The sequence below is a fragment of the Chrysoperla carnea genome, chromosome 1, assembly GCF_905475395.1.
Source record: "Chrysoperla carnea chromosome 1, inChrCarn1.1, whole genome shotgun sequence".
In the NCBI taxonomy this organism is placed as follows: domain Eukaryota; kingdom Metazoa; phylum Arthropoda; class Insecta; order Neuroptera; family Chrysopidae; genus Chrysoperla; species Chrysoperla carnea.
Genome location: NC_058337.1, coordinates 39842810 through 39952849, shown reverse-complemented (window position 1 = coordinate 39952849; position 110040 = coordinate 39842810). Strand labels below are relative to the sequence as shown.

Sequence of the window (110040 nt, the reverse complement as noted above, 5' to 3'; positions counted from 1 at the left end):
GATTATTCATGGTTCATCGGAACAAAAAATTTATTTTATTTTTAAAATCATTGACAAATTTTGTTATACTTTTTACAATGAATTAAAATTTGTAATTATTGTGATAATACAACAAAACACGATTGCAAAGTTATCGTTTTAAAATATTGGACCTAATACTGTATTTTAATTAGTTACATACTCTACAGATGTCATTACCTAAAGTATAAAATATAAAATGGAGTTTGAAAGACATAATATTTTAACTACTTTTGTTAATGGTTTTAACATTAACATTATTTGACAATTGGCATTTCATCAATTATCTTTACAATGATAAGACTTTGATTAGTTATTACAACCAGCTTTGTATTTTATTAGTTTTCGATAGTAGTTTTATTAAAAAATGATTATTTTATAAAAATATAAATTAAGAATTTATTCAAAACATTCATAATGAATGTAGTAAGAGATGATTTTTATGTTTAAAATAACTATAAATTTTAATTTAAATATAATTTAAATACAAACAACCCGCCTTTTTTACGTTTTAAGTTTACATGTTTATGGCACCAACATAAAGTAAATACAATTATGGCCTAATATCAGTTGGTAGAATGATAAAATATAAGTTGTGAGTTGTCACGCTGTAAGTTGACTTGCCAGGGTGTGCACCTCTATATTATCCTAGTTTTGTTTGTACTACTTAATGTAGCTTATAAATTAGTGAATTGTTAATTATAAGTATATTTATTATTTAGTGAGTATTAATTAACCATTATTTTACTTTAATTAGTATTTATTATTATAATTTTTATGAAAATATCAGACATTTTGACCTTCATACCACACACCGGTGCAAATAAAGTTCTTTTCGTTTTCAAGAAATAAAAAAAATATGCAGACAAGTAGTCACTTGTTTTTCATATATGAAACATTTTTATATTTCATTTGTTTTAAAAATTTGAAAACTTTTGTGAAGTACTTGTTAATTATAATTTGTAGGTTGATTGATGATATTGTAATTAGTAAAATATTTTCTTTCTCGTTACAGGTGGTTTTTATTTTCTATTTGAAGTAAAAACAAAAGTCACCAAGATGCCTAAATCGGTACGTTTATCATTTGTTTTTACACAAAAAAATTAATATTTAGTAAACGATTCATTTGTTTTATATAGCATAATATTTCTTAAATGATTTTTTTTTCATATAAATATTCACATGCTGTAAACATTTTTGTAATTAATCAAAAGATTAGATTAATTAATCGTTTGCTTTTATTTTATGGTTTAAAATATACTTTTAAAAATTTATTCATTAGTTCAGTTTTTGAATGCACATTAAAATTAATTTTATAATTTATAGTGTAAAGAGCATATAGGGTGGACTCTTAATATTTATGATTAGACACGTTTCTTTTTGACATGTTGCTCGCAGTTTTAAAATTGCCAATTTCCAATATTGAAAATATGCATCTAGTGTTATATTTATATTGTTCTATAAATTTATTTAATATTTTTTATTTAGTTTTTGATTGTGTACTCCATAAGAAGCACGTTCTATGAACTTTCAGTTATAGGTATAAAGCTAGCATACATTTTTTGGAATTATTTGCAACAAGTTAAAAATTTATGTAGACGAAGTCTTTAGATACTCCAACAATAATGAGCAAAGATGCTATTGAGAAAGCCGCGCTTTTTAATTAGATAGCCGTAAAATGTTTAAACATGCCACTAGTTTAAAATTGATGAATATCCTTTTTTGAAATTCTAATAAGAAGAAAAATAAAAAACAAATACAAAAATATTTTGTCCGTTACTCGAGAAAAGTTCGACATCCAAAAATTATATTTGTGTACACGGAATTCTTAGGCCGTTCAACAACACTGAGAACGGACTTTATTCAGTAAGATGCACTTTTTCGCTCGGTAAATTTTTAATTTCGCCATCATCTAACAAGAAGAGGAATTAAAACATAAAGAAATGCTTATCTGAACTCGACAAAAGCACGTCACATCAAAAATTGAAAATTTCAGGGTGTTGGAAAATGGATATCCGTTTTGTTTGGTCCCGGATAGTCTTCGTATTTGTTATTGATTTGCCTTCTTACCAGAATATAATAAAAAAAATTTCTATTTCATCAATTTTAAGGTGGTGTTGCAATTAAAAATTTGCCGAATACCGTACTTAAAAAGCGTTGTTTTTTTAATAGCGCCCTTTCTCAAGGTTGGATTACTTCTGCACAAATTTTTGACTTGTTGCAAACACTTCCAAAAAATTTACACTTGCCTTAGCCTACTAAGTACAGAAAATATGTACTATGTACTATTTTTTTATTAGGTGCGCGTAAAATGCTTTGCCAATTTTTAATATCCATTTTAAAATAGAATCAGTGTACTTATTAGGAATTGCCGAAGGAAATTCATGCGTTACGAATTTTTCATTATTGGAATTGACTCAGATAATTTTGGCGGTAAATTTAATGTATGTAATAACAGTAGAGTCTCGATAAGCGGGACTAAGTAAAAACCAAGGGTGTTCCGATTACCGGGATTGTATAGAAAATTTTGTATAAATAAAATACAGCTTTTTAAAAACAGCAATGGAATGTATGTATTCAAGCAAGACTGTTATTAAACACATATTATTGCGATGCTATTGCGATTTTAGAGTCATAACAATGAATCGTATTAGAGTTATATACAAACAAACAATATCTTTTTCGAGTGATTGCTTATCTAAACAACTTATTTTGTCAATTTAGATCTTCAGGGAAAATAGTACTTGTCTAGTATGTAAGTGTTCGTAGGTTCGGTTCCTTCGCAAATGTGGATATTGCTTTATATCAAGCATGATGTAAGGAATATTTCAATTGTTAACACATTGAAAGGCAGCCTTACTATGAAATATTTTTTCGCCAAAATTATTCGAGTTTCTTGCTTTATATTGAATATTACACTTTTCTTATAAATAAATAATGGTGTTTTGGTTTAACTTTTTGAAAGTGTGAATTGCAGTAGATATTACTTGAAAAGTAAATTACTGCGTGCAAAAATTGCTAAAAACTCGTCTTTTCAAATATAAGGGATTGATTATTTTGAAACTAATATAATGACGTTGCTGAAGCTGGTAAAACAATAAACAAATTGGAAAAGATTAAAAATTAATGTAGTAGGTACCAAAGCTTTAAAATTTTATGGAAAAATCTTATGAGAGACATATACTCCACTTAAATGTTTCAAGTTTATGGTTTTAGTCAGGTATAATTTCGATATGCCATAAATTTTACTAATCTGCAACACAATTTTAAATGAATTCTCTTTTTTCCTCATTCCGAGGAGATACGGCTCTGATATAATATATTCACCATTATTTTAGTGTAAAATGACCTATCAAGCAATGACTTTTTTATAACTTCCCAGTATAGGAACTTATTGTATACTGGGTTCCGATTTTTGAAATCGAAATTTTCAACATATCTTTATGTTTCATGGTTAGGACAAGGCATTAACACCAATTTGGAGAAGATGTATGTGTGTGTGTGTGTGTGTGTACGTAATCACATATGTATATATATCGCACGCGCGAAGAGAAAAATGTATCGGCGCCGTTGAGATGTCGATCGAAGCGTATTAACGACAATATGACTCGAAAAGAATTTCGTAATATTCGGTCAAGTCGTTTCGAGTAGATCGAGTTTTTATTATTATTTTTTATAATTCTTTATTATACTGGGAATTTATTCGTGTGGACCTCAAGGATCGTATCAGACCCACCCCCACGGCTTGTTAAATTTCTTTAGATTTGAGTCCCTCGATCAGCAGAATTCGTAACGATCCAACATACTCTTGTCTTTTTTCTATCATATAGTGTCTAGGTAGGGCGCCCCCTTTGCCCAGCGTATGTTTACCTAGCTATCATACGTATTACATTCTTACTATACGCGTGTGTATTCCATTTTAATTATATAACGATAATATTGATCACAAATTTTAAATGGGACCGAAATTACAAGCAAATTACAATTCTTGGAAGATCTAGCAAGGCTGAAAGAGTGTATATGCATCTACATAAATAAAAATGAATGTGTGCTAAGCGCTAAAATTTGAATACATCTTGTTATTTATAAAATACAAATTGAACTTTAAATGTTAGCTGAGAAGGTTTACGATCAACTCGACTTTATCTTTAGTATCAATTCTGCGTAAAAAAAAAATGTTGAAGTCACCATAATAAATTCTCGTGTGTAAATCAAAAATGGTATCAAGTATTTAAAAAAAAATAGTTGTTTAGTGCACTTTTGATTTCTAGAGTGAAAGTTGTTTCAATAAATATTTTTTTGTTTTGTTTTGTAAATACATTTTTCCCGTTTATCTTATTTGATGTAGATCATAATATTAATTATTATTTTCTTTCTATTCATAACGCGCCGATTAATTGAATTCTGGAATTCGTATTAAATTAAAATTACCATTATTGAAGGGGGTAGAATGTAGTATCATGGTTTCAAAATGTAGCTTTATGTGTTTTTTATATTTCAAAAATATTACAATGAAAATTATCTCTGTATATAGCACTGTTATTCCTCACACTATGTATTTTTAAAAAATAATACTAAGCAAATATCGATAAAAACGTTTGAGCCATGGAAGGGTCACTTTGAATTGTATCACTTTGGTTGTATCTGAAGGTTCTCTCTTCAACATGTAGTCTTTGTAGTTTACTTTAGAATACTACAAATAGCTTCGACAATATTTTTATTGACTCGGGGAATTAGATTTTTTTCTCTTCTTTTACTACTCTAATCTATACACGGTGTCCTAAAACAAAGGAAAAAAATAAAAGTAAATGTATAATTTATTGCGTACCTAATTCAATGTACCCTTGGTAGAGAACGTTCCTTGAACCGGGGTACATGATGGTGCATCTTGTAAACTTGCTCAAAATATTACCCACCTATAATGATTTATGTGGAATTGGATTTAATCTACATAAAAAGATAGCCAACTTGTAAACAAATGAATAGTAAAAGCATTTTGTACTTTGAAACAGTAAAAGAATCTTGTTTTACTTTACTTGAAGACAAATGCTCGTTGATAATCATTATCTACGTTGCTTGCCTTATAGATAGTAAATTTTGTCTGCATATAGTTGCTATCTCATAAACAGCAATATCTATCGAGAAACTAGAGAAAGAATCAAGGGGCATTGTATTCTTGGTACTGCATCCCACCATATATATTCTCCATAATAACAATATATTTAAACTCTTAACTAACCTTGACATTAAATAATTGATTAAAAACATAAGGATCGACTGACTACTCAACTCCTTATCCCCTTAAACTTTCAGAATTTGAATGAAATGCGAACGTCATGTTTCCTTGGAACCTGTTTTCTCTAATGAATAAGTACGTAGGCACTGACCATTAAAAACAAACAGACTATTTCAATTTTATTTACCGGCCTAACACGGCACGAAACAACAGGTATCAGCTTTTTCAATTTATCCAGGGGTATTCTTGCTTATTCCGCTTGTCCAATGAGTCGATTTTTTTGAGTTTAATCAGCTTCCTTCCTTGAAATCTACAAAGAATCATTTTTGATTATGATGTTTAGATTTCTATGACAAATGCTAGTAATAGTTTTCTAGATATTAAAAACTTGGGGCAAATTTTTCATGGGGCCATTGCCAGTTTGCCTACGTAAAATTAAAAACACATTGACAAGGAGTATTGTGTAGATTTCAAATTTGTTTCTCATCTATACGATAGTTTTGAAAATACATAGCCCACCAAATTTCAGTTTTAGAAAGCTGGTTTACCAATTTTACACTTTAAACCAATTTAAAAAAATAAATAATATTTACTTGCAATCGATATATCGAAACGTTTTACTAGTTAGACAAAATGCAAATTTTCATTTAATTCAATGAAGTGAAGAGACGAGACATGGTGAATTGGTGACAGGTTAAAAGGAAATTTCATCTTCAATATTTTAAATAAAAATAAAAATCTAATTTTATAAAAAAATTATTTTGTGTAATCAAAGTAAACAATAATCTTTATAAAAATAAATTTTTTCACTTATTCATATTTATTATCTAAGATAAAAGCAGATGCAATGACGTAATCATTATACAAAAGACGTTGTTCTAATATGTGTATTAGATTTTATATACATAATGGTGTTCATAAATTGTCTACTCTCTACTCCTATTTTATTAGAAGCTTTTAAATGTACTTTGAATTTTGTATCCTATAAATATTGTAATTAAAATTTAGACTAGTTTGCATTGAGTTAGAGATTTGGAATTTTGCATATAATTCTTTAAGTATCATCAACTGTAGACTGTAGGCGAGTCGTGTGTCCTTTTTCCTGTCACAAAATTACTATTTTTATAGCAAAAAAATTCGTCGAATAGTTACGATGCTGGCAAAAAAAATTAAACCATGGCTTGATTGTTAAAAATGATGTTTTTAGTGTCAATTTTCATTTTTTTGATGTATTTAGATTTTTTAAGAAAAACGGCGTGCCGGACAAAAAAATCTAGAGATAAAAAATGAAGATTTTAACAAAGTACGTCGTTCAACCTAGTCTTAAAATTTTCCTTATTTTTGTATCCTTTGTTTGCTGGGAGTTCCATCTTGATACAGATACACCTGGATGTGATTAGCCAATCAAATGTTAGCTGGATACAATGCTGCAAAGTCAACCTCGCTCATAGTTAAAAGTTGGATAGCGAATGGGTAGTAAAGTAGTAGAACATATTTACCCACCCGAACTGTAACTAGAAGGATGACATGCTACTTCATTCTTCTGATAAAATTATCTCGTAGAAGTAAATACCTAGCCATCGGTACGACATAAATAAGAGAGCTTCAAGCAAAACAAAATGGTGTTTTACCCTGTTATTTGTTAAAAGGACGAGTCGGCACGATAGTGACCTCAGCAGCTAAAGCTAGCTGCTAGGGAAACCGATCTTAACATAGTAGATAATGAAAGCGATTTCAAGTGTAAGTGCGTTGAGGATTAGTAAAAAGGGCTTGAAAAGGTAAATGAGCTATACAGTTTGGCAACCATCCCGTTAGGGATTTATAATATATGAAGTAAGAAGAGTTCTTATGTTGTATATGTCTGTAGTTGTATATGTGTATACATGAACACAGCTGATCAGTCTCATCATTTGAAGTTGTACACGTACGATACAGCGGGCATCACACATAGTATATTCCCTCTTTGTTTTATACATAAGAATGTCTATAAAAACTTCTTACTTCGTATATAAATGCCTAACGAAATGATTTTCAAACTGTGTAGTGCAAAAAAAAAAAAAAAAAAAAAATAGAGAAAATTAACACAATATACAAGAAAAAAATTTTAATGAATCTAAAAAGTAAGAAAAAAATTTTTCCACTTTGGTATACGTTATTGTAATAACCATTCTGTATCGTATCATTAATCACAATTTGCAAATGTTGAATATTTTATAAATGAGTATTTATCTTAGATACTTCAAACATTTTGGGTTTTAAATCTTTACTCATATACAATGTGTCTCACTTGGAGTGTGACTGCTCTCGAATTTTGGAATAGAGAGAAAGAATTAAGTATATTTTGTTGCAATATTTACTACTTGAAGAGGTGTTTTAAATGGTGTAAGATTTGAGCTGCAGCTATAATTTCGTGGCTTCCTGTCATTCAAATTACATCGCAAAAATTATGAAAGATTTAAATTTCTCTCTATTTCATAATACGAGGGCGGTACACTCAAAGTCAGACACACTGTATGTAACAAAAGTCACAAAGCCAAACATGTAAATTGACTCAAACATAAAATGATATTTCTTCGCTGTCAGGTATAAAGGAACTAAATCAACAAAATAAAATAAAAATGTTTCGAGGTTTTTTTAATTTAATTTTATTTAAAACAGTTTATTATAATGTAATTTATTTTAGCGTCACAAACACTTGCTTTTAAGTGTCAGTTGGTAAAATCTGTTGTTCATATTTTGCATATTACATATTATATTTTCCTAACGAACGTCTTCAAATAAAATCATCATATTTCTATCAATGATATAAAGAAGTTTTCTTGATCCTTGACGATCCCTTAACTTAACTCGAGGTAATCGAAAAATTAGTAGTTATACTGTATATTACAAGTGATAAAAAGAGTTAATGTTACATCACTTAACTCATTGTTGCCAAAAAATGTGTATTTTTCCTTTTTATGACCAAATTTAAAAGATCATGACTGCTTTGGATCAAGTAAAATAACTACGAATGTAGTAATCACTTACTACTTATCCCGTTTTTAAAAAATTTTAAAGTTTTTTAACAAAGTCCTGAAGAATACAGATTATTTCAAAGTTTCTTTTAGGATTTTGGTTCAAAAATTGTAAGTTTTAGCATTACTTTTCAGCTTTGAAATTTGAAATTTTTCCTATGAACTATTTGAAATTATTGTAAATATCTCAGAAACGTTGAGCTTTACGAAAAAAACACGAGACCATGTTGACTGATATGGTTAAAAAATAAACCTTTTATCGTTGTCAAAAAAAAAATGATTTAATGGAAATTGGACCAACTTTTCGTCTACCAAACTCTTGATCTTGATTAAGCGACGCCTTTTGAACGAAAATATGCATAGTAATCGAATGCGAATTTTTTTCCGACGGATATGCCCATATGTGTTACTTAACATACTTACCTCAAATGTTCTTTTTCTGACTTATTCACTGTGTACTTGTAGGTGAAGATTTTATGTTAAGCAACTAAAATTATTTAATATTAATTTAAAAATTTGTTTATATTATTATTAATATTATTAATAAATATTTTAAAATAACTATGATTTTATAAAAATAAAAAAAAATTGCAGAATAATATCAGTGTACCCCTACACATGAATATGGATGATGAATGAATGTTAAATAAAATAAAAATATAAAATACTATAAGGAGGACGCAAACAATTGGATATGATTTTATATACCCGTTGAATTTTCTAAAAATCATTTGCTAAGATAGATTTGATCCTCCTAAACATACCCTGTTATGTTTTAGATGCTCCTGAGCTCTCTGATGCAGGAGAGTCATTTCCGCTACATGTTATCATTTTAAAAAATTTTTCGACTATAGAATGATAAATTTTCAGCAGATATCATGGGCTACATTTTATTTTCTACAAAATTAGGGTTCCGTTCGCAAATTGATCCCTAGGACCTAGAACAACTATATCCTCCTTGCCCTATTTGAGAACAATCGGCCACCCAAAGGCGAGACGTCTCCGGGTAAGAGGTGCTGTTTTAAACAGATGAAGTTAGGAATTTGTTGAGGCCAGACGAAACGCAGAAAGCCGACAGCTTTGCAGGTTTCTACTGGTGCAAATAACACGCATTGAGATTTTATCGTCAGAGTTCTCTATGTTACGAAGGTGGTAGTTCAAAGTCCCAGTAATTAAGATTAACTTGTCGTACCTATTCATTGATTCGGTAAATTAAGGAACATTTTGCTATGGGAATGACAGGGTCAGGTGAAAAAGGCGTTTGAGACGGCTTCTCTCGTGTCAAGTTCGCTGCGTCATTTCCTTTAACGGCAGAGTGACTCGATGAAAGTTCAATCGATAGTGTCCTTTCAAATTTCCCATCACCCTTCTCAACTATGCTGTAGCAACTGCGCAAAGTTCCAAGATGGGTTTGCCGTAGCCATTGTTTGATTCGGTAAATTACGGAAAATCTTGCTATGAGAATGACTCAGATGAAAGAAGCGTCTGAGATGATGTCTGTCAAGCCCGCTGCTCCATTCCCTTTAACACCAGAATAGACCCGCACCCACATCAGCCTGACTGTGTTATTTAGTGCCAGACGATTCAGTTTCTCGAAGCATTCATAGACTATCCTCGATTGGAATTTTGAATCATAGGGTAAATTTTATTTTTTGTCTAGTTTCTTTTATGAATTTTACGTATTCTGACTGGATCAAAATTATAATTGGCACATATTATAAAAAATTAAAATAGGGGTACAGAGGAAGGGCCAGTTTTTCAATATTCATTCATTAAATAATAACAACTCAAAATTCTTATTAATTAAAAAACAAATTGGCACCAAAGTCTCTTGGATAGTAATCTTGTATCCTGATTACTGCACCATACCAGGCAAATGAATCGTAAAAGCTTGATGTCATGGCTTCATTAAAAACAAATATATTTAATTTCTTGATGTATTTATATTATTATGCCTATAGGTTCGAATAATGTGTACAATATTTATTTTAAATTTAAATATGATTGAATATTTTACTTTTTGTGAATTGTTAGTTCAGTGGCTAAAAATAAAAATGTTGTTCAAATATAATTAATTATTTATGATGATTATAATGACAAGTAATAGATTTAAGTGTGTAGGTATCAAAGTTACCTTTTATCGTGCTAGATTATCTACATTTAAAAAAATGTACATTCCATTGTTGTTTCATTAAAATATGTATACACAGTGTCACAAAAGTAACGGAAGAGTCCAACGATTTTACAGAGAAGTATTATTTTGGTATTACCTGGTAGATTTTGTTAATTTTTTTTTGCGAATGGCTGAAAATACTTTTCTAAGGGGTTATTTTGTGCACAAATCACGAATTTGTTGGGTCAGTTTGCTCTCCGAGGTGAGGAAAAAGAGATATGGCAATTTTTAGGTCCGAAAATTAAATTCAACATGGCAATTTCAGTTTCCTTGAGTCTAGCTTTGAAATTAGGAATCAGGTCATAAAAGTTTTCAGACAAAAGTTGTAGCTAGAGTACATCACAATCACAATTTTCTGCCAACTAAAGGTCATTTTAAGGTCATGAGTTCCAGATATGGCTCCTTACGCAAATTTTTACCGATTTTTGAATGATTTTTTTCCAGTAGGAGGTAAACTAAAAATAAAATGTGTGACGGGAAAGATCGTGGTTTTTATGCTGTTTCTTTCACCTCGCTTTTGATTTTCTCGTGACTTCCGGCGCCAAAATCAATTTAAAATTTCCAATTGAAATTGCAATTTTTTGTTGCCAATTCGTTTAAAAGGTATTAAAAACCGAATAATTACGGCATAAATCAAAAGTTAAATTATATCTATAAAGTAACAGATAGGCGGATACTCTGTTATGAGCCATTTAAAAAAAAAAAAAAAAACGTTATCTAATTCTCTCGGCTTACAAAATGAACATTTCGAATAAAATCTTTACACGAATTGACAACAATGGGGTTCCCATTTGAAATTTCGAAATTAACTATCACAGGGCTTTGCATGTTCATCTTTTATGATCCTTGAAACTTGTTTGAATCATTTTTCAAAATAATGCTTCTTTGGAAAGTACATGGGTCGTTTCGTTACTTTTGTGACATCTTATATAAACGAAATAAAACCGGTTGAATAAGCAACGTTACAATATTCTTTGACAAAATACTTACACTTAAAAAGTCTTTTTTTTTATACTCAGATTAGTACTTTTTATTAATATTTAAAAAAGAAAGTCCGAATTCTAATTTTATTAAGGTGTTGTGTGACAGATTTTCTCAAATACGGTCAAATTATATTAAATTGACTATATACTGCTCAGAAATCGTGAAGAGGCCTACAAAATATGCGGAGTTCTGTTTTCGAATTAAAATTTCACGTTATATCTTTTTACTTCGATACTTACTAGGTTATTGGTAAACTCTCACCAACATCGGGATCATAAAGAAAGAAGTATTTCAATTGAAAATTTCCCGTTCTTGGTCAATTAAAGAATTTCCTAATTCTATATCTTAACTAATTGCTTTGCAATTTTGAGATATGTCTAATCATTTTGATATATTTTTTTAACCAGAGAACATCCGGTATCACATATTCAACGAAGTTATACATAATATTATAATAGTTAATAATAAATATAAACTATTTCAAGTGTCGAAAATGTACCAGTTCTTTTCCGGTTTGATTTGACACCAAAAATGTATTTTCACATTATAATATAGAAGTTATTTTTTCAATTTCATCAATTCAAAACTATTTGAATTCAGTAAAAGAAGGTTTCATTTTCGAAATTCGAATGGACAGATTGTATCGGTTCGAAATTTTAGGTCTTGTTTTATTTTCCCTATCTATTTCAAGGTTAAGAATCTCTTAATTTAGGTGCATGCATTCTTTATAGAGATAAAAGTAGATTTTTGAGCAAAAAATTGTGAAGGCCCTCTCTTTTAATATTGGCTTTGATTCTAGATATAGGACGTTATTTTTATCCTGATCAAACACGTTATTTTCAAATCAAATTTTTAAGTGTATTTTTCAACTTTTGGTTCCAAATGACCCAAATAAATGATGATTAAAATTTTCATCTTTAACACCGAATCCAAAAAAAATCGTTTACACAGACAATTTGTTCACTAGAAAAACGAAAATTCACTCAAAAGTGATACCAGGTTTGTAATTATTAAGATAAATCATCTACACCCTCGCTAGCAGGCAAATACGGATTCGATTAATATGCATATAGCCAATTATTTTTGTAATTCAAATCAAATTTTTGAGTGGATTTTTGTAATTTTTGAGTCAAAATGAATTTACAAATTGAATATTATCAGAATCGGAGAAAAATAATTATTATTTAGTTTTCTCGAATTTGTGGGAATGAAGATATTTCGAAAAAAAATTATAAACACATCCTTGTCTAGATAAATAATTATTTCTTGAGCTAATCACTCCTTTAATAAAAAATTATTTCAATTTATGTTAAAGTACGTAAAACTCTTTTGACCTTGGCACCTACTCCTAAATGAATGGATTGAGATGGTTCTTGCCTTTATATACGATATTATAGACTATAGAATGTTAAATGCCTGAAGTGACATGTATTTTGCCACAATAGCCTATTTATTTGGAAATACAAAATTCTTTTTTTTGGATATTTTAGGGCTGTGATTGCGAAATGAATAGTTTTAGAGGGTTTGTCTTATTTGGATTGTTGATCAGGATGACAATATTGCCCTGTTAAATATGCGAGGTACTTTCAAAGAAAGAAAGTATCCTATGCCAAATAGATAGAAAAATGAACGGAATCCTAAAAAGACAAGGTTTCATTTAATACCCAAGAAAAGTATGAGCCATGATTGTGCATTGTTACCAAAACAATTCTTTACCTACACGTTATTCGATAATCTAAACATTCACATAAGAAAAACATGATACGAGCTAACTTATTAATTTCAACGACCTTTGAACCATAATTATTAGTTAACTGTGTTAATAGTAAGCGTAATTTAAACGTTTTTATTGAAGCGTTTGTAACGGATTATTAAACTTTTGGTTAACTTAAAAAAATATATACATATTTACAAAAACTCAAACCATTCACATATAGTTTATTTTTTATTAATAATAAATAAATTAGTGGTTATCTATTGAAACATTTACAGGTGCATGTAAGAGATAGATACACAAATATACGCTCTTCACAGGGCATCGCTTGTCTGTTGTGTTTATGCCTCGTTACACATGATAGGTATACATAGATATACAGACGGGCGGATAGTTCAACTTTGTAAATAATTTTTTTAACAAAAGTTTCTGTTCATACATTTAATCCATGCGAAGTGATTTAAACATTACGTAATGTGTGTTTTAAATATTGCAGCTCAAAAAACTTCAAAATCTTTTATCTAAACAATTAGTTGTACTCTATTTAAATAATCCCAGGCTAAAGTTTGCGATATTTTACTTGGTGAAAGGTTAAATAAAACTTAAGAGCCACAAAGGTCAAAAGGCTTTATTTTTCGGGATTGTTTTCCTAGAGATTGATAGTAAAATATTTACACTCGAAAACGCATGTTGTCCCATAATGATTATAGATTGGATCATTATAAGACCCATAATTTACTTGCTTTTATACAGAAAATGGTCTATTGTTATATACTACAAGCCTATGGCGTCAGTTTTGCGCGATACAGGTGGGCACAGGTGAGAATATGAATGTCACACCCCTTGATGTCTCACCCCTGCACGAGCAAATATGTACGGTGTTGCTGGATAATAACTCTGTATAAGTATTCAAAGCAAATTACATAAATGCCGTACAGTTACCGGATTTATTTCTGTAGGTTTTTATGTAATTCGCTTCGAATACTTATGCGAAGAGTACAGAGCTATTATTAAGCAACGCCGTACATATTTGCTGGTGCAGGGGTGAGACATCAAAGGGTGTGAAATTCATATTCTCACACGTACTCACATGTACCGCGCAAAATTGACGCCATGGTGTTTAAAGTCACTTTTACATATAGGATAATGTTTTTCTACATGATCTGTGGTGGGTCATTTCAACCGAAAAATTTTAGCATGAGCTAGTAGTCTATTATCTAAATGAACTCGTAGGGGTTGGTTTGTTGTCCGATTTTGATTTTTTTTGTTTCCTTCGATAGGTAATTTAATGGAGAGCATTTAGGAGCCATGTTAATCAATCGTAGTTTCCAAGTTGGTTAAGGCATAGTCAATTCCGTTCGCGGTATGCTTAGGGTGGCGGGTTCGATTTCCGCCGACACAATAAAAATAAATATAATTAATGTTTTTGATGACTTCGTGTAGTGTATGGTATATGCATGAAGGAGGTGCATTCAGCCTCTGAAAATAATTAAGGAGTTGATAAATGAAATTGTCAGCGGGAAAGGTGGTAAAACACATATAATCACAATGGCCTTTATAGCCTAAGTGTGTCCTTTGTGGACATCCAATATAACCTAACTTAGCTTACCCAAAAAAAAACTAAAAAATTATCGATGATCATCAAAATCGGTTCAGTTTGAAAAAGGTTTTAAGGAAAAAGGTATAAATTAATGGAAAGTGTTCTTAGATATGTTTCAAATGCGATTTTAAGTTTCCGTACCGGATTTTTTTTAAATTTTGTAAATTTCACTTGTGTCAGAATACAAAAATAGTAGTTTTTGCTTTAAAACACGGGAATTAATCTTGAAGTAGCTTTCCAGGCGACTCCTTCCAAGATATTTTCAAAATAAATGACCCAAATGTTTTTATCTGAAACATTAAGGCCATTTTGGTGTTGGTTATATTCACGTGACTCTGACTCACGTGACTTTTTCAACTAATTTGTTACCTATCGTTTGGTTTGCGTTTTATGGTAGGTTTCGTAGATTCCACAATGCCAGATCCTTATATTATGAGATACAACAGACGGAATAGTCGCGGTGCAGTTATTTATACTCCAAATTTAACACCTATTGTTTTCTCTAATTCTTTATCTATCAATATTTAACCTATGCCCATTAAAATATAATTGATACTTCAATATTAAAGCAAAACGCCGTTCGCTGATGGGTTTTAAGATAAACAATAATAATTACCTTGAATTCTTAAGTGGATTACAGGACATCAATTGACATTTGCTATCGTAAGAGTTTTCTGATCATGGGCTTTGTTTTTTGCCAGTGCTTTTTTATATTCTCTTCTTTCCTCTTGATCGTCGTTGCACTTTTATGGGTTCTTTAAACGTTAACTACGTCTCGAGCGTCGTTAGATTCAGTTTAAAGCAATGTTATTTTCGCTGTGACAAAGTATAATTGAACTTTTTTCGATTTTTCTTGAGAAAGAATTGGTGGAATAAAGAAAATATGATGCAAAAGAAGGGTTCGAGAGAAACTTAATTGGTTCCAAAAAGGATCATACTTGCTTAATAAGATCCTCCAGACTGAAGCATCGCGAAGGCGTCCTTTGCTTTATTGATTCTGCACTAACTTCCGCAGTTGCTTCGTCAGTTTGAATGATGATGCTCTCAAGGTATAGAACTGTCCAATCACTTCTACGAATCTCATAACCTTGCGTGTCTTCTATAATTTTTGGTCCATAAGTAACGCTAACCCATTTATCAATTAAAATAAAATTGAATTACTCATGAATTACTGATACACAACACACATAATATTACAGCAATTCTTAGTCAGAAAAAAATTCAATGTTTTAAACATTATTTACTTGAATACAATATTGAAGATACACCGTGCGCTGATTGGTTTAAATATTACCATATAATATAATATTTATTTTATATACCTACCCATTGTATTTCTTGATATTATAATGTGTGCGCTTGCGGATTCAATATAACCTTGAGTTTTAATTTACTGGGACTGGTGTCGTCTGAGAGTAGTGTTGAGTGGTGCTTAAGCAATGGGTATATCTGACTCAGTATGTTGTGTTTAGTGGTTTGTAACTGACTTACTACTTTTCATAAAATATAGTGTGTAATAAAATTTGTCCGTTAAAAAAAGCGTTCAGCGATTTGATTTTCGAAGAAAGTGTTTCTAGACTTTGTGAGAGTTGCTAATTTTTTTTGGGTGTATTTATTTTTGTGTGTGATTTCTTATAATCAGCAGGATGGTGGCCAGTGGGAAAATGGTGAGTAATTAAAGAATACCGGTTAAGAACGCTATTTTCCCGATTTCTTGAAAGATTTGATTTTATAAATTAATTATAAGTGGAGTTTGATCAACAAGTTAATGGTTAATTATCTTTTAAACAATGACCCTGAAATTTATTTTAGAAATTACATAAGGTTTAACTGTACTATTGTACTTTGGATGGTCAGAGGTAGAATAATTGCCATTATAAATGAAGAAAATGATAAATTTTGTAGAATCTTTATGCTTAAAAAAATACATTTAACGTTTACTACTTGTTCAAAAAGAGAAACTTCATCACACAACAGGTGATATTCTTTCGTTTGGCTTCCGTCCAATAAGCAATAGATTACCCTACAACTAAGTGACTGCGTTAAAATAATTACTTTATAATGTGGGTGAGAAAGACAGAATATGAAATAAACTCTTCTGCATCGACAAATTTAACGTCCAGTATAACGATTTTATATTTAAAATAAAAACGTTTATTATAACAACTATAACTGACTGTGTTGTTTCGTGTCCTACTCACTGTTCCAGTGCATTCCGTGATGTGCATTTTTTTTTTTAAATGCAACTATGTATACTTTCCTATTGTTCTGCATCGTAAAGTAGTAGGCTAAGGGAAATGCACCTGACATACTTAAAACACTTCTCATTTTTCTACATTTTTTTTATTATTTTTATTTTTTAATTCATGCAAAGTTTTACATTTTTTTGATAATAATCTTTCAAATCCAGAATGCCACCTGTTCTCTTTTTACTGTTGTGCAAAGGATGGAACATACTTATTGAGCAAGGGCAAAAGAATCTATTTTTTGATTCAATTTTTATACGGGTTAATTTAATGGAAAAATTCGATTGTGACTAATGGAAAAAAATTATTGATTAATATTACAGGAAATTTTGTTTTAAAAATTCCAAATTTAAAATAAACCACAAAATAAAAATTCCTAAATTATAAGATAAAGGTTAAACCTAGCTCTATCTCAAATGTGGAAACTAATAATAAAAAGTAATTCTAGAATTTTCTACTTGGTGTTTTTAAAAAATTTAACTTAAATAAATTCCTGGCTGTATTTCTGAAAACTCAATTGAATCCATATTCTCAGAAAGAAAAGTTTAAAATATTACCTCTGTCTCAATCTTTCGAAAATTTATTTTGCGAGATCCGCGTATTTTCCAAATTTAGACAAAATCAGATATATTTTATTTAAACATTTTCAGCATTTTTCAAAATGCACGTCTGTATTGTTGCAATTTAGTCATTTTCCTTTGAAAAAAATTTTAAAAATTCTTCTATTTTAGTTACAGGTATTATTTTGAAGAATCTATAAATTTGTGAAGGTTAAATTTTTTGTTTGAAGAAGATATAATTTGTCAAGGTTTTGTGAGAACTTTTCTAGGTCAAATAGAGGTCAATAAGGTATTTTTAAACAAAAATCTCTATTTTTTTACGTCTTTAATCAAATCAAAAGTAAGAGTAAAAAGAGAGAAACTCAAGGGGAACAGGCTTTTATAATTAAAGTTATATTTCTCCCTTATTAAATGCTTCTAATTGTTACTTAGATGTTTTTAACTTCCCAGTATAGGAAGTTATTGTAATGAGTCCGATTTTCGAAATCGAAATTTTCAACATATTTTTACGTTTCATGATTAGGACAATGCAATAACATCAATTTGGAAAAGAAGTATGTGTGTGTGTGTGTATTTTATTTTCGAAAAAAGAGTCGAAAATTAAAATTGTTTTAAATAACTCTTTATTATACTATGGGAAGTTATTCGTGTGAACCTCAAAGGTCGCACCAGACCCATCCCACGGCTTGTTTATTGATGTGATATCCTTGTCTATTCATGTTCTTCAAGACACGGAATAGTTATACAAATTTCTGGGAAGGGGGATTAGGAGGCACCTAAAAGAACATCCTTAACATAAACTCAAAACGAAATTTAAGATTTTGAACCATCCAAGTTATTTAACAGCGTATTAAAATACTTATTAAAGCATGGCATTGCTTACGTCACAAAAATTCCTCATTAATAAATTTAACTATTTTCATTTAATGTAAAAAATGATTAGAAAAATATAATTAATTTTACACTAAAAATTTTAGAAACTATGAAAATAAGTAAAAATTATTTATTATTTCAATAAATAACTCTTTAATAATGCTTTCCAAAATTGTTTGTAAAATATAAAGACCAAATCGGATTTCCAAACTTGGACATGGCATCCTAGCTTAAAATGTTGTTATCAATCGTTGTTAATTCAAACTTTGCCAATTTTGGTTTCTGAGATGTCCCAATGTTAAACAATCTCCCCTAAGAAGTCAACGGTAGAGGACCCATTTATAAACAATTATGCTACAATATACCTCTTTATATTTATATTTGGAGAAGTAAAAGAATAGAAAAATGCATGTTGCCAGAAGAAAACCTCGTACCGTTAGCGATGGATTGTTGGAAATTTTTAGGTTTAGTGCATCAGTTGTACAAGTCGTTAACCACTCAACGTAGAGAGCTGCAATTGGTCGTAAATCATTTTCAATTTTTCTAAAAGTCTACCTCAAAGAGATATAATTTAACACAATTTTCCAATGTGGTGGAAACCTGCAATGTGATAACCTATAATGTCAACAATTCTCAAACAAACTTAAAAAATATAATATACCTTATTTAAATTTCGATTTAAATGCTCATTTTATTGCACTATAAAGACGTGCTTTTTAATTTCACATATTAACGCTATTTCAAAATTAAAAATACCAATTACAGAATAACGTTTATCAACACGATTTTTAATTTAGTGCATTAATTATTTCGATCACGTTTTGAGTTGATATTGAAAAAAATTCTTTTAGAATTTAGTTGTAAGATCTAACTCGCTAGAGAATTAGATAAAGGACTATAGTAAAAAACATGACAGAAGCAAGCTGTTTTGAAAAAATGATTAGAAATTCCTCAAAAAGAGAGGTAAGTAAAACTTTTGACATAAAAATTTATCAAATTTAAAAGAGATGTGAATTTTAAGGGTTTTTTTACAGTAGTTTCATTTATTTATTGTTAAAACTTTGGGATTTACAATTACATTTAAGTCTAGAATTACATTTAAAAACCTGAAATCAGTTGATGTTAAAATCTAACCTGAAATTAATTCTAAACTACTAAGATTTGAAAATCGCTCTTGTATTAACTAATTTTCTAGTTTTATTTTTTATAAATTTATACGGAGCGTCTGACGACAGAGTGATATTGTAGCTGCCGAGTCGAGTATATCAATTGTGACATAATCAAATGTAACAAGATTTAAATTTATTTTTTATATTTATTATATTATTATATTTATTAATAGCTGTGAACTACCTGCTTTGCTGGGCAACACCCTCACTTTCATTCCTCCTCCATATTCCCTTGAAAGAGTTACAGTTTTGTAATGTACACGTCATGCTCTTTTATTTGATATCCCACTTGGGTATATTTAAAAACATTCGATTATTCATCCCCATTTTCTCGCTCCATTTTTCCAGCCCCCCTGCCTCGGCCGAGGCTTAAAAATAGATAAAAACAATGCTTGAGACTGGTTCTATTTTTTCTGGATCTATTTAATTTTTTTGGTATTGGTTTTGGGTCTACTTTTTCCAGGGCTATTTTTTTCGATTACCAGTTATACCGGTCGCTATAATGCTATAACCGAATGTAGAAATAACTGATATGTTGTTATAGCCAATAAATTAATATGTGTATACATGAGAATATCGTAGAAATAGGGAATATACATAATTTAAAACTATTAATTAGACAGATATAAGACAGAGAGATTGGACTAAGTATTTGACGTCATATAGTGTTATCCGTAAGAACTCCATGCTTAACTCTGTTTTGCTAGAAAGAGATACACACAAATATGATGGCTTCTACCTTGGTTTCTTTTGATGGCTTTTACCTTGATTGTTTTTAGTGAACTTTCATTCTCCGTATCTCAAAAACTTGAATTTTCTGGACAGAATTTTGAGGACAATTTGATTGAAAGGATTTTACCATTATACGCATTTCTTTTTCGGTCTAAACTTGAATTAATATTTATGTTTCTTTATTATCCGTAAGCCTATAGCGAATGACGGTAGAATTCTTTGACGGTACATATGATTTATTGTGGTGACATAAGGGAAGAGTTAAAATAAGCTAAACATATGCATTGCAGATTTTAATTAATTAAGTATAGTTTGTTTAAAATTATAAATTTAATTAAATGAATTACTGATATATTTTTATATAATGAGGTTGCTCATTGAATAAACTAGTTAGTATGGAAAAGTCGTGTACCTTTGGGCATTAAGAAAAATTTAACATTTTCATTAAACGCTTAACTAAAAATCCTAGAGATTTAATGCTTAAAAAATATCTATACATGCAAAGGAACTGCATGCATACAGAGTGAACCATTTTAATATATTTTGAAGTTTTCTGAATAAAGTAATGTCAAATAGTTCTTAATGTTTTGTACATTTTTATTCTGATTATTTTAACTTTGTAAGCTTTGGCCTCGTAGTGTTAATAAATAGATCCGTAGAGTAAGAATTTCTTATTAAAAACTAACGTTCCCATTGAGAAATGAAATTTGGATACCCAGGGGTATTGATGGGACCAAAGTTGGTTGAAAACCAAGACTTGAGTTGGATCCGATCAAACCCTGCAACTTGTTTATGTGATTTTTTTGTTGGGTTAACTACAAAATGGGCTATTAGCCGTAATAGATGAAAATGGTTCACCCCGTATACATTTCGACAAAGTCTGTAATCGCTTTTTTAGAGATAAAAGTTGAAACTATTCATTTGTATAATCATATTATATAACTGTATATGAATTAAATTTTTAAAACCGTAAGTACAGCTTTATTTTCCCAAGTTAACTAGGTGTTGAAGTCATTCTATTTTGTAATAATAAATTAGTACCGCAAATATATTTAGCGGGTAAAATACCTTCAAATTAATATAAATCATATTTGTCGATTACCCACATATAAAATTTTGCTATGTAGCAATGAAAAATAAAAATATTTAACTATTTAAATTTTTCGATTTAAGCTATGGAGTGGTACTGCTTAAAGGTACACGACTTACCTCTATACATTAATAATAATTTTTAATGATATATCTATATATCTTATCTTTTTTTGATCCTTATTTTGATATTAAATAAAATTTATTTAAACGAATATTTTAAATATTTTTCTGGTATAATTAATTGTTTATGAAAAAAACCTGTCGCATTTGCAAAAGACATTCGATCGAGTTGTTCTGAAATTTAATACAATCAGGAACTAATATGAAGCTATTAAATATTAGCTCATTGAATGAAATATTAGATAATTAAATGAAGTTTAAAGTCCAAAAAAATATGGAAAGATTTTTGTGTGCATTTTTAAGTTCTATCGCCTTTGAACGTTAAATTTATTTGCACTCTACAATAGTACTTAAATTTTTCTATAATATGAAAAAAAATTATCTTTTCTGTTTAAAATGAAAAGTTTTCCATTACGTAATGACAAAAAATAATTCATGTAGATATTTATTTATGACAATAGTTCGTCATCATGTGATGATGAATGATAAAGTATCTATCATATTTCATTCATTTACATATATCTCAACACTGAGTAATAAATTGTTTTTTCGTTGAAATATCTGTGATTTCGGAATATTTTCTGAAAATTATTTGTTTACTTTACTACATAAGTGAGTTATGTACATTTTACAAGAGAAAAACAATTGTTATTTTAGTCGTAAAAACTGTTATTGGAACATTCTGGCAATGCTCTTTCTAAATAACCACAAATTATTTTTTAATTAAGGAGAATTGAAAAAAATAAACTCGAACCCGGACTTCTTGGATTCATGTCAAGCGCTTACCAATTAGGCCATTCGAGTTCTAGACACAGAGTGCTATTTTTTTCAACTCAATGAATTTTATTTTTACTTTGTTTATTCACTTATTTATTATTATTACCTTTTGTTTTTGTTTACTTTTAATCATGTATACGATATTTATTTACATCATGGTCTCTCGATTATAATTGATGATTTTTAATATGATACATACAGCGTAAACTAAATATTGACAAATATATTGTTTAGTAAACTTAATTAAAGAGAATTGAAAAAAATACACTCGAATTATTTTTTAAGGCTCTATTTACAAATATCCAACGACTAATGTCTAATGAAAAAATAAAATATAAATCTGTATTTTAAAACAATAACCCTTTCCAACTCACCCGTTTTAATGTTTTCTTTTACGTCACTGTCCGACAACCCAGCATAGGACGACTTCGCCTGTGGTTGGGAAGCATGGTTCTTGACAATGCTTGCAAACTGCTCGTCAGTACCTATGATCTAGTCATTTTTGATGTTACGGCCTTAATATGCATGTAAGATACACTCTCTGCCTGGATTTTAGCTTGTAAAGCGCTGCAGTCATTCTAAATATGCGTCTGCTCCCGTTCCCGATTGTGTCACAGATATCATCCATGAAAATGTATCATTGCTCTGTACTAGTTTTTTTCATTGGATTTTAACTTCTATTCCCATTTGCAAAAAATGATAACTAAAAGTTTCTCTAACAAGTGAAAACAAACAATTGACTGAATTAATTGTTGAAATACCATGTATAGGCAATGTTGATTACTCTATCGCATTACACATACATACATGTCACACATACATAACTAATATAACTGATATTCCTTTATAATACATACTATATTATTTACGCCTAATTTGCGCCCTCATGGTTAAGCCAGTGATATTTACGAAAAAATGTATCAAACAAAAGTTGTTTTGTTTTTTATAAGAAACATTTTTTACACTAAAACTTTTGTTCTATCTTTAACGGCTTACGAGATGGGTCCTACGGACCCAAGACCCAATTGACTTATGTTGCTCATTTACGAACTCGACCTTACTTTTTATGTCCTGAGTACGCTGTAAAAATTTTAACTTGATATTTTTTTTCGTTTTTGAGTTATCGTGTTTGCAGACGGGCGGGCGGATAACCGAAAATGGACTAATGAGGTGATTTTATGAACACCTATACCAAAATTTTGTGCGTAGCATCAATATTTTTAAACCTTACAAACTTGGGACTAAACTTAGTATACCTTGCATGTTACATATATGCATGGTATAATAAAGAAAATAAATTTTAACCCTTGCCTTCTCAAATTTTTATAACAGGAAAGTGTCAAGTCGTGTGTATTTTTTTTTCAAATGTACACTCACTGTCAGAAAAAGTGCCACAGTTAAAACATTCTAAGCGTACGCATCATATGTTATGTTATAATAGTAACACTTAGAATGTTTTAAAAAGAGCATTTTTTGTGACATTGAGTATACGTGCTTTGAAACGAAAAAATTTATACTTTTTTTTTTTTTTTTGTCGAAAACCCCGAAGTTTCAGTGTGAAAAATCGAATAAAAAATTTTCAATGAATTTTACGTATGTTAATGGGGGTAGAAGTTTGAAGTGCACTCATTTGCAGTGTTTTTTCATCATTCTTATAAAGAATATAAATAGAATATCATTATCAATTATTTAGTTAAATGTATAATACAGTTAGTTAGTTATAAAATATTTAATATGTGTACTTAAAATAATTTTACTCTTTATTTTTTTACATAACTAACAATTTTGTATATTAAATTAAATGAATTTTAATGGAAATGTATTTTTAGTATAATTGGACGGATTGGAGGGGGGCGTACTTAGATTGTTTTAAGTTATCTTTTTGTCTAATCTAATGTATTAAATAAAAAAAACTTTATAAAGTAATTGTTTGATTTTACATAATTAAATTCAATGTTATAGACAAACATAACAGACAGACATTATTAAGTAACTAAATTTGTATATCTATAACAATATCTAATTATAAATTTGCATGTAATTGAATTAATTCAGTTTATTTTTTAGTTTAAATTCTTTATCACGAGACTTTTTGCATATTTTAACGAGTTTTTCTGAACAAAAATCTAGCTATTTTAGATGTTTTTTGTGTCGGTTTTTTTTAATTAATGACCCTTTCTATTAAATGTTTATCCCTTTCCTAGCTGACGTTATTTTTTATTACCGTTTATTGAGGAATATATAATATATATCTTGTAATTCATTTCAAGGTCTCATTTTTTTTTTCTGACGACACTTCGAGAAGTTTAAGTCGATGGATGGATGCTATTAAGAAGATAGCGATAAATTTTAAAATTAAAAATGTCAAAATATACAACTATGCCATCTATGTTTGTATTATACAACTATTACTTAACCCACTAACGCCCTCTCGTTTTTTTTTTTAATATTAACAATTAGTTGTAAATAGAGACGATCGGAAATTAAAGACTTTTAATTATGAATAAATAATTAGCTACTAATTATTTAAGTGGTTGTATATTATGAAAAAGCATCTAAGGAGCAATTTTTTGATATATAATAAGTATTAACATTTGGAGCTAACTTGTTTATGGTAATTTTAAGACTTTCTTTTATTTATTCTTTTAATAATTTAAGCTAAAAATTCTACAATTCCTATTTTTCGAGAGATCGGTAGGAAAATGTTGGCATGATTCATGGTTAAAATTGTTCGATTTAAATAAGAGTATCTTATGATGAACTCTGGGATTATTTTGTTGATCATTTTGGTTGATCTGGATTGATCATTATTTGGGTTGGTTCCCTGATTATTTTAAAATTAAAATTAGAATTATTTCAGTTTTCGCGATGTCATTTTCATCCATGGGAATTTTATAATAAACTTTTCGTAAATCGATTTTACTGAAAAACTTTTTATCATGTAATTTATTATTGAAAACATATAAATGTGGAATTGGGTATCTGGCAGGTATAGTAATCGAATTGAGTCTACGGTAATCACCTGGTTTTTTTTATAAACAAATTTGGCGGATACCTAATGCTTAAATTTACCTGTTATCGATTCACCTAGTTATCTCTCCCCTTTTTGAGCCGAAGTTTCTGGTTTAGAGGTCTGTCCTCGTCTTCCGTATGCATAAAGTATAAACTCTAATGATTTATGAGAAAAATCCAAAAACACTTCATTCGTTAAAAGTGGACATGACTCAATAATATTGATTCATTAATATCGTGATTTGAACAGAAACAACAACCGCTGAAAAAAAAGAGCGAAAAGTATAGGGTAATAACACAATGCCTCCGAAAAATATATTAACGGAACTTTGATTCAAAAATCGTTCAAATTTTTTCGATCAATTTTGGTATCAATATACTCTTTAGACGATCAATATTATGTTCAATATCGATGATGGATGAATAATATTGACCATGTGAGAGGGGCTTTATATAGGAAGCGTCATGGTAAAGAATTATGAGGGTGGCCAGAAGTGCTTTAGAAAGAGCAGTTATTGAAAAATTATGACAGGCAGTCGATCACATTAAATAGCATTTAAAAGTAATTTTCCGTTAATTTTGATTTTTTTCTACAAACATAAATAAAAAGTGCATTTAATTTGATATTAATTGATGTAATTATCGTTGAGTTTAACTTAATGCAAGTGAATTATTGGTCATTTATTATTAATTTTCATGTCATTATGAAAACAAAAATGCTTCAAAATATTGAAGGTTAAAAATTCAGTAAAATTTGGGCACCTCTTGGGGTACCTGCAAATATAAAAACAAACAAAAATCTGACACATCTTATAGTTTGAAAAATTAGTCATTTAAATAAATTGTAATTTTTATAGGTTTTTCGATTGTAAATAATAGTAAATGAAAATTTATGGATGTTTTCATTTGAAAATATGAAATGCATTTAGTCATAAATTTTTTAAATATTTTTATGGTGGTCATTTTATTGGATTTTAAACTATTTGCGTAGTTTTAATTAACTTGAGCTTGAGTTTTATTTCGGAACTGCAGATTGCTAGTTTGATACACACAGATCTGAAAGAATTTTTAAATAGTATGTATGAATGAATCTCTTCAAACTTCTGTCTCAAGCAAGGATCAAATTTATTTTTAAAATTTTCCTTTTAGTTCAATAATATTGAACAACAAATTTTGAGTTTTAATTTTTAAATACTGTAAATCCTATCTTTCTTTGCAATAATATAAAGACTTCATACTGACCTCTGAACGTTTTATTATAAATATATATTAACTTTCCTGCGATTAATTTGGAAAGCTTCTACTTTACTATAATTTATTAATATAATGTGCCGAATTGTCACAAAATGAGAAAAATTGTGAATTATCAGAAAATATAATTGACTTGGGATTTATTGTGGTATTTAGGAAAATGTATGAAATATTTGAAACTGTTATGCAAAAAATTTTTTTTTTACAAATTACACCAAACTTAATATATATTAATTTCGATACCTTCTTTTTGGAATTTTATTAATCCCCGAACTAAAAAAAAACGGTGTTATAAGTTTGACCGCTATATGTGTTTTGTGTCTTTCTGTGACATCGTAGCGCCTAAATCGATGAACCGATTTTGATTTTTTTTGGTTTCGTTTGAAAGGTGATTTAATGAAGAGTGTTCTTAGATGCGTTTCAAGTGCGAGTTTAGTGTTCCGCACCCGAAAAATTTGTCGGGGTTTTTTTAAATTTTGTAAATATCACTTGTTTGTATGCTTAAAACTACCAAAAAATTCAGTTTTTTCTTGTTTGTTTGCAAGACTGAATAAATCTGTGGAAGATATTTTCATTTGGCCATCTGTGAGTGAATTAATCAATTTTCAAAATTTTTCAATTTTCTATTTATTGAAAATTAACATACTGTTTCCCCGTACTATATTATTGGTGGCACATGATCATTCTTAACAGAACACCCTTTACTTTTGTCATCTGTCTTAGATTATTCTCATAAATAATTTATATGAGTAATATTTCCCATGATGCAATTTCTCATCTAATACAATATTCTGTGTTGCATTGTTATAATAAAGATTACACTGATGTTACATTATTTTACAAATAAATACAAAATGATATTATATCAAACATACTATTAAATGAATGAAATTAGAAATTTTATTATTATTTCAAGCTGTTGGTTAATTTTAAATATAATTAAAATATTTACCACACCCTCGTATTTGTATGAATGTATCGGAGGAGAATGAAAAGAAGTATACTATAAATTATAATGAACTCTTAAATCAACAAATTCTATTTATTTGAATGCATCACATTTTTACAAATTGCTAGACCAGGACAGGATCTATAATCCTGTCAGTATTTGCAAATATTGATAATATTATTTATATATACTTTCTAATCGAAAAAAATTAGCGCAGACGAGTGCGAAAGTCCAAAAGCTGGAGCTTTTGTTATAAAACATTCATGATTTTGATCTTTCCTTTTAAATCATCCCGTTTTTGATTATTTCCTGAATAGGTTAAAATTGAATTTCAGGTCAAACATTACAGTTTAAGAAATTGGATAAAATTTTAAAAATGGAAACATATTCGTCATTCAAAGAAACCGGTGCACGCATTTTAGTTTATGTCAAATCAAACTTTACATGATGACTTTAAAACTTCCCCTTGGTGCTGTTAAAAAACAAAAAAATTATTAAAGAACATTGTAGAATTTAAGAACCAGTAAGAGAGAGAATAAGAACATTAGCCTACAGAGTATTTATATCGTGATTGCTAAAAATAAAGCTTTTTTTTTTGGATTAAAACCAGTGTCTATGTCGATATGAAAGTGTTATATATTTTCAAAAGTGGGGAAGGCTAACTTACCAATATGGGAACAATTCAATAAACCTAACCTAGAATAAATTAATTTAAACCTCCCTAATCCAAATGCATTAGTTTAAAGCTGTAAACTATAATCTTCCCTGGATATGTTAAATATCAGGGGTAATTAACCTACATGGTTATAATTATTTTGTTCTTGAACTTTGTACCTTAGGTTTGAATTTTAAGCGTTAATTGAATTCTAAGTCTGTGTGTTTAGTAAATTCTAAGTCTGTGCTCGGCTGATCTCTTGACTAACTTTCGGGTACATTACTGGCAAGTTTTGTTCAAAATAACATTATTTAAAAAAATTATGTATCAGAAAATACATTCGAATCGTAATATTAAATAAATATAATTTTTTGTATTATTAATAATATTAACATATTTTTACTTTTTGTTTGCAGATGAATGTTCGTGTAACGACCATGGACGCCGAGTTGGAGTTTGCAATCCAACCGAGCACCACTGGCAAACAATTATTCGATCAAGTTGTAAAAACAATTGGCCTGCGTGAAGTATGGTTTTTTGGTCTACAATACACAGATTCAAAGGGTGATCTCACATGGATTAAATTGTATAAAAAAGTAAGAATAGTTTTATTAAATTATATTAATTTTAAATTCCAAGGATGAAATTCAAAGTGATTTCATAATAGTAGGAAATTTAAAAAAAATTCGTGCAAATTAATTACAGCTCAGAAAAAAAAACAAGTTTTTTTTTGTTAATTTATTTTCATTACTAATGTAACAGTTATTTTTCTATTTTATGAATTAATTTCTTAGTATAATTGTTTTCCATAGTCTCAAATTTCACGGTATGCTTGTTAGCATTCCGCACTTGCCATAACTATGGTTGCCAACCATAGTATATAATGTAGTATTCTACTATATTTTTGGTAAATATACTATACCACTAGTTTGATTGACATCTAGGCATATAAATATCACGAGTATGCCAGAATACATGCGTTAAGCAATGCATCTAAGTGAGAGGTATTATATACATGTGTTGATCCCCACTCTCTGCAGGCATACAACAGAAGAACTTTTGTATAGCATAAAAGACATCGAAGCCACGATACAAGTCACTTTTGCAATTGCATATAACATCTATAATACATCTTACTTAGACGCATTGCTTAACCCATGTACTCTGTCACACTCGTGATAGTTATATGCCTAGATGTAAATCGAACTAGTGGTATACTTAATATGGCATGCGAAAATACTATTTTTTGATTCTTCACATTGTTTGATTTATGTATCGAGAGATTTAATTATACTTACTGAAAGATTTCTAAAATATAAAAGCACTAGTTTGAGCGGCTCGCAAGGGCCCCGACGGAAATTAAAATGGTTATTTCCGCTAATTTAGGCAACAGGTACTAGTGAAAGGAATACGGTGTACACAAGTGAGCGAGGCGCGGCAAATTCCTAAATCCTAATTTAAAAATACTATATTTTTTTAACAGTTCAAAAAAAGTAAGCAACCTTAGTCATAGCGGAAACAGAGTTTCACCCCAGAGCCGCCCATCTCCTTGATGGACATAAATCCTCATAAGGCAGTTACGCTTTAGAATGTTCACTGACTTGAGCTGCCATTCGAGTCGGGGCTAAGTTTGTCTGTCCAATGGTTTTAGGCAGTAAGGCGAATTTGCAATTTTATTCGATTTTGGTTAAATTTAATCAGTTTTCGGAAAAGTGTATTCAACACTTTTCGTTCGTTCTTTTATAAAGACCAATTGCGTAATTTAAAGTTTTGTCTATTATAAGGATCATTTATTTAAGAATACAATTTTTGCTTTAGGTATTAGCGTAATGTATTCGTTTTCCGAAAAATGTTTCAAATGATAGTTGTCGACTTTTTTTTATTAGGAACATGCTTTCAATTTAAAACTTTCCTCTTTGTCACTCTATGAACAAGTTTTACTTTTAAACTGACTCTGTAAGTCAAGGTCAATTTCAAAGTCATCACAAAGTTTAATTTTAAACTCTCCAATTTTTAGAAAGAACAGTTTTTTTCCGATAAACTTGAAAATCCCAAATATTTTGATGACTATCTTGATTAATCGATGCCTACTTATGTTTTTAAACTTAGATAGACTTAAACTTTTCGAAGAATATTACTCTTTAATTCTATGATAATAAAAATCTGCTCAGCCAATGCCTAGAACATCAAACAAAGCTAGAAAAAATCGAAAATTTTTAAACCTTTAGAATTTTTTCCCCGAAAAGTTTTAGAAAAATTTAACAAAATACTTCTTCTAAATAAGTCAAAGAATATGTGGGAACTTTTTTTAGTTCATCGAAGATTTTCTAACAATTTTTTACGTGAATTTTCGAGATTTCGCATATCGAAATTTGGATTCTGGAGCTAAATTACATAGGAAAACTTGATGAATCCGACGATATCAATCTGCCCGGAATCACTTTGAGTGCCATGGCTAATTTTCTAAAGGTTGTTGAAGACTGGAGGGAAGTCAAATAAATTTTATTATATGTGTAACTTAACGTGTGGAGTTCAAATAAAATGTACTGATATATTTTGAATTGTTTGCTGTTGAAAACATATTTGAACAATCGTTAAAAGTTAATCATCTTCTCATTCGCACACATGTTTCGTAGAAATAAGAGACATTGTCACGTTGTTTGTAACGTTTTTTGTCAAAGAAATATTTTTAATCTCATACTTTGTTTAATACGATATTTTTACATATGCAAATACTTTTTAAGCCCGAAGAGAAGAGACAGCATCTGCTGAAAAAAACAATTTTAATTTTCTTCAATATTTTTTCCATCAATATTATTGTTTTAATACATTTCTCATAGTAGGAGAGCTGATTAACAATTTGGGGTACGTTCTTGAGGTACTACGGAAAATTTTCTAATTGTCCTTGAAGGGTCCCTAAATCAGATTGTTAGAAAAAATTTCGAAAAAAGTAATTTTTGGGGATGTTCTTCCAATTTTTCGAGGAGTTGCAATAGAAGAGTTGAAATTTGTCTCTTTCCCGAAGGTTCCAAGCAGTTGTGTCGAATGCAAAAAACCGCACTTAGGGAATTTGCGGTCTGGTTAACATTTAGACCCAACTGATTGGTCTGGCTTTTTGTTTCTTTAATTCCTTAAATATATAACTTAAGAATATAAAAATTTCAAAAACATTTTTTAATAAATATCCCTTAAAAAGTGTTGCTAGAGTGTCGCTACCCTTCAGCCAGACCTCGACTATCTTATTTAGGGATCCGTCAAGGACAATTACAAAATTTTTCGTATCCTCAAGAACGTACTCAAAATTGTTCACCAGCTCCATTAGTCAATTTCCGGTTGTCTGTCGGTCTATCTGGAAGCACGATAACTCAAAAACGAAAATAAATATCTAGCTGAAATTTTTATAGGGTTCTCAGTACCTAAAAAGTGAGGTTGATTTCGTGAATGAGCAACATAGGTCGAGGTCTTAAGTCCGTAAGACCCAATTAATTGAATCTTGTAAATCGTTAGAGATAGAACAAAAGTTTAAATGTAAAAAATGATCCTTTTAAAAAAATAAACAACTTTTGTTTGAGGTAGGGAGTTGAAAATTTGTAGGTAGCTTCAACTGGTGGTCTTGTGAAACAATCTCGAAAAACGAAATAAATTCTAGAAAATAATTTCGAAATACCTATTCGAAAACTGCTTTTCGACTGCCATAATTGTGTTAGTTTTTTTAAACTCTTCTAATTTATAAACAAAAATACAAGCACTAACATTCAACTCTTTCTATACATGTTATTTCAACAATAAACTCCTAAAATTTCTTCCTAAAATTTAAAAAATATTTCAGTATATACAGGGCATTTAAACGAGTAGAGTAGAAATAATCACTTGGGTGTCACACACACAAATCGTGTAAAAAATTTAACTACATTTACTTAGAGAGAGGTGTTTATAAATATTTTTAAGACTCATAACAGGTTTTTATTCATTATTAATTATTATATTCTACAAAATACAGAGTGTTTATGTAGGTAATGCAAACAAAAATCGTCTACAATTGCTTTTTAGTATTACATAGGATTTCCTGTTATACGACATACAAAATTTGCTTTATAACAAGACGGGTCGTATAGACCCAAGACTCGATTGACCTATGTTGTTCATTTGCGAACTCAAACTCAATTTTTAGAACACGCTATAAAAATTTCATCTCGATACCTTAGTAAAAATGCATATAATACTTCTGTTCTTCAGCTAAAATGTCTTGCGCGACAATCTTCAAGTCTTTGCCAGTTGAGTTAAAGTCATGGGCTTATCAAGGGCATTGCAAAGGGCAGCCTGGAGCATTGCTTCATCCTCTGGACTAGGTTAATTTAGTTTGACTAAGTATACTGTTGTATTGATAAAGTTGTTAAGCCGAAAATTCGTCCCCTTCTAGACCAAAAATTCAAGTTTCACCCCTCCCTCTCCTTGGGGTGTATCAAAATCTGAATACGCTCATAATTGAGACTCTACCGTATTGGTACGAGAATATGATTTGCAAATAGATTTATCACTATTAAAGTTTTTGAAGTAGGTATATTAAAAAATGAACTTGAAATATTTGTATAAAACTACTAAAATAGTGAACTCGTTGAACTGATAAAGCACGAAAACCAATCAATAATATATAAATAAATTTTACTTTTGTTTAAACAATGGGCAATAAAATTCACATTTTTTAAAATCCATATTGATTTTATTCAAACGTGTAGTAAATGAATTTCTCTTAATGTTTGTATTTCCTAATAAAAAGTTGATATGAAACACTCAAACGTCCTCTACATAGAGATAAGGTTACAAATTAGCCTCTAGGAATTCTAAGTCAAGGAAATCATAAACAATATACAAATAGAAATAATTCATTTACAAAGTGCGTAGTTAAAATATTTTGAAAATTCGCAAAATCAGTAGAAATATAAACATGACACGATTTGTATGGTGTACCTAAACCAACCTTTGCGCTAATTGGTCTTAAACCAATATATCCGGCATCAGTGATCATAATATTTGCCAATTTATCATGAAAATTTACTTTCTGAGACTACAAGAACAAAAATAAAAGAAAGATTCTGCTGAAGTGATTCGTGATAAATTTGCAGCAGAATGAATACTTTTTACGTCTGCTCTGTAATAAAAAGCCAAAATTTTTGAATTTTTCTGCTTATTAAGAAAAGTCTTCCAATTCTTTTCACTTATTTCCCAAGTTTAAAATCGAAATCTAACGATCCAATTTTTACTAATCCTTGGAAAATTTTCAAGCTTAAACATGTACACTGTACAGTCATCATACTTACCATGATGATTTCATGTGTCTGTTTCTTTTACATATACGAACTTTCTTTTTGTATACCTCTGAGTGCAGAACACTGGTATTGCTAAGGCTCTCTCCATACGAATGTAACAATATTTTTAGTTGCGACAATCATGGGTAAGGGTGTCAGAGTTTTCAAATTTGAAATCGTACGAAAAGTATTTACTACTACAGTAAACAATTGTCGCGGTAGCTAATAGAAAAAAAATTGCGTGCGTTATATGTGTGATTAACAAGTGATTTAGTACGAAGCACTGTTGATGGAAGTACAACTTACACTTCTCCGATTTGTTTACTGTTTTAATTAGAATGAAAACCAACAATATTGTTTCAATACAAGTGAAATTTACATTAAAAAATGTAAAAACCCCCGACAAATGTTTTGGATGCGGAACTATGTACTCGTACTTGAAACATAGCTAAGAACACAAATAAATTAGCTTTCAAACAAAACAAAAAATCAAGACCGATTCACCCATTAAGGAGAAATAATGCCACAGACAGACCGACAGACACATTGCGGTCAAACACCCCTCTTTTTAGTGTGGTGGTTAAAAAACCATTTTATAAAAAAAAATTTTAATATTTTCAGTCCGTAAATTAAAAATCACCATCATTTCAAAAATAATATTTCTATATAATTGTTGCTTTTATACAGAGGTTAATAAATTGATAAAAATTAACAAAAAAATGCGAGCTCATTTAAATTATTGAAATTTATTATTATGTACGCACATGATTGATGAGTCATTGAAAAATTTCAGACTTGTTTATCCACCTTTCTCCTAAATTTATAAGTCCCACCAAACTTTAAATTCAAATGAAACACCTGTGTACTAATCGTTTTACTATAAATGATTTTAGAACTTCAGAAACATTATATTCATTATAATTGTGTAAAAATGTGCAATTATGTAAAAATATGCGATTGACTAATGACTTAAAAAATTTATGGTTTGTTTATTGTAAAAATTTGATACTCCTTCGTGACATTTAAAAAAAAAAAATTATTCTTAAAATTAAAAAAGGTTATTGTTTACTAACTTTGCGTAGATCTACTTTGAATTACCAAATGCACGCAAAAATCCTTAAACATGATAAGAAAGCTTCATTATAAAATTTGTTTCGCTGTTGTATATATTATTATATATATGCATAAAAAATGGCACTATTACCAAGCTGTATATTTTCGTATTGTTGTTTTCATTATACACATAAGAACTAGCTTCAATAGGGTATTATCGTTAGTCAAAAATAAATCATGAAATTTGAAGAAAGTTAAAATTTATGTAAAAATATACTTAAATATTCTGATTTCGAGTCATAAAAGCACATTTTTCTTTCAAAATATTAAAATTAAAAATCGTAATTTTTAAACTGCATATCACGTGATCTAAAACGCGGGTAAGCCCTGCTGTGATGTCATAGCGGTATGAGTCATAGACCATCAGTTAGTTCAGTGTAGACAGCTGGGCATAATATATACAAGTATTTATATTTATTATAATCAGATGTCTATGAATATATCTGTCAAATATATTAGTGTTATTTCGTATAGTGATACCCATAATACGTCATCAAATTGGATGCCCGCGTTTTTGACAGTTTAAAAAAGGCTTAAAATTTAATTTAAGTTTTTGGCAAGAAAGCGTGTGTATTTTTCCGAAATAAATTTTGGGTGGCTTTGTTTTTAAACAAATTGTCCGTATGTATTCAATGTTTAATTAAATTATTACTTTTTCTTCTTTGAAAACCAATTTTGTCTGAATGAACAAAAACTTTCAATTTTAATAAAATTCCTTTTAAAATACAATTTATATTGAGAGAATTCATTCTCAGGTCAATGCCTTATAACCAACCAAAAGGAAGAGTTAAAGTGAGCACTATCAAAAGTTAGAAAATAAAAAAACTAAAACAGTTGGATCTTTTGTGAAAACCGTTTTATTATTATGTTTTCATTATCTAAAATACACCTTGGGCAAGGTATTTCCTTTTCTTATTTTTAATTTCTAAAAATATTAATTCTTCTCATGCAAATATTTACCAATAGGCATATCTTGACATTTAATTACATAAAGGTAAATAACATGCGTTGAGTTTTTCAAATACACTGTTTCAAATTTTTGTCAATAGTCGGCGCAATTATTTTATAGTTTGATAATTAAATTTTATTTTAATATATATGAATGAATAAAGTAGCTAATAAAACATGTTTTATAATTAAAAAATATGAATTTTCGACAAAAAAAGAGGAATTCTAAAATTGGTCATAATTTTTGGTTCAGTAATTTTTTTTTTCCAAAAGTTTAAAGTCTTGTTTAATCACTTTCGTCAGTGAAAGTGCAATAATAATAAATAAATAATAATACAATGCCACCTATTTGCAAAATCGCCCGTACCTACTCGCACTAATCACCTAAAAAGTGTAAATGTATGAAATCATCCTTACGTTGTGTTGTATCGGATTTATGTGTAATCGAGATATTAAAATCAAAAAATGCATTTTTTTAAATGCCTATATATATCAAGAAACAAAAAGTGTTAAAAATACACAAAAAAGTAAAATCAATTGGTTTTCTAATCGAATATTTGATTAAAAATAAACACTCGATAATCATCACATTTCTTGTCAAAATTCTCATCAAAAATTTTCATCTTAAAAAGCGATTTCTTTTAATGCGCTGACAACTCGGAAATGGCGATATTATATGAAAAAAGTCACAAGACCAAAATTGTTTAGAAATGTCCAATAGGTAAAATCCAATTGGTTTTAAATCAAATATTTGAAATCACACAATAATCGTTAATTTTGTCGAAATGACGAAATTTGGGAAAAAATATCATGGTACGAAAAACTTTTAGAATAGTTCAAAATATAACATCAAATTTTTCATGATTTTTCAGCACGTTTAGAGAATGAATTGTTCACACAGTCAAACGAACAGTGTGCACACGGTCCCGTAAAAATCGATGGTGTTTTTTTTAATTCCGACCTCAAAAGTGTTATTTTCTCAACTAATGTGGAATAGTTTTTTTGAACAATCTAGTTAAGAAAATAATAAAATCATATTGATGTGATGTATGCGGTAAACATTAACATTAATTATTACTGGAATGTTGTTAAATATTTAATAAATATAATTTATTAATTATTAGAAATTTATATATTTATTTTATCTAGATCTAAAAGAAATATTTCTATATATGCTTCATTTCCTGATATTTTGCTCACGTATCTTTTGGGACGTTTAAACCAATTTATATTTTGTTAAATTACTTCTTGCTCTTATAAATATCTAATATCATGTGATTTTAAGTATCTTGGAAGGATTTTTTAATTTACGAGATTACTAAATCAAAAAGTAGACAACTATGCCAAAGAAAACACTCCATGAAAGTTCCTTTGAAACTCTTATTGAATATTTCCATAATAATGATAAAACAAGCTCTTTATGTGAATGTGATCCTTATGGTCCACATCATGAACTTCCCAGACAATAAATATTAATATTATTTTCTATCGCAAAAATGCGCAGCTTAGAAGCTAAACACGAACCTTGTATACAAGTGGTCTTAGGATCATCCCCCGGCTCTTGGGGGATATTCATAAATATTTCTGTAAATAGTAATTTTACACACAAAATGGCCAGGAGACAGATGATCGTTTAATAGATTTTCTACACCTTTACTAATTATCAAAATATTTACAGAAAAATTTTAGTGTTATTTTTAACTTCCCAGTATAGAAAGTTATTGTAAAGGGACCGTTTTTCGAAATTTTCAACATATCTTTGCGTTTCAAGCAGCAGACTCGTTGACACGAGAGGGCTCGTCTCAAACGCCCCTCACCTGAGCCTGGCATTCCCATAGAAAGATGCTCTATAATTTATCGAATCAACGAATGGCTACGGCAAGCCCATCTTGATTACTGGGACTTTGCGCCGGGTATGTGACAGGCCAAACTATGTTTAACCACAGGCCATTCGACTTTGCTCCCTTGAAATTTACTTGAGCACAGTTGAGAAGGGTGGCGGGACTCTTGACAGGATATTGTCGATTGAACTATCACCTTCCCAATAGGGCCTGTATGGAGACCCACTTGTAGAGCCTGTATGGAGGATAACGATACCTTCATGTTTTTTGCACTTGCAGAAATCTGCAGGGCGTTAGATTCAGCATGTTCGGGTCCGAAACCTGGGAGAGATCCCGACAGAGAAACTGTGGGCTTTCTGTGTGGCGTTTGGTCTCGGCAGAATCCTTTAGTTTCATCTGATTTTAATAGCCTCTCGTCTTCGGGTGGCAGGTCGTTCTCAAGGAGGGCACAGATGACTTTTGGTCTAGATGCTAGGAACCCACTTGCGGTTCCTCCTTTTGTTTTATTATTTATTATTTATTTCATGGTTAAGACAAGAAATTATCACCAATTTGGAGAAAAAGTTTGTGTATGTATCGATATCACGCGAACAAAAAATGATATCGACTTCGTTGGGATGTCAATCGAAGCATTAGAACGATTTATTTTTATAACTCTTTATTATACTGGGAAGTTATTTGTGTGGACTTGAAGGGTCCTGCCAGACCCATTCTGAGAGAGGCTAGAATGATTACTTTAAAATGGAGTGAAAGTTTCCATTTCAACCAACAGTACGTTAGGCTTGTTGGCTTTTAAATGATTATCAAGGGCAAAATCCAATTCAAGATCGTTATGATGTCCCCTCCTTTAAACCAAAAGTTTTCGCATTGAGTTTCTCAGTAAAGAGTGACTAAGAGCTTGAACATAATGTGTATATTCGAACACACATTATACTCGACTTACTTTAAGCTCGTAAGATCATGATTCTTATATTCACGAAGTGATTACACAGATTTTAAGGTCGTAAACGTAATTATTAATTTGTACTAATTATAATTAACCCTAGTGTTTGTTTTTTAACATGTAGTATATATGAAAGATGTTTTATTTATACTAAACATTAAACAGTGTGAATATATTTAATATACAACATACATAGTTATGACTCGACGAATATATAATTAATAATTTTTTTTTCAAGGAAAACCACATTTCTATAGTAAACTTTTTAAAGATGATTGGTTATCGATTAGAATATCTTGATTATTACATAATTTATGCATATTTTTATTACTGATGAGAAAGTATTCTGAATATTATTATTTTTGTAATTATAATCATGAAGTAAATTATAATCATACAGTACCTATGATCCTTATCCCTATATATTATAAATGTGAAAGTAAGGATGTTTGTTTGTTTGTTTGTTAAGCTTTCACGCAAAAACTAATGAATGGATTTGAATGAAACTTAACAATAATATTGCTCATACATCAGAATAACATATGAGCTATAATTTATAAGGATAAAATTAAAAAAATAATTAAATTTAATCTGACATTACCATACATTACAGATTTCTGTAAAAATTGGCAATTGTAAAACAATTCATGGCCATCTTTTCTGATATACTCAATCAATTATGACATATATTTTACCTGTGAAAACAATCCCTACCATTCTTTCGAGTGTTATGGGATAAGGGGATAAGTGAGAGCAATCGAAATGAAGGCTACAAAGCGGTGGTCTTTCCCAATCTATAATTCTAAACCCAGCGAAACGAGTAGGGATCAAGCTAGTCACAACTTTGTAGAAAAATCATATAATATATAAAAAGGTTGTTTCAATATTTGAAATATTTGTTCAAGAATTTCTCTGTACAAATCGATGATCGAAAAAGTGTGTAAGCTAAAGTCTATCTTTCTACCCTCTATTCGGTTAATTGTTTCAAAAAACGAGTTTTAAATTTGTTTTTTAATTATCTCTCTAAAAAAAAGGTTATCATCTAATTTTAAGCAGATTAAAAGGAAATGTAATCTCTTTTCTTGTGTCTGATCCTTTCCTTTACCTATAAAAAGGTACAGGTAAAAAAGCAAAAAATTACAAAAAATAGAAATTAGGTCATTTTTTTTTCCTATTTGTTTCAACTGATTTGGCATGAAATTTTTTTTTTAATTTTTGAAAAATAATCCTGTGTAATATTCGATTCTCTAAAAAAAAAAGGGATATAAAATTTCTTAAAATTTTGTTTAGTTTAAGAAATATTTGGAAAAAACCAAATGGAGTACTCTTTCACCAGTATATTCAATTTCCACCCTCTCATTTAATAGCACTCCGCGGTTTTTTCTTCTTTAATAACCTATTGAACGATTCATGCAGTAAAAACTCGTTAACGTCTTAGTTCCTTATTTCTCGTTTTAGTTATTTGTGAAAAATAAAATAATTTTGCGTAAAATTACGGACTCTTTTATCTTGAAGTCGGTTAGATATTTCTTTTTTATTGTAGGTGGTTAAGTTTGATTAGAATGAATAATGTACGTATTTATGTATGTTTTATTAAATTTTAATGTAAATACGTTGTACATACATTTAAATTACTTAATTATTGTCTTCTTGAACAATATTATTAAAGTTAAATTACATACAGTAAATAGCAGTTAAAGTGAAATCTTTTTATTATCAATTTTGTTTGTTTTTATTAAGGAAAGATATGCAAATTTTATATTGGAATGATAATCATAAATTTCTCTTTTGTGACATTGTGTATTTGAAGATCATTATGTTTACTGGGAAATTTTTATTTTACTTTAACAAGTAAAGATCCCGAAGCATTTGTGTTTCCGCATAAATGTACATTTTTTATCGTATCCAATATTAATGTCATATGAACTTACTAGCAAATAAAGTGTACAAAAAGAGTAGAAAAAAAGAAAACGGAATCCCATATTTACCAATACAATTTTGAGAGTTACTCCATTGATATAAAAGTCAAATTGAAACTTTTTAATAATAATAATAATTTATTTGCAAAAGACCAATACAGGTGTACAAAAATTAGATTTCAAGTATTTCATATTGAAATAAAGTAAAAATACTTTCAATCAATTACCTAACGATTGGAACAAGTACAGCTAAATATTTGTACTTACAATAGAATGGGATTGAATTTAAAATATGAATTCATTGATACAAAATCACTGAAGTTAAACAAACAAAATCATTACTTCTATGAAAGAGATTGATTTTAGTTCATGCAAGTCATGCATTTTATCGATGAATCTATCATGTCTAGTCCATATGTGATTGAGCGAACTTCATGAAGATTGTTGTTACTAGTTAACAGAGAGCTTGAAATAAACTTAATCATTTTTATAAGATTTACCATATTTTTTGGTATATATGTAACAAGCATCGATAGCGCATTTGGTTAAGCTGTAAACTTAAGACTCTAAAATCAATAGTAATCCATAAGCCGTTGGTTCGCGTTTACGGTTTTCCAAGGCACATTTTATTTGGGTAAACATTTTTCAAATGTTCTTAGTTTTCAATCGTAGTTTGACGATTAAGCGAGCTAAATTTATCACTTAGCTTAAGCAGTTAGAAGTGGACGCTAATCATAAATCATAATTCAAAATATTGTGTCGCGCACTTAGTTTGTTTATACAGACTAAGTGTTTCTGTAACTAATTCATTCAGAGGATGCAGTGATAAAATTCCTGACAATATAGAAAATTATTTTACAAATTTTGGATCTGATTACCATTAACGAACTAGAGCTTTGTTATTTATCGTGATTATAAGAATTTGAAAAGTTAATTTCGAGTATTCCAACTAAAGTTTTTTTTATTTCCATTACCAAAATTGTCTATTTTTCAGAATTTCGCATTTAATATAAGTTAGAACAAAGTTGCCTTTTTTTATTGTTATATATTTAAAATTATTTATAAAAATAATTGAATAAACTATATCTGTATTTTAAGACATGTAATTTTAGTTATCTCGTAAACTAAACGTCATAATTGAATTTGTTTTTGATATTTTATTAAAAATATCAAAGAAATAAAAAATAATTTTTAAATCATTTTCAGTCAAAAGTGACAATACAATAATATTATCAGCCTTTTCGATAAATCACAAATACTGATGATCAAAGCTAAATATAAGCTGTCAATCAATAAAAAAAATCAATAATAATGTTTTAATTCTGACTCTTGAAGAAATCGAAAATGGTTATCAAGACATGCGCAAAATAACAATGATTTTATAACCAACCACAACTATAAATACTGGGAAATTGAGTATTTGTTACTTGGGTAAAGAATTATGTTACTGTTTATAGACACATCTTATAGAAGAATGAAGGTAAAACCCCGTTATTATCATTAAAACTAGTTTAAAGGTAAAAAATTTTGAGTCGATAAAACAAAAATATTTGCTATACTCATTGTCCACACGCCCTTAAGGTTTTAACAAAGTTAATTATCATTTCCAATAATAACATCACATTCTCTAAATTACTTTTTTAATGATTTTTTTAAGATATGAGAGGGAATTATAAAATACAATCTAAAAAGTTAAATATTTAAAATATTTGGTATAATATGCGAATAATGACGCATAAATTTTGGATTTTCTGATAAGAAATTTAGAGAAAAAGTAAAAACTACAAATCTTGTGATATGAAAATATTTGTACATTTTTTTACTTATTTTACTGATAAATTTTGTTAGTTATTATATTGTAATAAATTTTGTTTTTATCAAGGAATATTAGTTGATAATACCGTTTTCGATAGACTCATTTAATTGACTTTGTTGCTTACCTGTCTCTCTGCTATAAGCTATATCAAATGTAAGTGACTATTACCTGTAAGTAAAAACTCGAGATTCGTTTAGAATGTTCACAAAATGGCAATTGAGAAGATGACTAAATTTTTTTACTTTACTCCTTTTGAAGAATTCTCACTGCACGGGCAGAAAAGTGAAGTTGGTTTCTCTATGTATAATATTCTATAGAAAAAGGTTGGCAACCATCTTTGAATATAACTTTGAATAGAAGTTATAAAATTTTATAACTTCTTCGTTTTTTCATCAATTTTTATATAACTTTCAAATTTTATTATGATATCAAGTCTATTTTTACATAATGTGGCAAATTCGATATGAGTCATAGACGCAATTATCATTTACATACGTTCAGTGTTTCCCTTCAGCAAGACACACAAAAACTGCCTATTTCAAATTCTCTGGCAATCGACGCCAATCTGAATTTTTTCTACGTAAGAAATTTTAAATTAGCAAGCAAAATATAATTTATAGCAACTTTTAGATCGATCGATAGATGTTGTTGAACCTCCATAAAAAGTAATTTATCTAATTCCGACCAATTGTTAATAGGGCAACATCAATCATTTGATTCTTGAAGATTTGATTCCCTGGCTTATGATGCCGTTTCTCAGACATTTGCACATGCACACTCAACTTCCTACAGAATCCGGTCAATTAAATCATTTTTGGATTTGCGAAGATATAAACAAACTACTTGGTATGGCTTGACAACGCATGTTGGTAGCCCATGCATATAAAAGTTTCATGTTAATAAATACTAAAAAAGTAATAAAATTATAATTCTCATAGTACTCAGTAATTTGCAATAAAATCCAATTTGAAAACATTGGCGAGGCCAATCAAATACAGTTAAGTAGCCATATAATTTTTAAATTATTTATTCACATGAAAATATTTGACTTTAAACACGGACAACGATATGTAGTACGCAGGTCATTAAATGTAATCATAAAATCAAAATCTGTCAAGATCAACTCGAAAAAGGCCATTTTAGCATTATTTTTCTATTCGTGTATATGTTACGATAAAAGTACATAATCGATTTGAATTAATAATATCCGGTGATTGCTTCTAATATTTGCAAATTAAATGATCAAAGTGAATTATTAACAAGAAATTTGACTAATTAGAATATTCCATAGCAAAGAAGTGTACAAAACAAAGATTGTTAAAATTGCTCCCCCTCAAATGAAATAAAAATTTCAATCTGTAAAATCTGAAAAACCATAATGTGTTCGTAGCTCATAAGTAGGGTATTTGACCTGTAAGACAGCGAGTTCGAATCCCGCCCAGGTGTGTATATTATGGTATTAATGTCAAAAGTATAACTTAATTTCAATTAAGGTGGTTGTCTTTGTAATATAATTGTTTCTGTTATACAAAAAATTTAAATAACTTTCAATGACTATATCTCAAGAATGAAACGGTCAATAGTTTTGGTTTTTTTTAAACTCACATGCACAAATTCATGAATGTTCAGTTATTTTTTTGAAAATATCTTAAATCTAGTTTTTTTCTAGAATTAAAAAACTTGTTAAAAACATAAGAAAACGCAACCTTTCCTATGCTATCCATGTTAATTATCCGAACTTTAATTGTATTTAACTCGAGTTAGAGACGGTCAATCGACTTCAAATTTTTTTGGTTAATGTATTATTATATTCCTAATAAGTATACACAAATTTAGAATTTTCTGTACAGCAACCTTAAAATTAATGAAATGTGTAAATAATTGTAAACATCACACCCACCTGATTAATCTAAATATAAAATTATTTCAGTAAATTATTTTATTTTATGATTGAGTTGGTTTTTTTTTTTAAATTCCTACATTTTTATGAATTATATTATTGGTTGATAGTGCATATCATCTACAGAACGGTCCAAAAAAATTAATAAGTATTCCTTTCGAAAAAATAGTTTGAATTTTTATTTTATTATACAACTAGTGTGGTTGTTAGCTGCACCAGCTTTTTTCAAATTTGGGCTTGATAGGTTGAGGAGATTAATCCTAAAATTCTCTAGATACAATTTTTAAACTTCTCCTTCAACATGTTCTCACTAAAAACATTAATCAATTCAGTTCAAGAGGTATTAAGGGTGGGTACTTTTGAAATGAATTACACAATGTATTTCACTATTTCATGTAACTACATATCTGTAATTTTTTTTTTTAAACTATGTTCCATCAATTCGATTCATTTGTGACTTTAAAATGTAATATTTAATTAACAAATGAAATATATTTTTTTCTTAGGTGTCACTTTAGTGGTTGGTATTTAAAACCACCCTCAAAAAATATACTTCTGGTTTTGTACAGTTTCTAATATTGCAAAACTAAAAAATATTATATTTTAATTAGTTTTTATCGATAATCTTCAATAGATGCTGCTAAAACAAATGTTTACGTTCTGGTTTGTTACCTCTATTATTCTCTTACTACAGGGGCTAGGGGTGTGAGATTAAGTGTATGTTTTCATATGCTTAATCGGAAAGACAATTTGAACAATTTTTAATGATAACCCATTTTATCAAAAATGTGTTAGCAATTTTATTTTTGTTATACATCTGTTAGCCTTCCAATAATTTCTATCGAAACTCGTTTTGAAAATGTTTTCGCAAACCTTGAAATGATTTGATGATCTTTCACCAAATTACTTTTCGTTTTCCCATTATGAAGCGTCGGATGCTTTCTCTTCCGTTTTAACTTTTTTTCCTGTGCGTATTGCTTTTATAAGAAGGAAAAATCAATCTTTGTCTTTTTATAAGCTTTGTTTAGCTCATTTAAATTTTGGAGTTCCGTGCGTTCCACAAAAAAGAAAAAAAGTTCTTGGCTTTAAAAGTAACATTCCAAGAAACTGAAAGCTTTGGGAACTTCATTTCAATTTCATTTGTAGATTTCAAGTTATTTGTGTATCTCTTGAAAATTATCTTAAGATTTGTATTTTTAGTTTAGAAGAGCACAACCCGCAAAAAATCACAAAATATGATTATAAATATGATTAATGAATTGTATTCTTAATTTTTTCATGGTATTATGGATCTGCTTGAACTTAAATTCACGATAAACTCTATTCCTCTACGATAAAACCGCACGTTTATGAATCACGTTAATATCCACAAATATTAACAGTTATGTAAATGTAATTGGATCGTATATTTGAAAATGTTGCCTTTTTCTACATCTAAGAGGCGTTTGTTTAAATAAAATCATTTTTAAATAGAAAAGCAATCATCAAAAGTCTTAATTTTTTTTTAAATTATCGTTTTTTTTTTGTATTTTTTAAAATGTATTATCTGATCATTCTTTAGTTTTAGTGAATCATCCTGTATAAAAAATGGTTGTAATTATATTAAACAAGTGCAATATTCTAAATATTTTCATGCATATTTTATAAACAACAATACACTTGACCTTATATTTTATTTAATGAATGTAAAAGTTTATTATGTTCATCAAGATAATATAAATTTATTTTTATTTTTATCCCTAATCAGCTGAGGGTAATTTATATTATGACTTGATTTGTTATAAGTGCTTGAGACTTTCTTGAGGTAAATTTTTTTAAAGGTTTTTATTTCTATATCATGAAGCGCGTGGTCACACGAGCAGCATTCAATATCCTCAATTATTCAATATCTTCGCGCTAAAACTAGTAATAATTGACCTGATCTGTCATAAGTGCTTGATACTTTCTTGAGGTAAATTTTTTTAAAGGTTTTTATTTCAATATCATGAAGCCCGTGGTCACACGAGCAGTATTCAATATCCTCAATTATCTAATATCTTCGCGCTAAAACTTATAATAATTGACCTGATTTGTCATAAGTGCTTGAGACTTTCTTCAGTTAAATTGTTCTAAAGGTTTTTATTTCTATATGCTGAAGCCCGTGGTTATACGAGCAGTTTTCAAAATCCTCAATTATACTATATCTTCTCGCTAAAACGTGAATTAAAAAATCGTTTTTATGGTTCTTATATACGGTTAACCTACCCACTTGGACTACCTTCCATTATTTAGGATATGCAAAATAGTTTCTTGTAACTCTTAAAAATTTTATTTTGTACACTGTGAATGCAGGAAAATATTTTAATAAGATTTATTATTAAACAAATGTGGAATCCTTATAAAAGTTTAAATATATGAAATGCATTTTTATATACATTTTAATTTTAATTATTTTTAGAAAATTCTGGACTACTTTTATTGTAAGTGAAATTTCATTTAAACTTTAAAGTAAAATTTAAATTTAAAGCGTAAAATTTTATAGAATCTTATAACAAAAAAGAAGTTGTTGTTAAGTTGAGAAAAATAAAAGTATCGATATTCTTGAATTTAGACATTCGGGTGTCGAAATAAATCAGACAAATGTATCTTTATTAATTCTCCAAGAGGAAGGTAAAGCGAATTAAATCACAAAAGTTTTTACCTCAAAGCGATTTTTACCCCCTTAACAATCTCGCTGAGTATCCATGCAAAGTTAGCCGAAGTGAAGCACTCACCACTACACTTACTCTGCAAGTTTCTCATTGCTATGGCTGACATCGAAGGGGGAACAGTGCTACGATAGCTCTCAGGCGCGTTACAACAAAACTTTTGAACTAAACTACACAAATAATCACAAGAAAAGAATATACTCGCCTGCACTGGCGTGGATGCCTCGTGCTCATTTGAGATTCGTTGATTTGAGTACAAAAAAAAAACGCTTTTTTAGCTATGATAGCGAGGTTTCACTTTCTCGTTCCTAGCTCTACTTCGGAACTGTATGAAAGAGACTTTAATAAATTAGATTATATTTTCATGCTTAATTAAATCTTTAGTTTTATAACAGGCGTTGTTTTTAAATCCCTTCTTTCGATAAGAAATTCGGTTTATTTTTATTAAGCTAATTGCTTCTTTTTTTTTTAATAAATAAAAGGATGTATCTCTTAAATTTGTACCATTCTATACAATAATACCGTAGTATTACGCATTTAATTGATTTAAGGTAGTACCTACACGAAAGTGATATTCCAAGAATTTCTCAAAACTCAGAATATAAAATATTTAATTCATAATACACTTGCTGTTAAAATTAGAAGATGATTTACCATGCCATACATGAGATATTAGCAATTAAAAGTGACGCAATTTGTACGTGTACATGGGAGAAGTGTATAAAAATACACAAATTTACAAATATTATATTTATTTACCAATGAATGACGTCCACCATCTCTATGAAAAACTAATATAATGTAGAATACTATATTTAGAAAATATATAAATAAAAATAAAAATTATTTACCATATAGTTTCGATAAAAAACTTAAATAAATAACTCGTTTTAGCGATGATTTTTGTGGAAAAGATATGAAGACTAATGTTAAAGGCATATGTCATAGTGTGTGTGTTTATATGTATACTAGAAACAGTAGTGAGGAACTACAGTCTTGTGAAAATAATATATGGTATATGTATAATAGTCATAGCACAGTTAATGCACTGAATGATAGTATTAGTCTAAAACTTTTTGACTGGACGGTTGCGGAGGAACTACCTTAATTCTGATTTATTAATATAATTTCACGTGTATTGTGTTTTTTCAACAAACAAACAAAAAATCTTTAAAAAAAATTCATTCATTAATAATGTATAACTCTCGTGACAGTAACTTATTAAAGATTGAAACCACGCCCATATTATATAAACAAACAAAAAAAACCGTATTAAGAAAGACTATTGGGGATAAGGAAAAAGATTGGTGTTATTAAATTTGTAAATCTGATGTATAAAAATCTCGTGTCATGGTGTATGTGTTTAACTTCTCCGGAACGGCTTGCCGATTTTAATAAAATTAATTTGTACATTCGATAGGCATGAAAGATTATGCCGTAAAGTATTTTTTAACTCCTCTACCGCCTCTCTAAGGTGATGAAAAATCGAATGATAGTTTGTATTTGGAAGCCCCATGTAAATAATTTTATGGACAAATATGGATCAATGGCTAAAGTGTTAATGTTATTTAGATTTTCTTAACTTCATGTGGTTTATAATATTTACAAAAGAGAATACCAGCTATTATTCTCACAAGCAATATGTTAGGAATGTTTCTTTATAAATCGAAAATCAGAAACTCAAATAAATATTTTATCTTATGTTGTAAATTATATAGTAATACTATCTATAATTTAAATATGCATTAAGTTCAAAACTGGTACTGTACAGATTTCCTTATGTACACTGTATTAGTAGGAAAGGACATTTTGCTATTCAATCTCTATTGCCCTAGAAATAGGAGTAAAGTTTGTGTTTAGCGGGCATAGACGGACGATAAATTTTTAGGCAAATTTCTTTTCTATAATATAGTGGCTACTTGATCGCAAAACATGAAATTGACAGGCTATTAATCGGTTAAAAAATGAAAATTCAAAGAAACATGCTATCGAAATCTTATCTTGAGTCATACATTCTTATTTTACCTAATGTGTAATATTTTTATTACTAGTTTTTATATTAACAACTATTAATAGAAAAACAATTTTAATGGGTTTGGGAAGTATTCAAGTGGATCTGAAATAGTCAAAGAATTTAAAAATGAAAAAACTATGACCACCATGATTTAGTCACCTTTGCTACGCCTCAATTTGATTGCAAATCTAAAATACGAGTAATGGTGTTTGGAAAGAATTCCTAAAAGTAAAAATATCATACAGTGCATGATTTTTATTTTTGAGATAAAAATAATTACTTACTAACAGAAAGCTAAAAAAACTATCTACAGAAAAATTAATTTTTTTGTTTTATGAAGTTTAAAATATTTTATGATTATAAAATACTAGGTATAGGTACAATAATTATTTTTTGTTTTAAATGTTTTTATGATATCTACCAGCGTTCAAATAGTGTTTGTATGATTATTCATGAGTCAGTAAGTGGATTTAATTAGTCAACGAAATGAGTCAATGATAATTAAAAATCGTTTTACACAAAATTATATCCAGCTTTTTAATTAAAAATTTTATCGGTCAAGTGCCTACCAATCCTTATTCAGTTAGTGTTCAGTTAACGAAATTATACATGGGTAGATATCTGCTACTAAATTTGCCACATTACACATCAAATTGTAAAAGTAGACTTCAGCCCATAAAAGAACTTGAAAAGACGCCCGTCTTTTTCTTGTAAAAATGAATTTATATGAAATTTCTATAGCGATTCATGCAAAAGTTATCACTTTTAATATACTCCTTTTTGTCTAATTTGGAATTTTAAATGTCCTTACTATGCGTTATTTCTAAAGGCTCAAATCATTAGCCGTAAAAAACCGAAGTTAATACCCGTTTATGAAAGTGGAAAGACACGTGATGAAGTCTATGTCGAATTTAATGTACCAAAATCTACTCTTCTTAGAGTAATCCGGAATAAAGATAAAATTCAATTAAAATGTTCTGAAGGACAAGGAAAACTAAAACGTGTACGTTTATCAGGATATCTTGAACTTAAACAGCCTATATAAACAGAACAATATATGATTATAAGTAACCTGTATTGTGACCTCTTTTAATGGAACCGTCTCTAAATGAGACAGATAATTATTTATATCTGAATATCTGAGACATTGGTTAAGTGGAATATCTTTATAAGTGACACAAATTTGCAGATCCCTTGATGTCTCACTACACCAGGTTTCACTGTAATAGCAATAGGGTAGTGTACGGGGAGCATAGTGTATGAACGAAAGAAGTATGTATCTCAGTCTCTCAAAATAACTGAAGAACTGAAATAATCAGTGAAAACGATGTGTTTCAGGGATTCGAATGAGTTTCGTCAGTGCCAAATCAGTACTTCAACTTAGCTACTTAATTACCCCCCTCTTCTAATTCGATAGTTTTGAGGTTTTCCATATGTCTTCTAAAATGAGTCAAAAAATCTGTATAAAAAAATTCGCTTGTACAAATTGTTAAATAAAAACAAACAACAGAGTGGTACTAAGAAAGTTTCATAAATTGTTATTTACCACTAACTTTCGATAATAAACTTCAGCACATAAGAAAGTAGCAAAAACTTGAATGCAGCCATCCATCCGTAAAGAAAAGTGGTTTGGTACCCTAATAAAATGGATTGCTTCTCCGAAGTATGATCATCATATTTGATCCTTTGTAAAATTGGTATAATGTATTCTTCTGGTTACTTAAGATCACAGTTTTATTCTTATAAAATACGGCATCCTAAGAAAATTATTATATAAATTTGATGGAATTAAATAATTTAGGCGCAAATCACTTGTGTTGAATTTACATAATTCTCATTTAATTTAATAAAAGATAATTTTATGTGTGCTCTATATATTGCAGAAAGATTGAATGATTAAATTTGTATATTCATGGTGTTTACTTAGAAAAAATATGATAAACATGAATGGTTCATCGTCCATTTAATTGGTATTTCATCATAGTATCACATTTTTAACAAAAAAATTGTTCGTTTTTAGTGTTCTGTACTGAAAAAACGGAACACCTATGGAGCCAACTCTTTGCCTTTCAACTTGTTGATAATCCGAATGATACACAAGACCTTGCACTTAGGTTTTCTACTTAATGATGCGACACGAGTAAGATTTTGTGACTCTTTCGATAAAGTTTTCCGATATACGCCACCCAAGTTTTCCGAATCACTCGTGGTAACTATTTACAATGTCTACAATCCGAGGAATATTTACTTAAACATTTTTCCGAATTTTTTCTATAATACAGTAGTAGTTTGATATCGAATTTGTCATATTACGCATAAAATGTAAAACAAAACTTGATACCATGACAAAATTTGAAAGTGAAATTAAAATTTGTTCAAAAAACGAAAAACTTATAAGCATTCAATGATTGTTGCCATCTCATTTTAGCAAAACAAAGTTTTTTATGTATATCTATGGTGATATCGGGCAATGGCGTCATTAACCTATATGTCCCTCTCTGTTTAATTGGGAATTTTAAACGATCATATTTTGCGTACTTCAAAAAAGAACTTCCCTTTTCTGCTCGTGTAGTGAAAATTCTTCTCCTGAAGTAATAAAAAAATTTAGTCAACATGCCTATTCTCCACGAGGAGATAGTAAGAAGAAAATTAGGAATAAATTGTTAGTAAGTAGGAAATTGTTACCAATTCAAATAAAATAGTATAATAATGAGAAGAAAATTCACCATATTTCTACTGATAGGAATTCATAAATTGTGGATATACCCATTTAAATAATACCTTGATTAAATTATCAATGTTAATTATTAATAAGTATGAAATAAAATATAAAAAATTAGTCATACTTTATTTATTTGCGTCACCAAATCTTTTCAGTTACGCGATTGTAAACGAACTCGAATCAATATCATTCCAGTAAATACAGAACTCGAATGCCATTCATAATTCCACTTGATAAGAATGTTATATGTACCAATACTATCCTTTTATGTTGCATTAAAACGATACCCCCCCCCCCCCCAGAGTTAGTATTTTAGCCACCTTTTTGGATGATTATTTTGCCATTCAATACGAATTTTTAATATACGTTAGAGTTCTATCAAACCAAAGTGGCATTGCGAAAGAGATATATAAGTATGTACACTTATATCTACACTCTCTCTTGCTCAATGCCACTTTGGTTTGATAGAACTCTATCAAATGATAAAACACATAATTATTAAATGCAGGGTCGATTGATATATTAGCATATTATTCGTACTATATAAACCTTTTTTCAGAGAGAAATGTTGTTATAACCGATTTTGTTATAGCCGATACATTCATGACTAACTCAGTATAAATAGTTTAACTTTAAATAATTATTGTAATTGAAGTCCTTATATAACATTTCAATGTTTACTTTTACACAGGGAAAACCACCGTTATTATTTTATTATATTGAATGAGAAACTCGAGTGATTTTCCTTGAATCACAAAAATAAAATATGCAAAGTTATTATTAGCTATTTAATTACATACAATTTGACAGTCGGAATATGTATTTTTAAATTGTTCCTGCTAAGAATGAACTAAAACCAATTCAAATAGGTTTCGAACAAAGTCTACCAGAACCATATCCGATAAAGCAAGTATAATTGTATTTTCTAATTTTTAATTCGTTTACGTTATAAAACTAAAAAAATTGTTTTATGTCAGATTTAATTTTTTCTTTATAAATTATAGCTCATATTTTATTCTGATGTATGAGCTATATTATTGTTAAGTTTCATTAAAATCCATTCAATAGTGTTTTCGTGAAAGCGTAACAAACCAAACAAACATGCTTACTTTCGCATTTATAATATATAGAGATAGGGATTAGGTATTGTTAAGTTTTTATTCGAATCCATTCATTAGTTTTTGGGTGAAAGAGTAACAAACAAACATTCTTACTTTCACATTTATAATATATAGGGATTAGGTATTGTTAAGTTTCATTCAAATCCATTCATTTGCTTTTGGGTGAAAGCGTAAGAAACAAACAAACATCCTTACTTTCACATTTATAATATATAGGGGTGTAATAACAAAATATTTTTTCATTACAAAAAAAAATAGCTCACCTACTACGAACCTATTGTGTTTTTTAACGTCCTTCGATTTAACTTTAAAAATATATTTTTTAAATAATTTAAGTAGTAAATTCTAAAAACAAATAATTATTATGATAAATATAGGAATTGTACCTCGTTAGATGTTTCTATTGTTTCAAGGTATCGTATTATAATATATACAGTTAATTATTGGGCGTTTTAGTTATTATTAGTTGTAATAAATATGAATATTAAATTCTAAATAATTTTCTTATCAATGATAAAACTGGTATTTAAATTATTTTAATAAACAAGAAGAGTCAAGCATACGTGAGTCTCATGATATGCCTAGTATTAATTTAAACATGTAACTTTATATTGAATAGCATGAATCTGGTATTTCAAGCATTAGTACAATAAAATAAGGTTCTAAAAATTATATAGTACAAAATAATTTTATATGATAATAAAATATTAAATGTTAAAACTGAGGTGCTCTCTTCATGCACTGAAGTAATCTATTTAGTTTGTTAAGGCGCTAGACTCTTTTTTTACTGTCAACATCCCTATATATTATAAATGTGAATGTAAGGATGTTTGTTTGTTACGCTTTCACGCAAGAACTAATAAATGGATTTGAATGAAGCTTAACAATAATATAGCTCATACATCAGAATAACACATGAGCTATAATTTATAAAGAAATATTTAAAAAATTTAATTGAATCTGACATCATAAACTGCTATTGCTATAAAAATAGTCAATGTAAAACAACTCATGGGTATCTTTTCTGATATACTCAATAAATTATGACTATTTTATATTTAAAAAATAGAAAACCGTACATATATTTTACCTGTGTAAAACAATCCCTACCATTATTCCGAGTGTTATGGAAAAGAGAAAAGTGAGAGCAAGGGAGGTGAAGGCTATAACGCAGTGGCAGGGGCGTAGGAGCCGTATGGGCAGGGTGGGCAGCTGCCCACCCAGGAATTTCCCTGGGTGGGCCATGCCCCTTTGTTGAAGAGATTAAAAATTTTATTGCTCTATTAAAATTTCGTGTAGGATAATTTTAAGAGCAAAACAATAGTTTTTCACTAACAATTGACCTTTCTGCCCACCCAGCAAAAAAAAAATTTCGAACCTGCCCACCCAGCAAAAATTTCGTTCCTACGCCCCTGCGCAGTGGTCTCTACCAATCTTTACTTTTAAACCCAGCGAAGCGGGCGAATATCAAGCTAATTTTTTCATATAAATATTACATGCATGTGTTCTAGGATGAATAGCAATCATGGTTTTTTTGTAAATATTAAAAAAAATTAATTGACGCACGTGATCAATAAATTGAAACATTTAAAAAAATTAACTGGAAAATTTAAAATTTCTTAAGTTTTAATAATTTTGTCACTTAGGAAAAAACACATGTGTATAAATTATTAGTATTAATTATTGGGTAATTTTTATTTTCCATTATTAAATAGTTTTTGAATTATTTGCTTGATGGATCATAAACTCTTTTTTGCAATTATTTAACTTACAAATTGATTCGATCATTTAAAATTACCTTTAAAAATATTTTAATAGTTTTGCACATACTGTTTCTTCATTTTGATGAAAAAATAATCTGATGAAATATTTAGAATGAAATTCGATGTTTAAAAAATAAAATGTCAGTTAAAGCAGGACCTTTAAAAAAAATGCCGTTTTTTAAGGATCATCTTTTAATTGTGTAAATGCATTCCTATCTCATGAATGCTCTTTATAAGCAGGTAAATTTTTGAATACTCCTTACGGTGTTAAATTGCGTTTTTAACATATCAATTCTATATTGAAGTGTTTTTAATGGTATGCTTATAAGGCAAATTTTTCTTGAGATTAATTTAGAAAACTAATTAATATTCATTAGTTAAACACATGACAAATATTTTCTTATAAAGAAAATTATAGCAAGCGAAGCTTATTTTTCCATAAAATACATTTAAATTTATGAAACGAATAGCATTTGTGTTAAGAAAAAAGTTTCTTCATTTCTTCTATAAGTGATTTTCTCTAAATCTTTAGACATAAATATTTCAAGAACGTATGTATCAAAATATTTTACTTCTAATTTTCGTCTAATTTTCCCAAGTTCTAACGGAATTCACTCTTAAATTTTGAAACCCCAAATATTTCCACTCACTCTTTTTTTTAGGGAACGTCCTTAAATAAAGGTGTTTTTTGTTGTTCTAAAAACATATTACGTTTATTAAAATAATGTAATTGTAGCTCTTTTGTCACTTAGGGCCATTATGTTATCGTTTTTATCCTTTTATACTTTTGGGATCTGTCCTTTTTATCAGATTTTTAATCAGTGAGAATGATTGGGAAAAATACAAAATTAAAATTAACCAACCCTTCTTAAGCAATGAGAGTGAAATTATATAAAAAAGTTAATGGATAACTATAAATCCAATCTGCCTCATGATGATCAGGATACAGTCTCACCTCACCTTTTGTGGTTTATTATTCAAAAGTCGCGTTCAATTATTTCATTGATCAGTACAAATAAATTTTATGTTGATGACCTTTTTACAAATGTTTTGTACGATTATAGAATTTTACTCAGATGGTAAATGTATTTTTCAATGTTGATTTTAATTTTAGTATTGATCTTCTCTCTTAACACTGAGTCAGTGTTTTTAGTTTTGAAGAACATCATACAATCATCAAGAACATTCATACATATATGTGTATTATAATTTATAACGCGAGTACTGACTTAATAACCATGACATAGATATAGTGATAAATAAAATATCATGTAAAAATGCAAATTATTTTTACAATATTGTATGTAAAAATAATAATACTTTTTTCGTTCATAAATAATTCATGTATGTAATGTAGTTGAATTTGAAAAATAGAATATTTTTTTTTATATTTAAATTCAGTTTTCATCACTGAAATTATTTAACACTATTTACCATAAATCAACCATATAGATCCAAATCATTTTCCAATTAACGTGGATAAAATAATTCAAAACTTTTCATAAATCATCAGAAAAAAAAGACGCTTTCAAGTCGAAAAATATAATAATTCACTATATCAAGACATAGTTCAATTTTTTATTAAAACAAGTGAAAACAAACAATTGACTGAGTTAATTGTTGAAAAACCATGTATAGACAGTGTTGAATACTCTGTCATAATACACATACATACATGCCACACATATGTAACTGATATTCCAATATTATACATACTATAGAATTTGCGCTCTCTCGGGTAAATAGTGATGTTTACGAAAAAATGTTTCAAACAAAAGTTGTATATTTTTTATAACTAACATTTTTTACATTTAAACTTTTGTTATATCTCTAACGGTTTACAAGATGGGTCCTACGGTCCTACCCAAGACCCAATGAACCTATGTTGCTCATTTGCGAACTCGACTTCACTTTTTACGTCCTGAGTACGCTGTCAAAATTTCAGCTTGATATATTTGTTCGTTTTTGAGTTATCGTGTTGACAGGCGGGCGGACGGACAACCGGAACTGGACTAATTAGATGATATTATAAACACCTATACCAAAATTTTGTGGGTAGCATCAATATTTTTAAGCGTTACAAACTTGGGGCTAAACTTAGTATACCTTGATATATTTCATATACATGGTATAAAAATTAGCTAGTTTCTTTGGGTTATGCTTGGCCGCCTTTACTTATGTCTTAACCTGAACCCACTCTTTCAATCGAAAGTAACCGAACCCTTAGCATTGAATTTTCTGGATTGTTTGAAAATAAAAAAGCGAAAAAAGTAGATCATCTTTAAGATAGAAATAACTTTAAGTATGAAATTCTGTAATTTTACGGGGTAGGATGGATTCCCGAGTAGTAATTCAAATCAGGCAGGCCGAAAGTTGACCCGGGCTCAAGCGTTACACAACTTGTCCGAAACTGATCAGATTTTCCACATCCAAGCCGGATAGAACCTACGGCCAATTGGATCAGACCCGGATTAAAATTTCTACTCGGGTTTGTTACTTTGAGACGACTCTTGTACAAGGAGGCCGTACACTCGAGATACTTAAACAAAATAAACTTGTTTCGAAATTTGCGTGACCAAATAAACTTATTGGGAGGAATTTGATTCGCAAATTTCTGATTCTGGTCTTTTTGAATGTCTGTTTCCCCCCTCATAACGCTGGGTCACATTATCCACAGGCTTACAAATATACATTCACAATTTCTACCACGCCACTTCTATAAATCAAATTAGACAAAAACTAAAATGAAATTGGCAACGATCTGGGAACGTCACGTTTCCTTGTACGGGACGTATTTATAACTAACCAAATATAGCTTTTTTTACTCTTTAATGTGTTTTTTTTTCTCGCAAACTACAACGTCAAATTTTTAACCATAATTATTAATTACCAACGAATACATAAATCTAAATGTTGTAATAGACGAACCATCTTAATTGGCTACGTTTGTCGATGCGAGTGCTCAGATTTACTAAATGATATCCATGCATTTTGCACTTCCATCACTTTGACTGCCTGTAGTGATCTTTAGTCAATGCGGGAAAACGTATTTGTATTCATCGCTCGAACAAGAAAATTGTGTTGTCTAAAACTACTATTATAAATTTTACTTTTCTTGAACTACAACATTAATTTCAAAACAATTTTTGTTTAAAAACTGGAAAATATGTGTGTTTAATGGCCTTAATTTGATGATATCATATAGTAGTACCAACATTATCGCCATTTATATGGAATTCAATAAACGTTTCAATAATTTGTTGAGTACTTGACATAGTTTGTTTTAAATATAATATAATATCTACACACATGTAGATAATATATTATGGTAAATTCTCAGTGGAACTTGCTTTCTTGAAGTTTTCAAATATTATTTAAAAGAAATGCATACCAATTTTAGGACTGAATTTAAATATTAAAGTAATTTCAATTGCAAGGTTAATATATTGCAAATATTTAAAGGTACTTGTCAACAGTGTACAGAGTGTTCTATAATATCTTCTCACCAGACAATAATCTTTATGAGTTTTTAAATACTTCTTATTAAAGATGTGAACATCTTTATTTTTTGTTAAAATGAAATGTCACAGATCTTTAAACCATTTGCACTTTTTATGATTTTACGTATTAACAATAATTAAAAATCATAAAAACATATTAAAAACACAGTTGATAAAAATTTAAATGTCAAATTCAATGATAATCTGTTGTTTAAATTCATGAACTTAACCTCAAAATTTCCCATTTTTTTACAAAAGTTCTATCTATTGAACTCTGCCAATTTTTCCGACGTTACTGAACAGGGAAGAGTCCATAAACTATGACAGGATTCGAATCGAATTTATCCAAAGCATCTCTGAAGTTTTAAGGAAATCTTCAAAAATACTTTTGTAGGAATGAGTGTTAGGTAAAAGTTAACAAAACACAGTTCTTCAAAAGCTCATAAGTTAATCATAATTCTTAATCAGTCAATGACTCTAAAAAAGATCATATATCTTTACAAGGTCAGATATATTCAGAAGTCTTCCTAAATAGGAAGATTAAATGAAACAAGTGGAAACAAACAATTGACTGAGCTGATTGTTGAAATACCATATATAGGCAGTGTTGACTACGCAATCTTTTGTATTTTTACGTCATGTAAGTAAATACAGATAGCCACTCCTACATAGCCACACATACATAACTGATATTAACTGCTATATAATTTGCGCCCTCACGGGTAAACAGTGAGTTTTACGAAAATATGTTCCAAACAAAATATGTTAATCCTGGAAAAGTCTTCGATAAGATGAAAAAGATTTCTTTCGGACTTAATAATATGATAATGTATAATTATGATATATTCCCAACACAGGAATGGGACCGATGTCCGAAGCGTACACCATGTATATATGATAAACCATGTACACATTACGCAAAGTCGTAAATTATTACAATAACAATTTTAAATTTTTTTATTGGTTTATTTGGTAATTAAAACAATGGTTTTGTAAATTTTTAAAATACATAATTGGTATGCAGTGTGCAGTTAGGTATGCAGTTTTTAAACAAACAAAATTTGTCATTTATTATGACCATAAGCTTGTATTTTTACATTGGCAATCAACAAATTTTTGTAAAGTTAAACAATAGTTGACTACTTATATGAGTCAAAAACTAAAGTGTGTTAATGTCATTAAATTAATGAAACGAAAAAACTTTTTGCCATAACTACGATATTTGCAATATTTTAACTTTTGGAAAAGTAAAAATAACTCTGCTAAGCCTCTCTTCTATAATTGAAAGTTGTAATATAATTAAAAATTATGACATCAGCACCACCAGATGCAAATTTTCATTGTCCACCCTTCAATATTAAATTTTGAGGAATTTAAAATTTACTTTATCTTAAAAAAAGGCATTTGTAAATTTTCATAAAGTGCAGGTATTATTCGTTAGGCAACGATTTGTCCATGTTTGTCTACCCTTCAATTGTAAATTAGGATTAAATTAAAATTTGACATCAGCACTTTATTACTTATTATTATCATTTTGCTTTTACAAAAGTATGTATACTCAATGTCACAAAAAATGCTCGTTTTAAAACATTCTAAGTGTTACTATTATAACATAACATATGATGCGTACGCTTAGAATGGTTTTAACTGTGGCACTTTTTCTGACAGTGAGTGTACATAGTGTAATATCTTGTATGATAATACGGAACCCTTACAGAAGCGAATCCGACCCCCATTTGATCGGTTTTTGAATAGTTGTTATATTTAAGTTAATTATTAAAATATAGCTTGAATTCATTTCAATATAAACAAAAATCCAGCCAATAGTGTTAAAAAAGTATACTATCACTTTTATACCAAGTATATGTAATATACAAGGTATACTAAGTTTAGTCCCAAGTCCGTCCGTCCGTCCGTCTGTGAACACGATAACTCAAAAACGAAAAAAGATATCAAGCTGAAATATTTTCAGCGTAATCATGACGTAAAAAGTGAGGTCGAGTTCGTAAATTAGCAACATAGGTCAATTGGGTCGTGGGTCCGTAAGTTCCATCTTGTAAATCGTTAGAGATAGAACAAAATATTAAATGTAAAAAAAGTTTCTCATAAAAAAATAAACCACTTTTGTTTGAAGCATTTTTTCGTAAACGTCACGTGAGGGTGTAAATTAGGCGCAAATTGTATAGTATGTATTATTTGGGAATATCAGTTATGTATGTGTAATGTGATAGAGTCATCAACACTGTCTATACATGGTATTTCAACAATTAACTCAATCAATTGTTTGTTTGCACTTGTTTTATATAAATTGTGGAGTAATTTTTTATGTGTTTATATAGACTGTTTACGAAGGAAAATTTACATTGGGAATGCTGGAGTAAAATTTTATTTTTGTCATAATTTTATTTGGTGAACAAAATGTTTCCAAACGATTGACATCTGTATTTTGTAAAAATTTCGATCTGGAAGTGCTGATGTTATAACTTTTAGCTGTGTCATACCTTTCAATTAGAGGCCGGACAAACGAAAATTTTGAGTAGCCAAACGAATCCAATCTACATTTTATGAAAATTCGCATTTGGAGGTGTTATTTTCTCGGAGCTAATTAGCATATTGCATATTAAATGTGCTTGCTCTTTATTATGCTTGTCTTAATGAAGAAATCTCGGTATATAAACGGCCGCTGCTGTTCATGATGAAATTTTGTGGGATTTTCATCGGAAAATTCCGTACGACATAAGGACGTTTCTCTTCGGTTAAGCCTTTTAAATGATAATTAATACGCATATTACATATGAACAATTTTTAGCCATGAGCTCAAATCACTTTTCTACTCTCACTCCAATTTGAAACTTGAAAAACAACATTTCATTAATACCTAATAAATATAATTTTCTAAAGGCCATGACGATCAGAATTATGGAGGATCTTTCCTAATGTTTGAAACGAATTAACTTCCTTAATTATAGTAATTAATAACATTGAAATAGTATTAAAACAAAATGACATAATAAATAATTACAATTAAATTTATCTTTGCAAATATTTGTAAATTAATTATAAATATTGATTAAGTTTTTTACTTTTTTTTGTTAATTTTGCATGTTTTAATATTTGCATGTTTATTTTATTTTGCCACAAACAAATTATATAGCCCGATAATATTTTAACACGAGGTATCAATCATATAAAGCGAATTCATCGTCGACGACAAAGAGAACGAGAACTTCGATATTCGTCATCAGAAGATGATCTTGATGACGAGTATGATGAAGACGACGATTTGGTAAGCGAAGTAGAGATCTAAAATTGTGTAAATAGGTATTATATAAGTCCAGTATATATTGAGTAGTCTGCTAGAACCAATATTTTTAATTAATATTTTAGAATTTTATTTCGTCTGTAGAATTGCTTTTAAGATGTTGAAATAATTAAATTAGGCATAAGAAAAATTGTATTCTTACTTTTCGTCTAATTTTGTCAAGATAAATCATAATTTAGGTTCTAAACGGTTAGAGATAGAATAATTCTTTAAATTAGAAGGTTGATCCTCATTAAAAAATAACAATTTTTGTTTAAAACGTTTTTTGGAAAAACGTTAGCTTTCGGAGAAAATGCGACTCATAAATATGCCATTATTGCATTTAATCGAAAGAAAATACACTTAAAGTTTGTCGATAATTGTAAGTCGAAAGTCGTGGACACAGGCGAATGTCCTCTATTGCAATTGACAACTTTTTGCTAAATAATTTTTTAAATTTTAAGTGTTTTTCCATCTTTTACCATTTGGGATCTAAGATTTCTATTAAAGAAACTCAAAGAACTAGGTCCAATCTGATGTCAGAACATGATGTCCCTCATCAAAGTCTTCAACTCTTGTTTAAGTTATTTTTTTATTGGTTAACTACAAAACGAGATACATGTTTAGGTGTAAATATTAAAATGGCCCACCCTGAATACCTGAAATTCAACTGCTAATCGTAAATCCGTAATCGACATTTTCATTTTCTGCGGTCAAATCTGGGGTGGAAATTCCTCAAATTTACAGAATTCATTTAAACGTATAATTACATACAGAAAAAAATTAAACCTTTTATTGAAAGTTACTAATTTGCACGTATTTCCTTAAAGTAAAATAAAGTTACGAAGTTGTGCAAAATAGTGAACTGTATGAGAAATCTGAGCTCGTCCTGTCGGTAGTTTATTGGTGCTATGTGTATATGAAAAGAAAAGTTATGTTCACTTGGCCAGTTTAGCCGAGAAGATAATGAAAATTATGTAATAAAGGCAGTTTCCTGAAAGATTCTGTAAACTGTAATATTTTATTGTCAAATTCCCAAAATTTACAAATCCATGAATAAAAAAAAAAAAGACTAAATAAATAAATTTTTGCTTATAAAATAAAAAAAAATACAATATTTTTCTCCTAGTTTTTCTATTGAAATAAAAATTCACTTCAAGGCCTCATTTTTTTATGTATCATGTGATTATAACAATAAGGTCGAAAACGTATATAGAGAAACGTGTAGCTAAATGATATGTTATTTACATATTATTCTGATATACTGATAATTTGCTATGTATATTAATTTTTATGTTATACATACAGAGCGCTAAGTACACATAATAACATCCTGCTAAGTAATTACAAGTATTATAAAATTATGAAGCTTAATTTCTTAAGACATATTTTTTAATATTTATAATCTACATTATTAGACTTAGATTACAAATTGCTATGTTAGAAAATCTTTATTTAAAATATTTGGCATTATCTAATGTTATATTTATACAGTTTATTTTTTGCTGTTTTCAAAAACACTGGCTGAAAAAGGGTTGAAAAAAAGATACCAAATCTAAAAATAATACATTTTTTTAACGTCAGATTTTATTCTAAAACTCAATTATTTAAAAATCGGAAATTCGATTAATTGAAGGGTTTAGTAGGGATGGTACTAAACCTTGATATTAAATTGGATAACAAATAACAATTGGATGTTATTTATCTTTGAATTGTAAGTTTACCTTTTTGGTATTTGAAACGCTTTCTTCAAGGCAGCGAAATTATCTCTTGAGTCAGCATTACCTCCTATTACGCCTCCTCCCCCTTAATTTATCGAATTTACGATTTTTCAAATGAATTTCGCAACTAAACCTGACGTGATATAAGTTATTTGATATATTACCCAGTTTCAGTGGGTAAAAATCAATAAGAAGCGGTTAGAAAAACCTTTGTAGACCCTGTTAAGGGACTACGTTCAGCTAAGGCGACTAAAGGTAATAGTTATGTTTTGTTTGTATAAAACTAACTTTTATTGAAAACTAATTTGGTTAAAAATTGCAAACGATAAAAAAGTTACAGACGTTTCACTTAAAAATGTACCAGAAGTATCTCCGGAACTGTTAGACCGACTTGGATCAATTGACAAAGTTCAGCCATATCAGCTGTATGTAACGCTTTAATTATTATAAATGTATTTTAGTAGAACAAAAACAACATAATATGAATGCGAAAATTCGTACGTCTAAAATTATTCGTCAAAATGCTAATTTTGATACAAAGAATCGAAAATTCATCAAGTGAACTCTTAACGGTTCTTTTTTGATTTTGATACGATTGCTGCTGTCATTGATAAATTGATAAATTATTACAGAAATCGGCGATAAAAAAAATTTGTAAATAGTTTTTTGAATCTCAATGATTGGAAATTTGTGAATGTGGTACATCGAGGATTAACAACTTATAAATTCGGAATCGTGATAAGATATTTTAGAGTACAATACCAAATTCGAATTGATTTTCTATTGGTGATGATTCTAAATAAAATGCTCTTCATTGAAGTTCATTAATACCAACAGGCAAACTTGTATTTGTTAATGCTTATATGGGTATGTATAAATATTCGAGACGGTTAATTATCTTTAATACCGAGGAATCAAGTAATCTTAATATAAATAAATTTATTTGATACTCATCTTGAGAGATTGATGTCTGAAGTTAGACGTCAGAAACCAATATCAAAAATTGGCAGTACATAGTCGGTGTGGTACTGAAGTCGTGTGAGTGCGACCCCTGTAGTCCACACGACTAACTTCCCAGAGAGGAAAAAACATTAAAAAAGGCCTTCATAGATTATACTCCGAACATGTACTGTAGCTTATGCTGAAACGATCATTATCTCCATAGATAAATGATGTGTTTATCCACTTTTCAGATTCTATTTATTCAGTTTTTCCCAGTTTTTTTATTGCCATTAAAAAACGGCCCAACTAATTCTGAAGAAAAACTCTACTCCACTGCTCTTTCAGCTTATAAATTCGCGATTACGCTTCGAATAAGCCCAGTCACGTGTTAGTGTCATAACGGGTTCGCGAGATAATCGAGGCGAAAGAATCGGAATAAACATACGCATATACGTACACACACAGACATCACATTGAAAAGGTTTGATTCGGATATTGCGGCCTCGAAACCGGGGAAATATGTAAAACTGAAGATTTTCAAAATCCGACCCATTACATTAATTTCCTCTGGGAAGTTAATAAAACATCCACCCTACAAAAATCAAAGTCAAATTATTGACAGTTCTTTAAAAGTACCTAAAAATCGCCAATTTTTCAAGAATAGCTTAGATACAAACATTTTATCGATTATCGAAAACTTGTAAAAATCTATACTAAGAAAAATTTTCCACTTTTTTTAATAAATCTTCTTGAATGGGGATTTCTTTTTCCCAACAATTATAAAAGAAATTGAATATTTCAATAATTAAACAGGAATTTATTTACATATTTTTATATTTTTATTAGAATTATGCATAAGTTTTTAATTCAAATAAATGGCATATAAAAATGACCTTGAAGAAAATATTAATTCTAAGGTAATTTTAATATGTTATAAAACCCATTGAAGCGAACATGAAAAAATTTCCTCTATTTAAATTTCCCCTATATCATTTTTTTATACTATTATATGATAAAACAAGAAGCGTGTCACTATGTATCAACTATACAACACGTTTTTTAATTACCAATAACCTAATGCCATTTTTTCATACCATAAAATTCTCAAAGTTCAAAATTCAAATGTGTTTGATTACTTGCAAAATTTTATTTATTCCTTTGGTTTTTTTTAAAATAAATATTATCATTTTTTTTATTTAAAAATAGTCTCATAATAATAAACAAAAATATTAGCGAAAAACAAAAATAAAATGAAGTGAAGAAAAAAAACATATTGGCATAATTCCAAATAGAAAAGACATCATATTTTATAGTCAGTCAGTCATCATATAAATACAAAACGGATATAAAAATGTGACCGGATGTGACTCGTAATTATATTCTAATCTAGTATAAAAAACCTCATCCTAAAAAACATTGTGGAACTTTGCTTCATTAGTTTAGAATCTATTATAATCAATTCATATATGAATTTTTAAATTAATAAATTGAATATTGTTATCAAATTTATCTTTATAATGTGGGATTCCACATAATGCCTGAGAGTACCAAGTAAACTTTAGTGCTTGTTGTTCATTAAAGACACTTTCATTCATATAAATCCACAGATCTGTAGTAATATGATATATTGAATATTCAGATAGGTTACATTAACTGTTACTGACCAGCGATATTGGCTAACCTTCGGCTTGATGATTTCATTGTTATCTCATGCACGTTTCAATTCATAAAACTTAAATTTTTCGCTTCGCGGAGGCTATTTTATATTTATGTGTTTATGTTTATATTGTGGTATATTAAATGTAACGTTTTGCCGAAAACATTTGCTGCAACTAATGTGAACCTTAATTCGGTTTCCAATCCGTTTTCTAAAATGTCTTGCTAGTTCATATTGGCTCATGAGATCCTTGAGGAAATGATAAAAAATACGTTTTATCTTTCGATTATTTAATTTTGATACTTTCATCTAGTTTCTAGTATATGCTAGTCCAAGAAAGATAATGATAACACGTTCATTTCACGGTTTAAAAGCGATTAATTGGTATCAATTATTATAATCTAAAAAAAAGTTATATTCAGTAACTTTTCATTTTACTTCATATATTTTTTTCAGTAAAAGTATCTTAAAAGAGTATTATACCAGGGTGTACTAACACTATTTACTATCCTAGAAAACATTCTGAGGAAATCTTGAGATTTTGAAAATGTCAGGAAATGGTCAGATAATTGTAATAGATAGTTTTTATCTCCAACAAGGCATTCAGTAAAATCATAACAACAAAATCTTAATAGAAATAGAAGAAATTTCATGGTATCAACTCTATCTCCATCTAATAGCTAGATAACTGGTAGATTTAGTCCCTTATAATTTTCCTGTTGGCTAGGCAGCATACTTATTTTAATATTCCAGATAATACAAATTTTAGGACTAACTATCGTAAATAAATAAATCTTATTAATATCGATTACCAATGTAAATTAGTGTATTATTTAAAAGAATTGTTCATACTGATTTAATTTGTTGGTAAAGTAATATTTTTTTGGTACACTTTGTAATATTTATTTTATAATAAAATAATATAATGTAATATGAACTTTAAATATAGAAATGAAGTAATTAAATATTATAATAATAATAATGACTGAGACAACATTAAAATGTCCAAAGTAGTTACAAGTCTATGTGGCTTTTATTGTATCTCTGTTTATATTTCTCATTTTTCAGAGTAAACTAATAAATGTGAGTCATTGAGTTATGAATTAAGAAATAATATTAATAATTATAATTACAAATAAATTTTATTCAGATTTTTTTAAATTCTATGAAATATTTCTTCATTTGATACCACTTATTATAATGTGTTGCTGATTGATTAAATAATGACTAATTTCATAAATTTCTTTGGAAATAGTTCCAACTTTTTGTTTCTTAAAGTTTTAATTTAATTATGCCTTTAAATTATCCCCGAAATATGACTCCTCATTGGAAACCATTTTTTAGACTATGTATTCTTGGTAGCCAGGAGCCATTAAAAAGTGAATGGTTGCATGAAAGGTATAGGTCGTTCAAACCAAAATGACATCGAACAAGAGAAAGGATAGATACTACACTCTCTGTTCGGTGGTGTTTTGATTTGAATGACCTAAGACTGGCTACACGCCAAAGCCAGAACAATTGAATCTAATCATATAATAACTCTTTTAAGAGTTGAATGCCACTAAAAGTTACACTTCCAAAATAAATGTTAAACTCAGTATAAGAAAAGGTACTAATAGTTTATCGTTGAAAACATTAAAACTTTTCGATAATAAAGATACTACAAGTGGCATCCACTGTTAAATAAATAGAAAAACTAGAAGCTTACAATGCTCTCGGGCCAAGGTAGGCTTTTTGATATGATAATCTCGGATGTATTTTGTCATACGTTGATGACAATTTATAAATTTTATTACAGGGATATTTAGTTTCGCAAGATTTTAAGTTTTTTTTATTTATTTTTTATTAAAGTTGTAACGACATAAACTTAGAATTCTGAAATCCACTGACGTTCTCTTCCAATCATTACCTAGATGATCATGATAGCAACTTTTGCCTATTACGCAGGAGCATTTTATGATCCATGCAATATGATTTACTTAATCGCAAGTTCACAAACTTAATATTTTCAATCTTGATCTAAAAGGAGCTGCCCCTCTATGCAGCTTTTGTAAAGCAATCCAATTTTGTTTAATTGAGTACATTTTGTTAAAAATTTTCATGTTTTTCTCAGTCTTTGTTATTATTTTAAAAAGAATTGAATTTTGAGCGTTTAAAATAATTTAAAAATATTTCTGTTATATGCTTCCTAAATATGTGGATAATTATAGTCAGGCTCTATGCCTTTTTCTACATGGGTGAGTTTAAAAAAAAATTATCAAAACAGTTGCTCGATTTCGATAAATAAAATTGTATGCTCATTTGTTCTTTATAATTATTAATTCTTCTTTTTCTTACTTCAGGTAATGAACCAAGATGTTAAGAAAGAAAATCCACTTCAATTCAAATTCCGTGCCAAATTTTATCCTGAGGATGTTGCTGAAGAACTAATTCAAGATATTACGTTGAGATTATTTTATTTACAAGTAAAAAATGCAATTTTATCAGATGAAATCTATTGTCCGTCAGAAACATCTGTTCTTCTAGCATCATATGCAGTTCAAGCACGTCACAGTGACTATAATAAATCTACGCACACACCAGGATTTCTCGCAAATGATCGATTACTTCCTCAAAGGTGAGCTTTTTAAACATTTCATTTATAAAAACTTAAATTCTGACTGTTTTTAAATTAATTTAGAGTTATGGATCAGCATAAAATGTCAAAAGAAGAATGGGAAACAAGTATTTCATCGTGGTGGCAAGAACATCGAGGTATGCTTCGAGAAGACGCAATGATGGAATATTTAAAAATTGCTCAAGATTTGGAAATGTACGGTGTAAATTATTTTGAAATTCGTAACAAAAAGGGAACTGAATTATGGTTAGGAGTTGATGCACTTGGATTAAATATTTACGAAAAAGATGATAGATTGACTCCAAAAATTGGTTTCCCATGGTCTGAAATTAGAAACATATCATTCAATGATAAAAAATTCATTATCAAGCCGATTGATAAGAAAGCACCAGATTTTGTATTTTTTGCTCCACGAGTTCGAATCAATAAACGTATTTTGGCATTATGTATGGGTAATCATGAATTATACATGCGTCGTAGAAAACCTGATACAATTGACGTACAACAAATGAAAGCTCAAGCTCGTGAAGAGAAAATTGCTAAGCAACAACAACGGTAAGTTTTTCAAATATCTGCACAAGTTTAATCAACAAGAAAAAATTTAAAGACTGCTTCCGCTAATTGTTTTTAAACGTTTGAACAAATTTTCATTAAACAGCTAAAAATCTTCCCGATTAAGCCCCAGCCTTTAAATCAATTAAAAACAATCAATTCGTTTAGGATAAACATTGTTCGTACTATATTCTATCTATCCATACATTAGGCAGGAAAGGGATAAATGATAGACATATAATACAATATTTTCAAATTCAAACATCCACCTTTTATAAATGTGCGATTAAAAAGACTATTTAAAATATTTTAATTTATTGTTTTAGTGAAAAATTACAATTAGAAATTGCAGCCAGAGAACGTGCTGAAAAGAAGCAACAAGAATACGAAGATCGTATGAGGGCAATGCAAGAGGAAATTAATCGCAACCAAGCAAATCTTGCAGAAGCTCAAGAAATGATTAGACGATTAGAAGAACAACTTCGTCAATTACAAGCGGCTAAAGAAGAATTAGAGGCACGACAAGGTGAATTACAAGCAATGATGGAAAGATTAGAAGAAAGTAAAAACATGGAAGCTGCTGAACGGCAGAAATTAGAAGATGAAATTCGTGCTAAACAGGAAGAAGTAAAACGTATACAAGATGAAGTTGAACAAAAAGATTCCGAAACTCGTCGACTACAAGAGGAAGTTGAAGAGGCAAGACGTAAACAAGATGAGGTACAAGCGGCTCTATTGGCTGCAACAGTAACCCCACAACATCATCATTTGGAAGAAAATGACCACGATGATAATGATGATATGGTTAATGGTGATGGTGATGTTAGCAGAGATTTAGCTACGGATGAACATATTATTGATCCAATTGAAGATCGACGAACATTAGCTGAACGTAATGAACGTCTTCATGATCAACTTAAAGTGAGTAAAAAAATATTAACTTTTCTTAAATTAGAAATATTGACTTTAACATATTGATCTGATAGAAATAAAAGAAAAGAATATTTTAAAATCATTTATGTTACGAAAATATCGATTTCTATTTTTTTTTTCGATTATAATTAAGCAATAGCATATCTGATAGAAATTTTGTACTAACTTCGGCAAGTAAATAAGCAGAATAAGATAAGAATGTAACACTATCTTTGTTTCATAAATGAAAACTTCAGGAAACAAAAAAGTAGAAATAAATTTCAAATTTGTTCTAATTACAGATCAACTTTTATTATAAATAAGTGTTTTGATTATAATTAGTCATTATCAGTGTAAATTAGATAATCATAACCATCCGAATGATGACATATAGATTGGGAACTCGTGACAAAAAAAAAAACAATTTTTCAATTTTTTACAGTCTGCTAACGGTAAGAGGACATATATACAGACACAAGAAACAGAATAATGTATAAAGTAACATACATAACGAATTAATATATAGTTAAAAATTAACATTTGTTTGTAAATTAAAGAGAAAAATTGTTTACAGTCTGCCATTCATTTGAATAACAGGCATTCAATTTATACTGTATTGAATAGTCGTCTTGGCTTTTGTTCAAATGAATGGCAGACTGTAGAAAATTTGCCCCTTTGCTTTACAAACAAAGTTAATTTTTAACCATGCATTAATTCGTTATGCATGTTATTTTATAAATTTTTCTGTTGCTTGTGGCTGTATATTTGTCCTCTATCATTGGTAGACAGTAAAAAATTTATGTTATTCTGTCTCGAGCTGACAGTCTAATAGTCAAGAAATTTGCGAGTATGTTTCTTGATCGTATTTAAAGTTTGATTAACAACTGCGAATGTAAGATTTAAGTGCCTATAATTTATTCTAAATGTAAGTCGGTTAACCACAGTTGATACAGAGTCAACACCTTCGGTATAAAATTTATAAGTGAATTCACCTACGCTTCTATTCGATCGGTGTTTTAACCTCGAATTAATTCGTAGAGAATGGATTAACAATTCAACACTTTACTAAGGCATAATTTTGAGAAAAAAGCAGAAAGAGGCAAGAATTCGTTTATATTAATTTTTTTTTTATATAAATTGAAAATATTCAAGAATTATTTACATTTTTATTTTTGCAAAAAACATAAAAAGCACTTTTTGTCTCTACGAACAATATTGCTGAATCTATAGTCGTTTTACTCCTATATTTAACTCGTACTTTATTATAAAATTTAATCAATATTCATCCCGATAATTTATATCCATTCAGTGTACCAATACGAATTATGTATTTTTTAGTGGCTCTTCAAAAATTGTAGAGAAGGTAAAATACCATTTACCTACTCTAGTCTCTTTTTTGTTTGTCTTTTTAGTAGGTAACTTAACTTAATTTTGGGTCTTGGAAAATGATATTTTCACACTGGCAGAAAAAATAACTCGGTACATCGGCAAAAAAAAAAAAAAAAAACATTTTTTATTAATCGATTCAGGGGGGAACGACTATAGATTCTATGAGCAATTTTGTCCGCCTTCCTATTCAAAATAGCTTGAGTACATTTTTTAAAATGCATAGGGAGTTAAATATCTAGAATAAAAGCATTTTAATTTTTGTACCTTCTATCATTAGTAAACTTAAGTTGCTTTTAAATCAAAGAATTGCATAATAACATCTATTTATTTTGAATTTACAGGCATTGAAACAAGATTTGGCACAATCAAGAGATGAAACAAAGGAAACTGCAATGGATAAAATACATCGTGAAAATGTACGCCAAGGCAGAGATAAATATAAAACATTACGTGAAATTCGAAAAGGTAATACTAAACGTCGTGTGGATCAATTTGAGAACATGTAAGAACATCAAACAAAACAGAAAGCCGTCCAATAAATTAAAAACAAAAAAGAAATCACTACAGATCGATTTTGACTGCCTTCAGCATTATTTAAAAACGCCACCCAATCATATAATAAACCAACATAGGTTTTAATAATCGGCAAAACTCACTATATATGTCAATTAAACGAAGGTAGTTTCAAGGTCCGCAAAAATTATTTTTACTACTGATAATAATGTATATTGAAAATTTATTTTTTTTAAATCCCGTTCTATTTAAAGAATTCTTGTATAAAACAAATTTTTGACTTCCAAGTATCAATGAATATTGATGAAAAGTATACTCATAAAAAAATTTGATCATCAAAATGTTTCCAAAATATTTGTGGACTTTATAAAGCCACAGACATTTTGTACGACACGTTGCGTATGTATTTTATGCAAGAATAAATTTATTTTTTTTGGAAATATATGATTTATCCTCCACATGCCCACTCGTCCGCTCTTCACATTTATTAACATTTTTAATAATTAAGTTTAATCATTTCTATAGTAATTAAATAATTTCATTTTATTTTATTAAAATCAACGGTTTTTCCATTTTCGCCAGATGATATTTACAATTATCATAACAAATTTTATGTAAGATATCTTCTTTTTTTTTTTTGTTATATTTAATAAAAGTTCAACTTTTAATACATTTTAAATGTGAATTGAAAATATTTGAATGTTAAGTTGAATATTTATATTTGTTAAAGACATAGAAAGAGTTGGCGTCGTCGCGTTTGTCTTTTCTATCATGTTATTGTTATTTCAATCTATATTAATACTTTAAGTCGATGGTTGTAGTTAATTACCTAAATATTATTTTATTTAAATTTAAAAAAAAAAAAAACATAAGTTTTTGGAGGCATATTTTCATTCCATTTGTATTTCTAACTTTTTTAACTATAGTTTTTATAATCGCTACGTTTTAGTGCCATTTTTGTTTCTTTTCCATTTTTTTAAATGCAATCCATCGAATTCAGTCGCATTTTTTAGAAATTTTTTTTATACACTTTAAACTCTAAAATAAACGGTGCTTCCACTAATTATGTATCTCAAAATATAATTTATTTGGTAAAAAAAGAAAAAATCACGTTATTTTTTGTTAATTTTGAGACCGTATCCGAAACCCTTATGAGCCTAATTAGATTTTTGCGACCCATCTACTTACACTAAAATAAATATGGCCCTAATATTTATCTGCTAGTATGAAAATAATTAATACAAACATGGATACCATATAATATGATGCCTTTATGGTATATTTTTAAAAGTATTTTTATGAATATAAAAAAATCTATTTTGAAAGAGTGTATTTTTTCACACAATTGAAACATTTTTAAGAATTTTACAAGTGTAATTTAGCTACTAAAAGCCATTGTATACTAATTTTTTTACATTAAAAAAGGTGGCCTCTTTTTATTTTGTTTCTTTCAAAAAAATCAAATATAAATATATTATGTTTTAAATGTTTATCGAATAATTTTTATTATAACTGTATATCAAAATTCTTAAAAAGAATATTTTTGTAAATCGAATTTTTATTTACCCTAAATTGTTTGATAAACATTGAACTACTTAAAAAAAAATCATAGATTGTTTAATTTCTTAAATAGTTTTTTAGAATCATACTTTTGTATAGAATTAGGGATAAAAATAAATACAAAAAAATGTGTTATAAACTAATATGTAGTGTCTAATTTTTTTAAATCCTCTCAAACATGTCCTATTATTTCCTGTGTTCAAATCAAGATTTTGTTTCTTTATTACGCTAATACGTGCCACTCATTATTTGACATTTCATGTTATGTATTAAAAGTAGTTCGGCTGTTTGAACAAGTACGATGAGTGTTCTTATACCATGCATATATGAAATATACATAGTATATTAAGTTTAGTCCCAAGTTTGTAACGCTTAAAAATAATGATGCTACGAAAAAAATTTTGTCATAGCTGTTCATAAAATCACCTAATTAGTCCATTTCCGGTTGTCCGTCCGTCCGTCCGTCTGTGGACACGATAACTCAAAAACGAAAAAAGATATCGAGCTGAAAGTTTTACAGCGTACTCAGCACGTAAAAAGTGAGGTCAAGTTCGTAAATGAGCATCATAGGTGAATTGGGTCTTGGGTCCGTAGGACCCATCTTGTAAACCGTTAGAGATAGAACAAAAGTTTTAATGTAAAAAATGTTCCTTATAAAAAAATAGAAAACTTTTGTTTGAAAAATGTTTTTTTAAACATCACTGTTTACCCACGAGGGCGTTAATTAGGTGCAAATTTTATAGTATGTATTAATATAGGAATATCAGTTGTGTGTGTGTCTATTTAAAAGTGAATATCTTTTGTTATTTACGTGACGTCAAAAAAACAAACGATTGCGCATCAACACTGTCTATACATTTTTGTATGTGTTATGTGATAAAGAAATCAACAAAGACTATGCATGGTATTTCAACAATTAACTCAGTCAATTGTTTCTTTTCACTTGTTTTTTTTTTGCGTTAAATGATAGTTCAAAGTCTCTTGATCACTATAAACACAGTTTGTGGCCTGCCTCTTGCGGGGCAAAATTGTGAATTATTTCATTTTAAAATTGTGATTTTTAACATAGTACCTTATGGAAGAACTCACAATAATGTTAAAATTTGTACAAAAATTAATTAATTACCTTACGGCGCTTTCCAAAAAGAATGATTTTATTCATAACTTACAATTAGATTTAAATTCAATGTATATAAATTACTTGCTAACTTGACTAGTCATGTGACGGCCGAACTACTTGAACATAATTATTCATTAACGATTGCTTAATTATTCTGGACAATATATGACATTAATAAATAATGAAGCGCAAGGTTTTTTAATAACATTTTACTCAAGCATGTGATTTTAATAGATCTACAGAATATATTCTGGTTCCGATATTTCGCACAAAGATGAATGTTGGCAAAAACTAACATCAAAGATGAAAAGTTTGAGAAGATAACATCGAAAAGGATTTAGCTATGTGTGTGTGTTTAGCTATATCCAATTTTGGTAAAGTATTTAAGGTAGAAATCGTTTATTCTAGGTAATCTTAATAGATTAGGATCATACTTTTCAAATTTGACCTACTTTTAATAGGTTTTAATGTGAGGCCCTGGTCCCGACGTATATATGAGAATTCTTATATATTTATTTGAATGTTAATAACGAGATGAAATAATTTAATAAATACCATGGGTGATAGAGTGGTGCACATTATAATTTTATACCATGTATATATGAAATATACCAAGGTATACTAAGTTGAATCCAAAGTTTGTAACGCTTAAAAATATTGATGCTACGAACAAAATTTTGGTATAGGTGTTTATAAAATCACCTAATTAGTCCTTTTTCAGTTGTTCGCCTGTCTGTCAACAAGATAACTCAAAAAATGAAAAAAATATCAAGCTAATATTTTTATAGCGTGCTCAGGGCATACAAACGAATTCGAATTCGTAAATGAGCAACATAGGTGAATTGGGTCTTGGGTGCGTAGTACCCATCTTGAAACGTTATAGATAGAACAAAAGTTTATATGTAAAAAATGTTCCTTATAAAAAAATAAACAACTCTTGTTTGAAACATTTTTTCGTAAACATCACTGCTGACCCGTGAAATCGCAAATTAGGCGAAAATTGTATGGTATGTATTATATGGGAATATTAATTATGGGTGTGTGACATGTATGTATGTGTTTCTATCTAAGAGTGACTATCTTTCTTTGCTTACATGGCATGAAAAAAAAACAAACGATTGCGTAATCAACACGGTAGACATGGTATTTCAACAATGAACTCAGTTAGTTTGTTTCACTTGTTCTTAAATATAGGTATTGTGTCAGTATTGTGTTTGTATACTGTGTGGTAACATAAGAACATTTAAATAAAATAAAAATTAAATGCTTTTTGTTAGCGTTCTATGGGGCGAAAATAAGGCCTTTTTGACTCTCCTCCTTTAACTTTTAAGAAACGAATATTAATTTGTTTCGTCTCTCGAGCAGTTAAAATATGGTAAATTGTATAATACAAACGATAAATTAGAGAAAAAAAGAGCTAAAATGAAAATAGCATAACACATTATTACATCTATTCTTCATCAGTTTAGTAAACAAATCTTGACACTTGAGCTCTATTGGTAATGTCGTTTAAATAAAGTTATATTGATGGTTTGAAAAGGAACTATAATGTGTAGAAAAGAAAATAACTTAACCTAACTTCTGATAATTTAGAGCGATGATTACTTTTTTGACAAAAAAGTATCAAATAAAACCAACCAATTCCAATGTTTTCTACTAAATTATTATAATTTTAATTAATTTATATAATTTACAATGTGCTTTAGTCTTTTACAAAGAATTTGTCATTGGGGACCATTACTTGCTCTAAGTATGCAATCATTAACGTAAAAAAAAAGTATTGTTTATAAGTAAATATTTTATATTTTAGCAATAATAAAATGTGTTACTGGGATGGCAGTTCATTGTAGTAGCATGTGGTGGCCCCCAGAACATTCAACTGGTGGTCTTATAAATTTTTGTACATTTATGACATTAGCCGGGCTTACATTGTACAATTTTATGTCTGCTATATTTCATGGGCCTGGATTTTTACCATTAAAATGGAAACCTGTAATACAATTTTATGACTATGTTGTTATTCTTTTGTTATAATTTGAAATTTTGTTTTAGGAAAATGAAAAAGATTGTGTTAATTTACAATTTTGTAATATTTGTCAAGGATATAAAGCTCCTAGATCACACCATTGTCGTAAATGTATGTTGTTTTCCTTTTTGATATCATAAATTTTATTAATGTTCAAACTGGAATTACTATTTTTATAATAATATTTCGAATTGACAGAGAACAAAATTTTTTTTCACTCTGTTTTTGAACGCGAGATAATATTTGTTAGTTCGTTTTGGAACTTCAGTGTTTACATAACTTAAGTATGCTTATTCATAGATCTTGGAATTCTTTAATGTTTTTATTTTATCATATGTAGGTGGGAGATGTGTGCTAAAAATGGATCATCATTGTCCATGGATTAATGGATGTGTAGGTTGGGGAAATCATGCACATTTCACAGCATTTTTATTTTTTGCTGTTTTGGGCTGTTTTCATGCATCCATAATTTTAGGCTGTTCATTATACCGTGGCATAAATCGTGTTTGGTACATTTATTATGGTACTGGAAGAGAACCAGTTGTACACCTTACATTGTATACGTTAGTTGCCTGTGTATTTTCATTAGGGTTATCCATTGGTGTAGTTTTAGCTGTTGGGATGCTTTTATTTTTCCAGGTTTGTTTATTTTAACATTAAGCCATTTTCTTTTCGTGAAACATGTATTTTAATTTTGCTAGGTTCGTGCTATTATACGGAATCGCACAGGAATTGAAGACTGGATACTTGAAAAAGCCAATCATAGGCGTTCGCATACTTCCGAAAAATTTATTTTCCCATATGATCTCGGTGTAAAACGTAATATTTGGGAAGTAATTAATTTAACTTGTCAACCTGTTGGTAATGGAATTTACTGGGAAGTTAATGATCAATCTGATCAATTCACATTAACTGTAAGGCCAATTATAGCCAATTATACATAGAGTGAGTCTCCAAAAATGCAATTAATAAAGTAATAAAACAAGATTAAAAAATATTTTAAATATTAGTTTACGTAGTGTAATTTCATACTTAGGACATACAAGTTTCTTGGGGGAAAAATTAAACTTATAAAATTTTCAAATAGAAATATATCGTTATAATTTCACAGTTAAATATCTTAATAATTTTCTAAAATTGGGTCTTTTGAAAATATTCTTTTTCACATTTTGTTGACAAATGAGTTTTATAAATTAAAATAATAAAATATCACAATGTTTAAACATGAAAGTAATGAAATGTGAAAATAATAGTAAATAAATTGTTCTAAAAAGGTAATAAGAAGAAAAAAAATTAAAACTTTCTAGCAAAAGGATAAATTAATAAAATCACTTAAAAATGATCTACGTAGATAGTAATTTAGGTTTTGGGAATTCAATTGAGATCCCATCAATCTCAAAAATTCGAATAAAAATAATTTTAATATTTTGATAACTCGTAATAATTTTTTGCTTTAAGAAGCAATTAAAAATGCATAAGTGGGAACGTTTACAATTGTAGATTATCATAATTTTCCCCCCATTAGTTCGTAATCAGAGCCACTTGAAAAGCTTGCATTTCTTTGAAAGTGTACAGTAGAGATAAATTAATACTACGATATTATTATTGTATTTCTACGTGAGATTCGAGTTATTGAACGACGAACATAGAATGCTTTTAACATCAGTTAAAAAATATACAAAAAATTAAATTTTATGTTGCAATAAAGAACACATGTCTAAAAAATAAATTAAAACCAGTACTCTGATTTGTTACATGTGTATTTTGTAAGAAAAATACGCGTACTCCAAATTTGTTTTTTGTCAAATCATCTTTTTTTTGAGTTTAAAAAAATTATATTTAATGCTTTATAAGTTGAAACTTAAAAAGCAAGTTTACAAAATAATTTCCAAGTTTCCGAAAAAATTTGTTTCATTTTTGGGGAATCACTCTTATAATTTTAACTTCGATTAATTTTAAAGCTTTACATAGTTATTGTATAAATTTTTTATAGAGAGAGCAAATCGAACAAAAGAATGAAAAAAGACTTAGGACTAAAATATATAAAATTACTAGTCCTATATCAGGTTCCTGGTTTCCAATTTCACAAGGTTGGCGAGTATGTTTGCAACCTCCATATTCAGATGAGCCTCGATTAAAACTGGACCCCGGAGATATTGTTTTTGTTACAAGATGGAGACGGTAAGTCTATTATTTAATTTCTAGAAAATTACTGTAAACTATTTTTGTTTCTTATATTTGGGCAAGGAAATTAAAAAAAAATCCTATAAACATAAATGTGATAGTCTTCCGTTTAAATAACTATCGGATTGAATCCCAACTAATTTAATTTGTCCAAGTTTTCTCTAGCGCGAAGTTTTAGTAACTGGTATGCTGTACTTTGATGTAATAAGTAGGTACGTGGTGTGCTACTTTCAATGAAATCATAATAGAAATCTAATTTTGTTCCGAAATCAGAACTGAAACTTCTATTTCTATCTTTTAAATGTGGTTGATTTAAATATATTTTAAAATTAACTTAAAACACGAAAATAAAAATCGTTTCTTTAGAAATACATAATAACTGAGTGCCTAATGAAGTCATCCTGTTGTCACCTTGTTGCCCTAGAATAAAATCCAAATAAAACTTAAGAAAAGAGGATTTTTTTGAATTATAGTTTGTCTTGTAAATTTATTAAAAATTTTTAATTTTCAATACAGGCATTGGATATTTGGTGAAAAAGCACAAACAGCCGACGAAAACAATAAAAGTGGAAGATATCGGGGATGGTTCCCACGTCGATGTGCTGTGGAAATTAGTGAAGGGGAACCATCAAATAATAAACGAAACTATATAGGAAAAAAAGATGACTAACAATTAAATAGCTTTAATCAATTTTATGATTAAAATTTAAAACGAATAATTATTTTTTATTCAGAGTATTTTGAATAAATACAAATTTATATGTATATTACAACAAAGTAATTTTAACAACTATATTTATTTTTATGTGATTTTGTAAGTAAGAAAAAAATAGTAAAATATTGTCGTGTGTCCATTTTCAGTAATATAATATAATTTTTATTTATTTGTATTTTTTTATTTATTTTTATATACATGGCAAAGTTTTAACTAAGTCGAAAGTCAATAAAATCAATACGATAATATTGCACTAACTCCCCATTTAAAGTCTTCATAAGGAATGTTCAGTTGCCATGGTAATAGTAAATTTATTTTTTGTTTCTAAGCTTTGCTTTGTTTATAAAAACTTTAATTTAGCTAATTTGGCTTTAATAACTAAAAACAGATTTGGTTTCTCAATTTAGAATTTAGAAAGACTCAGAAGGGAGTTAATTAGATAATGTATGATATGAGGAACGGCATTTGTTGACTAATTTGTATATCTGAGACTCAAAGGCATCAATTTTAAGAGACAGGAACAATGTTTATTGTGTGGTCGATATAAAAATTTGTAATACACAATATTTTTTACTCAGTTTGTAAGTTCCCAGGGGAATTTTTTAAGAAATTGAACCGTTTTAGAAATATTATACACCGAACCTTAGAAAAACGGACTTTTTTTCTTGCTACACGCAAACAAATTTTTAGATCCATGAGGTAGTAAATTTTTTTCTAGCCCTTAAAAAAATTGTGAAGTAAATGCGCCAATTTTCAATTTAGTAATGAGTTTTTTTAGGTTCTGTGAGGCCTTAGGTCTATAAATCAATCAATAGTTCTCCATTCTCATATTTTGTACACCCAACTCCTTTTATTACTTGCTTAAGTTTAACTTAATATACTGGTTTTTTTCAAATGAAACAAATAGAAACACATTGAAATAATGTATTGAATAACTTTTAAGTTTATGCAATACATATTACATATAACTTATATGTAAATATGTGTTGCATAACTAATAAATGAAAAACCGAAAATCTTTAAAATTTTTAAATCATGCCACTCTTATTGGAAGGACTTACACAAGAAAGTACAAATGTAGTATAATTTGAAAATTTAGTATAAGCATTCCTTTGATTATTTCAAGGACGTTCTTTTTTTTTTGGAATTTCATCTCATTTTATCAAAAAGAGATGTTTTATTTCAAAATACAGTTCACAAAAAAATGTATTAAACCTAAACTTAGAATATAGTTATACTGCCATTGAATCATTTCTTCTGTAAACCAACAGTTGTAGTGGTACAAAAGAACAGCTTTTCAAGCTTTAATAATCCAGCTCTTTACTTTAATCAACCGTTTAGAAATGGTCCAAAACTCTAAAAGTAGTACATAGCTTAAACTGCAAAACCCAATGGAAAAACTAAACATCAAATTTTGACCAAATATATTAATTTTAATTTATTAATAAAAGCTGTAAAATTTATCTCAAGAAAAAAAATAAATTAACGTCAAAAACAGGGTACTTTGTATTATAATTCATAATAAGATTGAACATTTTATGTTTGAGTTATATAATTACAAATAGGTCTTATGTTAGATCTACAATCCATTTCCAAAGAAAACAAGAAATTGACAATGTGTATACTTTAATACAATACAGATATGAAAACACACTAGGGCATATTTGTTTTCTCAAAGTTGAACCCGTTTTTTTGAAGCTGGAACATACGATCTTATTTGGGAAAAATTGATGATATTTAAAATTAAATTTTCACAGTTAATAAAAAGTAAATAAAAAATATTCATTTCTTCCATAATTTTTGAACAGAAAGCGTATAAAAAATGTTTTAAGGGCATCTAATTTTCACCAAATGCGGTGAATTGTAAGGGAATGGATACCAATGCTCTTGGTTTCTTCTGGAAGCGATCACAATTCTTCTTTCTTTTAATTAATAGAGACATGTGGTTTAAGTTTCAAAGTAATTTTAGTTGTTAAAATGGCAAAATAAATTTTATTTCAATATGACTGTTTTTGAAAATTTTTGATTTTCTTACGATATTGTTTATAATAAAAACATATTTTGTAGAGAAAATTTTAAATAAACTCGAATTTTTATTTATCGGGGCTTTTTTTTTTGTATTGCCACAATAATTTATATAAGAAGAAAATTCTTTTTATCCTATTGTCCAATTCCTACTACTTAGGGTAAATTAATATTAGTCTGTTTGCTAATTTTTTATTGCCAGTGTAACCCAATACTTATTCATATTTTTTATACATAGTATATAATGTAAGCACCCTTTTACCAGGCTGGTTGCTGGTTGCTTGTGACTTCTCGAATGGTTCTGCATATTAGTTAGATCTTTTCTGACTCCAATTATTTGGATGGAAAGTTAATCTAACGAAACATCTAACTACATCACAAAACCATTGTTTCAATGCATGTAGAGCGTCGTGTCTTCCAGAAAAGTGAGTTGCATTTCATATGGAAATTGCTTTTTGGAAAACCTGAATAACTGCTGCACCGTTGCCTGTCTGTCCGTTCATCATCCCAACATGTTTGGACTTCAACAAACTTTTTAACCAAATAATCTAACACAAGTGTGTGTTTCAAGGCCTAAAGCTTCATATAGCAGTAAATGATGTGAAATAATTGAAATAATTTTGAAAATATAATGAAAAGTATTTTAAACGGGCCTCCAGCTCGGAGATCCAGGTTGCCCGATTGTAATTTTGGCCTTTGTGCTGGATATCCCGAAGAAATTCCATTGACTTTGAACACTTACGCCAAATAATAGATCAAGACAAAACTTTACAAAAAGATCTCACTAATATGCATAACCACCGGAGAAGTCAAAAGAAATCATGCATTGTCGCCTGGTAAAAGGGTGCTTACATTTTAAAAACTCTATGTATAAAATCTATGATTAAATTAAAATTTTAATTAAAATTAGTACGTTTTCGTTCCTGTCATGAAAAATAATGTAATTAGTTGAAATACCATGTATAGACAGTGTTGATTGCGCAAAGCTTTTTTCGCCATATAAGTAAAGAAAAATAGCCACCCTTTCACACAAAATAATAAGAGTATCTTTCTTCTTACTTCCTCAGTGGATATAGTATATATATCGCAGCCAACTAATGATATTCTCCCGTAGCGTCTATATGACATTTTAATGAATTGGCTGGCTGATGCCTAGGCCATTTCGTACAATAGAGTATCCATTTGACAAAAAAAGATGAAAAATCTGACTTTAGAAATAGTTTATTTTCGTAATTTACAATATACCTTTTTTTTTTTTTTTTTTTTGGTAATCATAAGATAAAATAGCGTAACTTAATAACAAAGTACGTATGTAAGTAACCAAAAAATTATTTGTTAACGCAAGTTAAACTTTTATGGCATTTGGATCTGCAAAGAACTTTTGATTATTGCGACGTTGATTCACAGCAGGCTATACTATTACATTTTTGGAAGGCCTGGTCAGCAAAAAGTGACTGACTTGCTACAGCCTTCTACCGTGAAAATCCGTTTTTAATAGTACCATACTTGGTTCCAACTTTTCAGCACCAGGTGGTAGAAATAAAAAGTGGAACAAAATTTAAATGACTAGGCTAGAGCAAGCAATTAAACATTGTCGATCCAAGTCATTTTCCGAGCTGGCTGAATATCGTTCAGGCCGCTAGTTGAACAGCCCTGTTTATTATAAAAGCTAGACTGTTAAATGAACGCCTAATTAAGCTTGTTGGCTGCGACATATACATTATGTATGCTATAACAAACAAACACATACGTAATATATGTAACGTATAACTTTAACGTATTTAATTCGCCACCATCCAAGTTTTATTTACACAGCTCCCTTTCTTTGTAAATTAAGTTTTGTACGCAACCTATCGTGCGCATATCAAATAACTTAGCCATGTATTTATGAAAACGGATCGTGTACTCACAAACAAACCACACTATCTATCTGTGGAAGTTGTAGGTTGATACGATGTATATAAGATTTTGTTTTAGAGTGTTTTTTGAAGTAGTTTTGCATTTTGGTCACTCTTTCACACTACGACAAAACACATCCTCTGGACCTCTGTTTAAGTAGCGTTTTATTGGATGAATTTTATTTTGTAGAATGTATTTTTATTAATTGATTAAAATTAGCGTAGGTTAATTATCTCGTAGATTAGGGCTCATACCCAAGTTTTGTAAAGAACATGTTCTTCTTTTTTTCTCAGCTTATTTAGGATGTAAAAGTTCTGCAGACAATTCTAGAACACCATGGGTGATAGAATTGTGCAGAATTTTATTCCATATATATATCAAATATATCAAGGTATACTAAGTTTAGTCCCAAGTTTGTAACGCTTAAAAATAAAAGTAAAGGTGTATGTTAAAGCACCTAATTAGTTCTTTTTCGGTTGTCCGTCCGTCAGCCCGCCTGTCTGTCAACAAGATAACTCAAAAACGAAAAAACATATCAAGCTATAACATGCTCAGGACGTAAAAAATGAGTTTAAGAGCGTAAATGAGCAACATAGGTCAAGGTCTTGGGTCCGTAGACTCATCTTGTAAACCGTTAGATATAACAAAAGATTAAATGTAAAAAATGTTCTTTATAAAAATATAAAAATAAATTGGCAGTACATAGTCGGTGTGGTACTGAAGTTGTGTGAGTGCGACCTCTGTAGTCCACACGACTAACTTCCCAAAAGGAGAAAAACATTAAAAAAAGGTCTTGTTAGCCTTCATAGATTATTCTTCGAACATGTTCTGTTTACATGTTTATCCACATTTAACATGTTTATCCACTTTTCAAATTCTGTTTATTAATTTTTTCCAGTTTTTTTTATTACCATTAAAAAACAGCTCAACTAATTATGCTGAAAACAGAATTTCAGTTTTAAATACGCGATTACGCGTCGAATAAGCCCAGTCACGTGTTAATGTCATAATTGGTTAGCGAGATAATCGAGGCGTACACACACAGACACACAGGCATCACATTGAAAAGGTTTGATTCGGATATTGCGGCCTTGAAACCGCGTAAATATTTAAAACTGGCTATTTTCAAAATCGGCCCCATTACATTACCTTCCTCTGGGAAGTTAACAACTTTTGTTTGAAACATTTTTTCGTAAACATCAGTGTTACCCGTGAGGCCGCAAATTAGCTTAGAAACATTACTTATATAGTATTTATATACAGGTAGGTACCTATTGCCAGTGGTGGATTTACACTAGGGGCAGTCGGGGCTAGTTCCCAGGGCGGCAAATTTTCTAGGGCGGCAAAATTTGGAAAGTGAGAAAATATTTTCAATACAATATATAATTAACTTCTTTTAAATAAACATTTTATTTTTCAAGAAATATAATTTATGCATTATGTATCAAATCAAAATTTTGTATATTATAATATAGGAAATTTAAGTGAAAACTATTAAAATAGTTTAATTAATTTATTTCCATAAAGGATTGCAAAAATAAAATTTGATATTTTTATTTTCTGGAATTGATAAATTCCAGAAATATAGTTTTTTTGAAGAATTAAAAATATTTTCAAATTATCTATGTCTTTTTGATAACAGAAACTTTAATTGATCAATGAATTTTCCTAAAATTGGAGAATTATATAATAACACTAATTAATTTAAATTTAAAAGAACAGTAATAAATAATATGTAATACATAATAAATTTTCTGCAATTAATTAGTTATTCTAATTTTTTTTAAATAAAATATCAAAACTATTAAAATAAAATTTCAGTCATAGGGCGGCATTTTCTTTAGTGCCCCAGGGCGGCAAAAATTTAAATCCGGCCCTGCCTATTGTTTACATTTTAAATTTATACTTTACATATTTTATGGATGAGTTTTTTTGTTTATCTTTCTTTGCTTACATGACGTAATCAACACTGTCTATACATGGTATTTTAACAATTAACTCAGTCAATTGTTTGTTTTCACATGCTTAAAATGTGTTAGGAAATTTCTTAATTAACTTATTAGCTGAGAAAGGAAGTGTACCGGTGGGTTGTAGGATGTACAAATTTATTACAGAGTGTATATAATACCTAGAATAAAATTTTAAGACGAAATAGCATAAAGTTTGAAAATCATTATTTTATGAACAATAATTGACAAAAAATATATAGGTAGATATTATTTTTTATATTATTTGTATAATATATAATAAATTATTAAATGAACAAAAAAGGGGGACCGGTTTACTGTTTAAAAATCCGAACTGCATTATTATTTAACGAATGTAGTAGATATTTAATTCATTGCATTATTATTTAACGAATGTAGTAGATATACGAGTGAACAGCCAGCTGTCATTCAGTCAGAAAAACGGAGGCTTTTGTATAATATTTAATAATAAGAGTTTTGTGTTCCAATCTTTTAAATCCGGCTCAATGATTATTTGTATCGCCGCCTTTTTTATAATGGCCGACAATTTTATTAAATTATTATTGTTAATTTATTCATAAACATCACTTATACCTAAATATTTGATTAGCTACTGATTTCTATATATTCTCAAAGAATTATGCAATTTTATCACTCGTCTCATTGAGTTAATAGAAAGAGCAAGGAGATTTCATTTTACCAAAATCAATGACATGAAATAATTTTTTTATACTGCCTTTTAAGTAGGTTTAAATTACAAAAATTATATGGAATTACTAATTACTGAACTCACATGAATCCTTGGTCCGTAATTACTCATTTAAACTTTTTATTCGTTGAGTAGAAGTTTAACGAACATGAACGCTTGTTTAATCCTTAGTTTAGAATTTGGTCAAAAGTTAAACCAACAATAATTTGAACATCAATATTACTGGCATTATTTTAAATACAAAATTTCAACTGCTTCCTTACTGTGGCTAGGAGTGACATATGACAATACAATTTTAGAGACAAACTTCTTAAAAAACACCCTATTTCGTTGAATTTTCAATGTTCGATAAAAGTGAACCAGAGAAATTTTACTAAGTTATTTAAAAAAATGATTTAAAAAAACAAAAAACCCGACTGAGTTTAATATAAACTGTAAAGAGAAAAACATGTCCAGCAGTTTACATTGCGACAGTTGGGACCCATTATTGGGAAGATTTGTGCCGATGCAGATTTTCATGGATCCCGACTAGGACTGTTAAAGTCGCTATGTAAACTGCTGGTTTGGTTTTTTCATTCCAGTTTACATTTAACTCAGTCGGGTTTTTTGTTTTTTTAAATAATTTTTTTTATCTTACTGTTTTTAGTTAGGATTTTCAAATACCTATTCAACGATACGATACTTACCACAGTTTATCGACTTTCATTTTCGACCTATGTATGTATGTTTGAGCCTTTGAGGCCAAACGCGTGAACTGATTTTGATGAGTATTAAGTTAATTTATTTTTCTAGTTAATAGCTAAGTATTCAATGATATCCCACTTGACATAGTTCGCCAACTTTCAGTGTTTGCTTTTTCACAATAAGGGGTGTATGGTGGTCGCCATATTGAATTTTAATTACTTCCATATATTCAGTAGCACTCGAAAAGTTAAGACAAATTGATTGATTGATTAGATTTTGGATATTTCTTTTATTTAATATAGGAAGTTATTGTAATGCGTCTGATGGATCTGATAGATAATGGGTCAGGACAAGGCGTTAACACCAATTTGGAGAAGAAGAATGCGTGTTTGAGTGCGTGTACGTATCGTACGCTCGTGGTCATTTTTTCCCTGATTGGTATCATGCGAACAAAAAGATTCAATTGCACTGAATGAGTGCTTATTTTAGTGAATAGTAAATAACTTTGCCATCGCTCTGCATTATATAAGGCTATGAAACCTGTTAAGTTTTGATTTTGTAATAGCGTTCACGGTCCTCTTTACAATTTTAAATTATAGTCTAATGAGATCAAATATTTCTATGATTAATATTTCTTATCACTATATACTTCGACCAAAAAATAAGAAGAGGAAAGTAGAGTAATAGCTTTCAAAAATACTTGCTTGGAAACTTTTGGACTTTCATATCAGAAACGTCTACAATATTTTTTATCCCTGAACCAAAACGATTTCGACTGTCCGGAATCTCTTTACAATACTAGGATGTCTCTAGCTTCTGAATTAAAATTGTCTGATTCCTACGAGAATATTATTTGCTCAAGCTTGACACGCAAATTCATCTTCAACTTGCCACTCTTAAAGATGACATTGAACTAAAAGATGTTATCAAGTTTGAGAATAATAATTTTTCATCACCGAATAATAATTATTCTTTTTCAGTTTTAGATTACAAAAAGAACGATTTAATTATACAGGATTATAATACAAATTTAAAAACATCAAATTTAGCTGATTAAAATTCATAATTTTCCGGAAAATGACTATACGGATCAAATCTTTCAAGTAGTGAAACATATCTTGTAAATGCTAAGTGTCATTTTTTTTCTGAAAACTTGCGACAAACAAAATTAAAAACTTAAAATCAATCAGGTACTAAATTAGTAACTGTTTTCACAATTTTTCGGAAAATATTTAGTTCAGATATTGCTATATTCGATAATGTGAGTTTCCGAAAATGAATTATCGATTCTGACTTAACTTTTTAACATTCTTGGCGGGACTTGTACATCACCGCAAGGCCGAAGTTTATGTGGTTTTTCCTTAACTGCGGATAATCACACGCATTAAAATTAAAATTTTCTTATTGAGTTTGTTGTTTTCATTTAAAGAAAAATATTTTTAAACGAAGATTCATATTATTCTTAGTTCGTTTCCAATTTTCCATACATACTTTTTCTTCGGCCCGGCGAGGTAATATCACGCGTTTCTATTGAATGTATGAACATTCGAAATATACGATTGTCCTTTGTAAACCAGTATTATCAAAGCAACTTTTCTTGTTTCCATAATAGCGGAATAAATTCTTCAAAGTATTCGTTTGGTTTTTATTATCGTATTTTTAGCTTTCAGCATTTCATATGTACTAAGAAGATACTCCAATGTAAATGACCATCACTGTTCTAAGCTCGTTTGTCCTGATTGTACAATGTTTTAAAGTTTTTTAAACTGCGATTTCTCTTCTAAAAATTGTTCAGAACCAAATTTTGGGCTTTCAGCCGTATAATTTTAAACTCTTCTATAGATTTAAACAGAATATATAATTTTTTAGAGATACGCCATTTATCATTATCCAACGAGGTTATTGTTATTTTTTGGAGAGTTGGTAACGTCCATTAGCTATGCATAAGAGATATAACAACTTGATATATCTATTAAAGAATCATGTTGTTGAGTATATTAAGAGAGCTCAAAAACGTAAATTTACTATTTTGATCATTGGAAATAATCTGTATGAATTCAAAATTTAAGTACCCTACTCTCCCCTACCTAACGATATAAGATTGTTACTATATAACAAAAATTATTATATCTGCAAACTTATTTTCAGATACCCATTAGATTTTATAGAAAAAGGGTCTAGACTTAAATTGCATTGACACCCTTATAAATAAAAATAAAAGTTATGTAACCTATCTATACAATACTTGTTGTATTTTAAACCTATACAAGAATTAGTACAGTATTGTGTATAAAATTTTGAAGTCAGAGAATACATTCTATCGCTCTATACCTGCTAAATTTCATTCAATATATATTACATTTATGTAATCGACATTGCTCTGCTTGCTTTAAATTGGTGTGTGTGATAACTAAAGTACGTATCTTTTACAGCCTGTACAATACCCAATATAAACGTAGTAATTTCAACCATTTCGAAGTTATTAGGAGAAAGATTTAATAATAATAGGGTTGCCGTTATTATTTTTTTAATTTTTTTTTTATCTTATCTCTATACGGCCAGTTATCTAAAACAAGCAAATCAAATATTTAAAGAATCTTTCTCAGTAAGAAAAGTCTCCCAAAACAAATACATTTAATTTGGACTGCGAATTTTTTGTAAAAGTTGATTTTGTGACTGAAAAGTGAAAATTTACACTTTATATGATAATAATGATAATATAATTTACAAATATATTAACCTTGTTATCGTCAATGGTATGTAAATATTTAAAGGAGAATTGGGAACTTGGACTTAAAATTTTTTATTAATTTTATTTGGCAATTATAATTTTAAACATCCATGAATAACATAATTCTATAGCCAATAAAAAAATTAAAAAACTTAACGTCTGCTTATTTATATTTGGTCTGAGATACCAAAAATTAAAATTTTAGTTCATTATTTTAAAATTTTCATGTTTATTAAAGTTTGTATTTGCTTTTTAAAAAAAATTTGTTTTTGTTTTCACTTTGAAGTGAGGACTATTTCTTAAAAGACGTGGTCTATCATAAAATTGCTGGTAAAATCAAAACTGCAAAATCAAGTGCATAAAATTTGTTTATGGTTTTTGAGAATCGGTAAAGAAGTTGTTGTGGAAATAAAGTCTTAACCGAGGCTTGATTGTCGTTTTGACGGAAATCAAATTTTTTAGAATTTTTTGTAATCTGCATCATATGTTAAAAAAAGTTATTGACAATACAATAGACACGTGAAAAAATAGAGCGAAAAGTGTGCAACTATCGAAAGGAGTGAAATGGAATGCCTTTGTAAAAAATAAAATTATTTTTGACGTTTTGAACGAAACTTTCTTTTAACATATACAGCGAAGACAAAATAATATTGACCGTGTGCGGCTAATCTAATAAAGTATATTAACAATTAATAATGTTTTTTGATTTTTGTAGGTCTTATAATTAAATAAAATGAAGAGCAAGAATCAAATACTTTGTTGAGTTAAATTTTTTTGTAGTGAATAAAAATCAGTATAGATTATAGGTATTTGGACCGGATTTAATTTTACATAAGGTAACCCTAAAAACTGATTATATATTTATTTCGTTTATATTCTATTCGTAGACATTCATTTTTGGCAAAGTATTAAAAATTCTTTTAACGAATTTCTAGCTTTTCTATATAAAAGAGTATTTGTGCAGAACTAAAAAAGCTCCGAACTAAATTTATAAGAATTTTTCAATATATTGCTTATGTAAGTTTTCACTCAATCATTTCATCATTTATATAATAACAATGCAGGTTTGTGAAGATGGCACCCCCATGACCGAATTTTACGTTCTTTGTGAGCTTAATCGTTTGACCATCGTAGGACCACTTTTGACCACCCTCAATTTTCGTTTGACCACCCTCCGTTCGGAAAATATTCACGATTCAAAATTTTATTTCTCGTAGCCTCCACCATAACCAGCATAGGGAAAATAACATGGTAGCACCACCATGAACGAAATTTAATTTAATTGTGAGCTCAATCGATTCTAAATCGTAGGACCACTTTTGACCACTCACAATTTTCGTTTGACCACCCTTCGTTCGAAAAATATTTAGAAAAAACAATTTTTTTTTTAACGAAAAACAAAAAAGGCTTGATTCTAATGAATTACTACAAATTCTGATGTGTTTTTGTGCTCAATCGTTGGAGAATCGTAGGACCACCTGGGAATATTAACAAAAAACGTTAGACCACCCTCCGTTCGACAAATATTTAGAAAAAACAAAATTTTTTTTAACGAAAAAACGTTCCCTCCACCATCCAAAGATTGTAATAACGACAAAAACAAAAAAATCGATTTTCTACTAAAGGAGTGAAAAATTTATAGATTTTTTCATCTAAATCCATTCAAAATCGTAGGACCACTTTTGACCACCCACAATTTTCGTTTGACCACCCTAAGTTTGAGAAATATTTACAAAAAACGAATTTTTTTTTAACGAAAAAAAATGAAAAATGAATTTTTATATAAGCAGCAGGAATTCTGGGGTGTTTTTGATGTCAATTGTTAGCGAATCGTAGGACCACCCCAAAATATTCACAAAAATCGTTTGACCACCCTTCGTTCGAAAAATATTTAGAAAAAACAATTTTTTTTTTAACGAAAAACAAAAAAGGCTCGATTCTAATGAATTACTACAAATTCTGGGGTGTTTTTGTGCTCAATCGTTAGAGAATCGTAGGACCACCTGGGAATATTAACAAAAAACGTTAGACCACCCTCCGTTCGAAAAATATTTAGAAAAAACAAATTTTTTTTTAACGAAAAAACGTTCCCTCCACCATCCAAAGATTGTAATAACGACAAAAACAAAAAAATCGATTTTCTACTAAAGGAGTAAAAAATTTATAGATTTTTTCATCCAAATCCATTCAAAATCGTAGGACCACTTTTGACCACCCACAATTTTCGTTTGACCACCCTCAGTTCGAAAAATATTTACAAAAAACGAATTTTTTTTTAACGAAAAAAAATGAAAAATGCATTTTTATATAAGCAGCAGGAATTCTGGGGTGTTTTTGATGTCAATTGTTAGCGAATCGTAGGACCACCCCAAAATATTCACAAAAATCGTTTGACCACCCTTCGTTCGAAAAATATTTAGAAAAAACAATTTTTTTTTTAACGAAAAACAAAAAAGGCTTGATTCTAATGAATTACTACAAATTCTGATGTGTTTTTGTGCTCAATCGTTGGAGAATCGTAGGACCACCTGGGAATATTAACAAAAAACGTTAGACCACCCTCCGTTCGACAAATATTTAGAAAAAACAAAATTTTTTTTAACGAAAAAACGTTCCCTCCACCATCCAAAGATTGTAATAACGACAAAAACAAAAAAATCGATTTTCTACTAAAGGAGTGAAAAATTTATAGATTTTTTCATCCAAATCCATTCAAAATCGTAGGACCACTTTTGACCACCCACAATTTTCGTTTGACCACCCTCAGTTCGAAAAATATTTACAAAAAACGAATTTTTTTTTAACGAAAAAAAATGAAAAATGCATTTTTATATAAGCAGCAGGAATTCTGGGGTGTTTTTGATGTCAATTGTTAGCGAATCGTAGGACCACCCCAAAATATTCACAAAAATCGTTTGACCACCCTTCGTTCGAAAAATATTTAGAAAAAACAATTTTTTTTTTAACGAAAAACAAAAAAGGCTTGATTCTAATGAATTACTACAAATTCTGATGTGTTTTTGTGCTCAATCGTTGGAGAATCGTAGGACCACCTGGGAATATTAACAAAAAACGTTAGACCACCCTCCGTTCGACAAATATTTAGAAAAAACAAAATTTTTTTTAACGAAAAAACGTTCCCTCCACCATCCAAAGATTGTAATAACGACAAAAACAAAAAAATCGATTTTCTACTAAAGGAGTGAAAAATTTATAGATTTTTTCATCTAAATCCATTCAAAATCGTAGGACCACTTTTGACCACCCACAATTTTCGTTTGACCACCCTCAGTTCGAAAGATATATAAATACTAAATTCATAATCGTCTAATCGTTTGACCATCGTTGGACCAGTGTAGAAAAACCTGAAAATTCGTTACCACAAACCACAAACTTTATTGGACCACTCTTAGTTTGAAGAATTCTGGTGGTGAAAATTGATACTTTATATTCTTATATTTTATTTATATCATATGCAGGGATGTTAATGAATACAGTTTAGATTCATTAATTAGTGAAAAAATAATGTTCGGAAAAACTAGTTATACTTTTTTACACTTATTATCTATATTACGATAAAAGTTAAGCAACAGCGATAATTAGTATTAAAAATTTGGTTTTATGGTGGTTTTTTTTATTACTTTTTACAATTAAATCAACCAATGTATTTCATAAACGAAAGACTATAAGAATTACTTTTTATAAAATCCATTAAGTTAACAGGAAAAAGATAAGCTTTTGCAATTAAATTATCAAAAATGCTTTATAAACGCAAGAATTTATGAATGATTTCTTTAAAAAAATTTTAAAAAGAAGGTTCCAGTTTGTTAATCATTTCCACACCACCTTCGAGGTAGACTTTTTTTTAATGTGGTATCCCCAATAGGCCTATTCCAAATGAATCTAAGATTATGAGTTTTTAAGACTAATAGAATCAAATTAGATCCTTTGTTGCCCATAACAACGTTTTTTTTTTCTGAAATGTTATTCTGTTAGTTAGCGTTCTTTCTTGAACAAATTTTCATTTTTTGGCCTATTATTGCACACATGTTAAAAAACTTAATAAAATTTTAATTTATTGTGCGTACACTTAACATAGTGGTGTACGGTTTTCTAGCAAATACTTTAAAAGTTTTTAAATTTTTTAATACTGGAACTTGATAAATGTGATAAATTTATTAGAAATAGTGCAACACTGATATTTGTTTTTCGTTAAAAAAAAAAATTGTTTTTTCTAAATATTTTCCGAACGAAGGGTGGTCAAACGATTTTTGTGAATATTTTGGGGTGGTCCTACGATTCGCTAACAATTGACATCAAAAACACCCCAGAATTCCTGCTGCTTATATAAAAATGCATTTTTCATTTTTTTTCGTTAAAAAAAAATTCGTTTTTTGTAAATATTTTTCGAACTGAGGGTGGTCAAACGAAAATTGTGGGTGGTCAAAAGTGGTCCTACGATTTTGAATGGATTTGGATGAAAAAATCTATAAATTTTTCACTCCTTTAGTAGAAAATCGATTTTTTTTGTTTTTGTCGTTATTACAATCTTTGGATGGTGGAGGGAACGTTTTTTCGTTAAAAAAAATTTTGTTTTTTCTAAATATTTTTCGAACGGAGGGTGGTCTAACGTTTTTTGTTAATATTCCCAGGTGGTCCTACGATTCTCTAACGATTGAGCACAAAAACACCCCAGAATTTGTAGTAATTCATTAGAATCGAGCCTTTTTTGTTTTTCGTTAAAAAAAATTGTTTTTTCTAAATATTTTTCGAACGAAGGGTGGTCAAACGATTTTTGTGAATATTTTGGGGTGGTCCTACGATTCGCTAACAATTGACATCAAAAACACCCCAGAATTCCTGCTGCTTATATAAAAATGCATTTTTCATTTTTTTTCGTTAAAAAAAAATTCGTTTTTTGTAAATATTTTTCGAACTGAGGGTGGTCAAACGAAAATTGTGGGTGGTCAAAAGTGGTCCTACGATTTTGAATGGATTTAGATGAAAAAATCTATAAATTTTTCACTCCTTTAGTAGAAAATCGATTTTTTTGTTTTTGTCGTTATTACAATCTTTGGATGGTGGAGGGAACGTTTTTTCGTTAAAAAAAATTTTGTTTTTTCTAAATATTTGTCAAACGGAGGGTGGTCTAACGTTTTTTGTTAATATTCCCAGGTGGTCCTACGATTCTCCAACGATTGAGCACAAAAACACATCAGAATTTGTAGTAATTCATTAGAATCAAGCCTTTTTTGTTTTTCGTTAAAAAAAAAATTGTTTTTTCTAAATATTTTTCGAACGAAGGGTGGTCAAACGATTTTTGTGAATATTTTGGGGTGGTCCTACGATTCGCTAACAATTGACATCAAAAACACCCCAGAATTCCTGCTGCTTATATAAAAATGCATTTTTCATTTTTTTTCGTTAAAAAAAAATTCGTTTTTTGTAAATATTTTTCGAACTGAGGGTGGTCAAACGAAAATTGTGGGTGGTCAAAAGTGGTCCTACGATTTTGAATGGATTTGGATGAAAAAATCTATAAATTTTTCACTCCTTTAGTAGAAAATCGATTTTTTTGTTTTTGTCGTTATTACAATCTTTGGATGGTGGAGGGAACGTTTTTTCGTTAAAAAAAAATTTGTTTTTTCTAAATATTTTTCGAACGGAGGGTGGTCTAACGTTTTTTGTTAATATTCCCAGGTGGTCCTACGATTCTCTAACGATTGAGCACAAAAACACCCCAGAATTTGTAGTAATTCATTAGAATCGAGCCTTTTTTGTTTTTCGTTAAAAAAAAAATTGTTTTTTCTAAATATTTTTCGAACGAAGGGTGGTCAAACGATTTTTGTGAATATTTTGGGGTGGTCCTACGATTCGCTAACAATTGACATCAAAAACACCCCAGAATTCCTGCTGCTTATATAAAAATTCATTTTTCATTTTTTTTCGTTAAAAAAAAATTCGTTTTTTGTAAATATTTCTCGAACTTAGGGTGGTCAAACGAAAATTGTGGGTGGTCAAAAGTGGTCCTACGATTTTGAATGGATTTGGATGAAAAAATCTATAAATTCTTCACTCCTTTAATAGAAAATCGAGTTTTTTGTTTTTGTCGTTATTACAATCTTTGGATGGTGGAGGGAACGTTTTTTCGTTAAAAAAAAATTTGTTTTTTCTAAATATTTTTCGAACGGAGGGTGGTCTAACGGTTTTTGTTAATATTCCCAGGTGGTCCTACGATTCTCCAACGATTGAGCACAAAAACACCCCAGAATTTGTAGTAATTCATTAGAATCGAGCCTTTTTTGTTTTTCGTTAAAAAAAAAATTGTTTTTTCTAAATATTTTTCGAACGAAGGGTGGTCAAACGAAAATTGTGAGTGGTCAAAAGTGGTCCTACGATTTAGAATCGATTGAGCTCACAATTAAATTAAATTTCGTTCATGGTGGTGCTACCATGTTATTTTCCCTATGCTGGTTATGGTGGAGGCTACGAGAAATAAAATTTTAAATCGTGAATATTTTCCGAACGGAGGGTGGTCAAACGAAAATTGAGGGTGGTCAAAAGTGGTCCTACGATGGTCAAACGATTAAGCTCACAAAGAACGTAAAATTCGGTCATGGGGGTGCCATCTTCACAAACCTTAACAATGCTTATATTTTTAAATAAAACATATACTTATTAAAAAATATTGTATGAAAAATCATATGTATAATATAGATAACGATTCAAAGCTTATAAATATTTCGGCACATGGTCTTAAATTGGGTTCTGTATGCCATAGATATTATTAAATTTACAAATTTTCACGTATAAAACCGATTTGCAATTTTATTTATCGCTTAAAAATGCTTTTCTATATATATAGTCTAATTATCTTTATGAACGAAATTTTTCCGCGCAGTACAAATTTGCAAAATGGAATCATATATGCTACAAAATTGAATTTTGGTTGGATCGTATTAAAGAACACACAAAAAAATATAACAAAAATTTAGATAAATTTTAGGTAGGATATCTCTTTTGTTATAGGTATTGATTTTAGTCCTAGTATTCGATCCTGATCCTTAAATTTCCTTACGATATTTAAGCTATTATGGGAGTTTGGGGAAAAGATTAAAGCATAAACAATCATTTATTTTTGCAGCATTTAATTGCTATTTAGTTATTTTGAATCATTAAATTGCTAAATTAGCTTTGAGGAAAAATCAGAATTATAATTAAAGCGTTTACAAAGAAGTTAAGAGGGAGAAAACACAACTTTGGGAATTTTTCAATTATCTAACAAATATTTTGCGGTATTAGAATATGCTCCTCAAAATAATATTATTTTTGAATCGCTTTCTCTTCAGACAACACGTCGCAAGCAGTCTCTAAGAGTTAGATACCCTTTTTAAGTTTTCGTGTAGGACAAAACCGGTTTTTTGATATAGATTTGTTATTTTTTTAAATAAATAAATACTTGACATATAATGTGGTCAAATGGGTATTCTTACCTTTTTTTCTACAATTTTTTTTATCTTCCTGTTTAGCTTACCCGTTTTGAGCTACCTTCCTCTGATATTAGAAAATTGGATCTTTTCAATGAAATTGTAATGTAATTTATGATGTAATCATTTCATGTACAAATAAGTATATTAATCTCTGCTACTAGCCTAGTCTAAGTTTTTCAATGTTTTTTATATTAACAACAATTTTTTTTTTAATAAAACCTTTTTTTCTACTTTTATCAGGAGACAAAATTATACAAAATCAATTTTGTAAAAACGTTTTTATTCTGCCATGTATGTATACTAAGTATATAAAATGTACTAAAAAGCGGTCCCTATGGTTGAAATAAGGTTTATGACCGACCAGGGCAATATTAACTGTCTCCAATAATAATTTATGTTAATGGTCCCCCATTTTCAGTGCGCCAGGGTCCCAATGCAATGCGCTGTTGTGATATGTAATACTACGTATGTGTGTGTGTACATTATGATGTTACATGAATGTATATGTGTGCGATTGTGTGTGTGTGTGTGTGTGTGTGTGTGTGTGTTTATGTGCTTAAACCAACGAGACCACTACTTGTAAGTACGCATCAACCACCTTATTCCGTTTGTTATCGTTATAACAGTAGGTTTCACTAACAAAATCGGTATTTTTTAAATTGTGCGATTTTAATTTCTTGAATTTTCACTTTAGTGTGATTTTTCAATCAATTTTATTCAGTGTTTTTTTCTTTATTGTGATTTTTGTCATTTTCTTTTTTGTGATATTTTTTTTTTTATATCGAAGAATTGTGTAAGTATGAATTATAAATTTAAATTTAAAATTATTTTCAAATTTTTCCAGAAGTGTAAATGCAATCCAAACGGCGCAATTGCAATAACCTTTTAATTGGTTTAAAAACGTTTAGCTTACACTTAAAAGAAGGGCGCGCCAATAATGCATATGCAGGATTGTTGCTTAGAGATGAATCTCTTAATTTGAATTTTCGACTTTCGAAAACTCGGCTTAGTTTAAATAAGTAGCTTAAATAAGTGAATAGCATTTATATTTGCGAGACAAATTATTTTTTGAATGCGAATGTTTGTAAAATTCTTCTTCTAACAGAAGAAAATTTGTTTTTTTTCACCTTTATTATAAACATTAAGAATGCTCTTAAGATACTCTTTGAAATCTTCTAAAATCTGGGTTCCAGGTGACAATCGGGATAATATTCACTCTCCCCTAGCCCAAGTAGGGGAAATAAACTTCTATAAATACCAAAGGCTATTGGTTAGTTTAATACTTAATATAATAATGAATAATTGAGTAGCCAAATTCAATTTTAGCACATTACGCTAGTAGTGACAGATTCATTTTTTTTGTGATCTCACCATCACTATTGGAAAATCGGTGAGGACGTTAAGCAGTCAGTATGGTGGAGAAGCACGTTTAAATCTTTAAAAAAAGCAGCAGTGGGCTGTGGATAATTATTAAACGAGTAGGTTTTTTTATTAAACAGATTATGTTCATTCATTATTCATTATTCAACATTGTTGTAAATTACTATGATTTCTTAATTTACATCTATTTATTCAACGCCTACTGAAACCGGGCTTAAGCTTAGTATCGGCTTTCTGTTTGCAGTTGTCGCATGACAAAATGATTTTTCCGGTACTGATAGATTTTCGGATGATACGTACTAGTTTAATTAACCGTATGCTATTAATGCTAGCTAAGTTTAATATTTAGGTTGAATATACAAGTTAATTTTAGAAAATACGTTTTCGAGGTTTGTGACGTTCGTGCATGTTAATGAAACTACGAATGAAAATTCTGTGAAGCTTAAGCAAACTTGAGTGAAAGCAGCTTTGCTAAAGAATGTGTTAAGAGAGAGAGATACGTTAAAGAATACAGTGTACGTACAGAGTAAATTATATCTTTCATTTTATTTCGAAAATAAAATGTCATATAGTCGAATGACACTCTGTAGTAGACTTTTAAAAGTGCTTAGAAATTTGGGAAGGGTGATTGCCTTTCTGAAATACTACTATACTATTTTGGAAAAATGTTTAAATTGGCGAAATAGTCAAATCTCAGAAGAACAAAATAGTTCTTTAGACTCAAATAATTATTTCAGGAAGTTATTATGGAAATAGACCTTTAATTTTCACACGATTAAAGTTAAGCCTGATAAGTCTATTAAAGTTAAGTCAGCATTTGAAATTTGTAAAAAAATAATCTATTTGAATGGAATTTTTAAAATGTGGCATATATTTGTATTTTTTTGTTATGTAGAGAGACATAAAATCATAATGTGAAATTAAATGACCTTGTTAAAAGCTATTTTTACTATAATTTTAAAATTTATTACTATATTTTGTTCTTTTCATGTGCTCTTTCTATTTTTTCATACAAATTTTATTTATGATTGACCAATTCTTTATGTTAACAAATGTTCGAATGTTTTTATTATGTTCATTTTAGAGGTAGGATTTTGAACATTTTCTTACAAAGACAACAGTCATAACTGTGGAGAGTGTTTATGCAGGATGTATACATCTACCGCACTAAAGAAGCAATAAAATAAGGCCGAGAGATTGAGAATTTTTAATAATGTAACATCTATAAACTAAAAAAGACAAAAATATCAAGAAAACACAACTATAGCGTATCATTTAGTGGCACGTCAGAATATAAAATTAAAAACAATGTCAAACCCCATACAAAATTTGAAGTATTTCAAGTTAAGAAGCTCGAAAATTGATACTTGAAAATCGACTTTTGAGTTCTAAAAACATGGGATATCATTTTTTGCTGAATTGGGGAAGTAGTAGTGCCGAAATATCTCATCATCTGAATGATTTGAAATTTAGCTTGTGTATTAAGAACCTCAAGCTTTCAAATATTGATTTTTACATTAATCATTATCGTAAAAATGAAATTTGAAATTTTTAAGTTGTCGGAGGACACATGTTGAGTGTCGGATAAAATAAGAAAAAAGCAAATTTCAATTTTAAATGTCTATAACTTAAAAAGGAAATTGTCTCAACAACGCTGTTGCTCGGTACACTTAAACTATAGGACCTACATAAGGACTACGTCTATAAAAATTTTTATTTGCTGTAAATAAGTCCAAAAAACATACGATAGATTATAATTATTCTATTTTAAATTTTGTTTTTGGTTAAATTTAGTAAAAATATATCTATAATCACTTTAACTGCGGATTCTGAACTTTAAGCTGAGCACTAAGACTCTATCAAAATAAAGAATGGTAATTGCTGGTTGATAATTAATCGGGCAGAATTAAAGGGATGAGAGTTTAAAAATTTTAGGGACTGACACTAAACATCCAAATAAATATTTTCGTCACTACTTGAATAAGAAAAATAAGAAGACAAGCGATTAAAAAAATTAAGCTGAAAGTTTAATAGCAATTATTTGCCAAAAGTTTAAGCTGTTAGTAAGGGTGAAGGTGGTACCGATTTCTTAAACTCAATTTCTTTAAAAGAATATAAAGGTAAATTTGTTATTGGTTATTACATACCAGAATAAGTAGAGAAAGACTGATATCGATTACTTTTATATCTTGGTCTTGTTGGTTTTGGCCAAGCAAGATTTGCAAGATCTTGCTACAAGACCAAGACGAGTGTTTGTGAACTGTGAACTGTTTCGTTTATTTGTTTAATTTCTGACAGTCTGGCCTTGAATGATAAATTGTTGAAAATTTTTCTATTTGCAAGGTACTATAGATATTCTTATATGTTAAAAATATGTTACTCATTAAAATATTTTTCGAGTTGGAAAAATATTCTACAAACATTATTTAAGAAAACACTCAATACAATTAAGCTTATTCTTCGAAATACATAATATATTCCGAAATTATATTACATGATGGAAATTTATTTAAAGCATGCCAAAAAACATTGAAATATTAATAAGAGAAAAAAAAACATTTTTTAAACAATATGCAATGTAAATAAAACAACTGTGAAGAAAAACCATAAAATAAAATGAAAAATTTTCTTTATTAGATTTTAGCATTTCATCTCATCCCCTCCCCTTTCACCAACTCAATAATACTCACCCTTCATCAAGGCGGAAAAAAGAAAAATTCTCTCAATTTAAATATAAGAAAATAAAACAAGTAAAAATGTATAACCATATAGTATTCGATCATAAAAAAAGCCTGTATATTTTCTTCTTTTTTTTTTTGGTTAAATATTATTTGTACGCATGCGTTGTAGAATTTGTATGTCAAGTCGATATATGTATGATGGTGGAGTAGAGTGGTTGTCTAAAGAGCAAAATTAACTCTAAAACACACCCCCCACTATTATACAAACGTTATAAATATAGGACTGTGTATTCGAGTTGGCGCAATGCCAACAACAAATATGTCTCGTCTATTGAAATATTTTACTTCCTGTTTGCTTTTCATTGAATTCTTGTCTCACTCTCAAGGTTTTTCCTTGTACTATTTTTCCTTTATGCTCTATGTATGTATATTTTACTACATCAATTGAAACTTGCGCGTATTTGTGTTTTTGTTAAATGAAAATCTAATTTTTGTTTTATTTTTGTTCTATTATTGAATTTATTGAGTTTTTATTTGAATAAAACTTACAGATATCTGTGGTAGGTTTTTTAAGTATACAATTGATATTGATATGTAGTTTTTATTCAATTTTTTAATATAAATATCTATTGTTAACGATATGAGAGTTCTACTTCTATATTCAATTATGCGAAATTATATTTGAATTATCACAGAAATGTGGAATATTAAAATAGTGTCTTATAGGATTGTATTTATCCATCACCATCTTAATATATATCTATTTATCCATCCAAACGTAAAGATTGCCCTCGCTTATACTCTTTCTATAACACTCGAAATAATAGTAAGGATTGTTTTACACAGGTAAAATATATGTATGGTTTTCTATTTTTTTAAATGTATAATAGTCGTAATTATTCATTGAGTATATCAGAGAAGATGGTCGTGAAATATTTTACATTGACAATTTTTACAGAAATCTGTAATTTATGGTAATGTCTGTCAAATGACTACTTTTAAAGAATTCTGTAATTTATGGTAATGTCAAATTAAATTAATTTTTAAATTTTTTTATTAATACATCTTTATAAATTATATCTCATGTGTTATTCTGATATATCAGCTATATTGCTGTACAGTTTCATTAAAAACCATTCGCTAGTTTTAGCGTGAAAGCGTAACAAACAAACAAGCAAACATGTTTACTTTCGCATTTATAATATATAGAGATAGAGATTGATTTACGATTACTGGGAATGTTTGAATTTTGACTGTACGGTTTCCATAAGACAAATAGAACGGGGTGTGACAATTTTCTTGCCATTCACGGAAAGAAACATTTAATCTACTATTCACTCTACGTCATTCCTACACTTATATACTATGAAAATCAACAAGTTTGAAAAGAAAATGCAAAACCTTCATGTCCCACGAATTAAATTTCATAACCTTAGAATTTCAGTTCTTAACAAGGCTTTCTTGAATTTGAAAATCAATAAATTTCTTGAATCGATGTTGTGGGATAATAGTGTTTTATTTATTTGATTGATTTTTTTTCACGGCGCTCCCACCATTTTCTTTTTTAGAAAATATTTTTTCATTTAAAGAGTCGATTTTGATGATCATTGTTAATACACTTTATAAACCTCATTTTAATTTTATGAATATATTTTTTCTTTTCGCGGTAAAAATTTAAATAAGTACAAGTGAAAACAAACAATTGACTAAGTTAATTGTTGAAATACCATGAATAGACAGTGTTGATTACTTTGTCACATTACACATAAATACATGTCATACATATATAACTGATATTCCCATATAATACCACGCTTACCACGCTATACAAATTTCAGCTTGATATCTCTTTTCGTTTTAGAATAATCGTGATGACAGACGGACAGACGACAGACGACAGACGACAGACAGACAATGATGGTGATTAATGATGGTGATTTTATGAACACCTTTACCAAAATTTTGTTCAAAGTATCAATATTTTTAAGCGTTACCAACTTGGGACTAAACTTAGTATACCTTGGTATATATATTTTATATACATGGTATAAAAATCCAGATAAATTTTCAATTTGCAACAATACGTTTTTTGTGTTTAAAATGTAAAATAAAATTTATAAATGAATCGTTCGAAATCAATTTCATTTGAATATTAATTTTATGTATTCAAATATTTAAAATTGTAATCCGATTGTTTCATTTATTTGAACCATTGCATTCGAATGAATTCGAAATAAATCTATTCATACACACAACGTATTACAGTTTATTTCAAATAAAATTTATTGATTGAAAATAATAGTGTTTTAATGCTCAGTCTAAAGCAATATGTTTTGAAATTAAAGTTATAAAACTTATTTAATTACATGTAATTTATCATTTTGAACCTCCTTTCTTACATAAATTGTTTCAATCGAATTTCAAACATTAATAGATACTACTACAGTCAAAATAGCTTATCAAATGTGTTGGTTTTAACGACATTGGCTATAACGACATATCGGTTACAGCGGCCAATACTTTATTTTAAGCCTTATTAACTCATATATCAGTTATAATGACTAATTGCCATCGTCAGAAATAACGACCAAAATGTGGGCATATGTGCATACTTTCACTTTAATATACAATTGTACATATCGCTTAAAACGGCTACTGGTTATAACGACCAAAATCGTTGGTTTTTTTAATGTCGATGTAACCGTTTTTGACTGTATTAAGGAAGTTTTAAATATGAAAACTTTTATACATTGCAAGGTTTTTTGTTCTGGTATGCATAAGACTTTTAGGAGCTCTATTCTAAAATTTATATCACCTGCGCTCGTCAACTTAAAACTGTAAGTCTAACAAATTTTTCCTAATCAGAAATTATCTCTAAGTGAGGCGTTTTCTTTCTCGGGACTGGAATTGTTTTTCTAATAATAAGATCATTGAATAACAAAATCATTTGTCTGACATGCAATAAATTTTCATGTTGTCGGACATTAGACTCTATCTTTTATCAAGTGTTTGGCAAAGCGATTTTTGTATGAGTTATTCAATTAACTTTCTATTAGAATAATCAAAAAATTTGTCTTGATAAGAATTTGTCTTGAAAGTGTCGAATAAGGTATGAGTAACATATCTCTAGATATCAGAAGTTAGGAAAATTATTACGATTACCGAACTAATATCGATGAACGAGATTGTAATCGAAACACGTTCTTACAATTCAAAAAGATCTAGAGATGTCGCGGGACTTTTCTTACAAGATACTTTTCTGAAAATTTAAGGTATTCATTTTAGAAGTCAAATATTTGTTTGATTCTTTAAGGAATTTAATTTTTAGCTACTTTTAGTTTTTAGTGAAATAATTGTAGTTTTAGTTTAAAAAAGGCATACTTTTGATTTAGTAGTCAACCCAATATTTGAGTGCATTACGTTTGGTTTGATTAGGATATTTATTATGACATAACATAAAAATTGCATTGTACTTACTTTAAATTATCTCTGTTTTCTTTAACTTCTGATAACTTTCACAACTCGTATTTTTTAAAAGATGAAACATACAATTTTGAAAAAAAAAATACAAATTGACAGTTATAAAAAGATTTTACGTTTTCTCAAAATTCATGGCAATCTGAATCGATTGAGAAAGTTTTAGTTTCCTAGGTAACCTAGATGTCGGTTTTTGGTGTAGTTTTTTTTGTTTTAACTCCCAACCAGCAATCAAATATGTTGTGATATGGAACATAATTCCCAAAATTTGCCTGGGCATTAGAGGAATTTTGAAAATTTATTACAAATACATATCAATTGCTCACACACACACTCAGTTAAAAATTATACTCATTCTTTCGCTCTAATACCAAATGTTTTTTCTAATTTTCGCTCTAATACCAAACCGTAACTCGTTTGAAACGTTTGCATTTGGATCTTAGTACCCAGTGAAACTTTTGACCAGGATGTCAAGATCTAAAACACCGCAATATGAGCAAATTTGGATGACACCCAAACTCCATAATTTTTGTGAGTTATCTTTTATGAATAAAATATACGTGGTTAATTTCTCGCCGCTTCTACCATCTAATATTGCAGTAATTAAGTAGTTAGAGTACTGTATAGACAAAATAAGATCCATCAACATTTCGTTTTATTGAAGGGTTTTCTGTTTTTTTTTTTTGCAAAAGGAATTTTTATAATTTTCGATATAATGGCTTTCTTAATTCCAAGTAAACTCGGATTTATTGCCGAAAAATTATTGACTCTAATTAATTCTTTGCTTATTAATGTTTTGTGACGATTTGTTTTTAATTTGAATGGTTTATCCTCGATATTTGTGCTCTGAATGATATTCTACGGACCTTAAAAAATATTTAAAAATGGAAGGGGTCAAAAAGTGTAAGAGTTTCAGGTATAAAAATATAAGCAAACATTTAGTAAAAAAAATATACAAAAATCTTGCAGCCATCATGATTTAAATATGTTCAAATACAAAAAAAAAATGAATTCGTAAGCAGTTAAGCACACACAAACACATATACAATGATTCTTAAAGTCTATCTCAGAACCAATCAAGGTCAACCGGACATCTTATTGTGGCCGATCCGATCTGATACAATGAAATTCCACATAATTCTGACCCCCAAACATATACACCACACATATTGTGAATTAAAAATAATAATCTTATAAATAGCGCCTTTTATAAATGAAATGGCTCTGTCTGTTGGTATATTTTTACCTCTATATTTGGTGTAGTATATAGAGATGATGTTTTCGATATGAAGAATCTTTAAGGTCCTTTGAATCCAAAAATTTCAATTAAGACTGAATGTTTCAAAATTGCTCTCAATTGAAAAGACTTAGTGTCACGCATTAGTTGAGCCTTATGTGAGGGTAGGGGTATTTTTGATTGTATTTGAAGTGCAGTTTAACCTGAGACATATCCAATTTTTTTCAAATTTTCCGAAAACGGCACAAAAATATATTAAATATAGCTAGCTGTATATACATGTTGACACACTTAGTTAATTTCTTGAAAAAGGTGAAAATTAAAAAAATCCACATCTAAATATATATACTTCTTGGTATCACATATTTTGGAACGAATATTTATTACAATTTCTAATTTCGATGATACTGTTAAAACTCAGTAAAATTAAACGAAGAGCAAAGGCAGAATCTACACTTTAGTTTTCGAGATATCGAACCTAGATATCACTATTATAAGAAATGAATTAATTTTATGGCACTATCGCATTTTTATTCATATAAAGATAAAAGTGATTACTTTATTAATGATTTTATGGAAATAACCTTGCTGGCCATGATTTTCTTTTAACGAAAATATTGGAAAAATTTTTGAAATAATCCTGAGATAATTGCTATATGGTTTTTTAATATTCAGTTTTGCAAATATTAGTAGTGAATATATCTAAGATTTTTCTTTTTTTAAATGGAAAATTTCGCAGCTCAAATCTCAAAATCTAGTACCGTAAAAGGGTATTAGAACTATAACCAATTCATAGAGGATTCATTATAGAGCATTAATTAGTCAAGGATATGTTTCATTGTAAATTAATCTGTCATTTTTACCTCAAGTTTACTTTTTTGAAAAAAATTTTCGTGCAAAAGTTGATTCATTTAAAAGGAGGGAATATATTACGCTTATCAGTTTATTGATTATTGAATTAGTAAAGGCGTTTAAGATGAAACGGAGGTCACCTGAATTTTTTTAATGGAGACCTGTATTTATTACAGCAGATTCGTTTTCTTCACCAAGTGGGAGGTAATATTCATGTATTTTTTATTTATTTTTAATTCATTGTTTACACCGTTATGACATAGTAAAAATATAAATACTATTTAAAAGTGCTGCAAGTGTAGAAAATATTTCAAATAGAAAATAATTTTGAGATGTTTAAACGCAGTTCTTTTGGCGCTTTCTGTTGATGACGTATTAATATGTGACCTGTCAATTGGTGAAAGTTCAATGTACTGTTTACTACAGTCTGACAAGCTATGTAGTATGACGTAACGTCCGTTTTAAAATTTGAATTTCTGTTTTAGAAATTTTAATTTCTCTCACTGTATTTGTACTTTTATTAATTAATTTTAAGTAATTAAAAAGATATAAATTACTAAAATAATGGTTTAGTTCAAATATATGGCCAATAAAGTTACGGAAAAAAAATTTTTGAACCAAATTTAAATTTAATGAATATTCCCTATTAGTGAAGGATGATTTGTATTTTTGGGAGATACCAAAATCACATTTCAGTAAAAGTAGGAGCGTGGTATTCGTTATTCGTAGGTATATAGAAGTGGTGTGGCGTTTACACAATCAGATTTTTCTTCCACACATATAAATGTGTGCAAGTTGTTTGCAGGTTTTATTGAAAGTGACTTTAGTTTGTGTCTTACCTTGATGCTGAAGTATAACTCGTCTAACGAAATAAATAACAACAATAAAATACATAAATAATGCAAAATGGGGCCAAAGACCCAAAAAATATAAACTTGTAGTATAAATTAATGTTTACAATGTACATACCTACCTACTTGTTTTTGAAATTCAATGAACTTTTTTTTATGGTAGTTTATTTTTAGATATTGATTTTTTTTTGTATACTTATTTTGTCTCAACTTAAAGACTTGATTTAATCCTTGTTATGAATTTTATATTCCAAAAGGTAATCGAATAATGTGAACTATTTGCCATGAATTATGACAGTAAAAAAATTCTAATTTTTCCATTTTAGAAGGGTCCAAAGCTATTTTTATCTTATATTTTAAAGACTTTTTAAAAAAATATATAAACAATTTCGGACTCTCATCTAAATATTAAAACGCAAAAAATTGAAATAATTATTACATTTAAAATAAAAAAGATTAAACAAAAAAAAAAAAATTAATATGCACTAAAAAGTAAAAACATAACGATAATGTAATTTAATTACATGTATTGTTGTTTTTGGAGTTTTGTATTTCAATTATGGTATGCAATATACAGCATTGCAAAAAACACTTCCGTTAAATATTGTGTATCTATGTGAGACAGTGTTAGAGAGTCTTTCACAGCGAGCTAACAGTGTTAGAGAGCATTAAAATCCCATACTTTGAAGTTGGTACCATATAAATTTCATCCCTAAAGGGTATAACAATAGGATGTGAAAGGGTATACCCTTCAAGTAGTCCCGTAATTGCTTAACCAAAATCGGTTGAAATTTTTAATATATGGTCTAATATGTCTGACTTTGTTTATTATTTACGTAGGTAAGATCTAAACTTACTAAAAAGTACAAAATAAATTTTTTTTGCTAAAACCGACTACAAAACTTGCACTGTACTGATTCCAATCAATAATTTCTTTTTGAGAAATTACACTTTGAAGTTGACGCTATTTATATCCTTCACTAAAATCGATTCATTGGCATCGACTTTAAAGATAATCAAATAATCGATTTATCATCACTCAAATATGCCTGAATAATGGGTCTTTCAAAATTGTCCAAGAAGTATAAAATCGTTTAAAGCAAATTTTTTTGTTTGTAGTAGGTATTTTGTATTTTAAAACTTATTTTATTGGCAATTTTATAATCACATTTATAGTTTAATATAAAAATGGACTATCGTTGCAATAAAAAGGCACTTTTTATCTTCTCTAAATGGTCTCTTGCCTAGTTAGTGTAGCGTGTTTAGTGTTTTAATATTGATATACTGTCTAGTCAGTGTAGCGTGCTTTGTGTCCCAATATTGATGTACTAATAATCGTATCGAATCGAATTTGGTATGATCCGTCACATTTATATATTTAAAAAATTAATTTTTTTATTACAAAACTGGTTTATTAATTGTTTAAAAAATTTACAATCGTGTTTACATTTTTGCCAATCAATAAATTCTTTAAAATTCATTTACTAAAATTGTCTAGAACGCCTGCTGTGTTTTAAACTGTTTCTAATCTAGTTTTAGACAATTTTAAGTACGAATATTTTAGAAGCTTACCTATATTTATAAAAGAAAAAACTTAACGAATTATACAACTCATTATGTTACGTGGGTGTTTCCAGTATTCAGTAATAATATTCTAGAATATGACGAATCAAAAAATCCTTGAACCCTTTCTGCTGCGTGGTAAATAAGCACCTGAGTCGATGTGGAGAATTTTTACTCATAGGACATAAATATGACAGAACAGCGAAAGAAACAGAGAAAGGAGAGAGTGAAAATAAAATGAGCAAAATTGTAAAAAAGTTTCTGTTCCATGCAAAATAAGCTCTCTAATGATCGCAAAACGTTACTTACTGCTGGCAGGCGTTTCCCCCCTCTCCCTCCTTCCAAATGCCCTAAAAGGAGTAACATGTTTTTTGATAGTCGGGAAAAGAAGGGGGATGTGTAAACTAGCATTAATTAAAATTTTTGCGGTTGTTGGTGAACTTATTTGGCAAGGAGCAGAGACTTTTTTCAATTTTTACTCTTTTTATTTCCACCCCTCTCCCCCTTATCTCGAAAATAACCACTCTGGTATATATAAGAGAGAAAATGCTCTTGATCGACTTAGGAGATTATTTACCATTCAGCAGAAAGTTAGGGTTCATGGATTTTTAAACGCACATTATCTTGAAATATGAGATTTCTTGAATCATTTACTTGCGCTTCCACCAAATTATTTTTTTTATTGAAATATCCTCCATGGGCAGTAATTCTTTATAATATGAAAATATTTCGAAAAGTACAGCAACAATAGTATTATTAATAATACAAGGAAACCTTTCTGTTTGTGGAAATACGTATTTCAACTATAATAATTATTTTGGGAAATATTTTAATAAATAATGTGCTATTTTAATCATTTTGATCTCGTTGGCTCATTCTGCTAAGCTTTCAGTCTCTAGTATAACGTTCGAGCTTTTATTGTTTATACTTTTACAACATTTTGAATCTTATTTGTTAATTCATAATGTAGGAAGCATAAATTTTGATCTTGCGTTCACTATCTAAGGCATTCTCCTTGCCTCTAGCCTAGCTAACTGTTAAATATTGCCTGGAGAAGCTGTTTACCCCCTATTGAAAAACATAGTGCCGATTCAAAAAGCCAAAAAGCATGATGCAAAAAAGATTTCTAATTCACTGTTTAAGAAGTTTCTCTCAGAGTGTTTACATCGGTTTTAAGGGAAACCGCATAGCGGGAATACATAAAATGTTGATGTTAATTATTTTTATTGATATTGTCACGTTTTTCCGTAAGTTTGACACAATAAAAGCACCACTGTAATAATTTGAAAACTTTGGTATATTTTACTGTTTAACAAAAGTATAAAATTAATATAGTTTTAACAATTTAACAACTAATTATTTGTAGCAAGTCGTCGCACTGAGCTGCATACTTAACTCTCCATGTCAACTGACTGTTATTTTCACAACACACAGATTATTACACTTTTTCGTATGTGTCGTTTCTATGGAAACCACGCCAAATATTCCTTTAGATGCTGCATTAAATTTGTAGAAAA

At 28.9% G+C, this 110040-nt stretch overlaps 2 protein-coding genes across 4 annotated transcripts; both read left to right on the top strand.

The window, feature by feature from the left end:
* Positions 1 to 607: 607 nt before the first annotated feature.
* LOC123290868 (moesin/ezrin/radixin homolog 1) lies at positions 608 to 72001 on the top strand. 3 transcript variants are annotated; one of them, XM_044871217.1, is made up of 7 exons: positions 608 to 739; positions 1034 to 1089; positions 28592 to 28771; positions 67732 to 68006; positions 68070 to 68561; positions 68885 to 69479; positions 71201 to 72001. In XM_044871217.1, the coding sequence occupies exons 2-7, from the start codon at positions 1078 to 1080 to the stop codon at positions 71363 to 71365; spliced, it is 1719 nt and encodes a 572-aa protein (XP_044727152.1). In that variant the 5' UTR covers positions 608 to 739; positions 1034 to 1077; the 3' UTR covers positions 71366 to 72001. The 3 variants fall into 3 exon arrangements, with proteins under 3 accessions (XP_044727152.1, XP_044727151.1, XP_044727153.1); XM_044871216.1 differs by lacking the exons at positions 608 to 739; positions 1034 to 1089 and adding an exon at positions 16190 to 16406; XM_044871218.1 differs by lacking the exons at positions 608 to 739; positions 1034 to 1089; positions 28592 to 28771 and adding an exon at positions 55159 to 55167.
* A 3602-nt stretch (positions 72002 to 75603) lies between these two features.
* LOC123305152 (palmitoyltransferase ZDHHC6-like) lies at positions 75604 to 78981 on the top strand. Its single transcript, XM_044886781.1, has 7 exons — positions 75604 to 75802; positions 75863 to 76044; positions 76105 to 76189; positions 76419 to 76717; positions 76780 to 76992; positions 78072 to 78259; positions 78779 to 78981. The coding sequence occupies exons 1-7, from the start codon at positions 75748 to 75750 to the stop codon at positions 78930 to 78932; spliced, it is 1176 nt and encodes a 391-aa protein (XP_044742716.1). The 5' UTR covers positions 75604 to 75747; the 3' UTR covers positions 78933 to 78981.
* The last annotated feature ends 31059 nt before the right edge of the window (positions 78982 to 110040 follow it).

Coding starts and splice junctions, on each gene's coding strand:
- LOC123305152 (XM_044886781.1), top strand. CDS start 75,748: ATGTGCTTTAGTCTTTTACAAAGAATTTGTCATTGGGGACCATTACTT. Junction 76,718..76,779: donor GGATGCTTTTATTTTTCCAG/GTTTGTTTATTT, acceptor TAATTTTGCTAG/GTTCGTGCTATTATACGGAA. Junction 76,993..78,071: donor CTGATCAATTCACATTAACT/GTAAGGCCAATT, acceptor AATTTTTTATAG/AGAGAGCAAATCGAACAAAA.
- LOC123290868 (XM_044871216.1), top strand. CDS start 16,386: ATGGTGGCCAGTGGGAAAATG. Junction 28,772..67,731: donor GGATTAAATTGTATAAAAAA/GTAAGAATAGTT, acceptor TTCTTACTTCAG/GTAATGAACCAAGATGTTAA. Junction 69,480..71,200: donor GTCTTCATGATCAACTTAAA/GTGAGTAAAAAA, acceptor TTGAATTTACAG/GCATTGAAACAAGATTTGGC.